General features: G+C 48.9%; 16 protein-coding genes across 17 annotated transcripts; 9 read left to right on the top strand and 7 right to left on the bottom strand.

The window, feature by feature from the left end:
• The first annotated feature begins 445 nt into the window (after nucleotides 1-445).
• Nucleotides 446-2,465, top strand: LOC128723861 (protein nessun dorma). Its single transcript, XM_053817628.1, has 2 exons — nucleotides 446-2,405; nucleotides 2,461-2,465. Exons 1-2 carry the CDS (start codon nucleotides 446-448, stop codon nucleotides 2,463-2,465), a joined length of 1,965 nt encoding a protein of 654 aa, XP_053673603.1.
• Nucleotides 2,466-3,108: 643 nt separating this feature from the next.
• Nucleotides 3,109-3,759, top strand: LOC128727705 (transcription initiation factor TFIID subunit 13). Its single transcript, XM_053821644.1, has 2 exons — nucleotides 3,109-3,253; nucleotides 3,337-3,759. The coding sequence occupies exons 1-2, from the start codon at nucleotides 3,212-3,214 to the stop codon at nucleotides 3,694-3,696; spliced, it is 402 nt and encodes a 133-aa protein (XP_053677619.1). The 5' UTR covers nucleotides 3,109-3,211; the 3' UTR covers nucleotides 3,697-3,759.
• LOC128727704 (apoptosis-inducing factor 1, mitochondrial) lies at nucleotides 3,723-6,597 on the bottom strand. Its single transcript, XM_053821643.1, has 4 exons — nucleotides 6,472-6,597; nucleotides 6,322-6,365; nucleotides 4,458-5,730; nucleotides 3,723-4,394 (listed from the first exon to the last, which is right to left on the bottom strand). The coding sequence occupies exons 1-4, from the start codon at nucleotides 6,557-6,559 to the stop codon at nucleotides 3,895-3,897; spliced, it is 1,905 nt and encodes a 634-aa protein (XP_053677618.1). The 5' UTR covers nucleotides 6,560-6,597; the 3' UTR covers nucleotides 3,723-3,894.
• Nucleotides 6,598-7,189: 592 nt separating this feature from the next.
• Nucleotides 7,190-7,944, top strand: LOC128726031 (28S ribosomal protein S18b, mitochondrial). Its single transcript, XM_053819812.1, has one exon. The coding sequence runs from the start codon at nucleotides 7,190-7,192 to the stop codon at nucleotides 7,844-7,846; it is 657 nt and encodes a 218-aa protein (XP_053675787.1). The 3' UTR covers nucleotides 7,847-7,944.
• Nucleotides 7,945-7,989: 45 nt separating this feature from the next.
• On the top strand, nucleotides 7,990-9,604 carry LOC128723860 (pyridine nucleotide-disulfide oxidoreductase domain-containing protein 1). The gene has a single exon (XM_053817627.1). It carries the CDS (start codon nucleotides 7,990-7,992, stop codon nucleotides 9,430-9,432), a length of 1,443 nt encoding a protein of 480 aa, XP_053673602.1. The 3' UTR covers nucleotides 9,433-9,604.
• Nucleotides 9,605-9,674: 70 nt separating this feature from the next.
• Nucleotides 9,675-11,668, bottom strand: LOC128723675 (RING finger protein 121). Its single transcript, XM_053817437.1, has 5 exons — nucleotides 11,636-11,668; nucleotides 11,531-11,565; nucleotides 11,151-11,292; nucleotides 10,359-10,978; nucleotides 9,675-10,286 (listed from the first exon to the last, which is right to left on the bottom strand). The coding sequence occupies exons 1-5, from the start codon at nucleotides 11,666-11,668 to the stop codon at nucleotides 10,166-10,168; spliced, it is 951 nt and encodes a 316-aa protein (XP_053673412.1). The 3' UTR covers nucleotides 9,675-10,165.
• A 921-nt stretch (nucleotides 11,669-12,589) lies between these two features.
• Nucleotides 12,590-13,449, top strand: LOC128723859 (uncharacterized). Its single transcript, XM_053817626.1, has 3 exons — nucleotides 12,590-12,606; nucleotides 12,670-12,847; nucleotides 12,922-13,449. The coding sequence occupies exons 1-3, from the start codon at nucleotides 12,590-12,592 to the stop codon at nucleotides 13,447-13,449; spliced, it is 723 nt and encodes a 240-aa protein (XP_053673601.1).
• Nucleotides 13,450-13,677: 228 nt separating this feature from the next.
• On the bottom strand, nucleotides 13,678-14,876 carry LOC128723858 (cAMP-dependent protein kinase catalytic subunit alpha-like). Its single transcript, XM_053817624.1, has 3 exons — nucleotides 14,703-14,876; nucleotides 14,242-14,637; nucleotides 13,678-14,169 (listed from the first exon to the last, which is right to left on the bottom strand). The coding sequence occupies exons 1-3, from the start codon at nucleotides 14,874-14,876 to the stop codon at nucleotides 13,678-13,680; spliced, it is 1,062 nt and encodes a 353-aa protein (XP_053673599.1).
• A 441-nt stretch (nucleotides 14,877-15,317) lies between these two features.
• On the top strand, nucleotides 15,318-16,987 carry LOC128723857 (protein O-glucosyltransferase 2-like). The gene is made up of 3 exons (XM_053817623.1): nucleotides 15,318-15,520; nucleotides 15,586-16,792; nucleotides 16,865-16,987. Exons 1-3 carry the CDS (start codon nucleotides 15,318-15,320, stop codon nucleotides 16,985-16,987), a joined length of 1,533 nt encoding a protein of 510 aa, XP_053673598.1.
• A 799-nt stretch (nucleotides 16,988-17,786) lies between these two features.
• LOC128727344 (kinesin-like protein KIF14) lies at nucleotides 17,787-35,954 on the bottom strand. Its single transcript, XM_053821248.1, has 4 exons — nucleotides 34,389-35,954; nucleotides 19,424-20,028; nucleotides 19,181-19,367; nucleotides 17,787-19,103 (listed from the first exon to the last, which is right to left on the bottom strand). The coding sequence occupies exons 1-4, from the start codon at nucleotides 35,952-35,954 to the stop codon at nucleotides 17,787-17,789; spliced, it is 3,675 nt and encodes a 1,224-aa protein (XP_053677223.1).
• On the top strand, nucleotides 24,373-32,770 carry LOC128727345 (uncharacterized). The gene is made up of 2 exons (XM_053821249.1): nucleotides 24,373-25,263; nucleotides 31,204-32,770. The coding sequence occupies exons 1-2, from the start codon at nucleotides 25,074-25,076 to the stop codon at nucleotides 31,533-31,535; spliced, it is 522 nt and encodes a 173-aa protein (XP_053677224.1). The 5' UTR covers nucleotides 24,373-25,073; the 3' UTR covers nucleotides 31,536-32,770.
• Nucleotides 35,955-36,858: 904 nt separating the features above from the next.
• LOC128726460 (protein catecholamines up) lies at nucleotides 36,859-38,988 on the top strand. Its single transcript, XM_053820273.1, has 2 exons — nucleotides 36,859-37,389; nucleotides 37,458-38,988. The coding sequence occupies exons 1-2, from the start codon at nucleotides 36,996-36,998 to the stop codon at nucleotides 38,483-38,485; spliced, it is 1,422 nt and encodes a 473-aa protein (XP_053676248.1). The 5' UTR covers nucleotides 36,859-36,995; the 3' UTR covers nucleotides 38,486-38,988.
• A 1,281-nt stretch (nucleotides 38,989-40,269) lies between these two features.
• LOC128725665 (WW domain-binding protein 11) lies at nucleotides 40,270-41,759 on the top strand. Its single transcript, XM_053819425.1, has one exon. The coding sequence runs from the start codon at nucleotides 40,270-40,272 to the stop codon at nucleotides 41,752-41,754; it is 1,485 nt and encodes a 494-aa protein (XP_053675400.1). The 3' UTR covers nucleotides 41,755-41,759.
• Nucleotides 41,760-41,924: 165 nt separating this feature from the next.
• On the bottom strand, nucleotides 41,925-43,281 carry LOC128726103 (tetratricopeptide repeat protein 19 homolog, mitochondrial). The gene is made up of 2 exons (XM_053819892.1): nucleotides 42,348-43,281; nucleotides 41,925-42,286 (listed from the first exon to the last, which is right to left on the bottom strand). Exons 1-2 carry the CDS (start codon nucleotides 43,209-43,211, stop codon nucleotides 42,038-42,040), a joined length of 1,113 nt encoding a protein of 370 aa, XP_053675867.1. The 5' UTR covers nucleotides 43,212-43,281; the 3' UTR covers nucleotides 41,925-42,037.
• A 7,723-nt stretch (nucleotides 43,282-51,004) lies between these two features.
• Nucleotides 51,005-52,441, bottom strand: LOC128723856 (protein abrupt-like). The gene is made up of 3 exons (XM_053817622.1): nucleotides 51,970-52,441; nucleotides 51,595-51,879; nucleotides 51,005-51,513 (listed from the first exon to the last, which is right to left on the bottom strand). Exons 1-3 carry the CDS (start codon nucleotides 52,439-52,441, stop codon nucleotides 51,005-51,007), a joined length of 1,266 nt encoding a protein of 421 aa, XP_053673597.1.
• A 3,647-nt stretch (nucleotides 52,442-56,088) lies between these two features.
• Nucleotides 56,089-119,637, bottom strand: LOC128727064 (protein abrupt). 2 transcript variants are annotated; one of them, XM_053820927.1, is made up of 6 exons: nucleotides 119,011-119,637; nucleotides 118,258-118,373; nucleotides 117,804-117,999; nucleotides 117,392-117,724; nucleotides 117,037-117,265; nucleotides 56,089-57,671 (listed from the first exon to the last, which is right to left on the bottom strand). In XM_053820927.1, the coding sequence occupies exons 1-6, from the start codon at nucleotides 119,635-119,637 to the stop codon at nucleotides 56,239-56,241; spliced, it is 2,934 nt and encodes a 977-aa protein (XP_053676902.1). In that variant the 3' UTR covers nucleotides 56,089-56,238. The 2 variants fall into 2 exon arrangements, with proteins under 2 accessions (XP_053676902.1, XP_053676903.1); XM_053820928.1 differs by having other exon boundaries at nucleotides 117,037-117,241.
• Between the last annotated feature and the right edge of the window lie 2,259 nt (nucleotides 119,638-121,896).

Below are 121,896 nucleotides of genomic sequence, written 5' to 3'. Positions count from 1 at the left end.
TGATTCCACTTGATTGTAACGCGTGTTCTATGAGCTATGGTTTCACTCCTGAATTTGTGTAACAAACGTTTGGCTTATAACTTTTAATGTTCAGATACTGAAGCAGCAGCCAAGTTTTGACAGTTGAACGGTAAGATAATCTGTTTCAGATATAAGATGACGTTTTCATCAGGCAGCTAAAAACTCTCTAAACTTTATAGTCTAAAAATATGCTCTTTTAAAGATATAGTTATATTAAAATCTCACTATTACAGAAGTTCAATGCATAAACTAATTATAAGGCATTTGATCTCCTAAAAGGTATTTTTAATTAGCACATAAATTCAAAAGGCCTTTCTGTTCCTTTTGACTAAAACGATTGTTTATGTCATTAAGTGGGCTTGACACAATTGATCGTTCGTTTGAATGTGGCAACGAATTTTACCATCTTCTTATCTTCGCTAAAATGGAGGTGTACGAATTCAAGAAAAGTTATCTTACCCGGTTGCTTGAAACAAGCAATGTGCTCAATTCCGGAGATGCAAATGTGCCAGCCTCCGCAATCCGTTCCGAGTGGACTAATTTTATCGAGGTCGCCATCGAACCGACGGGTTGGCAAGCACTCTGGAAGGCTTCCCGACCGGTGTGTGAGCAACTATCGGTCAAGTATCCGCTTGTTGTGCTCGGTACGGTCAATCAGGTTCTGTTTGACGAATTGAAGGCGGTTTTTATCATCGAAGCCATCCAGGATGACGATGTACACCTGCCCGAGGAACAAATCACGGTTGATCTTGAAGAGCTATGGCCTCTTCGCGATCAAGCTAACCCTGCGCTTAATGTTAACATCACGGCCGATTGTATCGATAAACTTCGATTTTTCTACCAGAATTTGTGGATGCCCTGGGATAACGACACCGAAGATGAGCACGGATGGATTGATAAACATCTGGAATCGCGTATACGGCTCTGCTTCGACCTGAAGAATAAAACCATGTCGCGGCGACTGTCCTCTCATGCTCTGGCACTGCTTGCAGAAGCACGGTACATTCAGCGAAAGCGAGAGTTTCTGGAGCGGGAGCTAGACGAAGAGGACAACGACGAGGATGAAGAGGACACTGAGACATCCATGTTGAAGGACAGCCGTTCGAGCGATTTGTTGCAGTTAAATTTGCGCTTGAACGCGATCAAAAACGAGATCGACATCCTGGAGAATCCCACGATGCGAAGCGTTTTTGAAAAAGTGCGTTTTGGTGGCGTTGCTGTTAACAATGGATGCACAACGCTGTCGTACATTGTCACGCAGGCCGTGACCGTAGATGAACAACTGACCTACCTCGAGAATGCGAAGCAGATAATGGATCAAAAGATGCCTGTGATGATGTGTGATTCCTTACAGCACGTGCTCGATCACTGCAGCCCCGACAGCATCATTTATTTGCCACCAGGAACGCGACAGGACATAAAATTCCTTGAATACCTCAACGGTGGCGGATCATTTAAGGGCGTCAGCAGCGCGAGTTTCCTGGACGATTATGAAACTGCAGTAAAAACTAACCCTACCATTGTATCTAGAAACGACGACAGTGTTCTGCTAACTATTGATGGAGATTTTACAGTGGAAAACGTTCACCTCGATTGTTCAAACGTACGCACTGGTGTGGTCATCAAAAAGGGAAACATCACATTCCGCAACTGTTGCTTCACCGGAGAACCGAACACGAGTACGAAACAGGGCATTGTAATATTTGGAAACTGTAACATAACGTTGGAACATTGCCTCATCAAAGAGTTTTCCACTGGGATCTATAGCAATCATGATTGTACGATCCGTCTGATCAATACGAACATCAGCCGTTGTATAACGGGCCTAGAGACATTAGATGAGTGTCGTATTTTATTCCAGTCCGCCAGTGTAACGCATTGTTCGCAATATGGCGTACTGCTAGAAGATTTCAACGATGATGTTGGCAGTCAGGATGGATCGCAAGATCAAGCTGGCAATAGATCAAAAATTTATGAGGATTTTAACACGGTTGAACGAGCCGAGTTTACCTTCGAGGGAAATTGCGAATTCCGTGAAAACGGCAAGGGCAATTTCGTGATTCGCAAAGGGTTCAGCGAGCGCTTCAATAACTCCTGCTTTGTTGAGGAAAACGGCAACGAAGAACAGGGCGTGAATAATCCCGATATCAATGGATTCCAGGAGGAGTCCATCTACGATGCTACGAATGTAAGTTTTTGTGCCACTTTTCTTGAGGTTTCTAAATTATCTTCCACCAAGCACATGACACCATCGCCCCGTACTGGAATAGCTTTAAATCACACCACACATTCGATCGAAGAAGAGGAGTCCACGAACGATACGGGTGTGTCCGGTTCGTTAACACATTCCGAGGAGGATTTGAGTGTCGATTATAAATCGAATAGTATGGGAAATATTTCCGATGCTAAAGTATTCCTACAGGATCCAGATAATTTAAGCATGAATAGCGAAGGATCGAATGACGATTTTCCTGACCAAGTTGCATCGCATGAAGATGTTCCGGATCAAGTTGGATCAGATGAGGATGTTCCCGATCAAGTTGAATCGGATGAGGATGTTCTCGATCAAGTTGAATCGGATGAGGATGTTCCCGATCAATTTAAATCGAATAACGATTGTCCCGTTCAAGTTATAGAAATTGATGATACTATAATTGAAATCGATTGATGCTCTTAGTCAGTCTGGTTTTAACAGGGTTAGTCCTTGAAAATTATACTGGAAAAAGTAGTTGTGAACGTTTGTTGTAATGTACAATATTTCCTTTTAGATTTATGTGTTTAGTTGGTACGGGATAATGCATGATACTAAACGAGAGTGTAAATTACTTATTTTTCGTGATATGTTCAGTACATTTAGAGTTTAGGCTATTTTATATTCAAAAGTCTACTTAAAATCTTATTTCCTGTATTTCCAGAGCCTAGAACCCATGGAAGATTAATCGAATTATAGTACGCAGCCATGAAAAGCAAAGCATCTCATGTACGCAGCTATTTACAATAGGTACTTCGATGCAGCCGTGAATTGTCAATGCGCATAGCTGTCAACAGAGCAAACATAAACATTTTTGTACCAACGTTTCTAGAAAACATCCGTTCTATTCCGTGTGTATATGCGTAAACCAAGTTAATAAATAATTTTTATTTTGTGCACTATCTCTGGGTTTTGTTGTGTAGTGAATTTATTCTCAAAATGGCAGCGAATCCGCAAGAGGAAGGGTTCGATCAAGCGGAGGTAGGGAATTGATCCGACAATTCGGGAAGCGGTAGCAATTATGAATGAACAAAATTTAAGAGTAAACGGGTGTCCTCTTTCAGTTCGAAGATGACGATCTTGGCGAGGTTCAGATTGAAACTTCCTCGGGTCGTAAACGATTGTTTAGCAAGGAACTGCGCTGCATGATGTACGGCTTCGGCGACGATCAGAATCCCTACACCGAAAGCGTTGATCTGCTAGAGGATCTAGTGGTTGAATTTATAACCGAGATGACGCACCGAGCGATGGAAATCGGACGTACGGGCCGGGTGCAGGTCGAGGACATTGTGTTCCTTGTACGGAAGAACTCGCGCAAGTATGCCCGCGTGAAAGACCTGCTTACGATGAACGAGGAACTGAAACGGGCCCGCAAGGCCTTTGACGAGATCAAGTACGCTGGGGCGGAAGCCAAACTGAAGTAAAACAATATTGAAAGTATTTTGTATTGAACCATAAGTAATGATAATAACAGAAAGATGGAAGACTTTCGCTATGCTACACAAAGAGTTTTAATTTACCGCAACACGGGAATTTGTATTTTTAGCTTAACCGTACGCTGCAATCCCAAATGCTCTTTTTTACTTCCGGCTCACTCCCAGGAGCTAAATACGATTTTTGCTCTACTCCGCCTCGATTTCCTCATTTTCTGCCGGCCGTTCGTGAAGATTGAATAGTTTAGCCACCTCGTTCAAATCGTCATATTCGGTGTGCTGGTCAAGCAGTTTTCTCGCGGTTCCCATGCGATTAAACACATTCCACAGTAAAAGCCCGACCAGTTTTTTATCTCGCAGATAAAATATCACACCTTTGTCGAAGCTATCCTCAGGCTCCCCCTCGCGATCGTGCTTTTTCGGTGCCACATGCGCCGAAGCTGTTTGTTCGCTTGTTGCAACAGACACGCTTTTAACATCAACGCTGACGTTGGCATTGGCTGCTTGCAATTTTTCGGATTCGTTCCCACCGGAAACGACGTCCGCAACCGCTCGAGCCATCTCTTCTGCCGTCCGTTTAGCAAAAACGGCCACCGTGGGAAGGGAAGAATCTATTAGACCGATCGCTTCGTAGCTAATCCGTGGTCCAAGATCCGACCAAAACATACTCTGGTGCGTGTATGGTTTATCTGGGTGGAAGAGAAAGCAGATAATTAAACTAAGAAAGCAAACAGACGGTTCAGCAGACTCACTTAATCCAACCATATTCTCTCCAGCCAAACGGCCAGATACGATGGCATGATCGTGATGCTCCACTCTTCGCCGTCCGAACTTGGTATCGTAAAAACAGGCCGCATCTCCTGCGACAAACACGTTTGATCGCGCTCTCAACTCAGCATCTACCAAAAATCCCCCATTCTGACGGTCCACCTCAAGACCGGACGATTTCGCGAGGTCTGTGTTCGGATCTGAACCAACGGCGACTATCACGTGATCCACCAGTAGCATACTGTCGTCCATTAGCGTTAGCTTCACCTTGGCGCCCTGCATTTCAACCGCTTTCACCTGCGTCTTTGGCCACACCTTAACACCCTCGTCCCGCAAACGCTCCGTCGTCCAGCTGCTAAGATATTCCGGAAGAATTTTGGCCATATTGCCACCTTCGTGGAAGAGCTGGAATACTTCAATTTTGTGCTTGCGCGTTTGTTCGGACTTCGAGAGTGCGCAGGCAAGCTCGCTGCCCAGGAATCCTCCGCCAATGACCGCTACCCGACTGCCATCACCCAGCTTTTCCGTTAGCTGTTCGAAATCGTGCACACTCTTGAACAAAGTAACACGCTCTCTGACGGCTCGAGGGGCTGATTCAAAGACGGGCAGATTTTTCGGTCTGGCCCCAGTCGCGATTAAACACTTGTCATACGAAATTTCCGTACCGTCGGTCAGGATCGCCTTTCGGTTGACCACATCCAGCCGTTGCACTTCGTACCCACGGGCAACCGCAACTCCTCCGTTCGGAGCTTCGGCCAATTTGCTTGGATCGATGTAGTAGTCGTTCGGTTCGTAAAAGATGCTCCTCTCGCTACCGTTCCACTGGCGGAACTTTAGCGGCTCCACATCAACCGGGTTGAACCAGAGCTCTTTCGAGAGTGGTGGGCGCATATATGGCATTTCGAGTTCGTTTGTGATCATCATCACCTTCGCTTTTGGATCGTGCACACGGATGGATCGAAACGCTGCAATGCTGGCTGTTCCGCCACCGATGAGAAGATAAGGTACATGCTTCGGGAGATCTTTGGACGATGCCGGGTATGGTTTTTTCTTCCTTTTAGAATCTTCTTTTGTATCGTCCAACGGCGTTGGTGGCGCTGGACTATCGAAGAGACCGTTGTAATACGCCAGACCCAAACCTCCCGCTGTTAGTGCAATTGCTCCGAGGATGTAGCCCGTATAGGACGGTTTTGGTGGCGGTGGAGGTGGAAGACAAGCAGGACCACCTCTTGTGGGTATACCCTTTTGATCTGTTTCCTAAAGTGTGAAAGAGATGGAAAACACAAAAAAATGTAAGCATTATGTTCAACATTGTAAGTCTAAATGCAAAAAACAAAATCTATGCATCCACGTAGGAGTTTCATAGTCTCATAAACACCTCCACTCCAACGAGTAGGTTCGATTCCTCTACAAAATTTTCTGTATCTTCGCACTTTTCACATGATACCAACACAGGATCCGGTACCGTTTGAACCGTTTTCGACTGAGAATGAAGGAATGTTAAATTGGAAAGTAACCATCAGATAACTCAAAGCAAAATGAACTTATTAAAGAATCGCGTTGTTGTTCAAAGAATGATGAATGAACCTGAAAAAATCTGTTTATCGACACGTGCCGTCTTGGGGGAGCTGGATACGGGCTGGGATCGTTCGGAAATTGTATCAATTCACCCATCATGGGAATGCGCCGTTTTTCATCGCACGGCGTGATAATGGTACTTGAATTTGGAGTCTCTGAATCGTCGTCGATGCCCCAACGTGGATCGTTTGTTTCGGTATCATTAGTATTCACCGGTTGCCCTCTTTGACGACTTAATGCCGATTCTTTGGCTTGAAGACATTGATTTACCTTGAGCGAAATCCATCGTCGTCCGCCAAAAGTCTGTGTGAAACCTAAAAATAAGCATTTGTATGCAGAAAAGGATTCGGTCAGAAAATCAATAAATCGATTCTCTAGTACACATTTAGGCATGGTTACATCAGCCTCCGGCGTACTAACCTCCAGCAAGAACGTGTTTCCTCACGCGTGCCATGGATGGATGCACGTGTCGTGCGTTCCCGACCGCAACGCGGGATACCGAAAGCATCACGGGAACAAATTACAAGCTAAAAATTTGGGATTCTCACCGCGCACGTTGCGAGGATTCGTTTCGCTGAGTACTTGATCTATTTGTTGTTCAAGCGATTGCCCAATCGCGCACTGCGCTGGATTGCTTCTAGAAACTGTCAAAAATAAACTGGCTGCGTGCTGAGCATTGCTACTTTGAATTTTCGTAAAAAGTATTGCAGATATTTATCAATTATACATCATTCTTAATTCCTGAGAAGCTATTTTAACGTTTATGCTATATTATGAAGAGAACATATTATTTTTGTAGCGTGTCGACAACCGCATAAGAAGTTTTTCGGTAAAAGTTAATTCAAATCCTTATGCGCCTATCATAACAGAGCCAAACGTGGATGGCAAATTGGACGTCAATTTACACTCCTCGAATCGATCGCACGGGATCTGAAACCGGTACGTGTATTTTGGCAAAAAGGTGCATTTTCAATGGATTTCTTTATTCTGGAATTCGAAAAGAAAGGTTAAATGATCAGTCTTCAATTGTATCATACGAATTATGTTACTTGTTTCAGCATAAGTACATTTCGTACGCCGAGAAACATTTGAACTAGCCGTATTACGTCACAGTAAACGAGTTCAGCCGTCAACCACAATGTCAGTGTTGCGATTAATCGGGAGTGAAATAATTTCCATTTATCGCCAAAGCTTACTAACGATTGGGGCCGGCCAAACTAGAGCCCTTTCGTCAACGGCACTCCAGCGTCGCGCCACAAAACCGGAAAACGAGCAATCGGAAGCAGTGACTGCAGAAGAAGAAACCGCACAGGAGGATGGCGATACGACCGCTTCCAAGGAACCAATTGATGATCCAAAAGATCGCACAAGGCTGATCCCGGTGGAAACAAGCATTAGATATCTGGCCAGTGAAGCGTACCAACAAACGTACCAGGGGGCACCGGTGTGGAAGCAATATCGCAGAAACCACAAGGGACCTATTCCACCGAATTTGACACGAAAAACGTGCATCCGCAAGGGTCGCATCTCGACGGGAAATCCTTGTCCCATCTGTCGCGATGAGTATCTGGTGCTAGATCACAACAACATTGATTTACTGAAGCAATTCATTTCGCCGCAAACGGGAGAGGTACTGAGCTACCAGGTTACAGGGTTGTGCCAGAAGAAACACACCCAGCTGCTAGTTGCCGTCGAGAGGGCGATGGATCGGGGAATGCTAACGTTCGATGTGCCCTTCCGGGAGTACGATTACAGTGAATACTATCCCGTAAAGGCCAACACTTCTTCGAAGTAGACCTTGCGATTGTAGATAGTTAAGTAAAACAAAAATTATACAACTAGCTAATAATAAGACGATTCGTGTAGTGTGCTGCATTTTGACTAGTGGTGCAAAAAAACAATATTTGATTCCCAAAATATCTACCATCGCGTATTGCAATGGCTTCTGAATTCTCCTACACGTACGTTGTCGTTGGAGGCGGTATAGCCGGCGTAACATGTGCCGAAACGTTGGCGCTTCTGCGTGTTGATCCAGCTGACAATATTTTGCTCTTAACGGAATCCACCCTTGTGAAAGCGGTCACCAATGTGGTTCCGCTGGGAAAAATTCTAAACCGCTTCGACGTGGAAGAGAAAAGCACCGCGGAACTTTCATCGAAAGGCAACGTCGACGTGTTACAGGACCATCTCGATTCGATTGCCAGCCATCGCCACTCGATACGAACAGCCGCGGGAAGATGCATCACGTATCGGTATCTTTGCCTTTGCACTGGTGCAAGGCCAAACATTATCGATAAAGCCAAGGGCAGTGCTAACGTAATTGGCATTCGTGATACGGAGTCGGTGGAAGAATTTCGTAAGCGTATCCACACCGCAACCCGCCTGGTGGTCGTCGGTAACGGTGGCATAGCATCGGAATTGGTGTACGAAGTGGGAGGAATGGAACAGATTCATTGGGTAATAAAAGATGCGTACATTAGTTCCACATTCGTCGATTCTGGAGCGGCCACGTTTTTCCGCGAGCGATTGTCTAAAAAGGACCAGGCGGGCGGTGAACAAACGGTCTACAAAAGGATGCGCTACACCGAGCAAGACGATGGTGGCGAGAGCTCTGCTATTGGTGCTGGCAAAGGGGGAGCCGCGTTGGGACCAGATTGGCACCGTGCCTTCGATATACGGAAGCATGGAGAGAAAGCTGAAAGCGACGGTAAAGTAATCATTCACCAATCCGTAGAAGTAACGGCCATAGAAGAGAAGACTGACGAACTGCAGGTACACCTGTCCGATGGCACCATGATTGAGTGTGATTTCGTTGTGTCCGCCACGGGTGTCGTTCCCTCCATCAGCTGGACCGGCGGATGTGATCAACCGTTCAAGCTTGGCCCAGACGGTGGCATCTTCGTTGGCTGGTCGATGGAGACATCCGTAGACGATATCTATGCAGCTGGGGATGTCTGTTACGCCGGATGGGATCACGCACCGCAGTGGTTCCAGATGCGCCTGTGGACACAGGCCCGCCAGATGGGCGCAATGGCTGCTCGCAGTATGGCAGCAAAGCGAGCGGGCGAAGAGATCTATCAGGATTTTTGCTTCGAGCTGTTCAACCACGTGACGACCCTCTTCGGTTATCAGGTGGTCCTGCTGGGGCGTTATAATGGGCAGGGTTTGAACGATAAGTACGAGGTGTTGCTTCGCATGACTCCCGGGCTAGAGTACATCAAGTTCGTGCTGGTCGACGGACGGTTGCAGGGAGCGCTGCTGGTGGGCGAAACGGGGCTGGAGGAAACGTGCGAAAATTTGATACTGAATCAGCTGGACTTGTCCCCCTATGGGGAGGAGCTCCTAGATCCTGATATCGATATCGAAGATTACTTCGATTGAGGCGCGCTGCGGTTGATATGAGATGATATCGCGTACTTCCCTCATGCGTATCGGATTGTAGCACGAAGGCATCGTTAGACGTTGGTACACCCAGCATACTTGCTGGAATTGCTGCAAGCTTAACACAAGATGGAATTTAGAAAGGTATGGTAAGGAATGAAATTTCCAACGCGCAGAGACGATGTCGCAACATTAGTTGAAAAATGTAATAACTAATAAATCGAAGACCACAAAAACTGGTGCTTTCGTTTGTTTATTTGAAATCGATAGTATTATATGATGTCGTATTCAAATCCACTGTGATTTCAGTTTCTGCAGACCTTGTACAACTTACCAACATAACGAACAAAGGATTAGTCCTACTTTTATCCTCGTCGCACTCGAATGCTAGATTGGTCTGCTTGCACGCAAACTTTATAAATTATAAATATCCTAACAGTTGCACGCCCAGCGTTGTCGATGATGATAACGTTTGCACTCAGAATGATAACGTTTGCACTCAGAATGAAGCATTCCATGTTGCATCGTTTTCATATAGGTTAGTCAAATACAGCGTTGTACATTGTGTCAAAATAAAGGTTTACAACCTAAGCAGCGGCAGTTCCACCGAGAACCAGCACTCGAATGGTATTTTTGGTTTCGATTAAAAGTAGGAAAACTCTACAATAAAACATACTGATGAGACAGCGGACGTACTGATGACACAATCTAAACGGATAATCTGATAAATTATCTACTCCAGTCCCAGCATCCAATTGATGCCTTGTACGATGAACAGTATCAGTGGCTGCCATGCCACCAACCACCGAATCCAGTCCAGCAGCTGCCCGTACAGCACGTGCGGTCGTTCCCAACTGAAAAAAAGGCATGCATCGAAGCTAAAAGTTAACCAACATGGATCAAATGTTGAACCGTTTGGCACTTACGGATTGCAAAACATTTTCTTCAAATCCACCTTCTCCTTGCAGTACGGGCAGGTTTGTTTCTTCCCCACGATGCACCAACCGCGGATGCAAAACTCGTGAAACACATGATCACAGGTCAGCTTGTACGTGTTCTCGATCACACCGGATTCGTTCACATCCGTTAGCAGCTGGTTGCCGCACACCGCACAGACATTCCGCTCGAGATGTCGCGTAGGAATCCCTTTTGGCGTGTAGTACCCGATATGACATGCCATCTTGTCGGCGCAAATTTCCGATATGTCGCGCCCGAGCACGCCATAATAGAGACCGTAGAAAACGAGCAACAACCCGACATCCATCCACGTGTGCGGTGGTTGGTTGAAGATAAAATTGACACCAAAAAAGGTGAACATCATCACGATGTAACCAATAATGCCAAGTCCGTAGCTAAGCTTGTAAATGAAGTAGAACCATTTGTATACCAGCCGCGGTGTAGTGCCGGAAATCGGTTTACGGAGCGCTTTTCGCATCACCAACCCTGTTATGCAGCTGAATATTAACCAGAAGAAGATAAACCGCCAGTACTGACTGCGCAAGCTGAGCAGGAATGGTATTATCCATAGCGCAAGCAGAGTCATTAACTGGAGAGAAAGAGAAATAATTCAATATGCTGTTTTTAAGAAACGTTCAACAAAAACTACGTTAAATTTGTTTGGTTTTCAATCATAAACCAAAAAATCATCCACGTATTAGGTGCAACAGATAATTGGATTATTTTCGGTTGTAAAGCTCTAACCTACATGCTTTACATACCGAGTAGGACCTGTAGTGTCGCTTCTTCCATTCGACTAGTACTACTTGAGCGATTATCAGCGTGACTAGCAGTATCACCACCATCTCCATGTGCATGGATTCATGGCCCTTGTGTTTTTCATACATTTTGATATGCTCCAGCCTATGGTTGTTTGTTATGATGCGACATCGCCATAAAGAGAAAAATACAATAGTTTAATTTAATTGAAAATTGCAATAAAAACAATCAACAACAGAACATTTTAGGATAATATGAAGATAATGTATTAGTTGAGTCATTGAACACTCGTGAGACAAACGGTCAGTGCCGATAATAAAAGAATCAATAAAAAAATGCCCGGCACGAGCACACACGCATCGATTATCACACATATATTTACCTCATTTTTTCTTCCGGCGTTAGCTCCTCGAAAGGCTGTATTGATAACCGATACACAATTATTGTCTCATTAAGAATTAAAAAGAAATATTCGACAATTTCGTACCTTGTTGGGATCTACCGGCTCGTGGAGGTTCATGATGGCCGTCCGTTTGGCCGTTCTGGGCCCGTGTTGATGCACTGAAACACTGGTTCTTCTGTTTAGCAATCTCCACGCGCTATCATTCACTGTTTTACTGAGATCAATTGTATTAACTGCTTATAATCGCCATCATCTTGCGAGGCAAGGGTAATAACAAGGAACCAGTCGCTACGTTGAAAATTGTTTTGATATGAAAAAAACTGAAAGCTGAACCATTCGACAGTAGCCAAAGACGTTTTACAAAGTGAGCAATTTATCTCACTGTAGTGAGATTTTCAGTGTTGCCGGCACTTTTGTTTGTGACATCAACATTTAAAATTTTTTTTTCAAATAACTTATTTTAATACTTATTTGAAAAACTTTATAATTCTTATTGTAAATTAAGGAAAAAATTGAATAAGGTTTATATGTGCATGATTGATCAAAATCACTCATAAATAACTAAGCAATATTTCCTGCGGTTTTTAAGCGAATTTTATTGGATTAGAAAGCTACGCTTTTTTTAAGTTTAATTTTATTATTCATTAGAATCTGTTTAGCAACTTGTAAATGGAGTTACCCATCGAATCTAAATGTGGAAGTAATATAGTACAATGACAGAACGTCCTGCAAGCTGTGAATTTGAAAATGGACGATGAGCTTGGGATAAAAAATATAACCGCCATCTTAGTAAACGGTGAATCTAACAGTAATCGGTAGTTTTGCAGGATTGTGGTTTACTTATGCAATTAGCTGTTCATTCTATTAAAACCAACCAAATGTCGCTTGAAACGAATCTTTCGCAATTACCTATGTTGGAAATTAAACCAGAGGATGTCTGTTGCAGTGATGAAGAAGCCGACCATAAATTGATGTCGACATCAACTTATTTACTAAACAATCAAAGTTGTTTGGCACCTGAGTGCCGCCATCATCAACATGTTACGATTAGTCATGTAAGTTACTCTTTTAAGGCCGAAATTCGTTGGGATTTATTATTTACATTGTATTTTCTAGAGTTACATGGAAACGCTGACAACATTGACGCTGCAAAATTCTGTCCGTGGGCCAAAGTTCTACTGCTATTTGTGCGACTATTATCTTCATACGCGACTTAGCATGATTACACATATGAAGATGCATCTTAAACCATTTTGCGTCGTTTGTTTCGAAACATTTACGACCTGCATGGATATGGTAAGCACTTTCTCTCTTCGCTGTGATCCTTTCCGTAAAGTAATTTTGTGTTCTCAATCTATTTCTTCCGCAAGAATGCCCACGCTCTAGAGTCTCATCCATACGTATTTCCCACTGCCGCTATATCGAGGATAGAAGTGGGGGATTTCTTCGATTTCTCACAAACGGAGGCTCCTCCCAATTCTCCCAACCATAGCTTCGAGACGCAGTTAGATTTGAACGCTGATTTTGTGAATAACAACTCTATTCCGACACTGTTGACTGAGAAGTTACTTGAACATCAGATGGAGGTTGAGCAACGAGATTCCAACATCGTGAATTCAGATGATATACTGAATCACCAGCCAGAAGAAATCCAGAAAACGCCATCACCTCCGCAGGCAAATAAAGCACCGACGACGCGCAACAGCCGCACGAAAGAGAAACGAACGCCACCGGTTGTATCGACAGGAAAGGTGCTGAAGAATAGTAAACCCAAGGGTTCAGCATCGAAAATAGTCTCAACGATGCGTACCGAACGGGTGGATCGGGATGATAGCGTCCTTAGACGCATCACGTCCCGTTTTGGACGCTCCATTAGTCTAAAAGTTCCACAATTTTGAGCAGTTTTGAAAGTTCGGAGTCAAGGTGTATCTGGCTGGACCAATGAATATTTTCAGCCAACAGATAGAGATAGAGGGATGCGTTCATTTCTCTTCCAGTAATCATATTTATAAAATATGTGCTCAATCGAAATTGCATAAATTTTCTTTCTTTCATCATATTTATAAAACGTGCCCAAATAATGGACATGAGAAGAATTTCTCGATAAATTAATAAAATCGTCAACGTTAAAAATCCGCAAACTCCTTCACATACTGGCACTTTGAAGCTACCTTGAGTCTTTGCTCTTCGTAGGAATCAAACAATGTGGTATCACCCGGTCCTTGCAGCCTCGGAATGTATGGCGGGGTCAGTTCACGGTTTAGCAGAGCGTACCAGTTGATCGACTTGAACCACACGTGCCGTTTGATGTCGCAGACGCCGTTTCGCAAGTTCCCGTAGCGCCTCGAGAGATCCGTCTGCAGCAAATGCGCCACCAGATCACTGAGATCAGGAGGAAAGGTTTTTGGGAACTTGTACTTCGCTTTACAGATACGCTCGAACAGGGCCATCTGGTCGGCACTGTTCACATAGAACGGCGAGTATCCGGCCGACATTTCGTACAGTAACACTCCGAAGGACCACCAATCGACGCTTTTTCCATACCCCTTGGCCTGGATTATTTCAGGAGCGATGTACTCTGGCGTACCACAAAGCGTCCAGGTTCGGTCTCTTATTAACTGAATTAAAATCCATAAAAAAGTGTTTTGCGGCATTCAGCTAAACATCCTGTCGATTTACAGAGCAATTACCTTACAAAACCCGAAGTCCGTGACCTTCACATATCCCCTGTAATCAATGAGCAGGTTTTCCGGCTTCAAGTCGCGATAAACGAGATTGCACGAGTGTAGATACTCTAGGGCGAGTGCAACCTGAGCCCCGTAAAAGATTGCTTGTGCTTCGGAAAATCTGCGAGACCGTCGCAACAGCGTAAACATCTCGCCCCCATTGACGAATGGCATAACGAGGTAGATGTAGGAATTGTCCTTATGGCACGTGTTCAAATTCACGACGAACGGAAAGTGAATGCTCTGCAAAATTCGCTTCTCGTCATTGGTGTGCTGTAACTGTTTCTGTTGAATGATCTTTTCTTTAGATAGAATTTTCATTGCAAAGAATTCTCCACTGGATTTTCGTTTAACAAGTTTCTAGTTATGAAAATGTTAAAAAAGTGTAAAATATGAATTCTTTTTTGCCGTTTGTGCTCGCTTACCACGGTACCAAAGGCACCCGAACCTAGGGTGTTTAAAAATTCGTACTCATTCATCGCAACGATTGATGCCTGTTGATGGTCATTATATCGCCGTTCGAATTCCACTCTCAGGCGGTTCAATGTTTGATTGTAGTCGCTATTGGAAGCAAACTTTTGCACCGGATCTGTCTTCATTTTGTAAACCTATGGTTTGAAAAACGTTGCGCTAGTGCCTGACTTGGTGGCCTACTACGATCACGTATTTTTCGACGTACACCTGCTGTCGATAAAGTGTAGGTTATGTGACTCATGTTGGCTTCATTTTAGCTATGTATACTATAGCGCATTTTTTTTTACTTTAACGTAAAATCGGCGCAAAATGCAGTGCAATGTGCATCTGCGGATGAATTATGATTTCAAAAATATGCACCACTATTCACCATTCTCACTCCATCGCATAACTCACCACAGCTCTTCTCACCGTTCGTCTGTCTCATTCACGACCGTCAAATCGTTTGTTTACAAACAACCGCTCTTCTTCGATACATAGACGGTGCGTGATCCGAGGGGTCACGCTTGGCTAAGTTGTACGCGGCAAATCCAAATCCTTTCCCCTTCTCTTTCAGACCTTCTTCAATGGATCATCGGCCGACGCTGTACACGTGGTGTTGGCTGCTGGTGGTTCTGCACTCCTGTTACTATGCTTCGGGCGCCAAGGCGAACCGGACGGCTGATCCAAAGAACAGTCGCGTGTGGGGGCCGGGTGTGGAAAAACCAGATCGTGTAACCCTGCCGGCGCGGTACTTCTTCATCGAGCCTAGAGATGCCGAAAACCAAAAGTTAGTCACATTGATTATATCCGTTCGTTTTGCTTCTGCTTCTTTGAATCATTTTTTTTCTTCAGAATTAATGAATCTCAGAAGTACGACATCCACATCATCGGACAATCACGGTTTGGCACGTGCCGCTACCGGCTAAACCAGATCGATAGACACGATGGCTCGAGTATCCTGCGGTACAGGCTTGCTGAATCGTGCAGTGACGTCACGATACACGTGCGCCAGAACGGGGTACATCTGAAGGGGTCCCCGTTCGCTATCCCGGGCACGCTCTACTCCGAACAGTGCTACTGTCCGCAGGGTTCCGTCGAAGAGTGGCTCGAAACGGTGGGATGCCCGTCGGGTGATCCTCAGATCGACATGGATCTCATTCCGTTTCGGGCCATCAATTTTTCCAGCCTGCGCACGCGGATGATCCAGCAGTACGACAAACCGGGCAGCATTTCTCATTGCAACTACGTCATCTTGCGGAATCAAGTGCACCGTCGGTGCTACGGTCAACACACTGGTTTCAGTAAGTTTATGGACACCATCCTGCTTTCATTGGCGCGCAAGTTTACCCTACCCGATTTGGAAATGTTTGTAAACCTGGGCGATTGGCCGCTGGTGAAGAAGGGTGGTCCCAGCCGTACGACAGGACCATTTCCAGTCTTTTCGTGGTGCGGTAGTGACAACACGTTCGATATCGTCATGCCAACGTACGATATCACCGAGTCAACGCTGGAGAACATGGGCCGGGTGATGCTGGACATGCTGTCGATTCAGCGGCGCGGTCTTCCGTGGTCGGAAAAGCACCCGAAAGCGTTCTGGCGCGGGAGGGACGCCCGGCGTGAGCGTCTGGAACTGGTTGCCCTGGCCCGACGCCACCCCGAACTGCTGAACGCGTCGTTAACGAACTTTTTCTTCTTCCGTGATGAAGAGAGTGAATTCGGACCCCGGGTGCCGCACATTTCCATGCACGATTTCTTCGACTACCGCTACCAGGTGAACGTGGATGGGACAGTGGCGGCGTACCGGTTGCCCTATCTTTTGGCAGGCAGCTCAGTCGTGCTGAAGCAGGACTCGTTCTATTACGAGCACTTCTACCGGAAGCTGGTGCCGATGCGGCACTACATTCCTTTCGAGGCGGACCTATCGAATCTAGTGCAGCGGGTCGAGTGGGCAAAGGAAAACGACGAAAAGGCGCAAGAGATCCGCGACAATGCAAACGCCTTCATCAATGCCAATTTGCTCCCGTTGGACATTTACTGCTACCATGCGTTGCTGTTTAAGGTAAACGGGGGGAAATGAACAATCAAAAGCGGAAACGAAACGAACACGTCTCTCATCGGGAAATACTTTCAGGAATACGCCAAATATATCGTCAGCCCGATCCAGGTGCAACCGGGTATGGAGAAGATCGAGCAACCGGACGAAGCGTACCATTGTCCGTGCGAGCGAACGACGCTTCCGAAAGACGAGTTGTAAGACAGGGCAGGTCACGAGGCGAAAGTTACCGAAAAAGCGCTGAAGATATGCAATCAATTGACTACTACAATACTGCAAAGACACTCTCAATGAGCCAACCAAGAAAGTTAGCCATTCTATGGCGCAAGCTGTGATTGTTACGTTATCATTTCCACTAGGGCATTTGCTCCTTTACTAGGTTACACCGGTGGTCGGTAGAATAGTCACGAAACCACGTCTTTAAGGAACTCTCTATCTACAGCTGACTATCCTTATCAGAGCTGATACCGCAGCCAGTGCTGGAAGAGTATTAAATTAGGCGAGTAGTAGACGACTCCTGTCAGGGATTGTATTGGCCATTAATATGGTAATTGTAAGGGCAACTCTACTACTATCTCTACTCAACCTGATCTATTGTCATGTACACTGCTAGCGGAAAAAGTCTAATGTTTTTCAATAAACAAGAAACGATATAAATATGTTTTCTTCCTAGAACATTTGGTAGTATGATTTATTTTACATTGTTTCTAATCTAATATTAAACGGATCCATCATCTAACGTCATTGTTCTTTGTTTAATTGTAACCGTAATCCACTCGTAATTTATTGATTGTTTGGTGTAGAATTAAATATGTATATAAAATAAACAAGAACGTAAAAAATATGGTACATCAACAGTAAATCACACCCTCATACGGTTTAGCGTGTTCTTTACCCGTAAAAGAGCGGGTTAGGCAAGAATTTAGAATAATAAAAAAAAACTGGCTAATTACACGCCAGTAAGTAACCTATTCCATCACCACCGTTTGAGCACGCTTACCTAATCCAGCAGGAACCGTACCGCCTTTGGTGTACGGCCGTAATCGCCCTCCATGGCGTTAAGTGAAGCTTCCTTAATGTTGTGGTCCATCAGAACCGAGTGGATGGTTTGCAGGGATCGTTCAATATCGGCGATCGATTCCAGGCATCGCTCAGCCACCGTTCCGTTCCGATCGGTCCGTTTTTCCTCCTTACCATCGACGGTTTGTTCATCAACCAAAGGTGCGTCAAACTCGTGGTGCTTTTCACACAACTTGCGCAGCTTAAGTGTGGCCATGTGCAGATCTCGCAACACACCGGATGCTCTCTGATCAAAACGGGGCAAACCCGACGTACCCTTTGATTCGCTCCCAGGACGCTGCTGGTGGTTGTTGGGCACGTTTTCATCGTTCGCATCCAGATCGACGAAGAGGGCTTTTCTCGCGCTTCCCGAGTGCTGGACAGGAGCACTCTGGCTGCGGTTTACCACCACCGGCGTTCGCTTCGTGAAGATGGATTTAAAGAGACCTTGCGATTTACGTCCACCCGTGCCACCGTCGGAGCCATTGCCGGGCGAACTTGCATCGGAAGTGATGCTGTGCCGCCCCCGGATGGCATCCTTCACCGCGCCGAGATTCAGCGAGATCCGGCTAGAACTTTGGGAGTCCTGCAGAAGCGACTCATTCGCCGACCGGTCAGACGGATCGTTCCACACGAGATCGAAGTGTTCGAACATGTTGGCCGCCGTCAGATCGCCATCCCGCTCTCGAACCACCCCCAGCCAGTACTCTAACCGTGCTGGTGTCCACTGGGCGACGCGCTCATTCGCCCGATCCACGATGTTAACCATCGCCCGGAAGATGCCCTCTTCCTGCCACACCTGTGTTTGCTTGAACTCGTAATCCAAACCCACGGTTCGGCACCGCTGACTAGCTTCCTTCACCATCATCTGGATCTGGGCGAGACTTTCCTCGCTCGTGTGCTCCATAATGCGCCGTATCTCTTCGGCCAGATTCGACTCCACAGACAAGGACACGCAGTCTAACGAATCACGACACCCGGACCGGCGGTCAGGCTCACCACCGTTCTGGTTGTCCTTTTTGCCCGTCGTCGACTGCAGCAGTGCCTTCTGTTCCACCTCGAGCAGCTCCTTGTGGCATTTGTATTTGAATTTTTCCAACTCGAGTGACGCCAACCGTTCCTCGTACTCCTGCTCGTGGGCCATCCGTTCGGCTTCGATCTGGGCAATTGCGGCCTGTTTCTCGGCGTCCAGCTCGCGCCGCAAACGGCTTTCTTGCTCGTGCAAGATCTCCTGGTGTGCTAACTGGAAGTCAACCATCTGCAAACGACAATCGGGGGCGTCAATAATGGCCACTTTACCCTTCCAAAACTGCTTTAGCAACGCGCGATACTTACAACCTGCGTGGATTTGTTCGGACACAGCGGATTCGAGATGCGGAAATAGTGCGATCCGCCGATCACCAACCGATCGCCGTGGAACAGCTGACGGCGCTCCAGGATAAGCTCACCGTTGACGAACGTTTCATACTCGACGCTTGTTTCTGGCAGCAGAAACAGCTTCCCTTTCGTGTTTTCGATACAACTGCAATCACAAAACGGTTATGAGCTTGTTCGAGAGGAATCGTGACCAACACTTACCAGTGATTGGGCGCCACAAGTGGTCCTTCGAGCACGATATCCGGTGACGACATTGAGGACGGCCTGCCAATCCGAACCATCCCGGGTGGAATAATGTACAGCAACGTCCCGGAAAGCATCGGATCAGCAGCCAGGTTCACCAAACACGGTTCCTTCTGCTCAGCGGACAGCTCCAGTGCAAGTCCTTTGCGTTTCAACAGCTTCATCTCCGTGCGCCGGACATCCTCAGCTTCCTGAAGCCGATCGCGCCACGATCGTTGGGCTTTGGTTAGTTCCTGTTCCGTTTCGGCTAGTTGCTGACGGAGCGCTTCCACCTCACTATCGTCGACCGACGTTTCGATGATGATTTTGCGTGGTTGGTGCTGGTTCGCCTCGGATAGGCGCTTTTGTCGCTCGTAGTCCTGCCGCAGGACCTGCAATCGTTCGACTTCAGCTCGCAGCTGGCGGATGATGCGATCGTGCGGGTCTTCATTTACTTTGACGCGGTTTACGATGCTACGGGCCTGGCAGGCGTACCGGAGTGTGGCCAGGGTCTCGTCCAGGTGGATGCTTGCGGGTGAGATGGTGGCCAGCATTACCGTGCGGGAATTACCGCCGAGGTTTTCCTGTAAAACCGAGAGGGAATTATTTGTATGAATTTCACGCTTTGTTTCGCTTCCAAGCAACCCTTTTTATTGCACTCATTCGTTGCACCAAACACTCCGGGTTTTCAATTTGTTTCTTAAAAAAAAGAAGGAAACGACGCTAAATCCAGCCAAACGTATCGAATAAATTTCGCTTCGATTCGCTTGACAAAAGCGCCTTTCGCTTTTTGGCACGTGTCTGGATCGTCAATATAAGCGATTTTATCGGCGTAATTTTCAGCTTAGCAATCTTTAAAATCAACATTTTGGTCTAGAACGTACATGAAACGTACACAAAGAGCTTGCTACGGCTGAGCGAATGCACACGGATCGACAGTTTGTTAACGTAAAGCGGATATACAATCTTCTAAGCAATCACCGGTTATGAGATGTAATACGATAGCCCCGCGGTTAGGGTGACTTTTCAACCACAAACGGGATGGCGCCAGCATCCACATCCCTCGGGAATACGCTGCATGTGTATCATGCATCAGAATGCACTTTGGCACCCATCTCTCTCTCCTAGAAACTTTTTTGATAAGCTGGCATGATGAAAACGCGTCACAAACAGGATGCAGCGGGGAGACCGGCTTTTGGTAAATAAACAAAACAAAAATGCCCCATTTTATGACGCCAAGTTTGTTATACAAGAATGCGGGGAGTCCCAGGACTCGCCGCTGGCAGATTGATTAAATAACAACATTGGTGGTAAATGTGGTTTCGTTGCAACGAGCCCCTTCGTCACGTGCTCGAGATTCACCGCTGAGGAACGTTCCCTGGGGTAATACGTTAGCAAATAAGCTTTATGTTACCCCGCAGGACCCAGAACACACTCGAACGAGTCCATTTTCCAGGTATGTCTCCGGGCTCGGGTACGGATGAAGTGTTTAATTATGATAAGAATGCAACACCTTGCCCAGGATAAGGGGGTACTTTTACAGTTTTTTTTTCTCTCTCACTGGTACTATCGAGGTAAAATGTAGGTTAGAAATCAGCGTGTAGTGCCTGAAACTATTAGCTTTAAGTGCACACAGCGTGAAGGTAGTGCCAAAAGCTAACAGTGACTACTTGAAGAGGAATGCTTATCTACCCACAAATGATTGCTATTTAACTTCTGACACAGTCCAAGCTATTTGATAAAAATACTATTTATAAACTACAACAGCTTAAAGTAAACATTTGCAACACAACGTATTGCAAAACGATCCTGTAGATCTGTTGTGTAATACAGGAATGAAGCAAGGCATAAAAAATCAGACTCTAAATGCACGCAAAAAAAGTCCCAGAACCAGCTGCTGTTGGCATCCAGAAACGTTTCTGTTTATCAATTGACGGCGAAGAAAGAAATTGTTTCGACAACCGTCGCCATAAAGCCGTTTGTTTTTTTGTTTCTTTTGATAAAGGCGTCCCAGCAACTACGCCACACAACCCCAGCTCCAAGGGACTCTGATGGCGGAAGGCTTAGTCACACAGGTACCGAAGAGGACCTTAGTCACAAGACGACACGATAAGCGGCTCAGTCAACATCCTCCGTGGGGGAGGGCGTGAATCCTTGGACGCAGGCAGTCACCTTTTGGGGGGGGTTAATTACATTTTATGCGCCTTTGCAAGTGACCGAAGGTGGCTCACCGTTATCACCACTATTTCGAACTATTTCGGGTGCCCCGTCCTTGCCTTGCCCTTAGTACCTGCATTAATCACGCGTAATCTTCTTCTGCCCTTTTGGCGAATGTCGCAGGAACGAACAGGTTCCCGTTTCGGTGGGGTGTTGTTTTGTTGACTTATCGGCCGCCGCCCAGCTGAAGGACAGCCAAAACGCGTAAACATACATAGGTCGGGAGAAAACACAAGGCCCCGGTGTGGTTGCGTGACAAATTTTGTTTTCTTCCGGTACCGGTTTCCCCTTTTTTATTGGGGGCAATTAAACGCGACTAATTAAGTGCAACGTGGACTATAGGCTCCCGGTAAAGGGAAAACAATTGCAAATGGTTATGTTACGGATGACCTAACATCGAATGCCCTCGGATCATCGAAGGGAAGCTCGCGAAAAAGATAAGCGTAAAGTGCGCTTCCAGGCCAATGATACGAGGCGGAAGGGAAAACCGATCAATTTGTTGATTCGATACAATGATTGATCGTATTCGGAAGCGTCGTTTATGGTCCAGCAAAGTCCAATGGACGATGATCTAACCGTTGTGTTGTATCGCAGGGAGAAAAATCGAATGCATCTTGTATTAAAAGATGGCTGGAAAAGCCCTATTCTTAACCATTAAACCATCTAAAGCGGATAAGAAATTGATGTTAGGTGCGGTAAAGCATTGTTTGCAGAAGTCTCTCTATCCGCAGGACTTACGTTGAAGTGTGGTTGAACTCTCTCGAGAAATACTATCGCCGTAGTGATACGAAGAGCTAACAGTAAGCCTGTTCGGGGTGGTTAATCTGGTTAATTACACACTAAGCCTCTTATTTATCAGGGTGAAAAAGGGGTGTGACTTTGACCCGAGCTTTAAAGTAATACGAAGTAATCATCTTTATGGCAATATTTACTCAAAAAATGGTACAAATGCTCGAGCAGCAATAAATCCAACAACTAGAGCGTTTCGTTAACCTGCTAGCTATATCGAATTTAACGAAATTTCTTTATAATAGTGTTTTGTTTTTGTTTTGGTAGCCAATTTTAGGTCAAAGAAATCAACCGAACCGAGTGCTAGCGCCATACCGTGCCCTAAGCTGACTGGGTATTAAATAACACCATGCCATCCGCCTGAGATTAGTTAAAAGGGTGGCGGGCGGACAAAGCCTCCCCCAGATATACCCTCTCATGTAAGGTCGCGTCCGGTAATCAAGACGATCGTAAGCGTGAAGGGCGTTACACGGGCACGACAACAACAGCAACAACGAAAAAAAGAACCGATGCACTCTACATTGTGGCGTGGCGGTAAATAAAGGAGATAAACGCAATCATAATATGGCGAGACTGCGCGAACTCGCGAGAGATTCAAACTAAATCAAAAACCGGCCGTCCGTTATCGCTACCGATAAGCAATCCGCTTCTCCCCATAGGGGACAAAAGCGTGCAATTCGTAGGGCCTGGAGCCGACCGATCAAGCCCGTTCAACCGTGATAAGACCTGATTGGTTGCAGCGTTTGATTAACATTTGTTTTACGTCGTGTAGTTTATGTTCGTTAAATGCGCAAAAAAATACATGCAAAACTCTCTAAACTATATAGAACATGCGTATTTATACATTGATTAAAAATATCGGCCGCAAACCGAACCGATGCAAGAACGACATAACAACGTAACATATGCTCTCGCTAGGGGTCGTGAATGATGATGCTCGCAAACGCCCTCGAGTGATGCTATTTTTAGCATCTTATGCTTTCCTTTTCTGCAGCACGCATTCTACGCGAACGCATCGCACGCACGCGTTTAATTCGCCTTCTCGCGCGGTTCGCAAAATTCAAATTAAAACGCACCGTTACGCCACCGTAACGCCGCCTCGTGAGAGTAGAAGTGATCGTAACCGTCGCCGTTCTCTCTCTCGCTCTCTCGAATAAGATCGCCGGCGATCGCGGGTGACCCTTCCGCTTGGCGTGGATGCCAAGAGAGCACGGCACAGGTTCCGTGGATGTTTACCTTTTCGTTTCATTCCGTGGAGACGTTATTTTTTTCTATGCTTCAACTCTCACTATCTCTAGCTGTCGAAGATCGTGTGAAGATCGCTCGTCGTGGCGTTGTCTCTGAACAACGTGGAACCACGGTTCTCTCACTCGCTTTTGTTTTAACTTTTCTGCTTCACGGGTGCAACCCCCTAAACAACATCATGATTCGCTCCGTTTCATATTAACGTTCCAAGCCGCCAGCTCGCAGCAATGTGCTCGAAGAGGTTCGATGGAAAGAAAACGCGAGAGCCACGAGACGTGCGTACGTAGTATTGGAATCGCCACGCGGGAATCAGACGCGACGCACAAACACAGCAGCCCCCGTGGTTGAGATGTGCCCGCGTGTCTACGTGTGTAACGCCACGTTTGCACCCCTAGCCAATCCACCAGCCAGCCAGCCAGCCAGCCCGGTCCATTGCACCCTCCACCATCGCTCTCCAGAGGACCGTCGACGTGCGCCTTTGTGTGTGAGCGCGCGCGCACGCTCGCGCCTCTCCGGGTATAGCTGTGGTACCGTGCGTAGGTAGCAAGGACGAGCCCGGGGGGTGGTGGGCTTGGGCGGTCGCGGCAGAGTCTGTTTTTATATATCCGTGGGCACGCTCTCGGTCCACGGTGCAGTTCACTTCTGTTAGTCAACGCGTAACGACAAGCCCACATACAGCGGCATTAACGTGCGTTCAAGTCGATCCAGAGCGTAAGAGCGAGAGAGAAGAGGATGCAGTATTGCGTCGTTTCGTAGGCCGACGTTTTGTTTTAATACGAAAATAATCCCGTGCGTGGCAAACACATTCACACAACGGGTGACGGAGAACATTCAAATTACCGCAACCCAAACCACTGACAATTTAATTTGTCTACTCCCCCCGAAACGGTGATGATGGTGTTCGTGAAAGTCTAGGCAGTGTGCAAGCCGCATATGCAATTTGAACATAACTTATTTGTTTACCAACAAAACGGACAAGCGAAAGTGTGTCCCGGGGAAGTGAAAGGGAGTTAGACAAGCAAGAGAGAGAGAGAGAGAGAGAGCGAATGAGTAGGAAAGTAACATAAACTATTCCACCCAGCCCAGTGAAGCCATTTCGATGGCGGCAGTGAAGCATCATTAATTCGAACGATACCGAAGCGCGCCTTGACGTGAAGCACCACAAAAATACGCGTAAAAAAAAGAGGACACAGATTAACCTCGTCGTGAAGAACCCGTACAAAGGAACGCGTTTCCGGCAGCGTACAGTCGTGTTGGCAACCTTCAAGGACCACAGCGTCGCTTTCCTTTGCTTAGAAACAAATACATCAGACGCCTGCTTTGGCGCGATTCGAACCGTGATTTGCTAGTATCCTTGGAAACCGCACACAGCCGCACCATGGATATCTACTACATGAGTGACAGCATCCAGTACTCGTCGTTCCGCGGACCAGTGTACCGGGATTACGAGAAGTTCCCGTACGGTACGCTGGAAAATCCGCTCAACAATCCCGTCACGAAGAGCAAACAGCAGCAGCAGCAGCAAAGGCGGCACCACTCGAGCACGAGCAGCAGTTCAAGCGCCCAAGGTAAACCAGCAGCTCGCATAATATACACCGGGTCCTCTCGAAGGGGCACAGTAAGATGATGATGATGATGATGATGGTGATGATGATAGGCTTTTGCTAAGAGAGAACGGAACTGACCGTTCACTTCATTGAGTTCACTGACAGAACACGCGCGCTTAGTGCAGTAGTTGGGGAGCAAAACTTTTAGCATTCCAGAAGGGCCATAAAGTGTGTGTGTTTATGTGTGTGACAGAGAGAGAGAGAGAGAGAGAGAGAGAGAGAGAACGAGAATGTTGATGATTTAGCCACGATAGGGGTTTTAGTTCGACGGATTTCCCGTGGGACTATTCGCTGTGGAGTTATTCGTTGCACCATCGAGTGACTTTACGCGCCGGGTTTTTTCCACCCGATCGGTACCGGTAGGAAAACATGCAAAAATGGCGCGGTAAATTAACACAAAATGCACCTACCTTCACCACTTCCCTCCCCACCCAACCTTTGGGGGTGCGCCTATTTATAGATGCAACAAAATGCGCTAATACGTGCCGTAACAGTGGTTTCTGTTGCGATTTTCCGTTGTTTTGTTGATTGCAATAGAACCTCTCGTGTTTACGGCACAAATAAGCGTTGTGCGCCATTAGCAAATCCCCGCACATGGCCGGCACATGGTGTGTGGTGTTATTTTGCACGCATTATTAATCGAATGTGAAGGAAAATATGAAACCTCACACCCGAGTGCGCCATGCGCCATACGCGTAAAGAACGGTAGAGCAAAACACACGAAAAACAAAACAAAAAACAAAATCCCCCAAAAAGAAGCTCAAAGCTCATTTCCGTTCTGGTAACCCCTTTTGCTGACGTTTAATTTGGCCAAGAAACGGGTGGTTTTTTTGTTGTTGTGGAGAAGAGAAGCCAACGAACGCAACAACCGCCACAGAATGCGCACACACCTGCGTGGTGCGCAAAAACGCAACCGCGTGGATCGAACTGCGCGTATCGGTGGTTATAGAAGAGGACGATCGTTTTTTCGAGTGAGAGAGGGAGAGAGAGAGAATTGGAAAGGCGAATGGCTTCAGAAGCTGCTTCCTTTTCTACTGTCGGGAGGGCACATTACAGCGTACCACGTATGGTTGATCTTGAGGTAATTTTAGTCCACGACCTCTTCCATCCAGCAACCAGCCTTTGCGCCCCTCATTCGCCGTCATCGTGTATGCATTAACCTTCGTATATTGGGGCTTTGTGTTTACGTTGGCCGTTTTTTCACCCCCCCACAGACACACGCCACGTAGTTCGATCGGCGGCAGGAGATACGAAAAACGCAAGAAAAAAAATCCTTCCATCGTGGCCATGGTCATGTTTGTATCTCATTGAAGAGAAGGGGGATGTGCATTATTGTTATTACTATTTTGGCCCGCTGTTTGGCTTTTTGTTTACGTTTGGCATTCACTCCCCCCTCTAGCAGGACTTCCACCGGACGTCACCAAAGGAGCATGACTAAACGCCCGCCTAGTAGGTATGCCAAAGCGCATAAATTTAGCACGACGCGAGTTAAATATACACTCGTGTGCTCCCGATTAGCTGTTGAATGTAGCATCTCAGCTCGAGACGGTGGTTTCATTCTGGTTAAATATAGCCCGTAGCGTAAATGTTAGACAACGACGAGGCGCCAGTAGGTGTAAGTTTTGTGTCTAAATAAAAAAAAACCACATTCCACCGACGATGTTGCAAACGAGGCTCGACTCAAATGCAGCGGACGCGAAATGTCGTCACAGCTTCAACGTTGTGCTGCAACACGACACCGAGAAGTTGTTGCCAGCACCCCACCTTTAAACCCGAGAGGGGATATCATCTCAAGCAACTCGATGCTATTTCACAGACGAGAAAGGCGATCCGGGGAAGGGCTGTTTGACCATTTACGTGACGGAAACATGTGCAACCGAAACCAGCACAAAGCAAGCTCTCCTCGTTGCTCGTTGAATGCTGCTGAAATCCAAAGAGACCGTGTGTAGATCGATCAAATTGCGCTCAGTTCCAAACCGTCGCGCCTTTGAGCTTTATATGTCTTCCGAGCAAGCTAATGAATAAATAGCAAAACGAGATTCCAGAATCGGGCAGCGTGTCCCTTTCGCTGGCGGAAATGGTCAAACAACGCGACTCAAACTCGCTCTAATGCAACGCAATAAGGCAATAGTGAATCGTTGATCGTATGCGTCATGCGTCGCAATGGGAGGAGGATTGACATCATCACGGAGGGATTGAAGTTGTCCTGCTTCGGGTGTAAAATCCCGTTTGGATGCTGAGAGAGTGAGAGAAATGCGATACACCTTCCAATCGCAACGTGGTTGACAATTTTGGCACTGGAATGAGGATCATGTGCCTTGGGTTTAAACGTCACGCGAGAAGCAGAATCTCGTACACGTACTAATGAGCATTACCGCATCGTACATCGTATCTTTCCGTCAATCAGACCCCGCCAACATACTCCCATAAATAGCTTCGAGCACTCGAGCGGAAGTGTTAACTCCACAATGCAAATGTGGACAGATTGTAGCGAAACGCGCCCCCCTTTGAAACGATGCTGCCCCGGTGGCAATATTTGCCCTTGGAGGGTAGGCGAACAAAAAAGAAAAGAGAAAAAAACGTGCATGTTTTGTAGCTAGCTCAGAGAATTGGTTTTAGAGCTTAGTTTGAAAGCGAATGGCTAGAAATTAGCGTTTTAACCCAGTCCATCTACATACCCCTAAACCTTGGGAGATCGATCGTTCCGATAATAATTGTTTGACCGGCACAAATTAGAGAGCAATTAGCCTTTCTAAACACTATAAGCCCTTTAGAAAGAGAGTGCTGAAATGGAATGCTAATCGTTCGGTTTGGCGTTGAAACTTCCTACAGTTTCGAGAGCGGTATAAGGAAGCAAACACTCTGTTGCATCATCTTTAGTGAAGCAGCTTATCCGCGTTAATTTACACCACGCTTCCCTAGGGCTGGAACTGGTCACAGCAGACAGTTAATGGCATATTAGCACCTCCCGGACCCCGGCATGTCTATGACGAAACGGTATCGTGATCTGTTTGCTCCGTTAATTCAGAAAACCATAACCAAAAATTGACACTCTCAATGGCCCAACAGTCGTCCTAACGTCACGGAAAAATACGAACAGAAACACACATCGGTTCCCGGACTAATCCTTGACAGTGGCATCCATCCAAAGTGTCCACAATACGGAAATGAATCACGACCAATTGGTTTCGCTTGCCACCGCCTTTTCCCAGCCAGCTAAATGCAATTAAGCGAATCAAGGGGGTGTTTACGAATTAAGGGCTACCCCTCGCCGGGGAGGTTACAAGAGGTTAAATTGTGCTGCTGCCTCAGACCGGTGCATTTCGGATGCACGCGATGCAACTTCCGAGTGCATCGGTAGTGTCTGACATAAATAAAAAAAAAGTATCCCCGTCCAGACGATGGCAAAACCGTCAGGGCGTGCCATGCGTTGAATGAACGCCGGTGGCACGTACGCCTTAAGTTGGGTTTGACCTACATTTTCTCATGCAGCGTGCGTGGGAGTGGACGACAGTGCAAAGGGTGGCATTGCTCCTCTTTCGAACCACCAACCAACCAACCCACCCAACCGGCCGGTGGCGACGCATGCGCCCTAAAAATGCAACGATATTACACTGTAACACGCCTGTTGGTCGACACAGATGTATGATTGAACATCGGTTGGCCCTGTTGCACGTCGGAAGGCCAACGGCCGGGTCAGATTGATTGATGTTAGAGACCTTGGAAGAGGTTATTTCACGCTCGTCCCGATGGAAAACATCCAAGGGAACTCGCCGTCGTCCAACTTTCAAGGGAGAAATTTTTCACATCTTCGACACACCCCACTGTGGCCGCCAAAGGAGTTTTCCAACAAGACCCCACCCTGGGACGGTCTAAAAATAGAAGCATCACTCGTGCACGCGATCACGTAGACGAAGAAAAACACCTTTGAAGGTGACACTCCTCGATAGTGGTCGTTGGTATCATGGGAGCGATAGAACTCGAAAAGATGACATACTCCGCGATTATCGGACAGGTTGAGTAACGACGTCAGATTCCACACGAAGGACATTGGAAAAACGGGAAACACATCCAGACAAAATGCACACCCTGCCCGACGTCAAATCCGCTTGTTAGTTTTTCGCTAATGCTGAATATGCTCTCAAACCGGTGATAACCTTTCCAACCCGTCGTATCAACGCTCGGAGATTTAGCTTGGTGCAGATTACGATTGTTTCATCCTGCAAGCGATAATGCACTATCAGCCGCACAAGAGAACGAGAGCTCGAGCTATCAATCGAATCGAGGCATCCGCTCCAAGTTCAATCACAAAATGCGGTTCTCCTGGGGCATTGTAAAGCGAGCCCTGTTTGCGAACCTCGGCGTCACAGACCCAGCTGGTTCCGTTTTCGTCCTTATCAGCAGGTTCAACTCGGCAGTTTACTTGCTGCTGCTATTGTGCTTCCGTATAAGGAAGGAATTTTTAGCGCTGCCACTTACTAAGTGGCAGTGATAGTTCTCGACATGTTGTGATTAAAATAGCCTCTGACATAAGTCTCCCTGCTCTGAAGGGGTTTGTTTTTTCTTCTTCATTGAGCCGTAAAGATCCTCTCGCTGTCCAGGAATTTGCAAAGCGGTTCGTGTGTTTTCCTTTATCAGTTTGTCAGCTCGCCCTAAATACGACCGATTCCGCCCAAAAACGACATATTTCGATTTGTGCACGAGCGTAGATAAGAGGTGGCGCAATCAATCGCATTTCGCGACGACAAACGCATACGTTCAATAACGTCAAACACGCGCAGGATGGCATGTAAACGGCGAGTGAAAACCGAGGAAAATTGAACCCAAAAAAAAACGCAGACACTAATCTAAATTAAACCAAAAACACTTGGGAGGACAGAGGGACATTAGCTTCTTTCTGGGAGACAGGGCAATAAAAGAGTAATCTAACGACACACCAAACAAAACCGGCGCTGATAAGAACGGGGTCTGACCGAAAGCGACAAGAGCAAACGTTTATACACCAGATCGTAAATGGCTTTTTTTTGTTTAGAAGTAAAAATTAAAAGAAATCATAAACACGATTAGGACTGCATTATCTTACAGAACAATGCACCCTCAAGAGCGCCAGAGATCGTGCCTGGATTGGTTCTGATTTGTGGCGCGTCGATCAAGTATCCCTCACGTGTACCATAACCAGGATGGGGGGTATACTTATCACAAAAAAGCTTATCAGTTGGCAAACAGCCACCCCCCTAGCTAGTAGGACTGCAACCGTTAAATTGTATGCAATTAAACAAGCTCTGTGGCACTCGAGCACGCAGCTCGCGTCTCGTGACCGGACGAACGCGAGAGGATATCTTTTTCCGGCGAATATCGTCATCCTTTTGCGCAGTTTGCATGACATCAGAAATGGGTTGGAGAACAGCAATCCGATTCCTTCGAAGGGGGTGCGGGCCGATTAAAAGTGTCTTGACTTGTTTGAGTCAGATCTACAATTGAGTAACGTGACTCCCCTTTGTTTGTGTGGCCTATTCTCGAGGACACATTGTCCACGGAAGCAACGAGCACACTCCTAGAACGTTGGGCGTTAACTATTATGACACGCGAGGCATTGGTGCAACTATTTCGATTAGATAACACACTTGACGATTTCGGTGCCGGTTGCATACACCGGGGTTTGGGTCGTTCGGGACCGGCGGGACTGTAAATGTTTCGCCTGTAAATAGCAATAAGGGGTGATAAGGGCGCACATTGATACCGTGGACTCCCCGGACAGCGATTGAGGGAGGCGAGGAATGCATGGTACCTCTGTCCAGCCCAAGCCAATAGCATGCATTGTCTGTCCGCTTTGTCCCCTTTTGATAGATAGGATAGAGAAGTACACGTCTTCTTATCGCACACTTTTCTTATTACTTGCAGCCAAACTGCTCAGCTACATCGGCAAATCGCCACCATCCGGCAAAGCGGGAACGAAGGACTCTTGCCCGTTCTGTAAGGAGCAAAAGAAGCGACCACTCGGTGCGTATATGCGCAAACGTGGCCAACGTATCACCACGGAAAGTATCAGCGAGGACGCGGAAGAGTGCATTGGGCAGCTGCGGGAGGAGGATGAGGAGGAAGAGGAGGAGTGCGCATCGGCGGGAGCAACCGGAATGTCCGTCAGCCCGACCACCGGTCACCTGCAGCACATGTACCGGGGTATGGCCGGTGTGCCTGGTTTCAACCGGCAGGAATCGATCGAAGGCAAATAAACAACCGAGCGCTCTCTGGTGGATGGTTCGCGCAGCAGGCTAGAATATAGTAGGCATATGAGGAGACGAATCATACACGTGTATCGCGAAGTTGGCCAGTTATCGTTTGTTAGACGTTAGACGATAGAATCTAAGTGGCACTATGGACCCGTTTGGCTGGTAGCTCTACGGCACGGATCTGAGGTTAGGATCTGAAGGAGCGAAGCATCAAGGTGTTGCCGTCTTCGCTTCCCCGGATTTACGATGTCAGAGAGATAACATCATCAAGCTTGTTCCAACAAAAGAGACGACGGGAAGAATTCACTCCGCGCGGAATGCACGGAGCACGTTTGCGTACATTTACTTTGATAACGCGTTTGATAGCGAAACGATAATTACTGTTTTTCTTTTACGGTCTGCCTTTAAACAAACCAGACGAAAAGGGGGAAAAACCACAGTTATTGTTGATGCCAAAAGACTGATCTATATAGTACTACTATACATGTTGCTTTTTCTCCGCCAAGATAATCAAGGATATATTGTTTGACTGCAATGGATTTTGTTGCAGTAGAGAAATATATAGCGAAAAAAAAGGGCGCAAACATGCGGCAAAAAAGATGGGAAAATGTTTAAAAGAAAAGACCAATTTACTGAAGTGTTGGCGAGAACGTTACAAACTAACGCACTACTGCTGCGTTTCGATCGGTAATATGGACATTGATGATATTTAATTTTCTTGCGAAAACAAACCTTCTGTTCTCTGTTCTCAAACCAAACCGACTTATTCGATATGCATTTTCCGCATATTACGAGAGAGCATTTGCGGAGACTTGTTGCAGTCTAAGCGCAAAGACGATCATTTTTTACACCCCAGAGTCGCGGAATCATAAGCTAACACGGCGCCAGGATCTGGACGGTCGCAGAAAATGCGACAATATTGTTTTTACTTCCTTTCTCGTTGGAACGAATGATGGTCTCTGTGGCGTTTTGAGAGTAGCAATTAAAAGAGTAAGATTAATTACTGATATACGAAGGAACCAAGCAGAGATGGAGGAAAGCATTATAAAACAAGGTTTAGCGATATTCACGCGTATGTTTAGCAAACATAATAATCCGATCAATATACAATCAGATTTGAGTATTTAACCGTAATCTAAGGAAGGTGGTTTGTAGAACCTGATGGCATAGTTGGGAGTTGTTTTGTGAAAGTTTTCTTGATCAAATAAAACCATAACCTCTTTATAGCGATATACGAAACAAAAGTCTTTCCTTTTACACCCGTTTGAACGTTGTACACGACGCTTATCAGACGCAAGATTGATTGGGTTTTTTGCCAAGCTGATAAATTTGCCTTTTCAACGGTAGGCCACCAAACACAAATTGTGTTTAATTACAAAATCTTCATATCAATCAATAAGATACAGCTTGTCTTGGGTGTGTAAATCCTAGACTTCTCCATTGCGACACCACCAGCCGTATCGATGGCCTCATATCGATAAGATAAACCACCTTCAACGCAGTAACAATGCATTTCTCCTTCTGATTTGCGGAGAACCTTTGCTCTGGGTGGAGCGCAGACTTCGGGATAGGCGACATTAAAGTGCTCACAGTCTCAACAGGGCCACGTATGCCGTCATCAAATGCTATTCCTTTGGGTGGATCCGAATGTAACTGGTTCACATGCTTTTTTTTCTATTTCTCCAACCCAGACCGATAAGACCAACGGGTGGGAATGGTTTTATGGCACAGTTCTCCGGTTGCGCGCTCCAACTGAACGGATCGTGGTGGGAACTTTATCGAAAAAGTTAATTATATTGTTCGATCGCGTGGCACCGATAATTGCGTTTTTTCCTCTTTTATTTAAAGAGCCTCGGCAGGTGGGCCATTTAACGGCCTTCTCTGCTATCTCTTATCACCACGTTCAGCGGCTATTTAGCGTTGTGCATTGGCGGTTGATTCCTTGAGCGTACGAACGCACAGGATGTGGGCTAGAGCGTCTAAGGAAGCCTTGCAGCTGGCTGATATGAAGTACGGGGAAGTGCGATTAGCAGCTTATCTAATAAAGAGACATGGTGGATATGTATTTTTTTCTCCCTCAAAACAAACCGAAACCAAGCACAAATTGTTGAATTTGTATTGTAAAAGAAAGCCAAAAGAATGCCGTTGTAAGCGAGCCTCGCTTTACACAATAATGTTCCCAAGCATCGCACGGAATGTTGTTATCGGACGGGCATAACCAAGATTTCCTCTGCGGTTGATGCGTTTGCGTGATTGCTAAGATCATTCACTCCTGCGCAGTTCCAAGCCAACAAGGCAAACATGTTCTCTTACCCAAGCTACGCTCATTTTGGAAAGGAATCTCGTCTAGAACGGATCTCGCTTATCGTAAAAGGCCATAAACGAGCCACTAAAAAAATCGAAAAAAATCAAATAGCCATTTTTATATTAGCATCTTAACTCGACGCATATCAACTGAGTAGAATGAAGTGGAAAACTATTTTCAGTCAAAATCCAAAGGATAAGAATCAAAAGCAAAAGGAACGTCACACCGTACAGGAACGTGAGTATGCGAAGAATAATTGGGCACGCTTAAGACACCATAATCACAAGGCAATCGGACATCCATCATTTCAGAGGACGTGCCGATGGTGACCAAGAAGCCAATTCGAAAGCCGTGCTGCTCAAAGTGCGTCCTAGTGTGTAAGTGTAAGCATCACCGAAGGGTGCTGCGCAAAATCACGCTTCCACCGAGCTGCATTTCAGTGCCTTGTGGACTTCTGCTGAACTAAAAAAGCATGCACGTGTAACCATGGGTTGAGCAATAAAAAGCAATTCCTAAAACGAAGATATACAACATTATCGAAAAGCACTTACCCTCAGCAACCAGGTGAGCACGGAATCGCGGTACGGAATATAGGTGCACGTGCTTTTCTTGGGGTCGGCCAACGCCGAAATCACCTTCCCAAGCGTCAGCAGACTTTTGTTGATACTAACGCCCTCCTTCAACCGCGCTCCGCTAGCACACGTCTGGCTGACTCGTTCGGAACCGGCCAAATCGACGAGGCTGATCTTGCTGCGTTTCGTTTGCTTTATCGATTTCCGGTCAGGTCGATCCGAATCGTCCGTATCGCTGCTGTGCACGATTTCGGCCAGGTTAAGTACGACCGAAAATATGGAATGCGAGCGGGAACTCTTGTCGTTCATGCCGGTGGCCGCCGTCGCTCGCTGGCTGTTACCAACAGCAAGCCAGTTCCGCAGTGCTGTATGCGAATCAACCGGATGGGTGCTAAGATCGACCACGTACGGTCCCCAGACGGGATGTTCGCGTACCTTCAGCGCAGCTCTCTTCGCCCCTTGGCCGGGAGTGGAAACAGTACACACACCATCCGTCGGTGAAACGGAGAGTAGATCGTGTATTTTTTCGTTGTAAATTTCAAAATAACTGACTTCTACTTCCGCATGCACCTGGCCCTTAAGCGCGTTGATGCGCTCGAACAGTTCGTGACAGAAACGGGGAATAATGCCCGCGTCCGGGTTGGGGGCTTCATCATAGTTGTCGTCGAGGTCCATTCCCATCATGCTGTAGCTTTTGCCGGATCCGGTCTGTCCGTATGCGAACAGGCACGTGTTGTATCCTTCAAACGCCTTGTCGAGAAGCGGATGCACCAGGTTACGGTACACACCCGCTTGGTTCACATACGCAGGTTCTTCGGCATTACACGACCAAAATACGTGATCGTACAGGAAAAAGTGCTCTACGCCGGCAAGATTATCGGCAGTGTTGCCACCGTTGATGTACAGCTCGTTGTTTTCGACACGGACGACATTCGCCACCGAATCGATGCATTCCTTTGCCGAAAGTGGGCGGATGCGGACGGCAACTTTCAGATTGCTAACTTCACCACCGGTTCCTTCTTTGTCCTTCTCCTTCACGCTGCGGTGTGAGTCGTCCAGTTTCGATCGGCTGTGGCGGTGCCGTCCACCCATCGGTTGGGGGCTATCTAGTGAGATACGGGAATAACAGTCCGGAGTACGGCCGCTTAGCAGATTCTCGCGTGCAACCGCGCGCTTGAGATTGTTTCCGGGTGTTGAGAAATCTTTTGATGCACTTTTTGAAGATGCCACTGGGGCTTTATACTGTGTCGAAGGGGTGAAGCAACTGTTTATGTTAAGCGCTGTTGATGATTTCGATTTTGCGTCCATGCCATTGCTCATACTGGTTGGCCGCGTTGGAGCGGTTTTAGGCGTCGATACCGGGGAAGACGGTAGCGATTCTACGCTCGATGTGTTTAGACGCGTACGTTTCATCAGCAGGGATGAAGCTATTCTTGATCCTGCCGATCGTGTGGCCGCGCGTGGCGTAGACGCTTTTGCAGGCGACGAAGCTGCTCCGACAGCTGGCCCAAAGCGGTGCTTTGGAGTTCCGATTCGCGAGTTCATGATGTGACGCACGATTAAGTTTGGTTATATTTTCACAAAAAGAATGTCACAATATATTAAAAACTCTCACAAACGACACGACAATTGAATGCCTCAAGGCAACAGCACACCGTTTACCGGAAAACCAATTATTTTTCACACATTTCTTTGTAATCGCGTTCGAAAACACAAACGACAGTTAAAAAACAGCTGCTGTCACGGGTGAAGATTTGAAAATGAGAACGTTTACAACGGTGACTACTTGACTTCTACAGTGTGGAGTGGAAAACATCGCCATAGATTCGAATTTCCCGCGAATGATCGGTTAGTTGCATGCAGAAAAATCCTATGAAAACATCAATTGGTTTTATTGTGTATGCGTTTAATTTAAAATATCAACACAGTAACTTTATGATTTTAAGCTGAACATTTTAAATCACATATCTGAGTGAAGAACTATTAAAATTCTCCTCACTTCCAAAATGAACGAAAACATCGCACGTCACCCGTTACGTGGAAGTCAACGAGAGAGAAGCATAGAGCGAGATCGCCGCTACTGTTGTTACCGCTGTGTGCCCTTCATCCTTGCACCTTCTTTGCACACAGCCCTTTGGAGTACTTCATGTGATATCATCTTCGCGGAATCTCCGTTCCTCGTGCGCGTCGTCGTCTTACCTTTGTTACGTGCAGTCTTTGCGCATTATGCTCGCATAGTAAACAGAACGGGAGCACGAGCCGTTGTATTAATCATCACAGCGAATGCGAAGAAACGCGGCAAAGTGCAGGTATACACGCGTTTTCTGTCATCGCCATCCGGTCACTGTTGCACCATCCGATACGGCACTTGGCCCGCAGAAAGGAGAACGATACCGTCTGTATCAGTGTGATTCGCTTTTCGCAACGCAAAACAACTCGGTGCTTCGGTGAGACTGCAAAGCAGCTGTTCTAAGTGCGTTCGCGTGTAACGTGACGTGTATTTTGATCACGTCTGCACCGATTGCGTCGCTGGGATTGAACGCGCATCGTTCATTGCGAAGAGATACAGAGGAAAAAAAAAACAAAATGGACCATTCTAAACGGCGGGGGTTTACCCCAAAACTCAAGGTGCCACTAAAGGAAGAATCCACCTCGTACCGGGTGTACATTGCGCTCGGTGTGTTTCTTGTGATGTTGTTCCTGTCTTTTCCGACGCTTTGCGGCGCCCACGGACAGCATGATCATGATCATCACCACGATGATCATCATCATCATGAAAGTCCCAGTTTTAAGTACTCCAAACATGCAAATGAGATGTACGAAGAAGAACCAGTAGCTGATCCACATCATCATCATCATCATCACCACGATGAAGACCATGGTCATGACCATCATCAGCATCATCATCATCATCATGGCCACGACCATCATCATCTTCCTCACCAGAGTAAACCGGCAAGTAATGATAAGGCACCGCGAGGTATGTATTTTCCTATTTCGATAAAGACATTACTAAATGGCAATAAATTGCATTTTTTTTTGTTTCAGACACTTTTTACATCTGGGTGCATTCGATCGGTTCGACACTGCTGATTAGTGCGGCACCGTTTTTCATTTTGTTCGCCATCCCGCTAGATAATACGGAGGAAATGCAACCCCGGCTGAAGACGTTGCTCGCCTTCGCTTCCGGTGGTTTGTTGGGCGATGCGTTCCTGCACTTGATTCCGCACGCCATCCAGCCGCATTCGCACGCGGATGGTCACTCCCATGGTCATGGCCACAGTCATGGCCACAGCCATGAGCATAATGAAGGCGAACAGGAAAGCCACGGCCATGATATGCGTGTTGGTTTATGGGTGCTGGCCGGGATCATCGTGTTCCTAGCGGTGGAGAAAAGCGTACGGTTGATTAAGAAAGACACCGGCCATGGCCACGGACACGGACACAGCCATGGAGGGCCGAAGCCTTCGGTTCCAGTACAGGCCAAAAAAAGCACTCCTCCACCTTCGCCATCTACGGACAAAAAAGAAAAGAAGGAAAAGAAGAACCCCGAAGGAACGAAATCAAGCAAGGAGGAAGCCAAGGCGAAGGGTAAGGCAGTCCGCAAAGAACCGAAAAAGGAACCGAACATCAAGATCGCCGGGTATCTGAATCTGGCGGCAGATTTCACGCACAACTTCACCGATGGATTGGCGATCGGTGCGTCCTATCTCGCCGGTAATAGCATCGGGTTAATCACGACCATCACCATTCTGCTGCACGAGGTGCCGCACGAGATTGGTGACTTTGCGATTCTTATTAAATCGGGCTGCTCAAAAAAGAAGGCCATGCTGCTGCAACTAACGACGGCTGTTGGTGCGCTGGCTGGCACCGTGCTGGCTCTACTCGGCAGTGGGAGTGATGCGGCCGAATCCTGGGTGCTCCCGTTCACTGCCGGGGGCTTTATTTACATTGCGACCGTGTCGGTCATACCGGAGCTGCTGGAGGAGTCCACGAAGTTGTGGCAGTCGCTGAAGGAAATTGCGGCCCTGCTGGCCGGCGTTGGCATGATGGTAATTATTGCCAAGTTTGAATAGAGGCGTACATAGAAGGACGCGGCCGCCTTTCTTCCTGTTGTACCTTCGTCATCTACTCTCCTGTTTGCGTACGTATCTTATTTCCTGTGCGTTGTAGGAAACACCCACATTGAAAACGTTAAATGTTAGTTTGCTGTATTCGATGTAGAACACTATGTAAACGTTTCCGTCTGTAGCTTTTGCATGATCGCTCGCTGTCTTTAGGCCGCATTTCCCAACAAGAATGTGATCTGGGTGTAGAAAAGTTGTAGCTTTACATTTGACCGCTTTCGATCGTTTGCGAACGCGGTGAGTTTGTATTACTGCAGCGCTCCTGGAGCTTAAGAGGCATCATATATACGATAGTTTTAAGCTAAGTAATTATGCAATCAAGGCGTACTTTTGTTACGTTTGATTTATAAAACTGTGCAAAAGAATGAGAGCAATAATTATCCTAACTATTACGCCGATGAGGAATAAACTGGCGAAATTGATATGGCACTGAAAAAAGTAGTTTGTTCGAACGAGGATCGCATTCCGGGATGGGCATTCCCATCTTAGTAGAACGGTCATGGACCTGTTTTCGTAGTTGAATGTTGGAATGGTTGCACAGGTGTAGTATGTCCGTTTCGTCCATTATGTTCTTATCTTACTGGCCGAGGTTTTCCTTGTTCACTCCAGTATCTTGGGCTGGTAACCGGGTCTTTCTTTTACGTTCTATCGTATCTGTTCGTGCCAGTGGTCACGCAGTCGCTGATATTGTCTACATATGTGTTATCTTCGATCTCCTGCTCCGTGCATGCGAGGTGAATGATTCGTTTTCATCGTCGTTGTTCGCAAACCGTGTACTCACAATTTCTATTTCCTTTACAGGGGTCATGCCTAAAGGTAATTGAGCAAACGATAGAAAGATGACTGTTATGTTTAAGTCGCATTTTAAGTGTGCTATATTCTGTAAACGATTTTGGATATAGATAATTATAATCGTGCCGGGCTTTGAGCCTTCATTGTGATTGAATGTTTACAAAAGAATTGTGCAAATTGTTATCACAGGATGGTGGATGTATATTTGTAAACATTTTATAAATTACGAGTAATAAAATCTATTTTAACTCTAATCACTTCTGTGTATCGAATGGATATAGGATTTAAATTATATTGTATATTGCTTTTTCAAAAAATATACATTATTCGAGCTGTAACGCATCTAAAGAGTCGTCCTAAAGGAACAAACTTACTTTTTATATCGAAATACACTGGAACTACTAGAAGCTGTATAAGAACCACATATTTCTCTCCTATACTTTCCTCGTATATACTTTTGTTTGATATAATTTTTGTTAGAATATCAATTTTATTTGAAATTTTAACAGGATTTTCAAAATGTGAGCAAGTTTGACAGTAGAGTGTTACAATGATAATCTGACGTTTGTACGCCAAAGTTTGTGTACTGCTAGGCGATTGTTTTGGTTTCTCTGATTCCTTCTGGGAGATATGTTACTTTTTCGCTAAACAGTAATTTTCATCCAGATTCAGCGTTGTGCATTTATATTTTAGCTGCTACATTGTCGGTAGGGTTGTTGTGTCATCGTATAACTGCACATCCTTTGGTTAGTTGTAGTTCAGCAAAGTTCCGCATATGTATGGCCTGTGGGTGCCGGCTTCCATGACAATTTCCGTAGAGCACGGACCTTCGGTCTGGTGAAGCGTGCAGGTCCCGATAAAGAGTGAAATGTACTATCAGCTTTAGATCTATTCGGACGAAAATATTAACTCAAGAGACGTAACAAAACTAACTTGCCAAAATGGGACGCCGATCGATAAACACCACCAAGAGTGGTAAATACATGAACCCGACGGACCAAGCCCGCAAGGAAGCTCGCAAGAAGGAGCTGAAAAAGAACAAAAAGCAGCGTCAAATGGTCCGGGCAGCGGTTCTGAAAGGAAAGGATCCCGCCCAGCTAATCGAAGAGATGGAAAAGATCGACGAGATGGAGTTCAACGTGTACCAGCCGTCGCCCTTGAACGAGAAGGTGCTAAAGGAGAAACGCAAAAAGCTGAAGGAAACGCTCGACCGTGTGATGCGGCTCTACCAGGCGGATGATCCGGAGCTGTGGGCGGACTTGAAGCGCAAAGAGGTGGACTACGAGAAGCGTCGCAACAAGCGCATACAGTACTACGAAAGCGTGCGGCACGCGGAACAAGTACAGGTAGATGACATCCCATTGCCGTCGGCTACCGAAACACCGACGCCACTATCCATCCCCCGGATACCGATGCCACCGAGTATGATGGCTCCCAGCATTGCACCACCATTGCGCAGCATTCCTCCACCAATGCCGCTGCTGAAAAAGCCAGTTCAAAATCCCGTGGAACCAACGGAACCCGTAGACGATGACGATGGAATCCCGGGATGCCCACCCGGGCCACCACCGGACCTGTTCGATATGCCCGAGCTGGATTTCGATTTGGAGAACTTCCGCGCGGAAACCCAGAAGAACGTAAAGTTCTACGATGACGGTGATTCGAAGGAAAATACGGAGGATTCGGATGGCGGCGAGAAGCAGGTGAAACAACCTAACACCGTGCAGCAAAAGATGCTCGCCCTATCGGGGCAGAACATCGACGACTTCATGAAGGAGATGGAAAACGTACAGAAGAAGAAGGAACACGATGCGACGTCGCTCGCTTCCATCCCGACACCGTCAGTTCCCCCGTTACCAAATCCAGCACCGGCGCCGGACGCTGCCATGCCCAAGTTTATGCCGATGCCATCGTCCATCCCGATACCGACTCCACCGGCACCGATGCAGCCACTAATGATGAGGCCACCGCCTCTGCGACCACCGGGAATGGGGGGCATGCCAGCTGGTCTTCGGATGCCGGGTCGACCTGGCATACCGGGAGGTCCTCCTCCGGTCATGCCGCCACGAATGGGCATCCGTATGCCTCCGGGACCACCAGCGGGACCTCCGCCGAAGCACATCCAGCAGCAGCGTAACATGCAACTACACCAGCAGGCCCAACAACAGCAGATGCTGCTCCAGAAAGACCCCAAAAGCGCCACCATCTCGGCAAAGCCACAAATTCGCAATCTCAGTGCCGACGTCACGCGGTTCGTGCCGAGCGCACTGCGAGCGAAGAAGGATGAGGTGCGGAAAGCGAAACCACCGGCGAGACCTGTGCATGACCACCATCACGATCCGCGTGTGGTGGCCACAGATCCGGCGAAACCGACGAAGGACGACGCGTACCTACAGTTCATGCGCGAGATGGAGGATTTACTGTAGTGTGGGGGGAGGAGAAGCGAAAGCATAGCCGTAGGCTTGAAAGTGTTCAAGCTCTTGCTAGCCAGAGTAAAAATAAATGATAAGGAAGATTTTGCTTTTAAACCGAATCACGTCGATGTCCGTTTTCTCATTGGTAATCATGCGTCCGAAGTGTTGATGTTGAGGTGGTAATCGACTTTACACACTTATAACGTATATTAACGAGCAATTCGTACAGTAACAATGGTTTTACAACAGTCGTCTAGTGAATAGTGCTATCTATTCCGGAGATCTCTGGGTGCAATTACTTCTGCAGCGATTTTATTTGGTCTAGGCAATAGCTGGCCTGTATCACAGTTTCCTCGTGTTGGTGCTGCTTCCCGTAGCGCCAGGCGAACGTGCAGAACTCGGAAGCCTGCTGCAGCAGTCCCTGCTGCAGGTATAGCAGGCCCAGATTCGCCTTATACACGCCTGCCTCCGAGAGGTCGGGAATTTGAGCCGCCAGCGCGATCGCTTCCTTAAGGAACCGCTCAGCAGACGCGTAATCCTCTAGCTGGATGGGTGAGAGAATGTGTTTAGAAAGTTTCAAAGCGCGAAATAGTCAGCGCACTTACATTAGAACACGCCACACTGAGATTGTTCAGTATCGTGAGCCCCTCCTCGGTGAGTAACCCATGGATTTCGGTGTACGCTTCGTATGCCTGCATGAACGCTTGTTTCGCTTCTGCAAACCGTTTGCTTTCCATCAGCAGCTGTGCGTACCAGTTCTTCGTGATGCCCCACAACTCCCGGATCTCCTTGGCGTTGTCATTTCCAAGCAGTTTCAGCTTTTCCTCTAGCTTCGCTAGCGTCCACTCGAACCCTTGGGCCGCTTTGTCGAGGTGGCCCTGCAGCTGTGCCAGATGTGCGATCTTGGAACTGATGTGGAGCATTTTGATGTGATCTTCCAAGAATCCGTCCGAGAACAACCGCTGCATGACGTTGACAAAGAGTTTCTCCGCCTTCGCGAAATCGCCTACCTCCATCGCTAGGTTAGCCATAATGTCGTAGATGTACGTGATGCCATCCTTGCTCTGTAAGTCCTGGGCCATCTTGAGAGCAAGATGCAGCATCTGTTCTGCTTTGTGGTACTCCTCCTTCTGGATGGACAAGATCGAACGTTTGATGACCGTTATGAGCTGGCTTTCGGGTGTGTCTTCGTCGTCGTTCTTTTTACTGAACCAAGATAGGAACGAGCTGGCTACCACAAAACGCAGCGGCCCTAAGTTTCGTTTACGCTGGTGGGTGTCGTTTTTCTGATCGTACTCATGCCGGCGCTGGTACCAAGTTCCAGGTTGAGACCACGTCGTTGATGCATCCCGGATTGGGGCGTGATTTGTAATCGACGCAAGCGGAATGGTTAGCGGCGCTATTCGCGGATGGTTGATTGAAATAAAAAATCGTGACGCAAGGGAGGATATGATCGCCGGTCGAAACATGGTTCACACACTTTTTGGTTCCTGCTAATATTAGAAATTGCGGCACGCGTAGTTTCGTTTAAGAAAACTGTATAGAAATTTTCTTAAACCAAGCCTCTTTGGATCACAAACAATCGCAAATGTTGTTGATGCAAAATGCTGAACAGAAAAGACAAGAAAAACATTGTGTAGGCTTGATAACAGCAACGACAAACAAAGACTACAATGAAATACAGCTTTAACAAACCTTTCTTACGAATCCGAGATCATTGTTTCGATAGTTACTGTACTTCTGCGATAAAAATTGATAATTAAATCATTTATTGTACCAAAGTATGTAACAAAAAATCTTCGACCACTAACCAAAACAATCACGCGGGACAAAAACATACAATTTATGCAAAATAAACGTCATAATCAAATTTTCGAGCCGTCAAATCGATAGACGTTGAAATTACTGTAATATTATTGCAGTTACTTAGTTTAGTGAACAAATTTAGTAGTCTGGGGAATACTGTGGGTAAAATAAATGATATTTAACCCCGTGTGCCTGGAAGCAGGAGCCATTATTATAATGAGCCTCATATAACCTCACAGCGAACAAAACTTAGCCAGCGAACAAAACTTTAGCTGGGCATGTCCTTATAAGGACATTGGAATACCAGTTCGTAAAGTCCTTTTACGCCATAAACATGAGCAGAAACCTCATGGTAGGACCATATTGAGATGACGACGTTGATCCATCCATCAATATTTCCAGAATTTGTGAATGATTTCGGTTTGTTTCTGAAATTTGACACAGGATTGATTTCGTACCTTCGCTGGGTAAGCAAATTTTTTGCTGTTGTATCATAGAAAATACATAAATAAGGATATTCAAAATAAATTGACATTTTTGCATAAAATTCATAGAGCTTACTTTAAAAACATACACCATTGCTACTGTTTCATATTACTTTATTTGAATCATACTTATCTTTGAGGGCGTTTAATGGTAGTCTTGTTTAAGTTATAATTATGACTTACTTCAGTTTGTTCCATTACCCAAAGCGATTGTTACACGGGAAGCTTGGCTGGTCTTAACTATTTTGCAATAACGCAAACGTAAAAGAAAATCAAACAAAACATTGCCTTTTCTAATGCATTTTCTCTAACTCCGCCCCGTTGCTCGCGGGGCGAAAGCGTTTGCAACGGCTAGCGGATCGCTTTAAATTTTACTTCAACTGCTTTCCAAACGGCTTTCAAGCGCCTTAACTTTGATGATCCATTTTGGAAAGTGTTTATCGATACATGTATAAGCTTTGCCTTTTGCTTAAACCTTAACTTAGTTATCATGTTGTCATGAAAAATACTACTAATGTAATGCTTGCCGCGCTCATGTTGGTTTGGGAACTTGCGAGCGCCATTTTGTGTTGTACCGTAAAATGATCTCTAGTAAAAGTCCACCCCTTCAGCACCTAGTAGGGGGCACTGCAGGGTGGCCGTTTTGTTTGCATTTATGGGTGTCAAATATTATATTAGCTACAGTTCTAACTTTGCACTTTATGTGTGTATTCATACGTCGTTTTATGCTGCATCCGTTTTTACTAGTTTTAACAATTCTTTAGAGGCGTTTGCTTATAAGTTTGTGATCAAAATACGTTGACTGGCAAGAAGAGTTCTTTCCCGCTAGATCAACCAATTACTCTGGACGATACATGTAATATGTTTTTTTCTTCCTTTTCTTCTTTATCAGACAACCTGAGATGGCGAAGGAACCGATTCAATTTAACAGTTTGCAATCTCTTTAAATGGAAAGAAGAGAACATCTTGGGGAAAGATTTTTTATACTTTTTTACCACAAGATCGTACTGATTCAGCCAATCATATGATATTCTACACCAGTAGAAGCACGTGTTTTGCTGTGATTCCTATGTGTTTTCATGTCCTTTTTTTTGGAAAAATATCTGCATGTGCTTTATGCGCTTTACTGCTTGTGATTTAAGTAATTCCTCATCAGCAATCGATCCATGTGGTTTTTGTAATTGTTCGCTAATTTTCCATTATTGTCCTTTTGAATACATACACGAACCCACCACCACTCAGTTGGAATCTTCTTGAACGGTGCGTATTGGTCTATAAAATTTTTCAATGTACATTTCTGATACAACACGATGCTTATTGTAACTGAAACCAAAAACATTTGATTCAACGTTATCAGTTTTCACACTCGAACGTTGCTTGCTTGTTTGGCGTAATGTTGCCATTTTCTTCGTGTCATATTTTGCTTCAATTTTTTCCCTCATTTTTTTGTAATGAAACAAGATAAAAATAATCGGGCTCCTGCTAAACAGTTTTTTCTTTTTTTATGGAATGAAGTATCTCTACTTGTATTCTTATAATGAAATATTCGTTTAATTTCCTCGCTAGTTGAGGATTTAACGACATTCAACCATACACGCTCGTCCGTCTTTGATCATCTATAGGAACTTGTAAGTGCAAATTTTGCGTTATTACGGGTGCAATAATTCTGTCGGTATAGCTAGCTGTGATGAATCCAGACGCAAACTGACCCTGCGGTTGCGTTGGTCCATTCGTGAGGTTTATTTTTCGCAAAAGGTTCATTAATGTGTTTTCATCAACAAAAGGCACGCACTATGCTTATATGTTGCGAAAATAAATAGAAAAAATATGTCTGTAAACGACTACAAAGCGACAAAGTGGAAATAAACACAAGATTAACACATAACGTAGATAAAAAAAGATAGAATAATATCCAAATCTAATGAAAAAGTAACATTCAGAAATAATAAATATCAATAAAAGCACGAAATAAAGAGAAAACAAACATAAACGAGGATGTTTTTATAATTTTTAAATATATGTGTATATATTTTTCGCCGAAAAAAACGATACCTTATAAAGGATAGAGTGTACAAAAAAACTTAAAAAAGAACGAACAATGTTCAATAATAGCGTAGATCTTACAGTTAATGAGACAAAGAAAAGTATGAATTACTAATACCGGCGTATTATGTCTACGATCGCGCTAACGTTCGCTGCTGTTAGCGATTGAAACGGGCCTCTGGTTTCTTTCTTCACGAGTTTCCCTTTCTGCTGATCAAAGTGTGCTAGTAACACACCTGATTCAACATATCGCAGCCCTGCCGTCAATTTGCTTTTAACTACTTGCTCTGGTTACTTGATGCATGGTTTAAAAAATATAGAACCATCCGTTCCCACACGATCGAAGCAGCTTGTGTAGTTACACAGGCTCAGCTTTCCCGCATGAAACTCCAATAGAACCTGGGCGTCCAGGAGGTGGTTTGTCTATAAGGGGGACTCTTTTGTCCCGCTGTGAAACAGTTTTTCCTCAAATAGTTAACAAATTGCCCTCGAAACATGCACCAGCAATGCACGCGGTATTTCACCCACGTAAGTAATAATCTTAACACTCTTTTCCTAACACCGGTTAATCCGCATTTTTTGCTCATCTCTATCTCTATCCCATTTGGGCACATGTCCGCTTTTTATTCCGCGTTTGCCGCGTGCCGTTGTCCGAACGATAAATCAGTTTTCTATTCTCATTTTCATTGTTTTGCATTAGTTTGCTTGTCGCTAAGAGATTGATTCTTTACCTACCAGCCCCCAACCGTTGTGTATGGCCGGGCTATGCGCTTAACCTAAGGAAGTTTAGCTTTTCCTACAACACAAGGTCCTAATAGTCCTTTTCCTCGCCACTCGCGAAGCCAAATACCGATGATAAATAACGCGAAGAAAAGGTTCGTAGACCGCAAACTTAGCAACAAAAAACGAAACTCCCAAAACTCAAACCCGCGGTCGTTCTGCTCGGCGCGGGCGTAAACAAAAACCACAGTTGAATATTGTGTTGTAACGCGCCCTAACAGTTTAGCGGGGATTGCGCACATTTAGCAGCTATATCTCGCGCTGCACTTTTTCGTTTTGATTTTTTTAAGTACGTACGGTAAAACGGGTTTGCCGGTTTTTGCCCCCGTTATGTCCGAATCTAAAAATTCATTGAATTTTCCATTCCACTCCAAGCGCTCGCTCCGTTTTACATCGCTATGGACGATTTTTTGTTTGCGCCACCGTGCGCTAAATAAACTAAACGTAATTTTGATTGTTTAATACTCTGCCGCTGTTGTGGGCGTGAAATGGGAGAGGAAGAGAGACAAGCGGCCATGAAAATAAGAATATTAATAATAAGATAAAACAATTAAACACTAGCCCTGAAAGAACTGAAGATTCACTTCGGGGAAGCTTTCGCTTTTTTTTCCTCCGCAGCCCGTTAATGAGGGTTCGTCGCTTGTTTGGCCCCTGCAATCGTTCGTTCTGCAGCGGCATTCGTGCTTCGGTCCCGATTCGGTGTAACCTCTCACTCAATGCCTATCATTTATCAGATTCATCCTCGTCATCATCTTCATCATCATCATCATCATTCTTCATCATTAGATTAGCGATCGCTGGAGATTCGGAGCAGATACATTCCGATGAGGGAGGAAGGACTATTTAACTAATTTTTGCTTGTGCTTCTCCTTAGCCTAACACTACGGCATTGTCTCCTATTTACAAACTGGATGTTGTTGCATCCCCACACTTTTGTCCATTTTTCTTACTCGATTTTTGTTTTCTTCACTAATTTCACCGAGTTTAATCTTCTGCCTGTTCCATAACTTTACCCTCTCGATACTGGAGATTTTTAGTTGATTTTAACCATAAGTACTGCCTTAACCTGCTGTTGTGCTATTAACATTTTGTCTACGCTACGGTTTCAATCTATCTTTTTGTTTTGTCCCATCGCCTCTTACTCCATTTGCTACGGTGCTACGGTAAGTTCTAGTACATAATGTTTACTTTTCCGCCCGCATGTGAGGCCTGCGGATTTTCTTTATATTACACACTGACACGTCCACTTTCTGCTGAGGTATTTGCTTTGAGGTGTCTGCTAAAAACACCGATGGCGTTCTAGGAGAGGGTGTTTTTTTGTAAGCGATACAAAAGTAAGAACAAACAAAAAAACATACATAGAAAAACTTAAACAGCACCGTAAGGACTCTATTATATCTTAAAACATAACTCATTACCCGTTTTCTGTTGCACTTCTGGTTGATTCTGTGTATCTGGTATATATATGGTGGCTGTTGCAAGTGTGCATTTCTTACTGGTTCTAAACCTATTCCAGCTTGGCGGATATATCGTGTTGTATAGCTTATGTTAAACAAAACAAAAAAAAAAACCTGAGAAATTAATCCAATACACCGCAGCCCTTCTACACCTTTTACGCTGGGCGGTGGAGAGTCTTAAACATTAACGAAACGCCTGCGCAATACCTTTCGCGCAAGCTGTTTCCTATTTCGTCCTGAGATAGTTTGCTTTTCCCTTTGCCGCTTTGTATGCACGATCTGCTTCTTACACGACTAAGGACCTGGAGGACATGGCAGCCCTTTGGGTTTTAGGAAATATATAATAGCGTGTGTGGATGAGGCGGTTAGTGAACGTTTTTTACTTCTTTTAATACGACTCCACTTTCTGCTGAGACGTATGCTTCGCGCCACATAGTTTAACATCGTAAGGACATTAAAGGGAAGAAGAGTTTGAACAGCTTAGGGATACCTAGTACGCTAAAACTCAAACGGATCAACTTGTACTTTGCTTCGTGTGTGTTTTGTGGCGTGTGTTGTGGCTGAATGGTTTTCGCCTGATGAACACCCACACGATGGCCACGGTTCTTCCCGCGCCTCCCTAATGTGCCCCTCTCTGGCGACAGCCAGAAGCTGCAGGTTTAGTATACTTCGGATGATATTGCTGTGTTTCCTTGATAAATCGTAATCGCTTCGCTTCGTCCATTTTCTCTTGTATGCTTTTGCTTTGTATCGGGTTCGGTATACAGCGTTTGCAAAACGTATACGTTGGCTGAAACTTTTGCATTTTTTCCCTACTTTTATCCACTATCGTATCGTATCGTCGTATGTCGTTTCCGTGTTATCGTATAGCTGCTGCGTGGTTGCATCGCTCCGTGGGCTTGCCCCAATTAATGGTATTTTAAAGTAATGGTATTTTTCTCTGATATATTGGAGGGCGAGATTTGCGGTTTTGCGAACACGCTCCTCGGTCACTGAAATCGTGCTCCATGAGAGTAAAAGGTGTAAAGGTAAGAAGAGACAACGAGATTCGTATAACGTGTTTCGTATAGGACGATACGCCTGCAATCCGATCGGAGCTGATCGCAGACGGATGATAAATCCGTATCGTACAGCGGATAAAGCTGTATCGAAACGGATCGAACCAAAAACATTTGCTTAAAAAGAAAACAGCAGCTTTTGCGTGCGAGAAACGTGGCTCCCAAACACACTTAGGGTGTTTAAAAAAGGTAGGTATCTCGGTTTGGTTGTCTTACGCTACGCTGTGCTTCAGTATACATTCGTTTGCTCGTGATATCTCGTATTCCGGTATATGTCTGGTATGGCGATTGCTGATAGCATTAGAAAATCGTATATCTGATAGTTAGAGTTTTGTGGATAATGCTTCACCCGACCCCGGGCAAAGAGAGAACGAGAATAGAAAGTTTGGGTTTGGGAAGGACCGAGCGCCATGTTGGCGGATTGGCGCACGAGTCCAAACCCAAACGTATACGGTACAGTAGTATACATGTGGTTACGGGGCTATACTTGTTCGTATCTCGGCGGCCTCTCTGTCTCTCGCCGGTTTGTTTAAGGGATATGGCCCACCTGGGCGGACTCTTGCCACTCTTGCCACCCGGTTCATTTCGCACAAGTGTCATCCATTCTTAGGCAAGGTATAGGTCAGTTGAGTTAAAAATCGTATCCATATTACTTCACTAGCATTCAGAGGTAAGGGTTAAGTGTTATCGGCGAGGGCCCACGCTGTCTGCGAGTGGCCCCGCTCTGAGGTAGACTGGATAATGTTTGCTCGTTACCGAGAAATGCAGTTTAATTGCGTATCGTATCGCTAAACAGGACTTGCGGTGCCGTTCGTGCTCGAGTCCGGCTCCTTCCTGCAACAATGGTGGTTGACTTTGCTTAGTCTGAGGTATTTCTGTTGCTTTGCATCGGTTTGAACGGTTGTCTAGGTATACAGCTTCTGCTTTTACTTCTCCGTGCCCTAGCGGCACTAGCCTTACATACTAATTTGAACCCGGTATGTACGTTTGTTTCTTGTTGCTTGTTTGTTTTTTTGCGTGTTCAAAACAAAACAAAAACTATTACAGCAGAACGAGTAGAACTAAGTATAAACGCACCTAATCTAGTCACCGTTCACGGGGAAACCGCGTTTCGTCTGAGGATTTCGAGTCGTTTTGAGGTATTTATAGGTATATAATGTATGTATAAACACTGGCGATAGTTTGGGCCAGCTACCCATTCCGCTGTTGCGGCCGCCATTTTCAGCTTCATCATGAGGACAGCCCATGTTTTTCCACCAAACGTTCGCACCCACACGTCTACCAGGCGGGGCATGACGGCTTCTATATCTTAAACACGATGGCACAATGAATTTCCCGGACTCGCGATCCTCCTTGCGGTTTCGATCGGCAGCGAAGGAAAAATCGAGATCCGCTCCGTAGTATACACGGCCCTCTGAATGCTCAGCTCAGCCGGACGCAGACGCTGGGGTGGTGTGGTTAAGGAGTAGCGGGCAAAGAGCATTAAAATGGTGTGATGCGTATCCAGTTCGGTGCACGTGGGCAGGACTCCTTTTCCGTACGGCTAAATGGCATGTGAGTGTGAGCGATCGAGGGGAAAAGCGAGTGCTTTTCCTACTCGCAACCATCATCTCAAACTCGCCCCCTGGGCTGTCTAGTGCGTGGCGATGCTTTCATCGTCGGAATAATTGCGCTCATCCGCTGAGCTGTTTCCGTCGTCATCATGTGCTCCTGATCCGTCCAACCCGAGATCCATCGGTTCGGAGGAACCACCGCGCCGGATGGCGTCACTGTTAAGGATGCTGTTGTTGTTTAGCCCGTGGTGGCCTCCATTTCCACCCGGTGCACCAACACCACTTGCGGCCAGTGCGAGCAGCTTCTGGTGGTTGCTTGTCTGCAACAATCGGTCAGCTTCGGTGCCCATTACGCCTCGGTTGCCCGTTGGTTCGATCGTCACGTTCGGTGATGCTTGCAGCTTGGCCAGTGACGAGAGGTCCGGATTGTTCTGGTTGTTGTTACTCGTCAGCTTCGCTAGGTCGAGTTGTGGTGGTAGAAAACCCGGTGGCAGTTGGTCTAGATTGTGGCCGAGCGTTTTGAGGTGTGCTATTTTTGCTGCCTGCAAGGCGGCTGCTGCAGCTTGCTCCTGAGTCATTCCACCCATACCTGAGAGAAGAAGAAAAATAAACACCATTAGAAAGGGTGGTTTATGACGAGTTTTCCCTCTCTTCCCACAAAGACACTCACCGAATGCATTCTCCGTGATGAACTGCAAGTACGTGTCCAAGATGGCCGACCCTGTTGGGGTGTTGGGTTGCATGTGATTCATCGGTCCACCTCCAGGACCTCCAGGTCCGTGTCGGTCCGGCCCACCAAGCGCATTTCCACCGACACCATTTCCTCCCGGACCGCCACCACCATTACCCGGCCCTCCGTTTCCTGCACCTCCCTCACGGCCCATCCCATCCATCTTCGGAGTTCCTTCGCCTGGTCGCACGCGCGTGATGGTGGTCGAGTTGAGATGGTTGAAACCTGCAATTGTCGGGAGACTTGAACCATCAGCAGGCACGGACACGATCGCCTCCAGCTCCAGCCCACCACGGCACCAAACTGTCCACTTACCGGTCGGGGACATGCCCATCATGCTCTCGTGGAAACGCCGCTGTGATTCGCTGTGACTGCTCTGTGACATGGTTAGGTCCTCGGGATCGTCAAATTCGTCACCACCGTCGCCTGAGCGTAGTTCCAGCTTCATGCCATCGTTTCGGCGTGTTCCGGTCGGTGAGGCACGTGCCCGCAACTCAGCCGGTGATATCTTGACGCCTGCTTTCGCCAGCAATCGAGACGCAAGCTCCGGATCGAACGGACTCGGCATGGGCAAGACCGGGAGGTCCTTGGTTGAGATGCCACGGTGCTGGCGGGACATGTGCGAGTGCAGTGAGTTGCGGGATTTGGCGACGGTGCCGCACAGGACACACCGGTAGCCCGGGCAGACCGTGTGCTTGTCCTCCAGGTGGGTACGTAGCGTGTGCGCTGAGCGGTAGATTTTGCCACACTTCGGGCATGGTCGCGGATCGGTCGCTCGGACGCGCATTTCTAGAGAACGGCGAGAAACTGTAATTACAATCGTTAAGTGCCGTTTTGGGGAAAATAAGAGAGAGAGAGAGACACGAGAGAGAGGGGAGAGAGAGAGAAAGGGAGAGAGAGAGAGAGAAATGAAGTAAAAAAAAACAAACGAAGGAAATAAAAACGAAGCTCGCCTAATGGCAGAAAGGGACGCGTTCGAAGGGCTCGCTTGCCGGGGTTGTTGTTAGGGATCGTTTTAGTAGCACCCAGCGCCGCTCGGGCCGTTCACCGGTGGTTAGAGATTAGGGCTTGTTGGGTTGGGGGGTGGGTGGGGTTAGAATTAGGCTAGATTCAAACTACTTCGGTGTGAGTACGAAAACAGGCCACACTCGCACGTGCAGATTCCTCTGCTAAAGACGCCCTAAAAGGATACGGCGGACAGCGAAACGTAATGGAAAATGTAGTACAAAAGAAAAACAAAACAACAGGGAACCATGAAAACGAGCGGACACCTGTGTCCAGAAGTGTGGTTTTTTTTCTTCACCGTTCATCGTTTGCCTTGTTTTATTTTTCGTTATCATTTCGTCTCGTTTGTTTCGTCCTTTCGCCACTGCCAGCCAGGCGTTTCTTTTTCCTTCATACGAATGCAACGAGATAGTATTTTATACATGGTTTTTCTGGTGTACGTGTGTGGTGTTTGTGTGATCGAGTGTGTGTGTGTGTGAGGGAGAACTTTTTCATTTGACAATCGCGGGAGGAACGCCACACCAGGTGTCCTTCTATTGTACTTCCAGCAGCTACCGTTTGCCATTTCTTCGTATTGGTTGGCATTTTCCATCCTCTTCGTCTTGTTTTTTAACTCCCATTTGTTGTTTCTTTTGTTTTGCTCAGTGCTTGCGTTTTGCCATGTCTTTCTTCGCTTTTAGTGTTCATATACAAACCTATTAACTTTTTACACGTTTCCCCATGGTTTTCTTCTGCCGGTTTTACACACTTTCGATTCGATTTTTGTCTTTTTTTCTCTTGTTTACAAGGTGTTCGTTTGTTATTTGTTTGCTGCTCCAACGTCTGCCCAGATTGTACCGAATTTGGGAAAGCAACATTTTTAACATTTGCATTCTACCTTCTTAGTTGTAATATGGCGCTAAATATATATATTTATATATATAATATGTATATTTTGTAGATCTTTGCATAGCACATAGTTTTTCGCTTATGTTGCGACTATCCCACACTCGCTCCTTCCCCCATTTCAAGACTTCCAATCAGCTGACCGTTCAGGTCGGCTATAAAGCGGTTTCGGGGATCTTCTTCTCCTGCACCTGTGCAAGCCTAGTGTGTTACGCTTTAGGACGTAGCTGTAGTAGATCGCGATGCAACGCGGTAATAGTGGCGGTGTCTGCTATGGTTCTGCTTTGCTTTAACCTGTTTAACTCAAACCATTCAAACGTATTCGCAAAAGCGCACGAAAATCAAAGCCTACACGAAAAAACAGGACGACTAAGCACCGCGTAGGTTCGTTATCGCGTGCACTAAAACTAAAACGGGAACGAGCGCTTCTAGACTAAAATTATAAATATGCAATACCCTATGCATAGATGGCAAATAGGAGGAACGTGTTGGTGCCCCTGAATGTCTTCAAAACGGCTAGCTTACGTTGCGTGTTACGTATTTGTGTAAGGTGTGTGTGTGTATTTTCATTGCTATGAAATTTGCGAGGCGTTTTTGTTTCGTTTACTTTCTTGCCGTATTTCCCGCTTCCCTAATCGACCCCTTTTGCACCGGGACGCACCAAACGGAACGCAACCAAAAACTGCCGAAGCGCAATTTATGTCAAGCCGATAATAACCGATACCTAGACAGCAGGGCGTGCGCCCGAGTGCTAGGTGAAAGAAATAGAACCCCAAAATGCCGTCAGGATCGTCCCTCGTAACGGTGGCGACCATTAATTGGACACGGCGCATCGTCGTAATTAGCCGGCCCCTAGGTCACTAGCCCAACCACGGGTGGTTCGATGTTTGGGCATTTTTCCACCTTGGTACGGCGTGTGTGTGTGTGAGGCTTGTCTCTGGGTGAAAAATTGTACTAGGTGTGGCAACCGGCATCGCAATTTTTAGGGCGAGCCCTACAGCACCGCCCGGTGCTGGATCGCCGGAAGAAGGAATCGCCCTAATGGAACCATCAACCGGCGTGACTAGGCAGAGAAGAGGGCCAACCAACACCGTCCACAAGGCGATCGACTGACTCGCCCAACTTTCCCATGCGGTACTGCTGCTATCTGCCTGCGTTGGTCTAGCGAGAGAAGCGATAAAAAGCTCCCGCTGGTTCTTAACGATGGCGGTATGTGTGTGGGTGTATCTGTGTGGTTGTCTCGAGAGCGAGATTTCAGGCGAGACAAGTCTATCCAACTAACCTATAAGGCCGTTTTACTTTTAACTGTTTATATACGCGACGGCGAAGTGCGTCTAGTGTTCCCTTTCAATGGTGCGAATTCGAATGGGCGGGAAAAATGTCCAATGCCACCGTAACGCATTCGCCAACAGCTATATAGCGGGTTAGTATCAATAGCGTAGTTCTCCATAGTCCATTATCCTGTCTACAAAACAAGGAATTTGTTCTGTTTCTTCCTTTGTCGAACCGTTCGATGTTGCCCAAAATTATTGTTTCGCTTTTTGTTTAGTTTGTTTTTTTTTGCTTCCTTTGCTTATTTGCTTCACCTAATTTTACATCTTAGTAGGAACCATTATCGTTTAAATGTTTTTTTTTCTCTCCCACCTCTTTCAGCTTCAATTTTCCTGTTTCCTGTTTTCGCTTCTTTGTAGTTCATACGTTACAAATCTATATGTGGTCCGATTAGATCGGTAGTTGTTGGTTTTTTTTGTTTGCAAAATGGCATGTGTATTTGTTTCTGTGTGTGAGTTTTCTCACCGTCTTTCGCTACGCCCTGGTTTTTGCCTCTCTTCACTTAGTCTCTTGATTAGTTTCACTCGTATGAGATTGGCCGCCTTTTTTACCACCTGCGCGGCGGGGGATGAAAAACGGCAGCCTCCCGATAGCGTAGAATAGGAAAATAAATAACAGTCCTGATATTCGACAAATACTTTACGCGCTTTTGCGCTCACCTTTCTAGCTAATACTGATCTTGATGGGAGGGAATAATCGAACGAAAAAACCCTTGAGAATACAGAACATACGTGTCCTTCCCTCTACATCCCGTATCCCTTTTCTTTTGTTGCCTTCTCTTATGGTGCGTGTGTGCCAGTAAGCAAAGCAAGTTTCGTACCTATAATCAACGATAGTTAAAAAGTTAAATCACCTATCGCTCAAACAGGGGACTAGAAGAAAAAGAAAAACACATGAAGGAACGACGAAAACCGTTTGCTATAGCGTTTTGGGTGGGGGGATGATTTTCCATCTCCGCCCAGAAACGGAAACAGTTTGACTGTTTCGGGTATGTGTGTGTGTTTTTGTGAGGGCTTGGTTATGCTTGCTTCGTAGTTTGTTTTTTTTTTTGGTTTTTCAGTTTCTTCCTTACTCCCGGGGCTTGCGTTTCCCTCTCCATTTTTAGCTTCTTTCGTTAGCGAATACTGTTATCCTGCCTGCGCGCTCTTCCTCTTAACAACAATTTCGAAGCGCAATTTCAAACCACACCACTCCCGCCCACTTTGGCCCACTGTCTGGCTACTTTAAATTTTAGGAACTTTAGTTTAGATTAGGACACTCACGCCCATCGCTAGCGCACCCTCGCGTAATACTAGTGTGATACTATGTGGCGGCAAATATCTCGAAACGGAATGCATCAACCCTGCGGGCGCTTTCTTACTCTCACGGTATGCCCGTAAAAGGACCTCCGGACGAGCGCATCGCCTTCATCTGAGCCCACTGGTTCGTGTGCTTCAGGCGCATGTGGTTACGGACCGAGTTGGGGTGGGCAAAGCGTCGCCCACACTGAATCACCGGGCAAACCGGGCTGTCCCGGGGATAATGCCGGTCAAGGTGCTGCCGGAAAACGCGTGGCTCCAGTGGCACCTCGCACAGAGGGCATGGCAACAGGTACACCTGCTGCCCGGTGGCGGAGGCTGCTGCTGACCCATTCCCACCACCATTCGCACCCCCCGCGGTCCCACCATTCGAACCACCAGCAGCTCCATTACCGGTGGAGGCGCCTGGTGCTCCACTCGAGCTGTAAGCGGCCGCAAAAAGCCGATCGGCAGCTGCAGCCGCCGCAGCTGCCACCGATGCGGGGGACGAGCTGGACGGTGGCTGCTTACTTCCACCCGGCTTGCCACTCTCTGTGCCACCCCCTACCCCCGTCGCCGTCGTCCCAGTTGCTCGCCCTCCCGTGGAAGCAGCGGGTGAAGCTGAACCACCTCGTTGATCGGTTCCACCCGATTGGCCAAGGTTTAGCACGCCTGTAGGCGTGAGGGTAGGTGTTGGAGGGGTGCTGGCGGTTGAGAGCAAGAACCCAGCCAACTTCTGGTGTTGATGATGCGCCTGCTGTTGCTGCTGGTGGTGGTGGTGCGCTTGACGTTGCAACAACGCCTGCAGCCGTACCTTCTCATTCAGGAAGTGCTGTTTAAGAGCAAGCTCATGTGTACCAGCTTGGTGGTGAGCGGCGAAGAAGTCAGCCGCCGCTTGCTCACTCCCAGCATCCCCCAGGGCACTGGCACTGGCGGCAGCCGCTGCCGCCAACACACCAGCCGCCGCCATTCGCTTGTGGTACTCGCTGTCGAGTGTTGTCGCGATCGCAGATAGCCGCCCATCTACTTTCAGATCGAGCTCGGTCTCTTCGCTACCCCCATCCACGTCCCGCTCCTCATCCCCATCGTCCTCATCCCCATCGTCGTCCTCGTCACGCAAGCGACCGTCAGGTTCGCGGCCACCTGCCGGTACGCGCCGCTCGCCATCGTCTTCGTCCTCTTCCTCGCTGGTGGCGCGATAGGTCGGCTTCTGCCGAGCTGGCACTTCGGTGGTACGCCCGGCGGGGCCATTCCGGGTGGTGTCCGGCCCTCGGGAGCCGAGACCCTCGCCGGCCGCCTCCAGCTGGTGATGGTGGTGCGGGTGATGGTGCTGGTGGCGCCGGAAACGCTTCGCAAGACGGCGCTGCAACCGCGCCCCACAGTCGAGCCCGTTCTGGTCGAGACCGTCCCTCGCCCGGCGCCTCCCGGGTGGTGTCCGTTCCGCGACGGTTCCACCATCGCTGCGGTGCGGCTCATCGAGCTCCTCCTTTATCAACGCGTCGCAATGCTGCCGCGCATCTGCAATCGTGTTTGTATTAGCGTCATTTTGTTTTTTGTTTGTTTGTTTGTTTTTTTGTTTTTTTTTCTGTTTTGCGGGGAGTCATGTTGCACACGAGAGAAAGAGAGAGAGAGAACGAGTGGAGTGGAGGGAGGAGTGGGAGGGGGGTGGGGGTGGCAGGGTGTATGGAGCGATGGGATGGAGGGTGAGGACTATCGGGTGAAATTTTGGTGTCGCTAGTATTTTGTTTTTGATTTTGGTGATTTTGCGATACATAAAATGTTTGCACTTTTGATTTTCTCTCTCGTTTCAGTTCCGCACAGTGTTAACAATGATGATTTCTGATCGCGTCTGCCGTATATACTCTTTGCAGGTGAGTTGTTTGGTGGTGATTTACTGCCCGTGACGCCCGGGACCGATCTCGTATTGTGTGAGTAATTTTGAGCGTTTGAATGCGATTTTTATTTCCGATTGCCGATTCGCGCAGTCACTACACTGTCCACACAATTGTTACTTTTGATAAGATTTTTGCTTTCCTTTTGTATCGCCTTCACTTCACACCCACTGACACACCCGTAGCTTTATGGCCGTTTGTTGCTTTTGGAATCTACGACATCCCAAAATATTCGTCGTTTGCCTTCAAGTACGGTTCGGTGTGCGTGTGTGGGAGCGTGAGTGCAGGAATGTAAATACTTTATTATAAATTTTAATCTTTTAATTTCACTACCTTAAAGCCAATCGTTGTGCCTTTTTTTCTTAAGCCAATTAACAATTATTGAGTGTGTGTATGTGCGTAGGGACAGCTTTTTTGTACGTTTTTTTTGTTTTGTTTGAAAATCATTACACAATCATTACAGATCCCGGCCGTGCTCTTGGGCAGAGTTGTTTTTTGCATTTTCTTACTGCGTAATACACCATTTTTGGTTTTATTTGTTGCTGGGCATTTGTTTTATTTTGCAGGCCCTTAAACATACATTCATTATTAATATTCCTTCATTTAAACGTTCCTTGCTAGCTTACTAAACGATAAGGATGTGCACTAGATCGAACATAAAAGCGAACAACGGCAAATTAATAATAATAATAATAACAGTAATAACAACTCCAACGGAACGAAACAAGGACACACACGCACACATATAAAAACACGCACGCATAACTGAGATAAACAGAAACGAATAACCGAACAGATTACATGAGTAACGGGTAATGATAAAACTATCGCAATGTAACATAAAATAGAATAACAAACAAACATACAACTTAAAAGCAAAACAAAACGTATATCAAAAGTGATGGATGAGAGAGAGAGAGAAAGATCAAGAGAATGAGACAAAATGGGGGCGAAACCGTTCCAAAGGCGTTGCCCGAACGAATCAACGGGAAAAACGAGAGGAATGAAATGGATCTTTTTGGTTCGCGAATGCTTAACCTCTCTAGTGATGGTGATGTTTCTATTGCTAACCTTGGAGCAAGGATGTATAGTTTTTGTCGTACATTTATCCGGATTTGTGCTTACCAGCATCGATTTGGGGTTAATTTTGATAAATTTTCTGATTTTTTTTGTTTGTTTTCAATTTTGCATCTGTGAATCATGATCAATCAACCAGTCGTTCGTGTGCCCTAGTTGGTTGATAATTGGCGGTATCGTGCATGGTTGATGTTATAATTTTGCCAGCCCCAGTTCGAATGCCCAAATTTCCCCGTTCCCTCCCGCCATGGCCGGTGTAACCATGCCCTGCAGCTGAGCCAATTGCCAAGAGTGGTCTGTGGTGAATGCCAATCGAGGTGGATGGAGTGTCGCAACGTAGGAGATCAAGGATCAAGCAATATTTTCGTGTTCTCAGGATCACAGTACACACACGCACACACACGAACACGCACGCACACATTCTATAGAGCGGTTCTAAAGTGTCTCACATATCCACATCCACACGCACATTTTAACACACAACGATTCGTAATGGGAAGCCTTGGAATGCGCAATCGTATGAGCAACAAAAACGGGTGACACGTAGCGAAATGGGAAAAAAAGGAATGAAACTTGGTAGAACGTCACGCAGACACAAAAAAATTTAACGAAATACAAAACATAGCATTGCAGCAGGGAACGAGATAATTTAAAGAGCGAGAGGCACACACACAAACAGAAAAAAGACACGAGTTCTGATTCTGCCCTGCGAGAAATGGCTACTAAAATGTCTCATTTTTTGCTGTTGCTCTAATTTGTCATAATTTTTTCCTCTTTTTTGTTTTCATTTTTTTATCTTCGAACTGTTTTACTCTACTGTCCAATTGGGAGTCCAGTTTGGGCACTTTTTTTGTCCTTTTGTTTGTAATCAATAAGCATAAAATTAACGATTTCGTTCCCTTCGCTTGCTTGGTTCTAAAGATCAACTTCAACGGGGTGGTTCTAGAGCTTGGTAAAATTTTGAGTTTTATTCTAGCGGGTTGGTATGTGCCTGTGGATTGTGACATTTGCATTTGTATTAGTTGCACGATCAACGCTTGCACGAGCTTTGCTGTCGGGTAATGAGCTTTCCCGCGGTGTGTTCTAAGTGTCTCATTTTGAGCCTTCAAATGAATGCTGTGTGGAGGTGAGCGGCTCGATTACTCCTTTTCGCGGAAAATCCTTTAGTGAGCGAGTGTGTGTGTGTGCGTGTGTATATGGTTCACTTGCGTGTGCGCACACCATTGCGATGCGTGTGCGATCGCGATCGGTGTGTACATTCGTATGAAGGAAATTTTCGCGGCACGTGGGTGGAAAACAAAAAACAAAAAGCAAAACTGTTATCAACGCAATGACGCTAAGTCAGTGTGCATGTTAGATCCGTGTACCAGTGAAGGGGGCTTCATGTGCGAGGTGTGTTAAAATTTTTACATGCGCTCTCACGCAAGAGGTTAAAATTTAGTTGCAGGTTTAATACGTTTAGTGCAGGAGTTCGTAAGGAAAAGGGGTCATTTGTGCGGGCGTGTTGTTTTTTTTGCCGCCCATTCACTACGAAATAGCCGTGATTGTGGTGACATTTGGTGTGTGCAAATTGTGTTAAGTTATGGCCAATTGTGGAGACGAATTCATATTTGAATGTGTTAAACATAATAGAGAGACAGAGCCAGGGAGAAAAATGAAAAAAAAAGGCAAGAAATTACAACGTAAGACAAACATACTGTAGCGGTGAGGTAAGGAAACGAACGCACAGTACAAGTAAGACAAATGATACAATGAGCAAAAATGGCCCCCGGGACGGAAACGATGAAAAAACGCAGGGAATCGTTAGAAGAATCAAGGAGGTTTATCAAACAAAAGCAGAAAAAAATAATAAATACAAATAAAGAGTAAAACAAAATAATAGCCAACAATACTATCGAACACAACTAAAAGGAATGTTTAAGTTTAAGTAAATATTAATAATTACTATGCTGAACAATCAGAAATCATTATTAAACACTGACGAACGGTATTAATGGTTTCGCGTTTCGCATTGAGTTATCGCTACACTGTTTTAGAAATCGCGGAAGCGAGAAAGAGCGTATCTGTGATTTGTTCCGTTTTAATTCCACGTAGCTTTTTAGCGGGTGTTGAGAAGTCATAACCAGAACGGCGACGTGTCGCACATTCGTGGAAAACCGTAACTTTTACGAGCAAAGTTGCCTACAAAACAGTCTACAGAAAGATGATTATAACGGTTTTTTGCTGCCATTAACTACTACTGCTCTAAACCACACTGAACTGATGTAAAAGCAAACCAACGCATACGCCGAATGAGCGCAACTCTACCTAGCAAGTCATTTGTATGCAACAAAACAACACTTTTCGCGTGATGGGTTCGATTCATTTCCATTTTCCCGACACATTGAGCTTGTAACTATCCCGGTTCGACGCACAGCAATATGTTTAATTAAATTTATATCTAAAAGCATGCGCAAAAACACACTAAAACTGAATTTGACACCAGAGAAAACCGCCCACCGGGCAACTGCCAATCGAACCAGCCAACCCGCTGACAGGTCGGACAGAACGTTCTAACCCCTGCGATAATGGATGATTGCATTATCGGTTATCGATGCGCGGAGTGAACAAAACAAAACAGCACTTTTACATTCGTTGTCGTGTGTTTCAGCGACCTCGGCTCCATCGATGGAGACGCATGGTGCCTCACGCGGTGGGAATCGCGTGTTTCGTGTTTTGTTTCCTCTTCTTTTATATTCGCTCACTATCCCATTCCCGTTACTGCATTACAAATCGTATACCATGGCAAGGCACGTGGGTCGGGGTGTAATTAAACAACTTCTGATTCCGGCAAATACTTTTATTCTGTCCGCTTGCTCGTGAGCCCAAGCGTCGATAACGAACTCGCTCGACAGAAGCATAAAAATATGTTGCAAAACATCATAAATCCAGCTGCAAGCGACACGCTTCATCATCCATCGCTGGAAAATCGCCTAGCGGAAGGAGCAGGAAATGTGTCACCAAGCGAAGGGTTTTTCGCTCGGTTCGGTTGGCATTTATTCATTTGCAATCGGGCGTACGCCGTTTGGAAGGGAGAAAAAGTAAGAGTGAAAGAGACAAGGAGAGACGAGGAAAAAAACAACACGTCCATCGGCCAACCATACTAAAACCATCGTTTTAATTAGAAAATCGATTAAAATTTTCTCCTCCCCCACTTCGGTTCGCATTGTTTACGCTTATCTGCTGGCAGGGAAAATAGCAAAAAGAGAGAAAGAACGAAAAAAAAATCAACAACTGGAACATGCAGGATTAGCCAGGATACGGTGGCGCACTGCCACCGCTTTCCAGCCGAGCAGCAATGGGCACAAATTTAGTGCCCCGGTACGTTGATTATTATTACCCGATTGGTTATTGTAATTGTATTGCTTTATGACAATGGAGTGTGGGGGAGATCGAGGCGAGTGGGTTGGTATCGGTTGAAAGGGGAACAAAATGTGTCCCGTTCCAATCGAATGAAGCTCAACCCAAGCAAATGTCTCCCCGTTACGGTTTAAATAATGGAGAGGTGATTTGGACTAAAATTTTATAACCCCGTTCGACGGTTCGATAGACACGAGAAAAAAACCAGAAAAAGTCCTCATTCGAACAACGTAAAATTACACGCCTTGCGAGTTTTCCGGCCCCGGAGACGGAGTGGGTGGGCCTGAATTGGCTTAATGAAAGCGGATTGATTGAATTTTTCACAACAAGAGCTAAAACCGTACACCAGTTCCGCACGCCTAACCAGCACCACACCCCAGTATCGATAGATTTAGATCGTTTTGCGTTCTTTTAGGGGTAATTATGCGGGTCGGCTAGGAAAAGTTGCATCGCTTAGTGCGGCCAACCCTACCGGGTTGCTTCAAACGAGGCCACACCATCGGCGCACCGATCCGGGAATCTGGAGCAAACGGCACGATGGCCAATAATTCCGATTAGCCTAAAAGCGAGCTGCCGAGGTCGGGGCCAGGTGCCCGAATGTGGATTTTTTTTCTCTTTCTTTCGTTTCGGCTCACACTCTCCTGGCACACTGGGACGGTTTTAACCAAAACGGATGCGCCTTTCGAGATCGAAAGGGGGTGACAATGTTGCCAAAAAACCAGATCCGGAACGAGGCAGTTGTGAGCGGGCAAAAGAAATTAAGCCCAAGGATGCTGATCCTTGCCGTGGTTACGTGTGGGCCCCGTGTGCATTCTGCGTTCGATTTTGAGGTGGAGGTTGGAACAAACAAAAGCCATTCATCTACAAGTCTCTTCGCTCCCCTTTCTGGTGCCATTTTGTCTCCACTTTTCGCCCACGTCTATGACCATTTGGCCTTTCCCCAAATAAGAGTGTACGAGAAAAACGAGCACTTGCCAAAACGAAGCTTGGTGAGGAGATGATGGCACAGCGGAAGAGTAGATGGCTTTAGTCGCCATATCAACCGACCGGCTCTTATCGTCGAGTCCTTCCCGGCGTGAGCCTTACCAGCAAACATTAACGCCCCAAACAACGATGTCACTGTCGCAATGGCGGGCGCACTAGTGTTCCCGTCTGCCAGCATTCAGATAGAACCCACGGCCCGCCACGTCTCGGATGGAAGTGGCTCCGAGGACATTAGACACACACACACACACACATACAGACCCAAACCCAAGGGCCAACTCAAGGCCGGTTGCCGAAAGGATTGCGGAGGGATTTTATAATCACATTCAATGGATAATTATGCCTTAACTATCATTAAAATATTCCATTTTGAGGATTATAATTATCATCATTTCGACATTAAGAATTTTCGTGCCCGCCCGCTTATCGTCCCCTTTTTCGACGGGGACGGGGTTTGTTCGAAGGGTCGTGCGAGAGTAATGTTCCCCGAACATTCGAGGAACGGATGTGTGGCTCGTGGGCGGAGTGGTTTGGGTTTTGAGGCGGAAGGTAGTTTTCCAGGGGAGCTAGGGACAAAAAGGACGATACGCCTGGCCGGTGGCTGGTGTGAGGCGTCATTCTAGCCACCCTCTAGCTACAGTGTTACTTCTCAAGCAGGCTCAGGCTCGTACGGGATGGAAATTTCACTTCGATAGGTGAATCGATGCCACCCGTCGGTGCCATCGTCAGCCGTCTCTTTTTTTCTTTCTGTCCAAGCTTCTCCACGGAGCATCACTTACGCGCGTGGAAGTTGAGTATTTCGCCATGGTGTCAACTTTTCGGGGCGGTAATAAATTTTAATTCCATCTACCGGGTGGCGGCAGGCCGGTAGATTTTGCAGCCATTTTTGGGGCGGTAAGGAATGAAGAAAAACGGACCGGCTGCTGGCTTAGCGCCGGTGGCTAATGAGAAGTTGAAGGACCGAGGCACGGCACGAGCTCAGATGAGCCGAGATCCGTTAGCCGGCGCGATCCATTTTGATGCGGCAGACTCGAAGCCGATTATGAGACACCTTTCTCTATCTATAGTGATGGTTTGAGATGGTGAACGTAATGAACGGTTCATATGGTCTTATTTATAAAAAAAAAACCTACGTCACAAAGTAATTTCAAAAGAAGGATGTCGTTTGTAAGAAGCATATAGACACAGTTGAACACTTCACCCATTCAACGAGAAGCCCGCTTATTTTCGGTCACCATTAGTACAGGTGCGTTCGTGTCCTTTCAGCGACCATCGTCGTTGGTTGTTATCGGTCAACCACAATCACGCTTCTTGGCGCAAACAACAACGAACAACAATTACCGCGATTCGAATCACAAGCAAAAAATGCTCCCACCTCGGAGGCTCGCACTCGTTCGCGTCGAAACGGGGAGTTATAATTTTCGTAATTGAAAACGCTTGCCTCCACCGATCCTGCCTCGGGTGTCGTTGTTTTCTGTCAAGACATATTATTGCATGTTTGGTATCAGTTTGGAACACCGTTTGCACCGGGCGGCTAGGTTGGCGGGTGGATTTCTTTTCCTTCCAAGAATCCTTGCTGAAAGTCCAATTTATGTGTGTGTTTCTTGTGTGTCTTTTCTGTTCTCATTTGGCACAAAAATCAAGCCCCCAGTACGGAGAACGGGAAATGAATAAATGAAAAAAATAGAGAGAGAGAGAGAAAGAAAAAACCACCCTAAATCTAGCGGCTTGATGGCTCTGGTGCCGACGTACACGGGTCCGACAGACAGACCACTCGTCGGGAAGGACCGCGTGAAACGCCACCACCCTGTGGGAGGCACAGTGAAATGACTTTTCGTGAGTGGTGGCTTTTTTCGTCTGGTTTCGTGCGTGTTTTTTGCCCACCCCTCTATCTTGCTCTCGCTCTTCTTTACGTGTACCTTCAGCGAATTGCCAAAAAACCTGTTGTCTACGGGTTCGGTTTTGTAGCGCGTTTTTCAAGCCCTCGTCCTCGCCCAAAATCGTCCTACCAGCGAAACGTGTTTTCTCCACCGATTGAAGACAAGTGTTTGCGCGTCCACCCACAAGGCAGGGCCGGTCCAGACCCACCACCCTCGGTTCTCGGTTATCAATTAGTCAGCCGAATATGTTCCAACAACAACCGGTTTTGTGTGGCTGGTGATTTTCTGTATGTCCTGTTTTTTTTCTTTCTCTCTCATCCCCTCGGTGTGTGTTGCCTTTTACATTCGCAAACCGGTGCTGGTGGCACTGGAACGCAGCGGCATGTTCGCATTTTGCTTCGGATTCCGTGATTCCTGCCAGTTACATTGGCATCCGAAATCGTACGCACTCCTGTCAGCGGGGGTATTAGTTTCCTTTGGCGGAGTGTTGATTTTTTATTCACATTATTCCGCTACACCGTTAAGTGTGCGTCTCGAAAAAATAAAAGAAAAACCTCGCACCCAAAAAAAAACACAAACACACACACCCCGACTCCGAGTGAACTCCGGTTGAGTGTCTTGGCATGTTGTTCTGTGAGTTTGGTAATGGGGTTGGGTTTTTTTTCACTCGTCCGAGGGCTCAGAAACAAATCCAGCGAAACATCGGATGCTTCCAAACGAGCGCCAGACACGAGCGCCATCGGATTTTTCCTTCACCATTCGGGATTCGGGGGCTACGTTAAACCACCGTATCGTGCCCAGTTGTCATCATAATTATCAACGGTGAAACAATGGGAATTTGTCTAGCAAAATGTTGATGGCCCTGGCGACCGAACGCTCCAAGTGCACCAGTGCGGCCTGTTTGCCTTTAGCGATGGTGTATGCATTTTTAATACAACCCCTTCTGCGGATACCAAGCCTCTTTGATAGGTATAGCAATGAGAGAGCACGATAGAAGACCCGTTTTCTTCTCACTCCTTGACGAAAATAAAAAAAACGGGAAGCATCACTCGTAAATACCATTAATTAGGCATAAAATTGAATTTCCCTTTTTTGCCGGTGATGGCAGGAGGTTTGAAAAAGGGCTGTCGCGATAGCGTCAGGTTAGAGTTTTCCCATGGTTGGGAAATTCATTAAAAAATATGTACACTTTTTCTCGCCGTTGCCGTTGGTCGATAATTTTGGTCACTGCGCGCATCCTTTCAGATGGGTGAATGGACGCAGGCAGTCTTACAAGATTGTCGATTTCGGAGCGTATGAGAGAGTGAGAGCGAATAAGAGACAGAGCGATGCCAAGGGTCCGATGGGGGGGCGGGGGAGAATTTTTCTTTTCCCACACAACGCTCGTAAAAATCGCCCGCGCCAAAGAGGACACGCCGTGGCGCCGCCGGTATGGAAACAATTGATTCTCAATTCCTTAAAATAAAAAAGGAATCTCGTCCTTCCCTGGCTCCCCGTTTGGACTTCCGTCCCTTCTGCATGCGGATGTGCGCGATTGAACAGAGTTACTTTTTTTTTCACTCTCCATCCCCTAACCACCCCCACCGCGCTTCATCCGAAAGGCCAGCAAAATAGGTCGCCCCCTGTTTTAATGAGGAAGTTTTGCCTCCACCACCATTCCTCGATAAGTGGCTGGAAATGGTTCGGTGTGCGGCAACAAAAAAAAACGTGAAGTGAAACGAAAAGAGGTACAACAATCAAGCGTCCTAACCTCGTTTAATTATTCACCGCCACATTTAGGGGAAGGAAAAATGGTACGTCAAAAATAAAATGAGTAACGAGTGTACCGAGGGCGCGCGAACGCAAACCCGCGCCCGATCGGTGGGTGAGCGGGTGAGAAAGGCTGGTGGGGTATAGTAACGATTGGAGGAAAATTAAAATTGCTCCCAGGAAGACGCGAAGGCGCGAGGCGCGAGGGAAGGTGGCCTCCGGAAGCCGTAAGAAGCAATAAAGAACAGTAAGTGTTCGCCCGTTCTCCATTTGTGTTCGTTCCCATGGTTTTCAATGCACGACAGAGTGGGGGCGTTCTGGTGGTACCATCCTTAGTCCGTCATTATGAAACCCTTCATCGAGAGCGCTAAAGAGCATGAAGGTGGGGGCGTAATTAAAACACACACCAAAAAATGTATACTCCTCAAGGGGCCCGAAACCCAATAAACTAATCGTGAAGAAAATATGAACGGGCGCGTTCCAGCCAGAAAAATTACCCAAAACAGTATAATTGCACCGATTCGTACCCGTGTCTCCCGCGATGGTGTGCGATAATTGAAAAGTCCCCACCATTGCGCAGCGGAGTCGGAAAAGCGCCTCCAAGCCCGCGACAGTAATCAAAATTGTATAGCCCAAAAGCCGATAGATAACAATTTCTGCCCACGTTTTCGCCCCTTACCAGCGGGAAGCAAATGGCGCCGTGGTGCATCAAAATGGCATCCAGGCTGCAGATGGCACGCTGCACGGTGCACCAGATGCCGATGCAGCAGCCGTACCAACAGCGAAACCCATCCCGTAGGCCTATACCCAAGCCCGGAGGTGAAGAAAAGAAGCCATCGACGACGGCTGACGGCGAATGAAACGGAGGGTGCTTTTGAATAGCGATGCTGATGATTTATGCTGCAAACGGTGCGCACCGTCGGCCAGTTTTCGGCACCTAACCACGTGTGTGCGTGTTTGAGTGGTGCACCCAGGAGTGAAGCCTCCAGCAAGGAACGCGAAACCGGGCTTATAGTTCGTTTCGGTTAGTCCGGAAATTAACCACGCACTGCAATCAACCGGGTTTGCGCCACCGACAACGTCGACGACGACGACGACGACGACGACGATGGTGACCACGACGACAACCATCATCACGGTGCGGGATAATGTCGTTTGTTCGTTGCGTCCTCCTCCACCTGGTGCTTCCGGTTGTCTGTTCGGGTGTGTCGATTCCACCAAAAACTCGGTGCAGACACACACACGCGCGTGTGTGTGGCAGACCTACGAGTGCAGCAGTGTGTATGATTCTGCATAAATTAATTAGAAAACTTCCCCATATTTTCCAGCCCAGCATGCGTCCCAGTCGTCGACGTGGTCTCGGGTTAGGCTGCTGTTGAATTCGTCTACCGGCGCGAGTGGATCGCTTGGTAGACGCAAAAGCCCCACGGATCGGTATGAAGGATCCGTTCATTTGGCTTGCGAAACACATGCTCGCACCGTCGTCGTCATCGGCGTCGGAATCGTCGTTGCCCCGGGAACGTCGGAAAATGGGCACCAACCCGAAAAACAACCGACCAACCGGTACCGGGCTTGGTAACGCGAATGTGTCGAGTGTGGCCGCGGTAGCGGTTAGGATTAGATGAATATGAATAAATTTCATCAGCACCCAGCGGCTGCCTCTGTACCTCTATGGCGAACCCGCGCCCGGAGTATAACGGGGGTGGGTAATGCACTTTTCCGAAAAAGGACGCCTCGTCGGTTGGTGCTCCGGTTCTCGGTTGCGCACGAGGTGGTTCGTTCGTATCCTTGCGCAGGACCACCGCCAGAGCACCGAATCATTAATGGCTAACAAAACAACTCAGTAATAACAATAATGGTGGCAACAATAGCAAGCAATTAAAAAAAACGAAGCGTCTCCATCCCGCTGCAGGGATGCGTGCACGCGGGTTGCATACCGTCCAGGCGCACGGTAACCGATTTGCCCGAAGCGAGGCGTCGCGGTTCTGTCGCGCTATCGTTAGCTGGTTCCGTTCGCTTTTCGCGGGCGCATCGCGGCGCCATTCTTTATGCAGGACATCCCAGGCAGACCTCACGGCTTGCAAAAAGAAGGAGTAAAAAATCACCAGGAAAAAAAACCCAGCAATATGCCAACCAAGCGCATAGCGCAAACGCACGTCCCCAAGCTGGTTCCGGTGCCGGTCGAGATGAGTGACAGGTGATGGATGAAACCGTACACCGATTCCGGACGCTCACCGTTGGGTGGCCGGTGTTGCGCTGGCATCATCAATCATCACTACCCGTGCACGGGAATGCGAAAACCCGGCACACTAGCCCGGTGCGTGGCATCGAAAGGATGCAGGAAACGGTAGAATATGCCCACGTGCGGGTTGCCCTCAAACCACGCGCTGAAGCTGCTGCAAACGCGTTACAGAATAGTTTCGGTGCGACATAAATTTAACGCCCGGAGGGCAGATCCGGTGCACATGGTCGGTTTTTTGGGGGATTCGCTTAATTCGGCGGTGCATAAGCCGACGGCTAATGACGTTTGCCGTTCGATGGTGAATTCGTCAAGCCCGCTTTGAGCTGCTCCCGCGAATCACATGTTGTGGTGGACAAAAAAATATAAATTTCAATTGTTGCCACAAGGCACATAAGGCCAGCACGCTTGCATGCAAATGGTGTGCATTCCGACGGGACGGTTAATTCCGTCGACTGCGCTCAATGAAACGGAGCTAAATCAACGATACACCGAAAGGGGAAAATTTCATGACGAATGATCCGGTGCGTGGCAATATCGACCTCGAGAGGTTAGACTGTTGTTAGCCCCGTAAAACCGGCACGGCCGGACACGTTACAACGCCTTTCACTAGCCGTTACATGCCACACCGGGATGGACGTGATTTCTAATTTTAAGCAGCACCGGCACTGGCGAGCGGCCACGCACATTTCCCGGAACCGTCACGGGTTTGACATTAGCCCGACGGCAGGTCGACGTGAAAACTCCGCCTCGTTTGGCACTCCATTTGTTGTTCAATTAGCAATAATGACATTAATTCACCGGGCACACACGGCTCACATGCGCTCATTAGAAGGCAGCCGCGCGTCCTTCCATGGCCAAAGTTCTCCGGGACTTTCGGGGGCTCCGGGATGCTGCCGGAAAAAGGGGGCTTTCACCGTAAGGAAGGGGTTTTTGCGCGCGCTGACCGGGCGTTACTGAGCTAGCTAATGAAGGATACATAAAATGTTTCGGTGGCTGATTCGAGGCACCGAATCGAAAATCACAATACGTACGCGGGCGCAAAGTGTGCGCAATGAGGATTACGGTTTCACCTTCCGTTCGAGCGTGGCGAAACTTTTCCAATTATCATCTGTACCGTGATCGAGGCACTGACTCGACCCGGAAGCATAGGTGTACGCATCTGTCGAGGAAGACAACGGTCGCTGGGGAAAAACGATTTTCCAGCCCTGCGACGTCATCGATCGGGGACGATTTGATCACATTGTGCCCGAGCAGCGTGTGATCGATGGCGCCTTTTTTGACCGCAAAAGGCTCCTTTACTTTTCCGCTAATTGACTGACTCTTGGTCGGTTTTCCAGGCGTCGGAAAAGCGCTTCATTTAGTGCTCGTTGGACAATCCAACCGGGAGGAAATTACCGTGCATAATTATTCAAACACCACCAGTACGAGTACTTTCGACACCACGCGCTCACCGTTGATGATGGTTTGGTTTATTGGCTCGCTGAAGAAAGCTTGCTTTTCGTGCGCGCTTAGAAAGCAACACCGAAAGGGCAAAGGCCTTCCCATGACGCCGCTGCTGCCTTTCGCCCTTCGCAACGCGTAATAGGAAAACTGCGTGTGGAGTTCTCATTTTTTGTTGCCGTTCGAATGCGCCCCCACGTCTCGGTTTTCTACACCCACCCGAGCTGGGGGTTTTCCGGGTTTTCGGTAATGACGCGACGGTTTTTTTTTTCTAATTATTCAAACCACAAACACACACATACACGCGTATTTCGAGCCAGAGAACCGAGACAGAACAAAAATGTAAAAAAGAAACTAAGGCGGGATAGTTTTTAGCCGTCCGGAAAACGAAACGAGGCGAACAGCGAAGAGCGCATAAATTATCTGCCCGCCCGTGCAAAAGGGAAAACACAAAAAAGCGTTCGACGGGGGCGTATTATTTTCCAGCGCCCACCACCCTCCAATGATCTGTTTGGATAGCCGCCTTTCGGGTTGGTTGTTGTGTGTGTGTTTGCCTTGCGTTACCAACGCCTGCGGGCTTTCGGTAATGCTTTTATTGTAACAATTTTGCCTCCAATTCCAATGCAAAGCGCGGTGCGTCGTCGTCGACGGCGTCTTGTGTCCATGGTCTGCCCTGCACTACTACTATTACTTGGTCATCCCCCACCCCCCAGCAATGGGGGCTGAATTATTCCGGCTAATGGAATAAAACAATGTCGTGGGGGAAAGAACCCGGGAGGGGGGTGAAATCCACGAGCAGCAAAACAACAACGGGCGAGACAAAAAAAAAAAAACGGCACGAAACATTGTTCCGCAGGGTGTTCGTGTGTTGGTGTGCCGTACGGCTTAAGGCCACCCTTAGGACCACCGTTATGGTGCTCGTCATTAGTCAATTTCTTAAAAGCTTGAGCACCACCCTCACCATCCTACCGGCACCGGGCCGAAAGGACAATTTTCCTCGGCAACCCACCCCATGCAGGGGGTCGCTTATCGCTTGGGTGGGTGATGGAGAAAAAAAAAAGCCCAAGGAAAATCACGGACACGCGGGTGTGGCCTCAGTCACTGTTACGCTACATTACGCCCTCCGTGATCCGAGGGACTTCTGAAGGCGCAGGAGGCCACCCGGTATGCTCCTGCTCGCCTTCCAAACACCAATGCACACGCCCCGAGCACGTGGGCACAATCAAGTAATTGATTTTCCAATCGCGATGTATAAATATATATATATATATTCGCGGCCAGTCGGTGCTAGGCGCGCACTCATCGCGCGATACAACCAGTTTGAATTATTCGCTCTGTTTTGGGTTCAGAATTTTGGGCGTTCGCTATCGGAGTAGTGCTTTATTTCTGCCCGTGTCCGTGTTTGACGTACTGGACTAATAAATCGGCATCGAGCGGTCGAAGAAAACGAGCCCTTCCGGGGTTGGATCCTCACCGCAGTATTCTCCAACACTCGATGTGGAATCAGCCTCAGCACACGCGGGCTTTTTCCATTCCTTTTACCAATTCTTCGATCGGGCATCGGTTTAATTAAATGCCGCTTTGAGGTTACGTATCGGAACCGCCTCAAAACCGGTGCTAATTTTCCCCAATACGCCCTTTGCGCACACAGGCTTGGTTTTGGGGCTTTTCTCCCTTTTTTCGAGTTTGAATAATTCCTCCTTAATTCGAGGGAGCAAAAAAGTCCTTCTCCTGCACGGTCCTGGAGCTTTTGCGGTGCTCGGATAAGAGAAAATTCAGCTCAAATCCTCATCCGATAACGCAAAACATGAGGGCTTGCCGGGCGCAAACGGCGACGAACCGCACCCAGCAAGGACCTCATCTTCATCCCGAACAAAACCCATCGGTTCGTCCGCTCGATGGCAATTCGATCCGGTTCGCTTTCCGGGGCCGGATTGCCGGGATTGTCGTCCCAACAGCGCGGGGTGAAAATTTAATAAAACTAAATCCACTCCTAACCATCGTCCATCTGTCTGTCTTCAAAATCGGCTCCCGGCTTCTCGCTTACTTGATTATCCGGTGGAAAGTTTCCCGCAACCACCCTCCTTCGGGCAACATGCGTTTCCACGGTGGTTTCGCTGCGGGATGCGAAATTAGACTCAGAAACTAGTTCCGGATTCCGTAAGGCTCGACCAGTAAGCGCCCCACGTGGCGATGGAGTTTGGGGGGAGTTGGAAATTTTTAATAAAATTAAAACTATTGCTTGCCATCCGTACCCCGGGCAGGCATCGAAACCTTTCGGGAGAGATGAGTGGGAGCGCGGGGAGGAGGAAGAATTAGAAAGATGCTCGTCCTTCGTGGCGTTGTCCACCCACAGCACACCAGCATAGTAAAACGACTTGGGCCAGTTCGTTCAGTTTTTGCGGTACGTATTAGTTGGCCGTGCTGGCATAATGAAAATTGAGATCATCTCCGCCTGAAGGACCTCCGCCCGAGTTCCAGCAGCCAGCCTGGCAAATGGCGAACGTGCCATCCTTGCTGGTCCTTCGGATGCAGCAGCTCGGAAGGAAAAACGGACGTGCGTGGCCTTTTTCCTCGGCCCGTTGCCATTCGGGAGATGATCTTCGTTGTGCCCCGAGCGATCGTCCACCGTGACCGAGGATTAATAAATCCTTACACTCGGGACATTGTTTAGAACGCACGCACTGTAATCGCATTCCGAACCACCGGCCCACCTTCTGTTGTGTGGGCGGACGAGCCCACTCTTTAGTACTTCCTTTGGTTGGAGGAAGTCCTCCAGTCATTACCGATATTAGTTTTGCTCGGTAGACGGAGCACCAATGCGTGCGGGATGCTTGGCTTTATTGCACGTTACACCATAGGACCATAAGGAAGGGCCGTTCGCAAATGAACTCTGAACTCCTTCCTTTACTCCCTCTCCATACACACACACACACACCCTCCAATTCCACCCACTTGCCATTTTCGATCGAAGACGCTTCCCGGTATCATCAGCATACGGACTGTTCAGCAGAAAGACACAATATAGTAAAAGGCCATGATTTGCAATAATATTGACTACGTGGAACTGAACCAGCTTGGGAACGGGTGATGGACCGAGTGGGATGGACGGGGGGTTTAGATTGTAGCCCCGCTCTTATCATTCGCCTGCCAAACCCCGACTTCGGCTGGGAAAGCATCGGATAGTTTTATTAATATTGAAAAATATATTCAATTTTAAATATTGAATCGGCAAGTTATTTATATCCGTGCGGCCGACGCAGGTCGACGAAGGGCGTGGGTGTATGCGGGGCAAAACGGTGAGGGGGGGAGGGGGAGAAGGGGCGTGGGTAATGTCTTTGAGCTATTCGGTTTGAACGGTTGTAAGGCTCGCTCTCAACCTCGAAAAGGGAACGAGCCCGATTTTCGATTCTGATTTCGAACTCGAGAGGCGGCTGCGTTTTCCGGAAGGAACGAAAGGCTGATGGCGGGCTGGTGGGAGGATGCTCACTCACCCTCCGGGCCCAGAGGGAAGAGTGCGCACCGAACGAACCGAGGCCTTATTCTTCCGGTGCTATGCATGGAGTGATGTTTAGTGAAGAGTGGAGCCGAGTCGTAAAGCGAACAAGCTGAAGAGTGGATGTGCCAGCCGAAGCATAAAGTGAATATTAGCAGCGGAAGGAAAAGTCGGCCAGCATGTACGCAAGCACGCAAGCCCACACATACACGTCACACGCTTATTTGGCATCGATAACCGAGAAAAGCATGAAAAACATCGACGGGGTGGAGCGTTTTTGAAATCTCTGGCCGGCGTTTAATGCATGTGTTTCAAGTTGGCTTGAGAGAGAGAGAGAGAGACAGACAAAAAAAAACTCAACGACGAAAACATTCAATCCCAAAAATTGATCCAAACACTAGCGGCGGTATCCTTTTTGGCAATTCCTCCTTTCCGTAGAGGATGCAGGGGATTTTTCGTTAATGACAAAAAATAACACAGACGAACCCTCGCTCGCTCGCTCGCTTTATCGCACCCGGCACCGTTCGCCACATTTGGAGACACTTAAGTGAGCTCGCACACAACTCGAACCTCACCATGGGTGGTCCCAACCCCCCCCGTCGTTTCCACCCGTGCCCTCCCACACCCAGACAGGACGGGGGCGAAATTCATCGGGTACGATATGATTTAATTATTTACATTTGAATTAAAATCCTATTGCGTCCGCATTCGCCGTCACTCCGCCGGTTTCGTCATCGTCGTGGCATCGTCGTACCGAAGAGACGATGCGGTTAGTTGGTTTTGGTGGTTTTTGCGTCGGTGACGTGCGTGCCCCTCCGTCCCAACCCACCCCCATCCGGAGAACGCGTACGGTAGGGGCCCAGAACGTGCGCGGGTGCGCGATTGGGGCACATTTTCGTCGGAAGTATATCGAAAGGAGCGTTTGAAGTTTCACTAAGTGAATCATAATTTGAATAAATTTCAAATAATCCCACCACCGTCATCACCACCACCCCCGGAGCGAGTCCTCAAAAAACGGTACTATTGGGCAACGATTAAAACTTTTCGTCCTTGCGGCTAAACTGACTGCGTGGAGACGGCTTAGCGGGGCTAGCTTTTCGAGGGGGTTCGATTGTTTGCCATGTGACTACGGTGGTGAGCTTTTCTGGTGCCCAGCCTTCGCAGAAAGAACGGAACGGGGGGCATCGGCTTCCTTTTTTTTTACTCGTTGCGTCTGTCTTTGATTTGAGCTGATATTTTTTTTTTTCGTTATTGTTGCTGTTTCGAATACAAATGGTTCCAGACGAGGTTGCCGAGGCTTTGGTTCGCTTGTGTTCGCAGCATGCTGATTGGTGATCGTGGTGTTTTAATTTTCCCACCGGTAGCATTTTCTTTTTTTTTTTCTTGGTCATCCTTCCTTACCACGTTGACCGACGACGAATTGACGGAAAACGCCTGCAGGGTAGGCGATGCGAGCGCAACTTCACCCGATCAACCCGGCTTGAAAATGGCCCCACGCGGAGGGTGCGCAGATTAGCAACAATACGAATGCAAATTTGTTTTCGTTTTAAACGTGGCCCACCTACCCGAGTGTGTGTGTGTGTGTGCGCGCGTGTTTGTGAATTTCCGATGGTCCTTGTTGGCCAATTCCTAGCCGGTTTCGAGCGGGCGTATTGTTTATTCGCGCTGTTTGCTTTCGCGCCATCGCGGCGGGTGGTGCGCGGTTAATTTGCCGAAAACCCCACGGTACCTCGGTGAGTCCTCGGAAGGAGCAGCGCTGGGACGCCGGGCGCCAGGAGTAAATAGAAAAATTAGTCAAATTGTAAACAGACCCCAAAACGACTGCTCACGGCACTATTTTCCACCCACCGCTCGAATGGTTCGCGCGGGAATCGTGAAAAGGGAAAAAACAAAACGCAAAAAAGGACATTCCCACCGACCGGGGAGGGTATTAAGACACTCCCGGAATGACGTTTCGCCATCGATGCGATCGGGGTCGAACGCTCTCCTGCCGCTCGAAGCCACTCGAGACGGCGAGCTTTTTTCTGACACGATGGCACGATCTCGGAATCCGGCGCGCCGAACGAGAGTGATGAAAAAAAAAAAAATACATAATTTACTTTGATTAAAATTTTTCCTCCGGTCAAAATTGCGCTCGCCTTTTAGCGTAATTTACCGTTTGCGCGGCTCTTGAACGTGCCGTGAAGGGCACGGGAAAACCCATCGCGCGGGTTTTCGGACCAGGGTTCACTCTTTTCAGCCAGCGCCACCTTTCGCTTTTAGTGCATCCGGTCGGGTTTGCTAACCATCCCGCCATCGGCGAACGGCGCTTCACGTCGCCCGGTACACGGTCGGGTGGTGCTTGCTTCGGTTCAATTAAATTAATTTAGGTGAATTTATATACACAAACAACTAACGCAACGAAGCGCTGGGACGGGCCCCGGGCGCACTTAACCTCCCTAGCCAAGGGTTTTCGGGGGCCGGCCATTATCATGCCCGCGGAATAGCGGAAATAGATGGCGCACCCTTCGGGCGCTCCAGGGCGGGGTTAAATTTGGCGTCCAACGCCGGCGGGCCGCTTAGCTGAAACGGGCTCGAAAGGAAGGAAAAATATGTCCGCCTCGGCCATGAGGCGATGGACGAACGATGAGCGGCGCGAGGAAATGGTCAGGATAAATGAAGAAAGTGTTTTAGCTGCGAGCTGCGAGTGGAAAGGACACGCGGGTGGACGGATTGGCTGAATAACAAGGGCGCAATAACGGCACTCCACGGCGCCGGAGCTTCCGAAGACGATGAAGCCGACCCCAGGACCCTATGTGTGGATACACACACCCACACGCACGCACCCACCTACACCTATACACATTTTCGGGGTGTGTTGTTATTTCCTTGCGTACGGGAGTTTGTTTTGTCTTCGTGCTTGTTTTTTTATTATTATTCTTACCCTATCACCTCGTTTCGCGTCTAATGATAGTTCATTACGAACCTCGAACGAAACCCGGTCCTGTGAAATGGTCGAAAAGCGATGTCAGATAAGTTCGAGCTTGTCGGTGTTTTTGGGGTTTTTTTTTGTTTTTTGGTTTCCGTTTCCGGATAGGCTAAACCGCCACACCGTTTATGCTTTAAGCCTTAATGCGCGAAGTGTGAAAAGACGGCTTTCGAGGTTCTCTTTAACTTATTTCCAGGACAATGCCGGTGTTTCGATTGCTCGTTGATCATCATCACGCTGCAATTGAGTTATTGTTTGCAGAAGAAATACGCCCACACACTCACCGCGACATGATACTGCAGTTATCAGAACCCTTTCACTTCCTAATCCGTGGCAATAAATAATGCAGCTCGCTCGGCACTCCAAAAGCACCGAGCACTTAGCGCACATTCACGCATCTTATCGCACGGATGGTAATAAATTTAGCTCCCACGAACAAACCAAGCGCCCTCGTCGCAAAGTTCAAATATTGTGACAAGCGAAGATTAGTGACGGAGGCTTTCTTGGGGAGGTGAAATCAAGCAAAACTCCCATGGAAAATGTGACGCGAGCGAAAGGATAACGAAAGCCCAACGCTAGGCGTTGAGAGCCTCCAAGTCAGCTCGTAATCGTGATCAATTACTAGAACTTATGGTGACCGCGTGATTTAAGCAAGGGCTAGTGCGAACGGGGAGCTAACGAAAAGAAAAATACAACCAAAACGTCCCGTACGAAAAAGCACCACCCCAAACCACCACCGGGTGCTAAGCTCCGTTTTCATCACATAATTGAACGGCAAATATTTCACTCGCCTTTCATTCGATTCCGTAACGAGAGCCACCATCGGCAGGGCCATGTGTGTGTGTGTGTGTGTGAGGACGAAGGGCCACCGAGCAAGCGTTGCCGATTAACGCCTTCCGACGACGAATCGGAACCCACCCACGCTGCCGGTCCGTGAGCGCCACAGATTAACATAATTCCGATATCTACATACATAAATAATAAATTAAACAAACAGCGATGAAAACCGACCACCGACCCCCCCCATTCGGTCCCAGCCGGTGGGTGGGAAAAGCCACCCACCCGGAATACGCACCGCAAGATCACTGTCGCGGGCTCGGAAGGGATAAGCATCTCAAGCATCCCTGCCCGGTGCGGTTTCTTCACTTGCCCATCCACAGGGTGGTTCAATCGGAGCACGGCTTCAATGATTTAATACACTTACGCGTGCACGTGCGGACGAACGGGCCGGGAATTTTCCTTCTGACCTTCGGCGGGGGTTATCGAAGGGCGGGAGGGGGGGGGGGGAGGGGGGAGAGAGCGAAGTGCAAGGGAATGATTTATTTTTGCAAATGAGCCACCCGCGCGATCTGAAAGGACGCCGTGGTGTTCGCCTTAAGGGAGCATTCTACTTTCTAACCTCGCGCAGTGTGGGAGAATAATTCCGATGGTAATTTATGTCGCCTGGCATGCGAAGGAGAGCGAGAGAGAGCGAGGGCGAATGTGTTGCTAGTAGTTGGTTCAAGCACTCCCACTCCCCTTCATCTACCACCCAACCCCCCAATTGAGCGTGGTTCAATTTGGTTAAAGTCAATGCAATTACCCCCAAAAAGGCGACGGCGTGCGTGCGTGCGTGCGTGCGTGTACCGTCCGGGGGAAGCGTTTCGGGTCCAAAAATAACGAGACCGAATAATCAGAATAATGGGTAAGACACGGCCCTCCACCTCCTTCACCTTACAGGCCCAGCACCACCCCCAAGGAGCCCAGGGTGGCTTTTGTGCCCGGTGCCGCGCGGGTGAGTAGTAAAAAGAAATCAACCTTCCGTGATTAGTTTCATCAAGCGACCGCGATGGGCGGGTAAAGGTTGGTAAAACGAAACGCAAATGCGTGTTGCGCTGCCTCGTAACGAAGGCCACCTTCGCTCACCTTTCCCACCCACCCCCGCTGTTTGCTTCTTAGGACGAAAAGAAAACGGGAAGGTAGTTTTTCCAAGCTGCGAGGCTTTTCCGTGCCAACGGACGAGCCCGCGCGGTTGGGGGGCGGGTGATTTCCGAAGGAAGTTTTAGTCAAAGTACATTAATGTCCTTCCTGGGCACGACGTCACTAGCGGGGCGAGGAGCTTTCCCTGCCCATGGTGCCTCCTACTTCCTGGCCGTGATCCCCCCCAAAAACGCTCGCCTGACAAAGTCGGAACCGCGCGTGAGCGATTGAAGGGCGACCCGGGGAAGCCGCAAAGAGAGAGAGAGAGAGGGAGGGTCCCGCGTCGGGTGCCGAGGGTAAGTGAAACGCCATTTTCATTTATTTTATTAACCCCGCTGCCCTTCCTCGTTGACCCACCGGCGCGCGCGCTCGCGCGAAGGCGAGGGCCCTTAAAATCACGACAAACAAAATCTCGGCCTCAAATCAATGGCTGGAAGAATAGTTGCGCCGGTTGAAACGGAACGCCGGTTGGGACGTAAGCCAGCCGTGTGCGAGGGCTCGTCTCACCTGCTTTCCACCCACACCCGTCCCCACCAGCGTGCTTTTGGCTTATGTCTGTGGTGGAAAACTTAGGCAAACCGGCTGGCTGAAGGCGTAATGATAAAAATAATTAACCAAACTAAACCCTTTCCTGCTCTCTCTTTCACTCGCTTGGCTCACTAAGGCTGAGGCGTTTTTCCTTGAGCCACCCGATTATTAGGAAGCGGGTCCCGCCTCATCCGTTTCCCCCCCCCCCGCCCCCCCCCAGACGGTTAGCGTTCGTTTAAACATTTGCCACACGCACACACACAAACACATACAACCCGTGACGGTACCAACCGGAGAAAAAGGACACGCCGTCAAAGTTGAAATTGATTTCGGTAAACGCATTTCGGGTGGGGTGGGCCTCCCCATTTTTGGTCGCTTTCCACCCACCCACCCACCCACCCGTTCGGTAGTTACTGGTAACTGTTTTATGGTTAGATTTTTGCCCATTTACCGTAGCGTGTACCGGTTTGCAGGTTTGCAGCGTGGTGGAACGGTGGATGTTCCTTTGCGCGAGCGATGGCAAGCGGACTGCGAGTTTTTTTTTCTCCAAACAATCGTAGCGTGATCGCGAAGCGCAACGCGACCGTGGGTTGTTGTTCTTGTTGTGGCGTGTTTCTTTTTTCCTCAATTTTTTTTTTCGTTGGCGTGTTTCCGTTTGCTTTTCTTACCCACCTTTTGCCCCATGCAATCTGCGTGATCTGCGTAGGGTCGGGGCCCATCTGTCTGCGATCCTGACGAAACGGTGCCAGGGTGCAGGGCTTCCAATCAATGAGCCCTAATGAGCGGATAGGCTCAGTCGGGGTGTTTCCCTTGTTTGTCCTTGCATTTTTATCGCTCGATCGTTTGTGAGCAGAGTTTGTTTATTTTCACGTTTCGTGGTTAGCTCGTCCCAAGCTGCAACAACTAACGGTTGTGCGTTCGCTGGACACATTTGCGTCATTTCGGTGGCGTATTTTCCATTCCTTTGCCACGCAGCTAGCGACTGAGAGTGGTGAATTTGGCAGAAGGTGGGGATTTGCTCCAGAAGCCCGAGCTTCGGTTCGAAAAAAGCCCCCGTGACCTTTCGCCACCATCTAAAAGCTTTCGTCGTGATAAGCATCACCGGTGACACCGGTCCCGCCGGGCACAATCGTTTCTGATTTATTGAGTTAGAAATTAAAAGGCATTTCTCCTTGACCTCCATCCAGCACCCACGCTCCTCGTGGACGCCGTCCATTTTCCACCAATTGATTTAAGTTCTCAACACCGGCCGATGCATGCCTGGAAAAGGACACTATCTAACGCCAGCCTGCCGGCCACAAAACGGCGGCACGACATCGGATGAAAGGGAAAACGTCACGAATATATAAATAAAACGAACGCCCCAAAACTCTCCGGTGGGTGGGAAATTGCGAAACCCCGTGAAGCAAATCGATCGGAGCGCGCTACCGAGCCGAGTGAAAACGAGCAGAAACCAGAGCCTTTGCCCTTGCGCCGGAACATGTTACGCCACGCTCTGTCCACCGTCATTACCCCCATGGGGGTGGGGTGGGGGGGGGGGTGAGGCCAAGGGGAGTTCCCGGTCGAAGGATGAGCTATTGGGAAATGGGGCTTCGTTTCTGGGGGCAGCGCAAGAGGCATCGGGTAGGATAAATTTAATTCTAAAATTGGAGGGGTTTGTTCTGGCAAATGGAACTTTTACCATTAATTTTCTTCCCCCTCCCTTCCCATCGCGGGTAAACCCGCACCCCCGCCATAAAGCCGGGAAGCGGCCAGCCGATGTCAACGGCTCGTTTTGGGGTGGTTTTTGTGCGTGTGTTTTACCTCCCGCTCTCCCTGGGGGTGGGCATTTTCCTCGGGAACGCGTCCGAAACATTCGCTGTCCGAACGCGTTCGATGGGCTTTTTTGGCGGAATCAGTACGCCCTTTTTGGGTGGGTGGAAACAGGGTGGGTGTGTACTTGAAGGACGAACATTAATGCCACGCCGTGTCGGTGTCCGTTGGTGCCGTTGGTTGGAGAGAGCGAGAGAAGGATGATTCAGTGTCCTTTCTGGCACAAGGGGCCGGGGGGGGGGGGGGGGTGATATCTACGGTGGCCGGGCCGGGCGTACGGAGGAGATGCCGGAAGGATTCCAGGTCCCAGGAAAACAAGCACACCAGACGGCAGAGAGTAATTACGGGCGTGAAATAATATCGTCTTATTGCTCGTTCCACTTGCGGGCGTGCGGAGTGGCGGGAAAATTGAACGCAAAAGTGAACAACGTACATAGACGAGCCGATCCAACGGGCGCACGCACACAGCGCCATTGGGGGAAAAGCTACGCTGCGAACCACCCACTGCCAGCTAGCCTCCGCCAATCTCCGGCCTTGAGGGAAATAGGCGCAACGGAAGGGCGCGCACAGGCAAAAACCGGCACAAGTACGGCGAGTTCCGCGTTTTCGGCGAATGGAATATTTCCAACTCACTGAAGCACGCCGAAGCTAAGTGAGGTGTGGTGAGGCAGGCTGACGGTGGTGGCGCTGACAAGGGTATGGGAAGGAGGGGTGAGAGGCGGGGGCAACAACCACACCGCGCGCGCAAGATAACGGATTGGCGCAAGTAGCGAATGGAGCGTTGGTGGAGACGAGTTGAACGGAAGAGAGCGCTCGCTACTTGCGCCCCTTTTCACAAGAACAAATGGGTTAATGGCGTTTGTTTTTGCATTGCAGGGTGCGGCGAGGTGCAGGGCGCTGGCGTGGGCTGATTGAGGAAGGCGTGCCGCGGGAAAGCCGAGGTGGAAACTCCACCGTTAATAACAACATTACCAGGAGGCCTGGGCAATGGAGACGAAGGCGCCATCGCTTTGATCGTGCTCCTTTTGGGGGGGGGGGTAAAACGGGTGAGAGTGAGCGAGACAGCCGGGTGGCCTTTAGGTCCTTTTCGTCGGAATCGCGCGCGCGTTTGCCGGCACCAAAATCCTTCAATACATAATCGTCGATTTTCCAGCCCCGTACCCGCCACGGGTAATAACCGTTAGCGATGGCTTTTGCGTGCAATAAATCATGAAAATTCAAAATAATATCTACCGAAATCGGTTCGAATTGAACAGGGCAGGGGGTTGGGGGGGGGGGGGGTGTGTGGAGGTAGGGTTTCGGCCACGCGAGAACCTTCGCTGCGAGTTTCTCAAGCCCAAGAGGAAAACCTCGCTCGAGTTGGGGCCAAAAAAAAGCGCAGAAAATGCGTTGGGGTTTTTGCTTCCCCAAACGGTGCCAGCGATAGGAAATTAATCAACCAAGGCCAAGTGCAATAAATAGCCGCTAGTTGTTTGGTTCGTTCCTGTTTGTTTGCTTTGTATGCTTTGTTTGTGTGTGTTGCCAATTGCGCTGGGTTATGAAAATTGAAAGTTCGCTCAAAATTAGACACAAAATATGAAGCAACGCTTCGGTGCCGTTTCGCTTCAGCTTAGCTCAACCGTTTTTCACGCTGCTCGCTGCTGGCGGAAGCTCCTGACAGCACACCCTGCCCCCGGGTGACCCACCAAACGGGTGCGCCAGGTGCCCTACGGCCGCTGGTCTTATCGGGCCACTAATAGGAAGGCGAAAACAGGAAACGCCCGGTCGGCCAGCCTACGGTCTCTGCTCGTCAATATTTGCGCTGTCGATTTACGTTTTTACCAACTGTCGTGGCGTTTAGTTTATTTCCGGTTATTTCCAGACCCTCACCCCCCCCCCCCCGCAGTTGGCCACTCGTTCACCTTCACCTTCCTCTTCCGTCGTTGCCACCTGGGACCGAATGCGAAGTAGTTTTATGTAAATCCCACTCCCCGCCCCAAACGCAAAGCCGATCCACCCGAATACCCTTCGAATTCGACTTATTACGTTTTTCCGGCTTTCCGACACGGCACGGAAGTGAACCATCGGGTGGGGGTGGTAGAAGGAGATGCGAAGGGGAGGTTTGCAATGAATTCCACGGACACACCCTGTGCCGCGAAAGGGTAATAAAACAATGCTCACCGAAACGCCGCTAACCGCCCATTTTTCCTTTTCCACCCCCCACCATCTTCTACCGCACCCCCCTCCCCGTGAAAAACGTGCCCGGAACTTGGAGGTTGAATGAGAGGGTGGTGGTGAAAGTGAGCGTGGGGTTAAGTTTTAATGTGCGTAACAAAGCGGCACATTGGGTTAATGGCTGGGATAACCCCACACCCCCATTTCCATTCCGTCCAGCCCGCACCTGTGTGAGTGTGTGTGTGTGTGTGCACGGCCGATGTCCTGCTTCTCCTTGCCGACGGGCCGACTTTTAATGGCAGTTAATGGAAGCATTTCATTAATTAGAAAGGAATCCGAACGGAATGGAGGCGCATGGTGCGCCTCGCGTGCACTAGCCGGCCTAGCCTCGGGCCTTACCCACCGGTGAGGCGTTATATGCGGCGTTCTATGTACAAAAGGGCAAGAAAAATGTCTTCCACCAGCTGGAAAATGGTACCGAAATTATGACACTTTCCATAACCCGCGCGGTTTTTCCCTCGTGGGACAACGCCACTTGAAACGCCACTCACCGGACATTTTAATCTTTCTCATTTCCCTAAGGACGCGCATCCAACCACCCAGAATGGAGGGAGACGAAAATCGATTTTCATCGCGACTATCGCGAAAAGTGCATCGCGAGTGCAAAAGTGTGCACCACGGGCAGGACCTTCTGTATACGCGCCGGATGCACACCGGTGGGGTCGTAATTTCTCTGCCCCACGTAGTGATTTATGCACCATCTGGTTCGGGCGCGCTAGTCGCGAAAATTTCACACACCTCCCGCTTTCCATATGATCTATGATTGCTTAGAGCTCAACCCCCGTCGAAATGGGGGTTGTTTGTGGGCCTTCGCGTTTCGAGTGCAACGCCCAACGGCGTCAACGGCGCGCGTATCCTGAGCGGTGCTTTATTAGTGACCGCGAGAAACCACGCCGGCAGGGAATCAGTGCCGCGTCCGAGCGCCAACCTAGTCAGTAACCACACCGCGGCTAGCGGCGCTAGACGGACGTCGAACGTCCCGAAAACCTAAACCTTGTACGTTGCACGTATATTACCCAATCATCCGCAATGCCGTCTGCGTGTGTCTACCGGCGTTGCATCGGTTTGCATTAAGTCCTCAGGGGGATGATGCGAGAGAGAGAGAGAGAGAGAGAGAGTGGACAGGATGGCGCTGCAGTGGCGTGCAATTTTAAGCGATTAGAGCGATGCCCGGCCCTCGGTGGCAAATCAGTAAGGCGCGTCTCCGTTCGCTACCGTTAATGCTTTCGACCTTCACGCGTGCCCTCGAAAGGGTTTTTTGGGTGGGTGCGAGGGGGAGGGGTGAGTTTTGCGGGGCCTCGAATTTAGCATTCCCGCCAATTGCACAACGGCCAGATAACTAGCTCCGGCGGCGTCGCCTTGGCAGCTGGGCTATTATTAGCTTCGCAAACATATTATTCACCATTAAAATGGCACGTTTTCCGTGGGACGTGGCACAATGGAAATTGAAGCTCCCTTTCTCCTTCTCTTTCACCCCCCCCCTCCCACACGGTAAGGGATCCCCATCCTTACATTTGCCCTTCAACACAACAGCGAACGGACGGGCAGCGATAAGTCTTCCTCCCTGGGGGGGAATCTCGCGAAGGAAGGCACGAACGGAGTAGCTGTGAGTGAGTGCGCCGAGCTCGTATGGGAAAAAAACGGAGAACAATTGCATAATGTGCATAACTCCGTTCTCGGCCCTTGTGCGCTGGTTGATGGGACGTGGAAAAAAAGGCATCCCGGAATCGCGAATCGATTCTCGACGCGATCACCGCCGCCTAATGCAATAAGTCACCAGTTTGAAAACACTCAAAGGGATGGGTTTAACGTTGGTTCGGCTTGGTTCAACGAAAACAAACGCTCGATCCGAACGAGGGTTAGAAAATCGAAAACCGGTCCCGTGAACCATTAGCGGAAGGTCGGGAATTCGTGGAAAATTCCCAAAACCCTTTCTCGCTCGGTGGAGGAAAGCGCTTGGTTCCTTCGGATGGACGATGCGTTTTTGAAATGGAGACGCATTTCTAGGGTCGGCTGATGCGCGAATGGCGACAGTTACGAGACACACGCCACACGCGGAAAGCGACCGAACGTTTGCGCGCCGTGTTTCATAACTCATGATGGCGTCGGGCCTCCCTAAAAAGCACGGAAAAGCGGAAAAGTCGACACGCCAACGGGACCCTTTCGTTGTGGCTCTCTTCCCTCACCAACACGTTGTTCCATTGCTAGCCACCGCGGCAGCCGGCAGTAAGGCGCTTTTGCGGCACCCGCCCAGACTTTTGCTCATTATTGGGCGTAATAAAACATTTAAACCGGATTTTAATGTCTTCCAACTTCCAACGGCTTTCAGCCCCCTCAAGCGGTCGGTGATGGTGATGGAGAAAAACAGGCACGTAGCCGGGGGTGGATGGGTGGGTTTCTATTTTGTCACCCCTTCCACGTTGCCCTTCATTCACCACCCACCAGGCGCCTCCATCCGTTGAGCGACCAACGGTTTTAGCTTCCCTTTTCACGCGTTCCGGCGTCCTGGCGCTTGGTTTCGCCCGTGACCAGTTGTGCGACATTCTCTCGGAGGATACTCTGAAGGACCTGTTCTGTCCACACTTCTGCTCCCTCCCGCCCCTCCTCCTTGGGGAAACTTTACACCCCTCACCATCGTTTTTCCCCCCAGCCGTTGCTGCGGCTGCTCGGGATCGCTTTTTAATGCGAGCGAAAACAACAGCAACGGCAGCAGTAGCGGCAGTAAGCAGCGACCGAATGCGAATTACAGCCTGATAATGGGATGTGGCAAAAACGGCAATGGCGGCGGTATTTGCGCATTTGCGAGTCCAAATGCCCGTAGCAAACGGGCGCGAGCGTGAAGGGTATTTTTACGAACGGTGAAGGAAGGCGCTTTAAATGAGGCTTCCAGTGGAGGTGGAAAGAGCAGTGGTGGTACATAGTTTAGTTCTAATTTTAACCTTCAAGCCACCGTCCGCCCCATTTCCCGGCGTGGTGGCGCTTTTCCGAGAAGGCCACCGGTGTGTGTCAGTCAGTGAAATATCAAACCCCGCCGGTGCACGGAGCAATCGTACGGGAAATAAATAACGAGCGCCAGTGCGAGAAACCATTGTAACGACACTTGTGTACTGTTCGCACAGGCGTGGAGAGGACTGTCCCGAGTGTGCGGGTGTGGAAAATCGCCCGAACGAAAGAGCCAAACGCCCAAACGAGCCGTCGAGTGTGAGTGAAAAACGTCGCACACACAAACGTTGACACGGCTCGCTCCGGCTCCGTTATGCAGCCGGGCACACTTTCAATTGTTCGCTACCGGTGCCGGAACGCGTGTGCCCTTTTGCCTTTTGCCGCCCAGCCACCCACCACCGTCGTATCGCCGACGTGGGGAAAATTCGGGGAAAAATTTTCCCCGAGCCGGCCCGAGTTTTGGGAAGGAAAAGTTTCGCAATAAATAAAATAATAAAAATTTGTAATAATTTCGCTACCACCGCACTCGCGTACACTATCTCTGCGAGGAGGTTTGGCTAAGGTTAGCTCCTGCCACACACAAACGCGCACACACACACACACACCAGGACGACGGTGGTGGTGAAGGTAGCTTTTTGATGGCTTTTGGGTGGCTTGCGCGGTTAGCAGTAAAGATGGGCCATCCGGTCAGTACAGCGTGGCGTGCTGCAAAAGCCCAGTTCAAGTGCTATTACGCTCGCCCTTCCTGGCGCGCGCGCGCTTGTAAACCGACGCGAGTCCTCCTTTCCATCCGTACCAGCTTCCTCCCGTGCCATTAATATCTTCCAGTTGAATTGGGCAGCGGCATTCATATAAAACCGCTTTCGAACCAGCAATGGAGGAGCAATTTGTTTCGCATAATGTGAAAAGTCGTCCTTCGAGCAGGAGTGGGGATGGTGGCGAGAGAAGGACAAAAAATAAACGAACAGGACACAAAAATTGAAACGCCCCCATCGTGTGGGAGTGTGGAAGAGCGACAATGTTGTTTGAATGTTGCTTGAACGGTCTTATGGGTGGCGGTGTTTTTTTTTTACTTTTTCGTTGCTGCTACTTTTTTCTCCATTTGCTTGCTTTTTCACATACGAGCGTGCTGTCGAGTATCCCCTCACGAAGTGGCGTTCACTTGTTGGATAGTTTGTTCCCATTTTTTTGCTTGCTGTTTTCAACTCGTTTGGTTAAGAGCGCTTCATATTTCCCTTCGTGCTTTGCGCGCTGGACATTTTCCAACCCCACGGTGGGGGTGGGTAGTGATTTCATTTTTTCCCTTCCAGTGAGTTTTGTAACTCGCCGATGCAGGAAAAGAAACGACCCCACAGGGTCTGGGCTGGGAGCATTTTAAATGCTTCCAAAACACACTCCCTTCAGGATGGCCATCGCATTTATGTGCCGAATGCAACTTTTGAGACATAGGAGGGGATATATAAATCTACATGTACCATTTGTCGAGCGCGTAGGGTGAGTTAAACGACGCACGGCAGCGTGGTGGCACCGAGCATCGATATCAACGATGTCCATATTTCATGTATTATATCTAGCCCTTCCGTCCATCGTCGTCTTGCCGTGTCATGGACGAACGAGAAAAAAAAAGGAACCGGACATGCTTCACTATCCTTTTGACAATTTTGTTTCCCCCGTCCAGCTATCTGTTCGGTGTGAAGAAAACCAACCGTGCAGGGTGTGTACGATAGAAGGGAAAACACCCTCCCACACACACACACACACACACGCAAGTGTCCGATAGGTTCTTCTGCATAACAACATTCACTTATCGCTTCGAAGCGGACGAGTTTCTCGCCTTTTCACGGGTTTTCCTCAGCACACGACCGCTGTCCAGCATCTACGAAAGCGGGATAGTACAAAATGGTAGATCGTTTCCTTTTTTTTTTAAGACGTACGGTCATCCTGGCGACACACCCGTGACGAGAAGGATGGCAGCGTACCGCTTCCCGCCCGCCAACGGCAGTGTTGAAGTATTGAAAGAACGTTTGTGTTACTTTTTTTAAATATACATTTCTCTACGACAGCCGTTCGGTTTTTCCTTAGGATTTGGTGAGGACGGTTCAACGAAACCAACGGGAACGGGGGTTGGAAGAATAATGTTTTTCGTTTTTCCAGCCCTTTTCCCGGGTATATTGCGGAAATGCGTACTGGCCGTTCGATGCCGATAGAGATAGTTTCATTTTCCAAGCTCCGGGAGACGTTAGAAAGCGGAGCAGCCGTTACTTCGAGAATACATATTCATTTCGCAGATAAACGCAACCCTCTACCCCATGGTATCTTGACTGACGCCTCCAGCACACACGGAAAAGAATGAAGCACGTTAAACGATCCGTTTCAAAAAATAAAATAAGCACTCACTAAAATTCTGCAACTCGCAGTGAAAAATGGACGCCGACGAAAGTGCACCGTGTGTTGTTAATGCGTGGGGTTGAATCATCCACCCACCCCACTAGAGGAAGAAGGCCCCGTTGTCGTGGCCGAAAAGTTCCATTATTTAACTTCCACCACAAAGCACCACATCGCTCGAAGATGATGGAACGAAAAAATTGTACCACCACCCGAATGAGTGTCCAATATTTTACAATTCCAGCGCCATAATCGATTGAGCGGCCGAATTTACTACGAAATGTCCGGCAGGGGGAGGGAGGTGGGGTGTTTTTTTTCAACCATACCCTCCTCCCCCTACCCCAGCCCTCCGTTCTATCAGTCGGTCGCGAAGGACTGTCCATCTGACCCTTGGCGGATTCCACCCGAATGTCGCTCCTATCGAGCCGTGCCATTTAATATTTTGCTCCGCTCCTGGGTGAGGGTGGTTGAAATTTCCCTAAATTTCCTCTCAGCGGGCTAAAAATTGGATGGGAGGAAAAGGCGAAAAGAATGAAGGGAATAAAACGGACCGGCTCGGATGGCCATTGTTGTAAAACCGATGATTGATGGGTAGTTCATTTTCTCACTGCAGCAAACCTCGGGATGACCGGTCGGATTTTTTTCCTACACTCTCTTTCTCTCTCTTTCTCTCGCTCTCTCTCTCTCTCTAGTCCAGGGGGCCAAAAAGCACGGTTTCACGTCCGGGACGGGTGCGTGTGTAGTGAAACCGAGTGGCCACGCTAGTTTGACCATTTTTCAAAGCGCACCCACCTACGTTTCGCGGCTTTCAAGTAGTTCCTTTCGTGTCCATCGAGGCTGACCCATTTTTCACCCACGCCCGCGACTCCGTATGACTCATTACGGCGATTTGGGGTTTCTTTTCGAATGTAAATAGGGACGCGCGCAAAAAAAGGGACGCCGTCTCGGGTTGCGGCAGCAATCGAATCGCCTGCGTCGAGGGATTTGCGGCGAGCGTACAATGATGAGAAATCGATCGCCGGTAGGGAGCAGACCACCAGGGAGGCAGGCTAGAAAGGATACCACAAAAGGATGCCGCTAGAGCGCACGTGGTGCCAGCAGCGTATCGGCTGTGTGTGTGCGCTGTCTCTCTCTCTCTCGCGCTTTCCCTCAGAAGGTTTCCTTCGTAAGGATAATTAAATTTTATTAGCAATCTCTCCCGACTACAAACAGTCACTTAACAAACACGTCGTTTCGCGTAATTTCCCAAAATCTCAGCATCGCCATTATTCGGGCACGGTGTCGAAGGGTAGCGCCGGAGTGAGGGCGCTCCGAATCCGCAAGGGGGTTACGCGCGTGTGTATCCTGCACGGAAAATTACGCACACACACGTACACGTAGGTGGCTGAAGCAAGCGGCTGTTTACACAGGCATGAATAACTCATCCGCGGTCCGCAGCGGACCATATTTTGCCCCGATAAAGTTTCATGCAATGCGGAGCTGTGACGGTGAGATGCGAGAAGAGAAGGTTACTAGGAGAGAGAGAGAGAGAGAGAGAGAGAGAAGGCGAGGGGGAAAGTCGAGCTAGTTTTCGAAAGCGATACCGAACCGCGTTCCGATCGTATGTCCTTCTGTAGCACACGCTGCTGGATGAAGCTGGTTCGAGCAAGCGAAAATGCGCTCGTGTCGCAAACACGGCTCGGGAGTGAAATGTCCCGGTTTTCCAGCACCACCCCCTTCGGTTGGTTGGGACCCTACACACACAAAAAGGGCCGCGAAGCCGACGGTAACGTGTGATGAATGTGCTCGGTGACGCCACGCGCTTCCAGGGCTTGTTATCCGACGCCATCGCCATCCTACCGGACCGGACTGCCAGCGGATTACGAGGTTGGTGGCGTTTTGTTTGGTTAGAAGAAACAGGCAGTTGACCCACTCAATCCACCCTCCTCCCCTCCCCCCGGAGTCCATACCATCTCCCAAGCATGTTCCCGTTAATAATGAAAATATCAATCGAAGTTTACAATCGTGCTGGTCTCAGGAGGGAGAATAATTGGCGCTTCTTTCCACGCAAGCTGGTATGGTATGTGAGATATTGGCTCCCCGGAGGGCGGGTGGATGGTTGGTTGGTTTGCAATTAAAGAGAGACAAAAACTCATCCCGGCACCGGGCGTGGGTGGACGGCAAGCGGTTCGCAATAAGTCATAAGTCAAAAATCTGCCACACGGGAGTTGCCAACGCAAAATGACTCAATCGATTCCGGTGCGAGCGAGTATAGGGTGGCCTCGGGGCTGCTCGTACAGAAAGTCACTCGCCCCCAAAGGATATTACGATAACGATGCCAAGTGTCACGCAACGAGGGAACCACAAAGACAGTGTGAGAGAGAGAGAGAGAGAGAGAGCAAGCGAAAAACTAATAAAGAAAAATCAAATAACAAACCGATCAAATGAATAGGAAAATGTTGCCAAATAATAATAATAAAAAAAAATGCCGCACACACGGGGGTAAGAGTGAGCCGAAGGGTGGTTGCCATCCCGTAATATATTTCGGGATAGGCGACATCGAAGGGTGGAGGCCGAGCCGAGAAAAAAGACTATCCATAAATCGTAATATTGGTTGGTCAGTTTGAGCCGGTGACGTCCATACGGCACTCGACGGTACGAAAAGGAGCCCCTTCGGAACAATTGTTGGCCGGACGTTGGGCCAGGGTGAGTGTTGTGTAAAATTTGGGCCGCCTCCCCCCCCTCTTCGTCCCTCACCTCCATTACACCGGTTTCACGAGGCTTCAATTTCCGGCCAAACCACGGTGCCCCTCCACGTGATATCATGATCAATTTTAAGTTTGCGACACAAGAGCAGAGAGGGGAGGACACAAGCGAGGTTGTGCGGGGGTCCCTTTTGCGCAAAACTTCGCCATCTTCCGCTCGGTCGGAGCGGAAGGGCCCGATGGAAAGGCGATGAGAGGCTCAAAAAAAGCGCCTGGCCAGTGTCCAGAGATGGCAGGGGAAACCTGGGTGGGTGGGTGAGCGGGCGGATTTTGCAGTATCGAACTGCCATCATCCTTCGCTCTCCGCCTACGTCCCAATACACCGCCCCACACACATACACCGATACATAGTATACTATCTGTCCGTATCTATCCATCTATCCGCACGTAAGTCCGTTCTTTTCCCATTGCGTAATATCCCCTTTTTTCTTGGACGGTAGCGGGGAAGGAGGGGGGGAAGGTGCAGAAGGGACGGTGGGTGGTGAAGAGCCGAAAGACGTAATCCTTCGGACGGTTGCCTGTGCTGCAACACACATGCTTTGCTGCTGGCGTAAAGAGGGACGAAGAGGGACTGCCACAGCTGGCGAACCAAAAGCGAACAGGCGAACGGCGATCCTTACACGATCCGGGGAAGGGCGGAAGGGCGTTGCCAAGAAAGCAAGTGAAAAATCGAAATTACACCCGCCTGGTCAAACCCGGTCCCGGTCCCGGCCCTCCCTCAGCCCGCCCCCCCCTTTCTTCCTTAAGACGTGCCCTGCCGGCCCTGCCCAATCCAATCAAACCCGAGGATACGTTCGTCTTAACACCCCTAACAAACATCGCCCGGCTCCACCCACCTTACCGCCAGCCTTCCATCCTCACACTCGGGGACGGCACGGACACAGACGCAAAAACCCGACCACCATCTATCTCCGTCTCGGGCGCGGGAGAAAGATGTTTGCCGGCAGGACGACCACCGATCTCTCATCCATCCCTGGTTGGTTGCCAGCAGCATGTGTGTGTGAGTGTGTGGGGCCTCCGGGGTTCGGCACTACCATCCCTTCGTCCCCATCCCCCTCCCCCCCACTGCACCGAGGCAAGGGAGGTGGCTGCCACACGTAGCGAAAAAGGGATCGAAAGTTTAAGGATAATGGCAAGAAACGACTGAAAGTAATTGTGCTCATGTCCGATGATAAGAAGAAGGATGATATAAAGGTCCTGCACACATACACGTTTGTGGGACCGGTGCCACAGCAAGGGAAGGTGGGTGCGCGTGGGTGGGTAGGGAAAGAAGAATAGGAAGATGTGGCAATGGGGGTGAGGGTTTGGAAGCTCTATCTCTTCCAGTTGCCTCCTCGCATGAAACGATGAAGGGATGGCCATCCGTTCGCATATACGCAGTTTACCGATTTACTTTCACCCGATTTCCCCCTTCTCTCCCCCTCTCCCCCCCCCCCCCCTTGACTGCTATCCTGTGTATGCGGGCTGGCCGGTCGGTTGCTTTGGTCCATGCCAGCCGCGTACAGTACATGTACCCCACCCGGTACACTTTCTTCGGCTTGGTGAGGCTTTTTTTTTTGCCGCTTGCTCCTTGCTGCGCTGCTTCCTTTTTCACCCTCGCAGGACCCCACAGCAAGAAACAACGCCCAAGACAAAGCGCGGCGGGCGGCAATGCTTAACGAAGCGAAGAGTTACACCGGCTCGACAATGAAGCCGAAGAGAGCGCCAGCCAACCTGGGACTGAAGCCCGGCAAAGCACGCAGAAAGGGGACATGTGGGACGAGCGAGCGAAGCAGAGGCAGAAAGACAATAAAGCTTACGGTACGCAAAAAGACGCCAAAAAAAAAATCAGTAGAAGCAAAGGAAACCTCCCGGACCACAGGACCTATCGGATGTCCCTCCCCCACGCGTGTGTGTGTGTGTGTGTGTGAGGAAGTTTACATTATCCATCTTACCGTCGGTCGGAAGGATGTCCAGCGCTATGTGGGGGGCGCTGCGTACCGAGAGCATTGCGCAAACGACCTTCAATGGATGGTGGTCTTCCGGTCTACCTTCTCCCTCCTCCCCACCATCCTCTCCTCCCACTTTCCCCCTCCCATCACCACCAAAACACGAGGGACGGTCCTTTTGAATCCTTTTCTTCTGGCCACTTGGGTTAGGAAATGGACAGCAACAAAACGAAAAGAAAAGAAAAGGATGGAAATGTATTCCACCCACCACCCGAACTGATGTGTGCGTGTGTGTGTGAGTAGGTGTACTTTTTTTCCACCTTCAGCATATCCCCACGCAAGGTGTGGTAAAAGCGTTTTCCGACCACCGGACCAGGCGCCTCCATCCCAAGCTCGGGATGTTTGCTCTTTGCTCGTTGTGTGAGATTTTTTGCTCTGCCTCTGAAATCGAACGGCGGAAATCGGGCGAATGGCCGCGCGGGGAAGAAAACTGTCCCGCAGCCTGATTGCCGTGCACGCCACCAGCGGGTGTGGCCTGCGTCACATTATCTGCACTTTTCCTTTTGTTTTTTTTTTCCCCACTCCTTTTTCGGCACCGTTGTCCGCGATCACAAAGACAAACGTGCGCCCACCGTTCGCCGAAAGGTGGAATGGATCATCCAAACGGAGCCTGAAGTTGGGACAAAGACCGAAGCACGACATCAATCGTCATTGCGTTGATTTTTCCGCAAGCGTCCTCTTGGCCTCTTGTGCTGGCCCTGCGCCAAACGGTGCGCCAACGGGAAAGGGCGAACTCTGCGCCAACCCCAAAGGATTCGGCAGACAGACATTAGCACTCTGCCAATATGTCGGCCGGTCGGATTTCGGTACTGACATACATTATTATTATGCCGGGGCCGAACACCGCACGAAGCGGCAGGGTGTTTTCCACGTCGGTGGGAAGGTGTACTTGGGTATTGTTTTCCGATCGACACAAAGATGGCACCGGGGCCCTCTGGTTGCGATGCGTGGAATGAATCCTTAGAAGATGGTGGACATACTTTCACAATTTTTCACGAAAATTTTATTTTATTTCCACCATTTTGTACAAGCTCAGAAAATGTTACAAACGTGCAAAAAAAAAAATTCATCCTCTTCTCTGCGGAAACAATTCGCTACCAAACGGTGGCGTAGCTTTTCGTTTCACCCACACCGTGGGATGGGGTGTTTCGCAGCTGCCCTCGGGGGCCAACAGCTGCAATCCCTTCGCCATGCATCACGCTCGAAGGAAATTACACGCGTGTGTGCTGGACGTGTTCCGATCGGTTTGCTTTATCACTTTCACCGCTTTCCCGTGGGGTGAGTGTACCAGGGCTGGGAGGGAGGAAGAAGGAAACACGGCCCTGGGTGGCATCAGCAATTGCTGATGGTCAAATCAACCATTCCGTTCGTCCCTCGGTTCCTCACACAATCCCGCACCGGACGAGGACACTATGTACGAAGGACGAGGTTTTTACTCTCACCAGCAGTCGAACGGGAAAACGTGGACCACCACAGGACCACCCGGGCACGTATGTATGCGCGCGCGCGCGTGTGTGTGAATGTACCACAAGCCTGAAGTGTCGGGCGAGCTGACCACTGGACAGCTGGGCACGCCGTGACGGTCGAAGAAAAGCTCGTCTTCATAACCATTCGCTTTCATGGCGCGTACTTCGCCACCGAAAGTGCCACATTTGACCGGATGCCTGGTTGGAGGACGCTGCGTGGGAGAGTTGTTTGTTCTCGAGCGTAGAAGGGCAACCCAAAAAAAAGGAAAGAAGAAAGGAACCCAGTCCAACCGAACAGAGCGTACGTTATTAAAAGGTGGATTTGGACAGCGACGAATCTTTCGATAACTGACTGTTCTCTCGGTCTCGAGCACGGACTTGTGCCAGCGGGAGATAAAGTGTGGCATGTCGGGGAAAAAAAAAACAGCACCAATCCAGAGCACGCCAAAGCTAGTCCTTGTCTGGGGTTTGAAAAGGAGGAGAGCGAAATAAAAATCTCCAAAGCAACAACAAAAAAAGAAGAACTAAACTGCGATACATGCAATGGCCGTCGGAGCTGTCAGTACCTCGCCGGTGTTGTGGTGTTTCATACACTAGCGCCCGGCATTTTTTTGTTTTTGTTCTCCAACAGACGAGAAGGCAGAACGTACAGGGCGTCCTCGTTATTTCGGACAGCTCGACGGAACTGTTTACCATTTGTGGACCTCACCTCACTTGCTCCACCGGCAAGTGCGAATCGGACACGGGCAGTGCGTATATATGTATGTATTCTCGCGCATAAGTGATGTGTGCTGTTTCCCCACGCCGATTGCAGGCGATGGCCAAGAAACTGGCTTGCGGCCACACACAGCCATGCACACATACGAGCCAGAGGGACGAGGATGTGTACGGGACGGCAAAACAATGTCAGACGGTTGAAGAAAATGCGGCAAAACAATGTAGTTGCGTTTCGCAAGCACCCAGCGGTACATACACTGCTGTACGTAGCTTTTGCAGATGCTCCACATGCAAGCTGATCCGGAGGGTGTGCAAAAATCAGGATCCATTGGGAAAACCAAAGCAAACTAGAGCACACGATGGTGAACCTCCCATAGTCATAAGAAACCACTCGTTTTCTCTCGCCCACAGCCTAAAGAAGGTGGCCATTTTTTTCCGGCCCGGCTGGTAATGTTGCGCATTCAATTGTACCGAAACGTATGCAGCTCGTTAGACGTGCCCGAGGTCGCAACGGGGCTGGTAAATGCTTACGAATAATAAGCACATAAGCGTCCGGCGCACTTTTCCCACTTCATTTATCCCGACCCGGCCCACCCACCCACCCGGGGCACCCTTCGCGAGGGGGAAAATCGAGCGATGGTGGCACCCAGAAGCGGGTTATACCCCTTTTCGCAGTTCCCAAACCACTTCACGCGTTTCCCCGGCTGTTTTTCTTACATTCCTGCTTTCTCTCTTTCCCACACACACACACACACGCACACAGTCATTGTGGCGCTTTTCGGCTCCCCACGGCGTTGCTCATCTCGCCACACATGGTCAAGGAGATCGAGCGTGTGTGTGTGTGTGTGCACGTGTGCTTTTTTTGCCCTTCTTGCGTGCTCCTTTTTCTGCTCCATGTGGCGTAGGGGGCACGTTTTTGCGTCCTGCCGCGCCCGAGCGAGAATGGTGGGTTATGTCCGCATATTGATTTATTGCTTTCCTTTGGCCGCGTATCGTATGGGCTTTCGGTGGTTGGGGGCGATGGGACGGTGGCGGGTGGGACAAAAACAGAAGCCCATCCCAAGATGGGCTGACCATTCGCCGTCGAAAAAGGGGTCGGCACTCTCGTCCAGTGGTTGTTGTTATTCGCAACCCGTTTTGCACGATTTCGGTGCCGAGCAGCGCTACACGCGACTGATCATCATAATCCATCCCAAGTGTCCGTTTTGAGCCAACCGGGGGCAGCAGGGATATATCCTTGCAGTAGTAGCAGCTGCACGAAAAAAGAAAAACGCTCAAAGAAATATAAAGATGCCCGCACTAGCGCACGCACGTGTGGGTGTTATGGTACGGAGGAATTTATTTCCTTTAAAATTTATTCGATACATTTTATTCGATTTCCCAGCGCCCACCCACGTAAGTCATGGTTCACTTTCGGAGGAGGCGCTTATCCGTACATAAATTCCTCGAAAGAAGGGGGTTTGCCAAATGGGGGTTGGAAGCGCCACAAATACCGTTGGCGTTTCATTCGATTATTTTGCAATTTCGAGAAGTGCTAGCAAGTATAATTCATCCCCATTAGCGGGGTTGGGTCTGTTTTTTTTTTGCTAAGTGAAAAAGAATATCAGCGAGTGCGCTTCTAAAAATGGGAACAGCAAACGATGATGCAAACGAGCGAGTATTCCGTATCCTGTAAAACGGCTCTTCTAAGGCCCCGTAATTGACACCCGATTGATGAGGACAAAGCGGGCAAAGCTGCAGCAACCTTGGCAAGAGCAATAAGCATAATTAGCCACGTGCCAAAGGAGATCGCCTTTTTCGCTCCTACACGCCTAGACAATGGTCACCAAAGACATCAGGATCCGTGGAGGATGAACTGCATTAAAATGCAATATTTTTGGTGGCGCCAAAAGTCAGCATCCAAAATACGAAGCTCTGAAACTTTCATTCCGAATCAGCAGCGTTGCAGCGTAGCGTTAAACAACACCACGCACCGGGAAATAACACCTTTCCGAGCGGGGATGATTGAGATTGAGAAATGGTTCCTTTGGTGGTACGGGGTGGAATGGAGTTGGTCGGCAAAAGAGAGAGAGAGAGAGAGAGAGAGTGAGAAAGGACTCCCGATCATAAACTAAGCATCAGGGCGCCCTGGCGTCTCGGACACCGGGTTTGCGGGCGATGGTGGGGTGAATACATCAAATATTCAAAAACAGGAACCGCATTTTCGGCTCACTATCGAACTCGAACTTGGAAATTATTTCCCCGCAACCAACGCACCACCCGCTTGGCTTGTTCCAGTGGGAGAGTTGGTGCTTTTTTTTCTCGCATCGTACAAAATCAAACGAACCGAGGAGGTTTGGTCCATAAACAAAAGCAACCCTCCTATCCAAACAAGCCGCCCAAGAAGCGTTCCTCGAACTGAAAGGGGATGGCGGGAGGGGGGAATGGCGGAAATTCCGTGTCGGTCAAGAGTTTGGTCAACTGTCGGGGGCAAACCCGGTGGGGAAAACACAAGGACCCGTCTTCGGGTGCTGTTGTGTGGCTGCGGTTCAACGACGGCGACGGTTTGGAGTTTCTTATCGCAAAATGGCGCCGTTTCCGGTAGATTTCCTGAGCCCCCGGGTGAGGGCTTTTTTGTTCGAGATTAGGGACCCGTGGACGGTACGATGTGCCGTAGCAGAGGGGGGGGGGGGAGGGTGCCGGGGGACTAGTGCGGTTAAGGTTTTGTTTTAAGTTTTCCAAATTTTTAGTTATAGTTTACGTCTCCCCGGTCGAGCTCCCGAAGGGGCGAAAACTACTTTTGAACACACCACCACCCGGTCCCGGTCACCCTCCCAAGGGGGTTGTGCGCAATTTCCCTTCCCCCCCCCCCTCCCCCCGATGGGTGTGGAGACCCACTCCCCCCCCCCCCCCCCCCCCCCAGGGGAAAGATGAGGATGAACGAAAGTTTCCCCGAAGCAGTAAAGTGTACCCACTGGAATGCGCCCGGTGGAAAACTGCCACCCACCCACCGAGGACACGAGGACCAAGATTCCAGACGCGCAAAAGGCGCTCGCTTAATGAACGGCCCAAGGGTGCTGGTGGCAAGGAGAGGTGGTTCCAAAGGCGAGGTCCCGTTTGAAGATTAAATGAAAGATGGTGCCCTTCCCGGCGGGTGACCAGTGTCCGGTGTGGTGAGATATTGTATTGTGCGGATCCCTCTCGGGATCGGGAGGAGGTGGTGGGTGCCGTCGGTGCGGAACTTCCGTTTGTAAGTTTTTGCTCAACCAACCGACCGGACCCCCTGGGCCCTGTGGCCCATGTTGTCCGGTTGTGCTCGGGACGGGGCTGTCCTGCCGAAGGGCCGTTGTAAGTTTATCATATTTCTCACACAAATCTGACCATTTCTCAGTGACCCGGTAACGGTGTTGTGGGAGGGCGACCAGTAGCTAGGGGTGGGCGGTTTAGTTTTCCGTTTTCGGGTGAATAATTAATTAGAAGAAAATTGTCTCGGGCTCGTGTTCCCTTGTAAAATGGGGTCCTTCCCCCGATACGTGTGGGTTTTTTGGTTGCTAAGAAGACGGGGTGGATGGGTGGGTTGTGATTTGGTTTCGCAACAGAAAAACCACCCGGTCCATCATCTTGAGGACCGTACTCTTAGGCCAGCACCGGTCATGCTCCGTCCACGGGCTTCTCGGACGTTAGCAGGTGGTACTGATAAATCGTCTTAGATTGAGCGAACTTCCAACTATAAAATGCCGCTCGTCTACCCGCAGTGGTTTTGGCGGGAAAAGGGGTGGCATTGGTGGCGCAGGGGAACTCCGGGGTTAACTTAGCTCCGTGCACGATTGCGCCGGTGGTGTCCGGTGGGATGGATCGGTTTCCCCCCGAAAAGGATCTCGAAGCCGGACCGTCCAGGCAGACCGTATCGGATGGAGTTGAAGTTTGAATTATAAATTACTAATTTGAGCGGCAAAGATAAAGAAACTGGGATTTTGTATGCACAAACATGGGCTGCCGGTTCTCGGGCGCAAAAGGATTGCTGCTTGGACACACCCGCACACACTCGCCGCTTCCTTTCTGTGAAGCGTCTTGGGAAGTGTCTGCTGATAGATTGCTCGTGGAGGAGACGAGTTGCTAGGGCTCGAAGGGTGGTGGGATGACCGGGTGGTCATGGACCGAAACAAACACACACACACACACCCCGGCACTCACATGCCCCCGGCGTCCGTTTAACCGATGGTTCATAATTAAAGAGATTTTCCTGCCGCTCGGGTCGTCGGTGGGAGGTTTTTCTTAAGATCGTGCCCCGGGGCTAGCCATGGTGGTACTGACCGCAAACGAGAGTGGGGGTGAAGGAGATGGAGCGGCGTTGGTCAGTTCCGCATCTCAACCCATGCATCTCTCCCACCAGCCCCCCTTCTTTTCGCCTCCACCCTCGTTTAACCCTAAGTGGGTGGAATTTCGCCTGGGAAAACTTTGAAATATTTACGATTTCACATGCTTCCCCGGACTGGAGTGTCCTTCTTGGGAACGAAGAAGAACCGTTCCGTTTGCGTGGAGGTTAGTTTGGTAGGGAGAGCGGGGATGTTCCCCTACCCCCCCCCCTCCCTCTCATCCTCACACTCCATCATGCCACTCTCGCTCGCTCGCCTTTTCTCTTTGCCATTGTGTTAGTGGCGTGGTGAAAAAGCAGCAGTCGAGTTTCGATTTGGCCCGTTTGAAGATACCACGGCATCGCTCATCAAATGTCTGCCCAAACGGGATTTTCCTTGTAACCTCCCTTCCTCTGCCACCCTCTCATTCCCTGCTCTAACGTGGAATGCAGTACAGAGCGAGTGTTAAGAGACGGAAACAGGGGAAAGAGCTACCCGTTCAGGGCGAAAGTAAGTGAAAGCAAATAGAGTCGCATAAATACTCGCAACGCAAACTCGCCTTCGATATACACACGTACACTCACCCACACACACACACACACACGCCCACAAACCACTGACCGCAACGGTCCGAAGGGCGGAACGGTGGAGTCGGTTAGCAATTGAAGTAGCACCGAGAATCCTTTCGTCATTCAATCATCCCTTGCGTGTGGCGTCTTCTCGCATCCTTGTTCGTCTTTTTCCTCTCATGCTCCCTCAAACACACATACACCACCCACACACACATCGGGTGCACATAAATTGTGGGGAAAAAGCGGGAAAACCGGATCAGTTAAATTTTCGGAAAAACCCCTTATTTATTTTTATTTGCCCTATGGCTATGTGCGGTTGTGTGTGGCTAGGGTTGTGGGTTTTGCTGTGCGTACATTATCGGCGGGTATGGAGCGAATGGTCATTCGCTTCACCAAAGCGATGCACCACCGTGTCCTTTTTCTTGCCCAAAAAGAAAACCCCCAATCATCCGTACCGTTGCGCGTTCTTTAAACTTTGCCTCGTAAACGGGTCCGATTGATCTTTCTTATGAGTAGCGTGTCCGACCGAGCTCCCTTTCTTGTGCTCCCCTCTTGTTAGCACTCCCTCGGTCTCGGGAGGAAGGGTTTCCAAAATCCACCGGGTGGGAGGGAAAGTGTGGAAGAGGCACAAAACACGAGAGTACGAATAGTCCTTTCATGTGCCGTTCGGTCGGACGCAACCGTCCGGCCCTCGGGGTTGTTGATTCTGCATATTGGCCTGCGGTTTTCCGGACGATCGTTTCGGCGCTGGGCAGTGGGTTCGAGATCCGGAAGCCCTTCGGTGCCACGCAAGCGAATGAGCGAATGTTCGAATCATTACAAGCTGGGGTGGCCTTTCTTTTCGGGGCAATCTTTTTGTTACTATTTTTTCTTTCTTTTTTTGCTCGCTCTCGTCGTTGTACTTCCTTCATCCAGTTGGGTTCTTCGGCGGCTTTTCTTTACAGAAATATATCTTCATTTAATAAAATATGTGCCTTTGATGAAACTCTTCCCCAACCGTTTCGGTGGTACTTTTCGCCGGCGTCGTCCTTTTTCCGTCACACAAGCAAAAACCCGGGTCGGAGTCGGTCGGAAAATCGCTTCTCCTTAATCCTTTATGCTTTTTTTTCGGGATTGTTTGGGATTTTATGCCTGTACCGTCGATTTTTAACGGTCGAATTGCGCATCTATCGGACAAATTATGCTCCGATCAATGGCCGAACCTTCCGTTGAATATTGCGTCGAATGCATCGCAAGAAAACATGACTCAACCATAATTCAACGCCCGGTTATAGAATCACCTCACAGCCGCATGGTCTTAAAAGTATCCAGGGGGAGGGCTTGTATTTTAAATTTAAATAGCAACCAAGCGGTCGAAACATCGGTTCGGTTTAATTAATTTCCCATCGGCAAACAATGCGACCGGCGAGAGACGCTTCTTTGTGCGCTAAAAAGCCGTCCGGGGGAATAGTTTTGAGGCCACCGAGGGGCGAGCCAAAACTTGCTCCTTCACCGTTCGAGAAGATGCAAATACCATCGGCAGTAAACGATCGGGTGAGGGGGTGAGCTATCTAATGAAGAGCAGGTTTTCCGAAGAAAGCAGTCGTAGTTTAGGAACAGGATTTCCTGCAACCCTCACCGGCCAAACCACACGGCGAACCGGCGCTCATTGCGTAGCCCATATTGATTTAGTCAAATTGGCTATTCTTTGACCGGTTTTTGGTCAATTCTGCCGGTTGGTTAGCGATGGCCGCAACGAAAGGACTCGGGTCGACGATAAGGTGGCCCTTTCCATTCCCAGTTCCTTGCACGACCCGCCCGCTGTCCGCTCGTTATGCAATGGAGCCTGCCTTCGGGCGTAGTACAAAGAAAAATACGCATCGGGTCAAGAAAGATAGAGATAGATTAATGTATATTAAATTTACTCGGGATACCGGTCGAGTCCCTTCGCCTAAAACCACTCCTATTTCTCACCCGAAGGACCAACCAGCCCCTATCCCCTCGCACACACACACACACACACACACATTTGCGCTCTACGCGAGTCATCGGGCTCCCAGGAGCCATCCTGCACAAATCATGCCCACGCCAGTGGCTCAGGAATCGGAGTTGGATCGATCAGAAGCCACACGTCGGTAGTTCTGAGGTCAGTCCGATGCCGTTACTCTGCTCTGCTTAGCTGATGACTGACGTGCTCTCAAGGGTCTTGTTTGCACACGTGCCCCGTCCCGTGGCTGGTTGAAAGTTTTACATTCTTCCAAAAGCCCAACTCCCAGGTCCAGGACCCGAGAGGTGAACCCTTTTTCTAATAGGTGCCTCCCCGCATCGAAAGGACGCCGTCTTGGGCGTGCACCACCTCAATTCGTCTTCGGGCTTCAGCGTCGGCAAAGGGGGCCGGAAAAAGGTCAAAGCCGAAAGTAAAAAGGAAAATTAATCCTTTTTCCTCTCAATCTAATAATAATGTAAGCCATATTTTCATTCCCGTCCGCACGAAAAACCCCTTGAACGGGCCCTTGCGGGTCCATCGCTCAGTGGCGTCTTGCGGATGAGAAGGCGTCTTTTCCGTCAGTGTCCGCAAGGGGCAGGGACCTTTAAATAAAAAGGAAGAAGCCAAGAAACCCGAGAATTCACCTCTCGGGGGGATTGCGTCAGGGCCGGTGGAAAAGGTGCTACCACAAAACGCACACGTTTTCGCAAAATGGAAACATATTTCTCATACTTTATCTTGCTCCGGATAGGATCTGCTCCTTAACCCCCACCGGGCAGGGGGCTGAAGACTTCTTTAGCCTCAGCATGGAAGCAAGCATCTTTGAAGGAAAGTTGAGGGAAAACCGAGAGGAACATGTGTGTGTGTGTGTGTGTGTGTGTGTGTGTGCTGGACGCCCCACCACTCAAACGGAGTGCTGATGGTCCAGTCAAGGATCCGTAATGTAAGCAACTCATAAATAAAACCCAACCCGATGGCGCAAGATGGTTTCGGGCTAAATGTTCCGAAATGGTTGCTCCGAGTGGCCACCCCCGGGGCCACCTTTCTCGCCGGTGCCGATGCCAACCCTGTGGCGCTTTTAAACTACACGTGCCCCCCCCCCCCCCGTATGTCCAGCTCCGGTTCACTTTTCGTCGGAAAAACCCCCAGGATGCCTGCCACTCGGACGAATCTGACCCGAGAGAACGACTCCGGTGCCGGTGTTGATGAAGATGGAAGAAAGTTCGGGTGGAAAAATAGCCTTATCTCAGCGGAACCAACGCCAGTGTGCGAGGGGTCACCCGGGGGTGACGGACGGTGGCGCGTGAGGGTCCTTTTAATGAAAAGTCACCCCCGGCTCTCGGTGTCGGGCTGGGAAAATATAATTATAATGTAAGAAGAAATGTGTATGCAAATAGGCGACACTACATCATACACCAAGGATTGTTTAATTTTGGGGGGCGACGTTGGGCGATGGGGCGTTCGGGAAATGAGTGTGAGGATGAGCGAGACGACACTCCTCGACGAAGGACAGCAGTTTCCTTTTATCTACGTTACTCCATGCGGGATGGACGCTGCGTAGTGGATGGATTTTCCGATCTAACACTTTTGCCCCAGCACAGGGAAGGACTTGCTGGTTCGTCCTTGCAGCGGATCCTGTATTAAGATGTCCGAGATGCTGAGTGGGAGTGAAAAGAAGCACCCCATCCTTTAGTTGACCAGTACCGTTTACTCAGGCATGCTGTACCGGTAGCGGATTATCCGGAATATACACTTTGTAGGCAAGCCAAAATCGGAGTTTGAATATCAAATTCAAACGCACCTCTCACACGCATCCTAATCGCTTTTCTTCGTCTGTTTTCACTTGACCACGATCGTGATGTTTCCGGAAAGAACCGCCCCTGGAAGATCAAACCCGTTTACCCTGGTTTCGAGGAAATTCACACTCAAACTCGCACTCGTTTGCGCGTCAAATATTTGCCCAGCATAAGCAAACGTCCTGCGAGCGTAATTTCGGCGTGCGTTTCGTTGCGAAAAAGTTTCCATTTCCATTTCGAGCAAGGGACAGTTGTTTAACAAAATGCTTCACGAAGCGATCGGAATGGGTTTGAAGGGTGGCATTAGTGTCTGGCTTCAAATGGCGCAAAAATTGATCATCATTATCACCTCACACAACAACGGGCAACGGGTATCTATTTTTCCACCGAACGCAACCCACCGGCACCTAATGCTCATTAGGCCGTACTAAACATGCACATGGCACGGGAGAGCGAGACAGGCATAGTACGGGGGGGAGGGGGGGGGGGGAGGAGGTGTTTTTCTTCCCGCAAGCTCGAACGGCGCGGCACATTTTATGGTTCACAAAATTAGCACACGGCAGTAAAAAATGCTGTCAGCCGCCATTACACCATATCAAATATCATTAAATGGAAAATTAATACAAATGAAGTACCGCCACCGCACGGTACCGCACTCACGCCTGCCCCCCCACCCCTTGCAGTGGGTGGGTGCGAAGGGATGCGTATCCGGGAAAGCTATTTCTCGCTCCGGTAGCAGCCCTCAACCAACCCCAGGCCAGGCTGCGCTACCGACTGCGTGAAGGATGACGATACATCGGTCTCATCGATGGGGCCGTTGGGGGGTAGTTTTATGTTTCCGGTCGCTGTCCTGCCAGGCTCGCACCCGCCGCAAGGCGATTCTGTCACCCGACCGATGGGGGTGTTCTCCCCCACCCCATTAATGGGCGGGGTGCCCCCACACACACACACAGACACGATAAAGTAAGGGAGGGTTGCACAAAAACCGACAGCGTAATAAACATCTCATTGGGCGACACTTGCGACCAAAACGCGGGTACGCGAGAAGGGAACGTACTGCAAAAAAAAACAAAAAACAAAATAAATAAATGTCCTTTTGCGCCCGTCGAAGGGCACAAATCATGGGGCAACAACATAATTGCGCCACTGGTCGCAAACTTTTTTGCCACGCTTGTCGGCAGCATTACATTCCCGCTCACCGAGCGGTAGTTCGTCCTGCCCGAAACGGGAAAAGGATTGACTTTCGATCTGTGTGCGGGCCAGATGTTGCCACTATCATCACCATCGTCATCAGCGCCATCATCGGCGTCGTTACCGGCAGCTTGGCCACGGGCACGGGAATGTACGTTCGCAATTAAATAGAAAACGATATTAAAATCCCCAAACCCCTTGTTCGACGCAGCCACCCGGGGCGGGTCGTCGCTTAAAATGGGTGTGAGTGTGCCTTTTAATAATATTAATAACATCGAGCGCCCGTGTCTGTGTGTGTGTGTGTGTTTGTGTTGTTCTCGCTATCAGCAATGATAATATTAACAGTACTAATAGTAATGCTAATAGCATTCCTGCTAATAGGGGCATCGAGTGGCGCCAGCCAGCTTTTGCACAACCGTCGGGTGGGCCGACGGGTGCTGCAGAGCTAATCATATTGCCATTTGCTGCCACCACCCCCGCCCGCTCGCCCTCTCATTAGCCCCTCCGGGTCACTGCTGCCTTCCCTGAAATGAATGTGGGTTGTGCAAAACGGGAGCTTCATAGTTGGTGCCCATTTTTTACCCCCCCACCAAAAGAGGATCAATAATCATCAACCGATCCCTGAGCGCGGGCATTTGGATTGGCCAAAATAGAAGCAGCAGGTTCGTGGGCGCATTTGCAACCCCTTTTGCTGGTCGTTTCACTCAATCATTACTGGTTGGCTGGTGGGAGCTCGGTTTAGAAGCGGCTTAGCAGTGCTACTTTCCGACCAACGCACATTACCGTGCTGCAGCTTTTGTACACGTGTGAAGTGCAATGCGCCTACACCAAAAGCAGCGTCGGCATTACGGAGATAATTAAAATTATTATTTCGAACAAAGAGAGAGCTGCTATCAGGTGTTTCTTTTTCTCTTCCCACACTTGTCACCCGAAATGTAACCTCAACTCCCCAGTTGGGAAAATCCGTTCGCGGAAACGTGTTGATCGGAAATTCGAAATTCGGAAACCACACAATGGAGGATTTTCGGGGGAAATAGTTAAAAAAAACTACGCTACAGCAACCAGCGCTATTGAACTATTTCGAACACTAATCGTTACACGTCGGTCGCTTGTTGCTAGCGTGTTGCGTTATTTTTTCGTTGTTTAATCAGTGGCAGGTACGTGGTATTCGCCGTTTTTGGTGATTACACACCTCGCACAGCGCGCACGCTGTTTGTAATGGCCCGGTGCGATCCAATATTGACAGTGGTGAAGCAGCACGCGGGTCCCATTTTCCAACCCCCCCACGGAGGGTGTGAAACGCACCGAACCGGCTCAGGGGTTGTGAAAATGAAGCGTACCGCGCGTCCAACCGTACCACCGTGTGTGGCCACGTACGCGAACCTGACGCACCACGGTACGCAAATAATAATTGACACTAATGGAAAGCCGGGTCCGATTTCAAATTATTCTAAACTAATTTTCGTCGCCTGCACGAGCGAACGAGAACGGGCTGACCGTGCGGGACTCGGGAAGCAGGACATTGCGCGCGTTGTCATCGGTGCCAACTAGTTCCATGAAATTGTCACTCCGATAAAACGGTGCGTGGATTCAATGGTATCTGATTTGCTGGGGCAACAGAAAAAAATGGCCGCCCATTAGAATGAAAATTCGGTTACATTAGTGAAGCGGTAGCTGGAATTACAGCGCATTATAATCATGCCTTATGGTTTCTGCAAATAGGCGAATGCGGGAACCAATGCGGGAAAACCAGCCCCGCACAGAAACAGTACTTTCTGTCAGTACAATTTACGCAACGCCACCCACAGGTTGGACGCAATCCGCACATGTGCCCTTCCACGGATGAATGGCAAATTGTAAGGATTCTCGAGCACGAACCACTCCCTTGCAAAAGGGGTTGTGTTTGATGCGCCCGCTAGAAGGTCAGCCGCTGGAGCTGGTCGAGTATTAAAAAAAAATGCCCTCCACCAAGAAGGGATTGCGGACAATTTGCAAACCATTACTCGACGCCAAGGCCAGTGCAGGAGGCGTTGTGCAACGACGGATGTTTCCAGTCCTGCTACTCCAACAAAACGGGCCAGAGTTGCTGATAAAGCTCCACACGAGTTTGTTCGTAATCGCGTAACGTCTGCAGGAGCGTCGCGGAAAACGGTTCCAAAGGTTACGAAAGCATTCCAAGGCGCTTGGATGCACTCTCTGCGGGCTCTTTCTGCTAAGCTGGCAAAGCAAATGGAGTCCCACGTCCAGCGCCAGCAAGACCTTAACCTTAGCCAGGGTTCTGGGTGGGTGGGCAGCCGTGTTTAGTAATATTCTTTTCTTCCATTCTGTTTCCAGCGCATGAAAAGAGCGGAGTTGAAAGCGATGGCGCCTTAAAGTTTCTCGTCGTTCGAATAAAATTTGATGCGGCTGCACCGGGCCAACCTTCCCGGCTGCGTTTTCCATTGCGTAATGGCCACTTCAGGGCCAGCAGATTCCTCAGAACCGCCTTGGGTGGTTTTTCCTTCCATTTCCTATATCAAAAACAAACTCGCAAACGCTCGTGCGCCATACGTAACAAATGTAGTGAGGAGAGAGCGCACAAAAAAATAGGTATGCATGTGTACATGCACGTGTGTAGGAGCCAGTGTAGGAGCTGGAAAGGGGTGAAGATTGAAAAATCGTTTGCATAATCCACCCCACTTTTTCATTCCCAGCCCTTGTTTGCACGCTCACATTCGCTCGCACACTACCACAACCGGACCGTCGTGAAGGAAAAGCAGCAGCAGCAGCAGAGGAGAAGAATAAGGACACCCGCCCTTTTTATTGCTCCAAACTGTCCATTACCAACACAAACAAATCAGCACCGGACGTTGATAGTGGGGGTGGAAGGGGGGTTGTGGGTGAAAGCAGGGAAAATTCAACTACACTCCGGCGCCTTACGAGCTGGCGAAACGGGGTTTTTCTGCTCTCGACCGCGGCCAATAGAACCGGACAATGAAGCCGAAGGGTGGCACGTGGGACGGTAGGGAGGATGGCTGATATGTGATATTCAATTCCTGACACCCCGCGCCCAGAAATCCCCCCCCCTACCTCCCCCTTCTCATCACCATCCGGTTCGGTTCGTATTGAATAAGATTTGCTATTTTCCAAAACTCACCCTTCGGGCTTGCAGCCTTCCGCTTGCAACCCTGCCACCGTAATGGTGTTCATATTCAGCACCGGGCGGGAGGGGAAATACGTCCTGTTTTCGTTTTTGTGCACCCACTCTCTCACTCCCTCTGCCTGGTTTAAAATGACCGTCATCTATGCCCGGGGGATGGCCTTTTCTTCGGGGCGTTCGGGGTCGCTTTCTTAGCAGAAACCGGATGAGAACCGGAGCATCCTCTGGACCGATATCAACGGCACAGGCAAAGGACAACCGAACACACACACACACGTTCACCGGGACCCGCCGTTGCACCGGCCGGTGTCCATGTTGTGGATGTGTGTTTGCGTCATTTTTTGCTTCCTCTTGCCGTAGTGGAAAGCGCCAGGAAAATCTATTCATATACAAATAGACATTCGAAACGAGTTCCTCGGGCCTCGAGCTTCCGCAAAACCTCGGCTGGTTGGTGACCGGTGTGTGCTGGGTTGCCAACAAAGGTCCTTGGTGCCCTCGGTGGAACGGGCGAAAGGACGACAAACGCCGCACAAAAACACTCATTCTTAGCGCCGATCTAAAGCAGTAGCACAAACAAAGTGAATAAAAAAAACATTCATACATACATGCACACACATACAGCCACCCACACACGAGTGAGAATCGTCGTCTCGAATGGACAAATAAATCGGACACTCATATTCTCGCCTGCTCCAAAAAAAAAAGGGCAGCATAAACCGAGCGAGAGCGAAAAATCAAAGGCGAATCGGCGAGTAGAGCCTGCGATGGGGGCCTGTGATGGGGTGTGTTTTCGCACGAAAGCAGGCGCCCAAAAGGGCTCCAACCGAAAGGACCTGGGAGTCCCAGCACGTGGTCAGCGAATCGGCATTCCGCATTCGGCCCAGCTTATGCCTACGCATGAGCGCACACGATCAGTTGCGGGGTGTTTGTTTGTGAGCGTGCGTAGATCGATAAGTGGGACATGTGGATCCAAGTGCCCCCCCCCCCCTTCTACTCTTATCCTTCGCCAGCTTCACCAACCACCCACCCCCTGGAAAGGAAGCAACCGAAAGGGCCTCCGAGATAGACACAAACGAATTTATGGCCGCCGGAGAGGGCGAGTCGAAGAATGAAAAACTGCCCATTATAACGGCGCAGACCCTTTCGATCGGTACGGCGTAAAGGACACTGCCGTGCGGTGGGAGGAAAACGAGGGTGCACCGGATTGAGGGGGCACTTTCTTCCGACTTGGCGGCACGGAGCGCTCTCCTTTCGTCCTTTCCACCGACAACGAGTCCTGCGCACTTTCTTAGCAACAGCACTCGTTCCGGTTTGGCATCTCGCTTTCTCTCATTCTCTCTCTCTCTCTCTCTCTTTTGCTCATTCCGACTCTTTGGTTCTGCAGGAAATAAAACCATTTTAACCGTCCGAGATATCCTTAATACGCTGGATGAAAAAAGATTCCCTTGTGCGACGGAGAAAGAGCTATAGCGGGGTGTGTGTGTGTGTGTGTGTGTGAGAGTGAGTATGAGGGAGAAAGAAAAGTTCACCTCCAGCAGGAAGGCTGTCCAGGCATGTCCGGCCGTGGTACATATGGACGCAATTGCACGGACAAAGGAGCCGAAGATAACGGACACCGACAGTTGGCCGGCCGAAAGAAAGCAAACCGGACAACCGCACGGGGCAGAGAAAGGGGAGAAAGGGGAAGAGTAAGATCAACATCCTCCCGAGCCCACCCCTCGTCGGCTCGACGCGTGAAAAGGACAGGGGTTGCGGTGGTGGACCTTTCCCCATCGGGTGAAGGATTTTCCGGGATTGTCCGGCCGAGCAGGAGGTGGCGATTTTCGCAAGGAAAACGAAACGATAAGAGAGAAAGAGAGAGAAAGATAGAGAGAAAGATAAAGAGAGAGAGAACACGAAAGGACGACCCCGGAAGCGCATGGGAAAGCGAAACGCCTGGGTGAAAGGTGTCGCATGATGGCGGGAAAAAAAAGGCAAAAAAACGATAAGAAGAAAAACACGCAGTGAGGAAAAATAAGGGATAACAAGAAATCACCAAACGGCATTGCCGATGATGAAAGAGTATTCTTCGGTTTCAGTTCCCGTGCCCATGGAGAGGGTGTCAGAAAAAAAAGGGCACAAACGGTGGGCATCAACATTTTCAATCCAACACATCACACTCGTCCTGGGGTGCCCACGTGTGTGTGTGTGTGCATGTTTTTATTTATTACTTTATCGATAGAAAATAGCGCATCCTTTTGTACAAAAAAATTATGACAAACACTTCCCGAATACATTTGTGGGTTTTTGGTGAGCAAATTTGAGGTCTTCTAAAATGGCGACTTTTAAAACGCGCCCCACAAAAACGCGACCACCCAAAACGTCCGGAAAATCACGCCACTTCCGTCCACCTTCCGGCACTGCAGATGGCCAGTGCACGGCTACACACGTACACGGTTTGTCTGTGGGTATTTGCAAAACGGACGAAAAATGTTTCTTTGCATTGGAAAGAAAATCCTTGGCCCTTTTTTTTTCTTCCTCCACGCCCCATTCCCACTTTCGTGCCCCGGGCCACGGAAGTCACGCGAAAAGAACAGGCCTCTTGGCGATCTTCTTCCGCTCCCTAGTGCCTCCGTTATCCTTTTGTTCGCTCGCCGTCCACCGAAGGGAAAATGAAAAATTCAAAACTCAGCGCCGTTTGTTGTCCTGGCTCCCGTTCCCACTCATGGCTGGGTTGTTTATTTGTTTAGCACGTGTGGGTGCTGAAGGATGAAGGATGGCCGATGGTCGAATGCGGCGTCTCAAATGTCCGAAGCGAAACAAGCGCACCCTTTCCTCCTCCCTCCTTCCCTCACCATGCCCGCTTGTTTTCCCTCCCAGCGTTGGGGTGGTTTTTCGGCAATCGCAACTTTTGCTGGCTTCATTTGGCGCTGCGCTCGGTTCCGGCCACGGGGAAGTGCCCGCTGATAAAATGGTTATTGAATTGCGTGTTTGTGGATACATAAATATGTTTTCATTTTAATGCAAAATATCTTTTGCGCTTTTGTGCTTTCTTTTTACTCGTTCTCTTGCTCTCTTTTTATTTCACGCGAGAGATGCGAGCTTCGTGTGGGCTACTTTCCTTTTTTTCTTTTATGGGGTTTGAGTGGTCGCAACATTTTCCACGGATATGATTCCGATCCGTTGGTGCTTTTGCTGGCAAATACATACACACACACACACACACACACACACACACAGCGCGTCCTTAAAATACGCGAGCCAAGATATTTCCGCATTCCGAAACGAGCCACGCGGAATTCCTTTTCGCTCCATTGTTGTCAGGGTGGGAAGGATTTTCAAACGTTCTCATCATGTTCAATGGAAACTGGAGCCCCCGTTTCCGTGGTACGAGAACAAATTTGCATACGTCGATAAACATTGCGCCCATTGACCGATGTGAGCTCACGATGAAAAGGATATTAATGGTGCACCTCGGCGAACCACAAATCTTATCAGCTGAGTTTGGTTTGGTTCTCTCTGCCCTACACTACGCGCTCTTTCTCTCTCTCTCTCTCTCTCTCGCTTGGACGAGTTTTTCTCTCGCTTTTCCCATCTATTATCTACACCGTGCTGCCCTTCCTATCAATCTTTTCATCCGGCATGATCGCTTTCCTCCCCGATGTGAGCGCGTGTAAGGGCGTCCCCCGAGGCAATGAAGGCGTCTGGGCGCACGGTAAGGGCTAACCGACATTTATCAAATTTGGTTAATCTACCTATCAAGAAGGTTCCCCTTCGCCCTTTTTGGTACCTTTCGCTGGCTCTATTAGGTGCGGTGCGGTGGAAAAAAATAGAAAGAAAGAAAGAAACAAACGGGGTGAAATAAGTGCTCACCGGCGGCGTCTCGCCCTCCGAGTGAAGCAAAATAGAGTAAGAGAGTGAGAGGGGGGGAAACAAAAGGGCGAGCGAAAAAAAAAAGAAAAGAAAAGCACGTGAAACGACCACTAAGAGTGCGGACTACCGCAAAATGCCGCATATAATCCCCTCATTAGGCGCCGAACTTAATTTGCGACCGCCGTCACCGCCGACGAGTTTTTCCCGCACCGCTTTTGTTGCTCCATTGCCCCGTTGCCATTTTCCACACCCCACGCGTTTCGCCCTTCCGAGTTTGTGTTCGTTGTGGTACGGTTCGGGGTGGAAGTTGTTTTAAAGTGGCCTGCCGACGATACGGCGGCCGTGAAGTGGGCAGAATTCCGACAAGGGGGTTCTTTTGCTGGCCTTCGTTCATCTTCCTCATCGCAACGTCCCTGTCGGTGAGGGATTTTTTTTTTATGACGGATCCTCAATCAAACCGGGACATTAAAACAGCGGGGATAAGGAAGTGCTTCATTTCGCTGCAGATCCCACAGACAGCGGGAGGGCAATGTCGTAGGTTAAACCACGCCGCTTGTGGAGCAGGGCGGTTTAAATTGCTTCACTGCAGCTTCTAACGCTGGGGTCGCAACGATTACGTTGGCGTAGGGTTGAAGGAAAAGCGCAGATAAGCCGGACACACACACAATTTGTACACCCATTTGTGTCCCGTTTCGGGGAATGGTGAGTTTTTATTTTTAAAATCATAATTATTCCGCTGTCCGTCGCGTGGCAAATCAAAACACCAGGACAGCAAAAAAAAAAGGGCACCGTAAATTCTTACTCTACTTGCGCCTTTTCGCACTGCCCTGTCACTGCACTTGCGAAAAATGCCGATCTCATTACGCGGGTTCATTGGAAAAGGATATCTGACCGGGCAGGAACACATTCGGGGGAGATTATTTAGAGTGCTGAAAAGCGGGCCTTTTTTTTCTTGTCGTGATTTTCCTTGTCGACACAGGAAACGAGCCCACGACCGGGTTGGGCCTTTGAAGACCCACCCAACCCCCTCACAAAACTGATGCCGCCCTTGCGTATCAACGATTCCGTCGATCTTTTTGGACCGGGCGGCGAAAGGATACCCCCGGGTTGGACGGGTCGGATCGAAGATGAAGATCATGATAACGGTGATACCGGACGTTATGTTTTCTATTTTACCATTTTCTTGTTGAAAGCAACCAAAATAAAAAAAAAACTCCGTATGTATCTATCGGAAGCGAAAAGCGACAACGAGAAAAGAAAAGCCCAACCGACGCAGAATGTGTTTGTGGTCCGACGGGCCGGCGGCGGGCGTGAATAGTAAATCTGAATGAATTTCGTATTATCCGCCCGGAATGGAAAACGGGAAGCGATGAAGAGAAAACGGTGCCCCGGTGAAGGAAAATGTCCACCCTCTTCCGCGCATAATTTCCCACCCTCCGATTCGTGCGGCGGTGACCGCGGTGTCCCTGCCTCGGAAGCGGGTTGAATGCTTTCTTCTTTGCTTTCTTACCCCTGCCAGCGTGGGGGTGGTTTCAAGACGCAAAGAAAACGGACAACACGCCGGGCACAACGTAAAAAAAAAAACGCGCGGCGGTGTGCGTTACATAAACAACATACATTTAATTTTATGTGAAGATTTTCCACAACCCTTCCCGGTCCACGGTTTGCCGGACCGGACGACAGCTGGTGTCCGCAGGACGTCCGAGCGAACCTCGTGACCGGGCGGGTGGACGGACGGCAACAAAAAAAAGGGTTCATTTTGATTTCTTCCCTTTCCCGGGAGTGGAGGCACGACGGCATCTTGCGGAGGGTTTGAAAGAGAAAAAAAACGACCCAACAATCCACAACCGGAACGGGATGGCAGAACGCAATGCGTAACGGCAGGAAAAACGGAACAACCACATTAACATCAGTACCAACAATGGATATCGCACGCCCGGGTCTCGTCCCGTTCCGTCCCAGGACGCTTTGACACTCGAATTTCCTTCGATTTTCCGGCGAATCCTTGCGCTCCCAGTTGCCTTGACCACGGGTCAGGAACGCGGGCCAATGGAGGTTATCGCACCGCGCCCATCATTCCCCCGTCCCCGGCGTAAAGAGCAATGAGCTGGATGAAAAGGAAAAGATTTTTCACTTGATTTTTTCAGCCCATCCACGCTGGGAAAGGGTTTTGCCGATACCATGTGAAAAACCTTCCTCCCGGTTCGGGAAGGGTCAGCAACGGGGGTCCCACCCTTCCGGATCACCCACCCCTTTACACGAGCATTTTCGATTGAATGTTTTTCTTATCTCCTTTTCTTTAGAATTTCTTATGAACTTTGCACCCCGTACCCCTGGGTAGCAGCTGGCTCTGGTTGGGGCTTTGCATTTCTTTTCTTCATGCGCTAAGAAGCGGAGGTACGTGTTGGGGTGTTTGGCAGAGGTACGTCCGGCGGGGGGAAAAAAACCGGACACCATACTAAACATCCCCGCCCGAATTTAAGATGCGTGTATTTGTTTGTTTGTTTTTGCGCTCACTGGCGCCGGTTCCTTGCCGCAGCCGTTGGGTCGCAAAGGGCCCACCAAGCCCAAAGAAGCGTCCTCGTCCGCAAACAAGACGGCGAAAGCTGGGTGGTTGGATACGCAGGAAACCCGCAGCCGCGCGCGCGTGTGAGGGTGGAGTGGTAAAAAATACGCCGGAATCCTTGGATCGAAAAATTCGGACACAAACAACACAAACCCGGCACGTTCATGCAAGGATCCCTTCATGGGTCCAGTCCATGAGGGCACAGCTGTGTGGCGACGTGTACGGGTGTCTTTTTGTCCGGGCCGCCCCTTTGCGTACGGTCACTTCCGTTCGCTATCTCATATCCTGCGAGCGAGCGAGCCGGGATGGGACGCGTTTTCTTGTGTATGTGCGCGCGTCCTTCTTTCACCGTGCAGGCTCATTTTCCATTCCGAAAACCCTCGCCGACTCGGCTTACAATAACTTTCGCCGGTGTTCGCCACACTTTCCGGTGCCATTAAATTGTGCGAAAATTTCCGCCCCCGACACCGAGCCGTTGACATCCGACAATGGTATCTGTGGAGTGGAGTGGCTGCCGGATGTGCGGGAACGAGTGAATGGGCATTAGAAGGGCTTTAGAGCGTAATAAATGTGGACCAGGTTGATGCGTTCGTTAGTGAGTGTTTATAATGAATTTAGAAGTTTTTATTTTGCAACATAAACGATGTTTTCCCAGCTGATAACATTTAAAGTTTTTTTTTCTCTCCCCCGATTGATACTTCCCAACTAATAACATTGATTGTCGGCGCGGATAGTTACAAGCTCTTACGTGTCTTATAGATAACCATACTGTTTGATTTTCAACTGCTGTTCATGCCTCATCTGTACTTTTACCTAGAGAAAAGTTATGTCGATATATGCACGGGTCTAAATTTTGCACAAAATATACAAAACGAATCTAACTTCAAACCAGCTCAAATAATGCTGCCTAAAAACTAAAGTGCATACAAAACTCAAACCGATAGGTTACTGATTATCACATCAAACGCAAGACAAATAAACTCGGGCTTTTTGGTGTTGTTACGCAATCGTAACGGATCGGAAAACTGAAAAAAAAACATACGGGAAATGCCAATTTGGGTACAGCTAGAGAGTGATTAATTTGATACAATTTTTGCCAAACGGAGAGAAGAAATATGTAAAACACAAAACAAACGAAAACACGCACGCACACGTGTGGCAAAACTAAACAAAATAAAACTGTAAGCAGTAAAACCGATCAAACGAAACAACTACCGAAGGCCAATGTGTAATGGTTGTAAACGTAAGTAAAAAAAAAAAACAAACGAAAACGCAACACGATCGATCACAACGCTAGAGAAAGAAAACAGGAACAATCGACGCGCTGCGCTGTTTCTCGAGCAGGGGAAAAAACAACGTTAGTTAGGTTTTCCGCCTCGCGATCGCGCTGGTTAATCCGAAACGGAATAAACAATAGCAGGTAGTTTGCAGATTGGTGTTTGGTGATGGTAGTAGTATTAATAGAATTACTGGGGATAATAAAGTACTTGGACACTCGGGACCCGATGGAACCCGATAAAGAACAGTCGAATAGATGATATAAACAAGAGCAATCAAAAGAATGGCCGTGAAACGGGTACTCACCGAAGTTGTCACCGTGCATGCCGGACGGTCCCGGTATTAGCCCGGGGATGCCCTGCAGCCCGAGAAACGGAAAGGATGGCCGGGTGTGCTCGAGGTTCCCATTTAAACCCTCGATGTCGTCGCCGTGGTCCGAGGCGGCCGTATCGCTGCTGTTCGAATCTTCACCGCTGGCCGCGGCCTGGAGCGAGAGCAGATCGGGATGTTTCTGGATGGAGTAGAGAGGTTCGAACTGGAGCGGCATTTGGCTAGGATCCTCGCTATCGCGCGAGGCATCCACAAGGGGCGGACGGGAAGTGAAGGATGGGACAAGGAATTTTGGCTCGTTGGACGGGTACCAGGAAACGGGAGCACTTACCGAAGGTACGGTCAGTGTAGGTCCACCCTCAAGCGCCTGTCCAAGCAAGGACTCGCGCAACTCCAGGCTACGATCCCGTTCGCGATGGTGATGGTGATGGTGCAGGTCGTGCTCGGAGGAGCCCCGATGGTGATGCTCCTTGTTTTTGTCCTTCGAGCGGTCGCGCTCGCGCGTCAACGGATGCTGCCCAATCGGTAGCAGATCCAGCGGAATCGGATCGTCCGGGCTGAGCCCGTGCTGCTTGCGGTAGAGTTCCGAGCTCTTGGTGCGCTTCTGCGGTGGTGGAGCCGAGGAATTGTCCTCTGGCAGCTCCCATGGTAACGAGGTGGAGGTCTGTGAAGGCGAACAAGAGCGAAGGAGATTAGTCAAACGGGGGTGGGTCTGACGGGGCGCTCGGTGGGGGTCGTATTACGGGTGATGCCTTTAGCTCCTGGACAGCAGGTGTCGATAATGATGAGTTCAGCATGGACGAGTTTGCCGACGTTCGTCCGCCGGTCGGGTTGCCGGTCGTAACATCTGCCAGGCCGCGCACTTGCAGCAACTGGGCCGTTTTGAGGAAATCGCTTAATTGATCCTGGCCGATGTGTACCTCGCCGTTGTACATAAATCTGTGCCGCAGCGGCGACCGGGATAGAACGAGGATTAATTAGTATCGTAGTTGTGTTGTCATCACCCACAGGGCCGAGCCTCACTGGGTGGAACCCTTCTGTAAACACCGTAAATCCCTACCGAGGGTACCGGGGTTTTCAGAAGGTTTTTTTCCCCTGGTATCGGGCAAAGGGAATGGCCGGGAACATCCCCATCTTCCTCCCCCCCCCTCCCCTCCTCTCTTCACGCATCCCAGCGTGTGCTAGTTTTGCACTTACCGCAGCAAATTTTCGATATCCTCCGAGCGCACGTCACGCAGGATGACAATCGGGTGCTCGCAGGGATTCGCCTTCAGCAGCTTGCGAAAGTAGGGACTACACGCGCTCAGCACGACCTAAATGTGGCAACGAGAGGAAAAGAGATTAATGGGATTTGCGTTTGCACGTTTTTGGGGGGCGCAGCATCATGCGGCGATAGTGGTGCGACATGCGAACGATTGCCTGGATGGGTATCTCTTTGTTCAGGGGTTGCTAGAACGCAGATCCAGCCAGTTAATGTTGTGCTGCCTTTGCTCTGTAACCGCCTCGCTCCAGTGACAGGTGCCCCCGGTGCGGTTTGGGAGGCATTCGTCAGAATGTTATGCTAATTTCGATTTAATTCGTCGAACGCCGGTCCGACGCTGTCGCAGAAGTTGTCCGGCACAGGATTTATCTAATGAGCGCTCCAGTTTCTTTACACTCGAATCGGTTTAATTACATTGGGCAGGGGATAAATGTGTTGCGATGAAAATTTAAAGCCTTGCCAGGGAATGGGGGATGATTACTACTAGAGGGTAATTGTTGACGGTTCACTTGCTTTGATCGAGAACGGTTTGACAGCTGTCATTGACATTTCGAGCACGCGTCTAGTATTTTTGCGTTTATCGTGCGTGTGGAACAAAATGTCGCCTGGTTTCGTGAATTTTAGTGTACAGAAAAAGAAGATATCCGCGTATTTGCTCGTTTCCAGTGCGTGCGCATTACGCCACCTACCTTGTGTGCCGTGAAGGATCGCGAATCGCAGGCAATCGTGACATCGACGAAATCCTCCTCATCGCGCAAGTGCCGGAAGGAGGACAAGATCGACGACTGGAAGTCGTTCCATTTCAGGGCGTACTGCTGCTCGGAGGGCGTCGGTGACACCCCACGTAGCCGGTTCTGTAACGCGGCGTGCTGATGAAGCTGCTGCGACGACTGGGGCGGATGTGCCGCATGGTGCTGATGGTGATGCTGGTCTCGCTGGTGCTGATCACGCGTGTGATCCATTTTACTATCGCTCAGAGACATGGTGCGATTTTTGTCCGTGCCGTTGTTATTGCTACCACTGCCGTTCGTGCTGCCGTTGGAGTTGGCAGATCCGGCGCCACTATGCAGCGCTAGGTTGGCCACGGCGAGACCGCCGCCCGTGTTAGAGGAACCGTTCGTGTTCGTGCGGTGGTCGCGCGGGCTGGTATCGCTAGTATGCAACGGCTGCGACTGCTGCTGTTGATGCGTATCGTTCATCCTGAGCTGCGGACCGGGTGCGACGGTCGAGACCGTGGTGCTGGCGCTGCGGCAACCTGCCGCAGGGAACCGTCCCAAGTTCTCACTCTGCTGGGCTACGACGGTTGCTGTCGTCATTCAATGCATCGATTGGATTTTGTTCGGCCGCCGTTTTTGTTTTGAGGTAAGTCGTTTCCTTTTTTGTTTAGTCTGCGTATGATTTTAGCTACCGCCGGCCGAAAGGAAATTGAACGGAAACAAACACGTAGATGCGCTTCACTTGATAGTGGCCAGATTGAGTCGAAATTGTAGCCAAAAATGCATGCCCAGAAAGCGATGTTTACGGTGGTGAGATCATACAAGCCGTTAGAAACATCGTCCCGATGCGCGAAGGCTCAAAAGAGTCCTGAATTGTGCAGGAGCGATGCGTTTACAGATTAACTTCACCACCAGTGGGGACGGTATCTGAAATGAGAAGATTTACAACATAAAATTAACTATGTTATATTTGTAGTAACATTTATTGCAATGAATTCTCGAGGTGATGGTATATTTAAGCAGAGCTATTTGGTTTAAATAGTACAAACACATTTCTATCTGGAACAAATCCACTATTTTAAATGTCCTTGCTGAAATTTGTGCTGATGTAACTTACACAAACAATTCCCTACGGTTTTCTCTATGCAGTGCAAACCTGTTCCTCAGATAAAGCAAACGTTAGCAGACACGCTGAATTATGTCTCCTTGGGGAAACAACACAAAATTCTTGCGTTTTGGGTGGATTTTGGAATTGGAATGGACTGCATTTGTTCCGTCGCAAGGATGCAACACCAACACAGCTGTACAGAAGACTGTGGCGATGCACCGAACTTATAAGTACGATTGCATCACGTGGATGTCGCCCATTCTTCGACGTTTCTGCTCATTGATTAGGCTTTTATTTTCCAATTATCAGTACTTTTTCGAAAGCAGTTTCTCCGATTTGTTTCCCCCTCCATTGAACGTTCTTTAGTTGCTTCTATCCCTTTTGATTTCTCTTCCCAAACCAATGCATGGAAGCAGAATCGAACAAGGATTTCATTTATGCCGCCAGAGTTCTCCACGTTAATTGGAATAGTTTCGTAGCACCCAGTGTGCCGAAAGTTGAAGAATGTCTAACAGCTTCGGGAACGGAAAAACAACGCAGGCGCTAGTTCCCTCCCCCACTCTCCTCCCTCTCCCTTGGGGTTCTATCACGCAGGGCTCCATTAGCACACCGACGTTTCGGCTAACTCGGGTTAAATCTGTACTCGGTCGGTAACTCACTCGGGGTGTCCCGTTTGGCAATGGTTTTTCCCCTTCAACTAAGACATTCATCAAGCCGGGAAAGGCACGCCAGAGTCGAATGGGGGTTGGTGAAAAATGGAACCCCATACCGTGCGTCTCGGTTGCCAAAAGAGGAGCGCAAGAATGCGCCACCCCGCATTCGTCCGAGCACGAAAAGGACGTTCGAGCGGTTAATGGCTTTGTCCTCAGCAAACGGTGCACTTTTCGGTGCTGTTTGGAAGGCTCTGCGCAAAGAGCAGACAAAAAAAAAGGGTCAAGCGCTTTTCCGACATTAGTGTGCTGCACGTTGGGCGTACAGTGGGAAGTTAAAAGGAGAGCCACCGATTGTGCGCTAGTGTACGTGACCGGCACTGCACTGTGTGTGGGGTTGGGATGGTACCAGTTCCAAAATAGCATCTCGATCCTTCACGACATCCTGGCTGGCGGCTGACGGGACTCTCATTTCTCCTACCGTACCTTGGCGCGGAAGGCGAGAAAATGAGTTAGAGGAAAATTAGTGCCACACTGGCATGGCGCAATCTCTCTCGTATTGTGTGCAGCGTTGTAGCACAACAGCCAGGACCAGGATGCTCACACCGGAGCCGCATGCAGTCTGGGTGTGCAGCTTTTTGAGTCGCCTTTTTCGTCCTTTCCGGCACAACCCGCAAACCACCGGTGAGCGATTGTTTTTCTTCAAAACAAAAACATCGCTCACAAATACCACCAACACACAAAAAAGAGAGGGGGGTGGACGGTTTTTGCAAACGGTCACCCAAAATGAAATTAGTGCTGGATGTTTCCCTCGCGGGATTCGCTCGCGTGTGTGCGTGAATTTTCCGCGTGCTTTCTCCTGCAAGCCTGAGTGGTGGTCGATAAGTGTTTGGTGCTTGAGAGTGTGGTAGGTCTCGTGGTGCCACACGGCACACTGCCTAAATCACAACAAATGGTCATTAATTCGTTTTAACGGATGCTTTCACCTTTACCAGCGCAGACGGGGAACGTTCGCTGCAGCGACTAAGGGTTCTAGTGTGTGGGTGCATTCTTTGCAGCTTTCGTCGCATGCAATTGCACTCTAATGGCGTGAAACTTTTT

This window comes from Anopheles nili, chromosome 3 (assembly GCF_943737925.1).
Source record: "Anopheles nili chromosome 3, idAnoNiliSN_F5_01, whole genome shotgun sequence".
Classification (NCBI taxonomy): Eukaryota; Metazoa; Arthropoda; class Insecta; order Diptera; family Culicidae; genus Anopheles; species Anopheles nili.
The sequence above is the reverse complement of the archived record's forward strand: the minus strand, read 5'-3'. Positions and strand labels throughout refer to the sequence as shown.

Bases quoted from the DNA above. Each gene is read 5' to 3' on its own strand.
- LOC128723861 (XM_053817628.1), top strand. From the start codon at position 446: ATGGAGGTGTACGAATTCAAGAAAAGTTATCTTACCCGGTTGCTTGAA.
- LOC128727705 (XM_053821644.1), top strand. From the start codon at position 3,212: ATGGCAGCGAATCCGCAAGAGGAAGGGTTCGATCAAGCGGAG. The intron at 3,254-3,336 runs GTAGGGAATTGA...GTCCTCTTTCAG, and splicing joins AAGGGTTCGATCAAGCGGAG to TTCGAAGATGACGATCTTGG.
- LOC128727704 (XM_053821643.1), bottom strand. From the start codon at position 6,559: ATGCTTTCGGTATCCCGCGTTGCGGTCGGGAACGCACGACACGTGCAT. The intron at 6,366-6,471 runs GTTAGTACGCCG...GCTTATTTTTAG, and splicing joins GAAACACGTTCTTGCTGGAG to GTTTCACACAGACTTTTGGC. The intron at 5,731-6,321 runs GTAAATCAATGT...TTCACACTTTAG, and splicing joins GACGATGGATTTCGCTCAAG to GAAACAGATCAAAAGGGTAT.
- LOC128726031 (XM_053819812.1), top strand. From the start codon at position 7,190: ATGTCAGTGTTGCGATTAATCGGGAGTGAAATAATTTCCATTTATCGC.
- LOC128723860 (XM_053817627.1), top strand. From the start codon at position 7,990: ATGGCTTCTGAATTCTCCTACACGTACGTTGTCGTTGGAGGCGGTATA.
- LOC128723675 (XM_053817437.1), bottom strand. From the start codon at position 11,668: ATGAACCTCCACGAGCCGGTAGATCCCAACAAG. The intron at 11,566-11,635 runs GTACGAAATTGT...TTATCAATACAG, and splicing joins AGCCGGTAGATCCCAACAAG to CCTTTCGAGGAGCTAACGCC. The intron at 10,979-11,150 runs GTATGTAAAGCA...CTTTCTCTCCAG, and splicing joins GACACTACAGGTCCTACTCG to TTAATGACTCTGCTTGCGCT.
- LOC128723859 (XM_053817626.1), top strand. The intron at 12,848-12,921 runs GTAAGCACTTTC...TTCTTCCGCAAG, and splicing joins TTACGACCTGCATGGATATG to AATGCCCACGCTCTAGAGTC.
- LOC128723858 (XM_053817624.1), bottom strand. From the start codon at position 14,876: ATGAAGACAGATCCGGTGCAAAAGTTTGCTTCCAATAGCGACTACAAT. The intron at 14,638-14,702 runs GTAAGCGAGCAC...TTTCATAACTAG, and splicing joins CGGGTGCCTTTGGTACCGTG to AAACTTGTTAAACGAAAATC. The intron at 14,170-14,241 runs GTAATTGCTCTG...ATTTTAATTCAG, and splicing joins CGGACTTCGGGTTTTGTAAG to TTAATAAGAGACCGAACCTG.
- LOC128723857 (XM_053817623.1), top strand. From the start codon at position 15,318: ATGGATCATCGGCCGACGCTGTACACGTGGTGTTGGCTGCTGGTGGTT. The intron at 15,521-15,585 runs GTTAGTCACATT...TTTTTTCTTCAG, and splicing joins AGAGATGCCGAAAACCAAAA to AATTAATGAATCTCAGAAGT. The intron at 16,793-16,864 runs GTAAACGGGGGG...AAATACTTTCAG, and splicing joins ACCATGCGTTGCTGTTTAAG to GAATACGCCAAATATATCGT.
- LOC128727345 (XM_053821249.1), top strand. From the start codon at position 25,074: ATGGATATCTACTACATGAGTGACAGCATCCAGTACTCGTCGTTCCGC. The intron at 25,264-31,203 runs GTAAACCAGCAG...TATTACTTGCAG, and splicing joins CAGCAGTTCAAGCGCCCAAG to CCAAACTGCTCAGCTACATC.
- LOC128727344 (XM_053821248.1), bottom strand. From the start codon at position 35,954: ATGAACTCGCGAATCGGAACTCCAAAGCACCGCTTTGGGCCAGCTGTC. The intron at 20,029-34,388 runs GTAAGTGCTTTT...TCGGTTTTACAG, and splicing joins TGCTCACCTGGTTGCTGAGG to GAAAACCTCGGCGGTAATTC. The intron at 19,104-19,180 runs GTAAGTATCGCG...TGTCGTTTGCAG, and splicing joins CGAACAAATCCACGCAGGTT to ATGGTTGACTTCCAGTTAGC.
- LOC128726460 (XM_053820273.1), top strand. From the start codon at position 36,996: ATGGACCATTCTAAACGGCGGGGGTTTACCCCAAAACTCAAGGTGCCA. The intron at 37,390-37,457 runs GTATGTATTTTC...TTTTTGTTTCAG, and splicing joins TAATGATAAGGCACCGCGAG to ACACTTTTTACATCTGGGTG.
- LOC128725665 (XM_053819425.1), top strand. From the start codon at position 40,270: ATGGGACGCCGATCGATAAACACCACCAAGAGTGGTAAATACATGAAC.
- LOC128726103 (XM_053819892.1), bottom strand. From the start codon at position 43,211: ATGTTTCGACCGGCGATCATATCCTCCCTTGCGTCACGATTTTTTATT. The intron at 42,287-42,347 runs GTAAGTGCGCTG...TCACCCATCCAG, and splicing joins TCAGTGTGGCGTGTTCTAAT to CTAGAGGATTACGCGTCTGC.
- LOC128723856 (XM_053817622.1), bottom strand. From the start codon at position 52,441: ATGCGCGTCCGAGCGACCGATCCGCGACCATGCCCGAAGTGTGGCAAA. The intron at 51,880-51,969 runs GTAAGTGGACAG...CGACAATTGCAG, and splicing joins GATGGGCATGTCCCCGACCG to GTTTCAACCATCTCAACTCG. The intron at 51,514-51,594 runs GTGAGTGTCTTT...TTCTTCTCTCAG, and splicing joins CATCACGGAGAATGCATTCG to GTATGGGTGGAATGACTCAG.
- LOC128727064 (XM_053820927.1), bottom strand. From the start codon at position 119,637: ATGACGACAGCAACCGTCGTAGCCCAGCAGAGTGAGAACTTGGGACGG. The intron at 117,266-117,391 runs GTAAGTGCTCCC...ATGCCGCTCCAG, and splicing joins CTACACTGACCGTACCTTCG to TTCGAACCTCTCTACTCCAT. The intron at 57,672-117,036 runs GTGAGTACCCGT...ACACGATTGCAG, and splicing joins CATGCACGGTGACAACTTCG to ATGCGCGGCAGCATTGCGAC.